This window comes from Euprymna scolopes, chromosome 1 (assembly GCF_053919585.1).
Source record: "Euprymna scolopes isolate OS-2025 chromosome 1, ASM5391958v1, whole genome shotgun sequence".
NCBI lineage: Eukaryota > Metazoa > Mollusca > Cephalopoda > Sepiida > Sepiolidae > Euprymna > Euprymna scolopes.
Window position 1 is genome coordinate 34132934 of NC_136482.1, and position 138448 is coordinate 34271381.

At 36.2% G+C, this 138448-nt stretch overlaps 3 protein-coding genes and 1 pseudogene across 5 annotated transcripts in view; 1 reads left to right on the forward strand and 3 right to left on the reverse strand.

Annotated features, from left to right (window-relative positions):
• LOC145293167 (glycine N-acyltransferase-like protein 3) overlaps positions 1-5076 on the forward strand; it is a 90422-nt gene extending 85346 nt beyond the window's left edge. Inside the window, exon 5 of the mRNA XM_080139669.1 lies at positions 4307-5076. Within this exon, the coding sequence (XP_079995795.1) occupies positions 4307-4733 (427 nt within the window). The 3' untranslated portion in view covers positions 4734-5076. The remainder of the gene's footprint in view (positions 1-4306) is intronic.
• Positions 5077-22884: 17808 nt separating this feature from the next.
• Positions 22885-120108, reverse strand: LOC145293033 (glycine N-acyltransferase-like protein 3). Of its 3 annotated transcripts, none has more exons than XM_080139376.1 (5): positions 119807-120108; positions 52324-52431; positions 49577-49682; positions 46005-46125; positions 22885-29712 (listed from the first exon to the last, which is right to left on the reverse strand). In XM_080139376.1, exons 1-5 carry the CDS (start codon positions 119912-119914, stop codon positions 29298-29300), a joined length of 858 nt encoding a protein of 285 aa, XP_079995502.1. In that variant the 5' UTR covers positions 119915-120108; the 3' UTR covers positions 22885-29297. The 3 variants fall into 3 exon arrangements, with proteins under 3 accessions (XP_079995502.1, XP_079995665.1, XP_079995587.1); XM_080139539.1 differs by lacking the exon at positions 119807-120108 and adding an exon at positions 93861-93990; XM_080139461.1 differs by lacking the exon at positions 119807-120108 and adding an exon at positions 75007-75322.
• LOC145284920 (U2 spliceosomal RNA) lies at positions 55729-55844 on the reverse strand (annotated as a pseudogene).
• Positions 120109-137294: 17186 nt separating the features above from the next.
• Positions 137295-137960, reverse strand: LOC145280101 (uncharacterized). The gene has a single exon (XM_080131836.1). The coding sequence runs from the start codon at positions 137958-137960 to the stop codon at positions 137295-137297; it is 666 nt and encodes a 221-aa protein (XP_079987962.1).
• Positions 137961-138448: the final 488 nt, after the last annotated feature.

Genomic DNA, 138448 nt, shown 5'->3' on the forward strand with positions numbered 1-138448 from the left:
CGTTTCTTATCGTTGAGCACTTTCAGTTGAATTAAATCGGTCAATTTAGCTCTCATCCATAACGATTAGATTACTGTCTGACTGGCGTAAAGAACATTTAAAATTAAAGTTAAATTTTAACGTTATTTCACGCGGTTAACTGTAACTGAATTGATACAGTCTTTGCCAATCGAATTAGAGATTGCTCGTGTTGCCGAGTTCGAATCTGTCGACTGGTGTTAATCGTGACACCCTGCACTGAATATTCCCGAAAGTATGAAACACTAGTGTATGTAGGCATTTAATTATTATAGCTAAAAATAATTATATATATATATATATATATATATATATATATATATATATATATATATATATATATATATAGGAGAGCAATAGAAATGGTAAATGAATTCACAAGAACTATATATTGGTTCATTTATTCAATAAGGGAATACAAACAATTAGTTGGGGGATAGAAGGGACTTTTCATACCAAGGCATTTCGAAGCCTAATGCTTCTTATCAGGAGAGTAGAGAAGATGCTAGGTAACATAGTGGGGATGCGGTATCTAGTGTGGGATTCATTAGGAACAAAATAGATCAAATAAAATTATAGATGATGTTGGGGGAGTTTTATCGAATCCTAAATAAAGGAGGAGCGTATTATATAGAGTGTAATGTAGAAAGGTGTATTGGGTCTTTATCATAGTCTTAAATGTATGTAGTATACGTTTTAAGGCTTAAGAGGTATAGTGTGGATGGGTGTTGAGCTTTATATTGTCCCGATAAGTCTCCTCTTATAGAATTGAGCTCACTCTTTTCTTCTAACGCACTAAGCTATATATATATATATATATATATATATATATATATATATATATATATATATATATATATATATATATACATATATATATATATATATACTTCATTTAATCACATAAATTAATATACGGAAGTATACATTTATGCATAAACTTTAAGTATTTACTTCAACAATGCTCAATACGCAGGTAGAGCTAGGTAGTGTTATAAAATATATATTTTATATCTTATGATTATATCTTATGATTAAATGAAGTAGTTATATATATATATATATATATATATATATATATATATATATATATATATGGCGATTAAGCTACATATATATATATATATGGCGATTAAGCTACACAGAATATTCCGTGTTTCATCCACGCTAGGATTCATCAGGCGTATGCGAGGATTTTGTGGTTGTCTCGCGTTTTTATATACACTCCTTCTATTGAGTTTTTAGTTAGCTAATAAGCTTTCTAGCAGTGGAAACAATAAAGCTGAGGAATCTTAGCGTGGATGAAACGCGGAATATTCTTTGCAACTTAATCCCATATATATTTTATAACTTACTATCTATCTATCTATCTATCTACCTATATATATATATGTATATATATATATATATATATATATATATATATATATATATATATATATTAGCTGTTTTTGCTGGGTCGCTATTGTCTCTTAATATTTGGTTAATTTCGATACAAATTCATTTACCTTTAAATGTGACCGTAAAAAAGCGAAATCAAAATTATTAACGCTTCTTTACGCTTGTAATTTGTAAATAGATCGCATCCTGAAGAAAATCAGCTCAAGAATAAAGAAAGAAAATTCTATATATTTGCAAAAAAAATGACCGAGCTAAATTGTCGAAAGAGAACAATTTATTATATAAAAAACAAAACATTGAAGGATAAGAACAATAACAAAAATAGTTAATATAATTTCTAGTTAGTTAATGCAATATATATATATATATATATATATATATATATATATACATACATATATATATATATATATATATATATATATATATATATATATATATGCATGTTTCATTGATTGATTGATTGAACAGTGAGGATAATTCCTGTTCGTTTCTCTTGCGATCCCTTTTATCCATTTGGCGGGAAAATGTTCGAACGTTCTGTTCGAGTGTAAGAAGAAATAGTCGCGACAGTTTTCGACTTCATGAATCATCTTCAAGCAATCGATGAATTAAAAAATTGCGTTAGTGAATTTATTCAAAAAGTCGATTAAAATTGAGGCCCTACTCATTCACATAAAAAGGACCATCAATCAGGTTCAATATAAGGGGGAGGGAACGTGTAAGTGCTTTTAACGATTTTAAAAGAACAGGAGAAACAAACAGGAATCATCCCTGTTGTTCAATGAAACCTGCTGCCCAAATATACTAATATATACTTAAGAAGGCAAAAAGAAACTCTGAAGCAACAAATGAGCTTAAAATCAGCTTAAAATATCCACATTAATCGTAATTGTTGTTGTTCCAAGTTATACAAAGTAAAATTTAGTCCATATGGCTGGACTTTCTCTTAATGATCGTGAAGATCTCATTACCCCCCATCTTTCTGGTTTAGCCAATCAAGAAATCGGCCGCAGATTGAAATGTGATTTGAGAACGGAACGAAAAACTGTGCAAAAGCACCAAAATGTAGACAGTGTTCGTAATGCCCCTAAATCTAGTCGTCCTAAAGTTACTTCTAACAGAGAAGACAATGCTATTAAGATACGCAGCCTCAGAAACAGATTTGTAACGGCTCCCAAAATCCAATAACAGTGTAATCTTGTTAAAATTGCTCTCTTTCTAAAGTTAAGAACAGAGTGAAGGAATTTAATTTACGAGGCTGTGTTGCAAGACGCAAGCCAATGACTTCTGTAAAGAACAAAAAGCGCCGTCTGGACTTCGTCAGATTCAATGAAGATCATGACTCTTCATATTGGTTTAAAGTGATTTTTAGCGACGAAAGCAAGTTCAATAGGGTAAGCAGTAACGGTTAGCAGTACGTCTGTCGGAGGAAAGACAAAGAATTAAATCCTAGGTGCATAGATTCAACGTTGCAAGGTAGTGGAGGTTCAGTTTTGGTGACGGCAATAATTATTTCCAATGGTCCATGGCCTATAGTTCGCTTGCAACGTCGAATTAATTCGACCAAGTACATTAATAATTTCACTGAGCATTTTTTACCCTGTTTTGGCCGGAATTTGAATGATAATCCCATCTTTATGCAGGATAATGCCCCCAGTTTCACAGCTTGCAATGTCAAGAGGTTCCTTGAGGAGCATTATATTCCGTGTTTGGATTGGCCTGCACAATCTCCAGACCTCAATCTTATCGAAAACGTATAGCGTTACATCAAGCAACAGCTATGCAATGATAAAATTTCAAATCTGGAAGAATTTGGCCAAAAATTAAGAAGTCGGATGCCCTTTCATTGGAGTATTGCCGCAGACTAATCTAACTTCTTACGTTTTTTTTTTTTGGTCCCCCGACAAAAGGAGGGTAAACTTGTAAATTTATTCTTGTCCGTTTGTCTGTTCGTCCGCACTTTTCTTAATAACTACGCTTTGAAATTTTTTAAAATTTTGCACAAACATTAAATATGATATGAGGATTTCCTGGAAAAAACTTCGGTTGCCCCTAGGGGTACCTTTCAGTTTAAAATGGACACTTTTATGCTTATTATTGAACATTGATGCTTGGATTTTTATTTTATTATTTTTTTTTTTTGACTTTCTGAAAAGTTGTTACTAACTGATTTCTATATAATTTTGTTTGCCTATACTTCACGATAACTCTTGGGTGTGTCCCAAGGACTCTTTTAGGGCTAATAAGAGCACTCCATTTTTGGGACTATTTTACCATATTTGACCAAACTTTTCTGTGTGTGTCTATTTAGCAGTTTTGCATGGTGTTGAACTCAAATTTAAATATGTTAAGGCCTTGGGGACTTTGGGGGCTAAATGGAGGGTGGCAAATGATGAACTTAGTCATTTCTTTTTTGCATAGTGCAGATCTCAAATTTACATTATTAATTTACATATGTTGAGGCCTATAACTTCGCTGTTTGTTCATTTTCACCAGGATTCGACGTCCCCTGGGGACTTTTAGGGTTAAATGTGCTGAACTTAGTAATTTTTTATGTCTCGTTCACTGCGCACTCACAGGAGACCATGCATGTTTAACCTGTTTACTTTATTCCTGTATTCTTACTCAAGTCGAAGTTCTCAAACACCGGGAGCCCCTTTTTAAGGTTAACACTTGATCTGCATGTGTGCGTGTGCGTTTGCATGTGTGTATGTGTATGTGTGTGCTTATTTAAACATAGAATCTGATAAAAATTTATTTACAATTACCTCACTGAGCTAAAATACCTTCATTAACATTTGATATGTCTCCCTTTTAAACCAATATGTTTGCAAATATTTTTTTTTAATATTTTGTATATATCTATCTATATATCCATACATAGATGCAGAACTGTTCCCGAAGATGTTACCGTTGGAAGCTTGAAACCGGAGATAGCCGATGTAGTTTCAGAATCCTGGGCGTCATCCGTATACAATGGAAAAGAAGTGCCACTTATACGATATCTAATCGCGAATTATCCAACGACGTGCTTATATAATATGAAGGGCGCACCAGTCGCCTATGAACTGCAACAGGAATACGGTGGATTAGGGATGCTGTATGTCAAACCGGCGTACCGGAAACGAGGCTTAGGAAAACTGGTCACGAACTTCCTTCTACAAAAATGCGCTGACCATGGGTATCCACCATATGCCCTAATTGCTGATGATAACGAAGAATCCGGTAAACTCCATACTAGTATTGGATTTCAAAAGAAGGATTTACTTTTTATATGGTCAAATATTCACCCCAAAACGAATGAGAAATGATATGTCTCCTCTGTGGATCAAATCGCTATATTTTCGAATAATTTTAATATTGTACACCGATACATATTTTCAGTTTAAAATAATAATATAATCAGATTCATTATTTAACATCGGAAATTTAAGACCCAAATCTAAAAAAACAAATCCTCACGAAAATATAAAACATTAAACATAATCAATGTTATTTATGAGATTTAAAGCACTTCGGAAGAATGTAACTCCCATAAGAATGATTTATCTATGAACCTGAGTCAACAACAGATCGAAAATTTTCGTGATACATTGATTTTTAAACAAAAAGATGAGAAATATTGATCAAATAAAAAGGTATGGTCAAACAGAATTTCCTTGTTATATGTTTGATAATGCTTGTTTAAATGAAAAAAGACTACTGAAATACACATGCAATATACATATATATATATATATATATATATATATATATATATATATATATATATATATATATATATATATATATATAAAATATATTAAATCCCCGAAACAGTGTTTCATGGTAGACAACTGATGATCCCTTGAAAAATAAATTATTGGTATTATAGTAAATTCGAGAGCGAGTTGATGCAGTGATTGCAGGTGATTAAATAACTTACTGACTAGATGGTTTTCTAACGAATGATAAAAAATGTTGTTGTTTTTTTTTGTATAGTTTTAAAGGTTAAAAACTTCAAAGACTATATATATTAACAATTAATACATGCATAAAAGTAAGTTACAGCCAAACTCAAGGCCACGTGAAAGGACAACTTTTTTGGTGTCAGACAATGAATATTTAGAAAAAATATAAATATTCCTTTCACTCGTCTGACCAAACTTTCTATTAAGAAGAAAACTTACTAGAAAATCGTATTCTGTCACAGAATGACAAATTCGACCATCCAAAACTCAAAACCGGTGATATTTGCGTTTGGTAGAAACCAAAACTTCAGATAAATGTAGAATTCATCTTTTTAAAAAAGTTCGTTCGACATTTATCGCATTTCTCGCTTTAACCTTCAAAACATGCCTGAAATATAACCCGGTGAGACGTGATTAAGCAAACAAGATCGGAGGAAAATATTTCGGATTGAGCCTTTAATCCAATGATTTCATTTAATTTCTTTATAATACTTTTATTGTACCTTTTCCTCAAATATATAAACATATAAATATATTATGGGTACATAATATATAAACATATAAATATATTATGGGTACATAATATATAAACATATAAATATATTATGGGTTCATAGTTTTATAATACTTTTAAAGAACACCGAACTGAGTGCCATAATTAATTACTGAGGGTTTTTTTTTTTTGTAGTTTAAACATAAACCATTGAAAAGAAACTTTCAAAAAGACCAAAATACACTTCTAAAGTATATTTCTCCTAAGCCTACATTAGATAAAGAGGATGAATAAGGAGTGGTGCAAGAAAAAAACCCTATCTAAACGTCTTTCAGCCAACCCTTTTTCAAGATATATGTTGGCAGGGGGAGAAAAGACCATAGATTAACAGCGAGGGTAAAAAAAAAAAGAAAAATTGTATAGGAAATCGGAGAAAAAAGACAGAGAAACAATCTCAGCAAATACCCATAAGTTCTAAATTATTTGGTTACACAGAAATGGTTGGCGCAAATTAATGTATACAGCCTCGAGAATTTTTAAGTGAATTCTCGAGCGCGCTCTGTGTAAAATCGAGAAATCCGTGTATCTTTCAGTGCAAATTTGGCACCAATGGCCGACCTATGAGTTGGTAAACGCCCGGATGTAGGCCATTTTTTTGTGTCTACGTATCGAAGGGGGACATGTTAGGAAATTCTAACCTCCAAACATTGAATGGTATGGCCCACGTCGTCAGTTTCACACTGACCGTTAAATCGATAAACAACAATATTATATTGAGTGGTAGGGATACCATCCTTTCGAAAGGAGGGGAAAGCATTTCTCATCCTAAACACGGTTCGGACCTTCGTTGCAAAATAGCAGCGTATGACGGCTGTATCTAATATATATATATATATATATATATATATATATATATATATATATATATATATATATATATATATATATATATATATATATATGTAAGATCATTTTGGGACACCCCATATATATATATATATATATATATATATATATATATATATATATATATATATATATATGTACATGGGGTGTCCCAAAATGATCTTACACATTTGTAGATAAAAAATTAGAGATAAATTTAAATTAAAAAAAAAAAAGAAACTATTTTTTTATTTTTTAAATGCACATTGAAAGTGAGATTATTTTAATTAGGTCAACATTGATTTATATCTGTATTTATGCATTTTTTTAAGGAAATGCCCCCGAATCATTTGATTATTTTGCGTGGTGACATTGGTTGTAATGCAAAATTGCCGGATCTGAACACCTGCGATGTTTTTTGTGGGGATATTTGAAGTAAAAAGTATTCAGTAACCGCCCTCGATCTCTTGAAGAAATAAAACGAGCTATTCGTCCAGCAATTGCTTCTGTTCTACCTGAAATGATCCATAGAGTTATTGAAAACTTCCAGGAAAGTCTATAATCGTGTGATAGAAATGATGGGGAACATTTAGCTGATCTATTTTCTTTATTTAATTGCTGTTTAACTTTTTTTTACCAACAATGTGTCAGGTGATTTTGGGACCCCCAACACCGAATCATTGTTTCATGGTATACAATTGATGATCCCTGAAATAACATTAAGACTATTGTAAAATCGAGAAAGCAAATTGATGTAGCGATTGCAGGTAATTAAACGACTAAATGGTTTTTCCAATGAATGACAAAAATATGAAATTAAAGAATAAAAATGTGTTATATAGTTTGGAAGGTTAAAAAAACTTCCCAAACTCTCTCTCTCTCTCTCTCTCTCTCTCTCTTTCTCGGTCTATATTTCTCTCTCTATCTATATAATTATAAAACTCAAATGACCTTGTAACGGTGTTGTAACTACACATCCGGTTTACGACTTCCGGTTGTGCATGCGTACATAAACATTTTCTTCTTCACTACCAACATAAATAAATAACCTCGAAAATATGTTTTTTTTTTTAAATTTGCCTTACAAATAAAACAATAAAAGGCATTGTTTTACTGTGTACGTTTTCAGCGTCCCAATTGTTTTGTTTTTGTTTTTTCCGCGTTTAAATTATCCAAATAATACTTTAATTAATACTTTCTGCTTTTTTTTACATCGTTCATTTCCGTATTACGTTTAAGCTATTTTAACGCAATTTTCTTACAAATAAATCTACTTTAACCCGTTGACAACTATAAGAGCATTTTACGACGGCGATTTACCCACCGCCTTCCTTTTTTTTACATTTTCTTCTCCATTTTTTAGTACACTTTAATACCTTTATTTTACTACACTCTTAACATAAACAAATAAATCCGAAAATATTTTTTAAAGTTACATTTTATTTTCATTTTCTATTTTAAAAAACATTCTTTACACGGGGAGAGTGGTTTAACTATCCTGTACTAACAATTTCATTAAAAATATATCAAAATTAGAATTTAACGTTAAGTATCATGTTATTTGTTCAGTGCACATGTACCTATATGTATGGCAAACCACTTATAATTCAATGGCTGTAAGTTTTTTTTTTCCAAAAATAAACAATTATAAACAGAATGACTATTATAAATCTATCTATATTCTTTTTCATTTTAATATACATTCATAGACATGTTTCTGTTATATCACAAAAAACTATTTTCTTTACGTCACAAGTGTCACGCTCATGCATTAATTCTATAGCTAATATAACATACTGACCCAACGGGCCATGGGTAGTCTAATATATATATATATATATATATATATATATATATATATATATATATATATATATATACTAGTTGTACCTTGCCACACGTTGCTGTGGCTCAAATTCGCGCAATGGAAAAAGTTCCAAAATGAGGAAATGCATGTTTCTTATAGGTTTAATTTCCCATTTCATATGGGTACACAGTTTTTGTTGTTCAATTTTCTTAGCTGATATAGATATATTTTTAGCTAGGTGACTCTTGAACATGTAACATAAATTTTCCATGTGAAAAAAACAGTCAGTGAATAGTTGTAAGCCACATAATTGTGAAGATTATTCCCTTAGCTTTGTTGATGGTTATTGCAAATGATACTAAAATTGAAAATGCAGTTTCCTAAAGTGTAATGGTGTATCCGGTGGAATCATAGGAATGCGTGGAATGAAGATATATTCACCTGTGAAAGGTCCTGTTAAGATTGTTGTTTCTATGATATTGTTTTTAATTTTTTACTGCAAGCCATGTGCCATTGCAAAGGTTGGATTGGTTTATATTTCCCAAAATGACAATTAGTATGTAAATTTTCAATTGCAGTACATGCGGTGGCATCCCTGACAAATCTAGCTGTTAGATAATTAACCCCTTTATTTGCTTCCACAACAGCGTCGATGGATTTGTATTTGACTACCTCACTTGGATTTTTACGTTTAATAATAGCGTTAAGTTCATAGACGTCTTTGTATTGAGCAGCAAGAATATCTCGTTCAGTCAGTCAAGTGGAATTCATATAATTAATTTGAATATCGGAAAAACTTTTTAACCAACTCTTCTTTTGATGTAATAAAATTACAAAAGTTTAGAATCAAAGAATTTCGCCCTTAACTCGGATCAGCCGGCACTTTTCCATATCCAATTTCCCACAAGTGATGCAAAAATTTCTGTGCGGATCGAGCAGTCTGTAACTGGACACGCATATTGTGAGTTAAGTTTAATGTCTTCACATGGCACCAAAATGTAGCGTGCTTGAGGCAAGCATTTATTTCATCCGCTGGTGTTGATTGAGGAATTGCAAGTAACATTTGCCTGAAATCTCCTGCAAGCAATATTAATGCATTCCCAAATGATCTGACATTACCACGCAAATCTTGCAAGGATCGACCAAGAGCCTCAAGTGATTTTTTTGTGTGCCATTGTGCATTCATCCCTAACAATAAGTTTGCAGTTTTGCAATATTTTTCCCCATACTGGATGTTTTGGAGATGTTGAACATGAGATTATTGAAAAATTGAATGTTTAATAGTTGCTTCAAAGTAGAATAAGTCGTTCTCCTACTTGGTAACACGGTCACAGGTATTCCGCATGCAGCTAGGGGTATGGTTGCGTCATTTTGTCACCGAATGGCTGCCAAAATAAATTTAATTAGAAAGTTACTCCCGGTGCTGTCCAAGGTAGCAGTAATTTCCAAATAACTTCTAATCTCACAGTAAGTAAATTAGGTGACTAAATTAGGATTTATCCATGTTTTCACAATGCCTTATTCACTGTAATTAATTCAGGAGACTAAAATAGGATGAGGGATTAGACATTGACAGATAGAGAGGAAGATATATAGATAGAAAAGAGAAAGTGAGAGGGAAATAGAGAAAGAAAGAGTTAATTTTACGACTTGCCCCCGGCGTATTATAAACACCCCATGTTAAAAACGGCTTTCAGAATAACTCCGCCCTCCCAAAACTCCCCATGTTAAGAACAACTTTCGAGGTCTGGGAGGGTGGTAAATCTGAAAGCCATTTTTCACATGGGGAGGTTAGGGTGTTTATAATACGCTGGGTCGTAAAAATTAATCAGCAACTTTTATTTTTTTCATAGTTTAGAAAACGTGAAACAAACTTTTTGTGTGTGTGTTTTTTTTAATTATTTAAAAAACAAACAAAACTGGTATATATATATATATATATATATATATATATATATATATATATATATATATATATATATATATATATATATATATATTGCCGAATCCCGGCGAGTAGTTTTTTTGTTTAAATATTATTATTTTGTTTTGCCAGGGAGGGACACGTACAGAAAATGCAGGAAGGAAAAAAAATAATGCAATTTTTTCTATAAAAAAACAAAAGAGGTTTAATGGCATGCTTATCGATATGAAATGTCACTGAATAATCAGAATAATGAAAGCAGATTCAATATAAATCGGAAGTATTTCCGGTAAATAGCCTCGGCTGAAATCGGAACAGAAAGTAACGATGACGAAAAAGTTTTTTAATATGGTAATATTTTTTTACTTTTTAATATTTAAAACACAGTTGGGTTGGATACAATCACTGTTGCAAAATATAACGAAAAACAGACTTGCAGTTTTCTAGTTTAGTTAATTTGAAAAAAAAACAGACTTTTCATTTATATGTAGATATATATATATATATATATATATATATATAATTTACGAACATGTAAATAATAAATAAATAAATAAATAATGTTTGTTCATTTCTTTACGTCCAAAAATTATGGGATTCCTTCTAAAGATAAATATTTTCCAAGATATCCAAGATTGGAGAAACTAATAATCGTATTATCGTTTAAAAATTCACCCCCCCACACACATATATATATATATATATATATATATATATATATATATATATATATATATATATATATATATATTGACAATGGTTTCAGATAGACGAAAAACACTCCTGTGGCTGAAACCACTGTCAATAATTTTCCCCACTCTTTATCTGTGCTAAAATCAAAACGTAGATTCAATTAAAAAAAGCTTTCTTAGAAGTGCACGCCTGCGGAACACTCTTCTGTTTGCCAGTTTCCCACCTGACTATAACTTGGATACCCAACATAAACAAATTCCTTATAAACCGCCTCCTTAAAGAATCCAATTTATCAAATCTCTATTACTAACGATTGCTACGATATTATCCCATTGATTACTGTACACGCAATAACCCTTATCCCCGAGTGACCTCCTGACCTTGATAAGTGGTAACTACCATGTAATATATATATATATATATATATATATATATATATATATATATATATATATACGAGGGGTTATCAACAATGATTATTTTTTAACATTATTTTATTATTCCGTGTTTTGGTTTTTCATTGAAAATTATGTTTGGACCATTGTAATAATGTTTTTAAATCATTGAAATAGTTTTTAACGCGTTTCAGACGTTCTGTGAAGCGTCCTCTTAAGAAAGTATTTAAAATGTAAAATATTTAGAACTAGCTGTACCCTGGCACGCTTTGCTCTGGCTCGATTTGGTGTAAATCTCCATCACCTACCAAAGAAATATTTTGTTATATACGAACGTGAGGCGGACGTTTCCAACCCCCAAAATAGAAGAAAAGGGAAGAAGAATGGGGAAAAATGGGTTCCTGTTTCCACCTCTAAGGAAAATACTTAAAAAAGAAAAAAGAAAGAAACGATGAAAATAGAGAGAAAGGCATCGAACAAAGCGAAATGTAACGAAAATGATTTATGATATGTTTATTTAAAAAATAAAAAGAAAAGATATTGGAAAGACGGCGAACAAAGATCAAAGAAACGGAAGAAAAAGGAAAGATTCGTTTAGTGTAAAGAAAATCCGGCTGTTTTACAAAGAAAGAAACGATGTTAAACTTGCCGAAGGAAGAGGAAAAACGGAAAGAGAGAAGAAATAACAAAAGAAAATGGAAAGATCGTGGAAACAGAAAAAGAAACAGAAACAGAGGAAAGTAAAAAATAAATAAATAAATAAATATAAAGAAACGATGGTAAGACGAAAAAGATAAAAAACGGAGAGAAGAAATGAATTTGTAAAATAGAAAGATCGGGAAAACGTAAAACAGAGAAAAGAAACATACAAAACCTAAATAAAATAAATCCAGAGAAACAATGTTATACATGGAGCAGAACGCGAAATAAAACGGAATTGAAGTAATATTATTTTTATTTTAAGGAAAGAAAATGTAAAGATTTTGTTTTGTTTTGTTTTGGTTTGTTTTAAGCGTGGTGCGTTTCACCTAAATTGCAGTCCAGTTTTTATAGAAACATAACCCGATGTTCGTCCGTAATTGTCTCCTGTGAACGGTCACGGCCGGTGTAAATGGGTGGTAGTGGAAGTATGAATTTATTAGAAAGAGAAGAATTTACTACTTCCATTGATCGTAACCGGTTTTGGCAGTGAACTTTCACCAGATAAAATATAGGAAGCTCCGATCAGCGAGGTAGTGGATAGGTAATATGCCTATAACACACCTCAGATAGCGCGACGCAGTTTGTATACAGTACATCTGCATTTTCAATCCTATTAAGATCAAACTCGGAGGGGAAAAATGAGTTCATTTTATATATATATATATATATATATATATATATATATATATATATATATATATATATAGAGAGAGAGAGAGAGAGAGAAGAGAGAGAGATATACTTAAGATGTGTTTAAAATGTAAAAGAGCAGTGGAAACATGTGTAAATGATTCTACTCTTCATTCGTATGTTAAATTTTTATTACTGGTTCGTTGGGGTCGATCTGTGGTCACTGCTGTCTTATGTTTCTCTCTCTCTCTCTCATTCTCTCTCTTCTTGTCCTTTATATATATATATATATATATATATATATATATATATATATATATATATGAGTAATATTTTTATTTCTATAAAGAAGTCGGACACTGAACTAATGCTTCGGAACAGTTGGTTTATTAAAAAAGCGAAAGTTCATTATCCTTATTATTATTATTATTATTATTATTATTATTATTATTATTATTATTATTATTATTATTATTATTATTATTTATTTATTTATTTTTTTTTAAATTATTTTATCATTATTATTATTATCACTATCATAATTATTATTATCATATTTATTATTATTATTATTATTATTATTATTATTATTATTATTATTATTATTATTAGATCTTCAATTTTCATAACTGGGCATTTCAATTTAAAGTTATACATTATTTAATCAATGTCTATGTACCTTTATATAAAGTCGTCTCGGTTTTTATTTGTTATTATATTTTTATTATATCCTATACACATGTGCTATATATGTGTATTTGTCTTACTAGTTTTGTGACACGTATATAATTATTTGTGTGGAAGCCTTACTTCAAATCCTTTTTGCTAACGTCACTATCCGACCCCCCCCCCTTTATGTGTCTTCTTTCGTTGACATGTTATTTAAAACACTTGTAAATTTGGCATATTGTTTTTACCACTCCTCTTTTCTTATAGTAATGTAATGTAACTATACTGAGCCCTTTCCGTCCTTCGGTTCTTTTCTTTTTCTCTTTCTTTTCTTTTCTATCTTTTTTCCTTTTTCTTCTTTTTAGCTGTCAAGTCTTTTCCCTTTTTTTTTATCTCTTTCTACCTTCTCCTCTATCTTATTGATCGTTGACATCCCCTTTCCCGATATTGCCTTCCATTTTCGAGTCTAAAATGTCACTTAACATTACCCCTCACACTTCATGTTAGCGATTTAATATTTCATTTTTATAAATAAATAAATATATTTCACTTCTTTCATTTAAGAACCAGATGCTTTGATTAGTAAATAAACTTTTATTTCTGTCGCCTGACGAGGAACTTTTGCTTTTTTAATAAACCAATTGCTTCGAAGCATTAGCATGTTCAATGTTACGACTGTGTGATATTTGTTTATATAAATAAAAATATTATATTTTGCACTTTTTTATTCAGGACACTTAATAACCTCGTTTTAAGTGCGTCATGAGTAACTTGCTGGAATATGTGTTAAATAGCGAAGTAATCAATCATCTCAGCAAAAATAACCTTCTTAGTGACACGCAATATGGTTTCCGTTCTGCAAGATCTACATCAGATATGCTTACAGTTATATCTCATAGGATTAGCGAATCTCTCGACGGAGGCTACCTTTCTAGGGCAATTGCTCTTGACATATTAAAAGTCTTTAATGTAGTATGGCATAAAGATTTACTTCACAAGATCCCCAGCTACGGTATAGCTTGAAATGTCTTCTCAATTATTAAATCATTTTTCTGATAGATTCATAAGAGTAGTGGTTGATGGGCAGAAATCAGAAGCTCACACTCTTAATGCTGGAGTCCTTCAAGGGTCCATCCTGGGCCCAACTCTCTTCCTGATATATATTAATGATCTTCCAAATCACACCCTTACATCATTCGTAGACATTTATGCTGATGACACTGTGACCTTTCACGTGACCTTACACGACCTTAAACCTCTGATCGCGGTCCAGTTATAATCTTAACCCTGGGTCGATGCCCAATTATGACTATCCTAGTCACCGGGTAATTAATTATGTCGACTGTGCAACCAGGTCTGCCAACCGTTGGTACATCGCGTCACCCAGTGAGTCCTCGTCAAGGCGTTGGAGGACTCTTCTCGGTTGCACGGTCCTCAAGGCCTGTTCTTTTTTATCGTCTAGTTGGTCGTCCTGTTGACTGGTTGTTCGTTGACGGGAACGGGGTCACAAGTGGCAAGTAAAAGAAATAAAGTTACATGGGACAACAGCACATCAGCAAACAAACTCCGGAGGTTGGCTGATATATAATGTATTTAGGAAATTCATAAATGATTATCTACAGACGTATGTACAATTGAAGATTAAATGGAAGCAAGCAATTAGATTTGTGAATGAGCTTCTTGTTGTTGAAATACTCGGTCGGAGTCGCGGACCGTTGTAATTATCGTTAATGTATTCTGGCTGGTCTCTTCCTAGGTCCTCTGAATTCTATTAAGTTGCAAATTGAGCTCTCTGGCGACCAGCGAGGGGGAGAGAGAAGTTGGGTGGCTGGGTTCCTCTGCCGAGATCTTTATCTTTTTCTCTCCAAAGATCTCTCTCTGTCTTCTCTCTTCTTCTATCTCCTTCTATCTCTGATTAAATCGAGTTTTACGGATCTTATATAGTAAAACCCTTGAATAATGACGACGCCTACGTTCGTCTTCGACCAATCAAATTGATTGATAACAATCCACCTGATTCCTTCTCATTGGTCAATTTGGCCTGTGGCAGGTATTATTTTTCTGCCCCCAATTTCCAAAATCAAATTGACTCCTCCCCAACTTGCCTGACCCCGCCTCCTCGATAATGTTTTTTTCCCATATTATCAACTGATAATCAGAGGAAATATTATTTTTAGTTTGTAATAGATCACCAGATTTCACTATTTAAAAATATCCGTTTGATCTTCTTTTCTCTTTGAATTATTTGTTTTGTAAAAACATCAGTGTGATTTTTTAAAAAAATATTCTTTACATGTCAGAATTCCCCTTAGCGCCCAAAACAATTTGCCAAAAGACATTTTTAGAAAAGTCATAATTGGAAATAAACACTGGCTTGCTTTTGAAGTCATTAATTCTTTTATCAGGCCCGATCTGTTTCGTGTGTGTGTGTGTGTGTGTGTGTGTGTGTGTGTTTCTCAGATCAAAAACGATCCGACATTTCACCTGTCAAACACCACATTTCAAGCCGACCGACATTTCAAATCTCTGTTTCGGAATATTTTTGTTGGCTCGTTTAGTTCAAACGCGAGCGTATTTTGGTTAAAAAATGTTTTAAGTAATCTTTCGCTTTGAAGTTTAGCATGCGATTTCTATTTTTATCCCCCGGTATGGTATCTCAACAACAAGATTTTGACACATAAAAATATTAACTAAAAAAAATTTTTTTTTTCTGTAACCGGTGTTCGCCCGGAATTGAATATTACATTTAACACAAAAAACGTCACATCGACCCTACTGATCTGATGTGGCCCCTCTTTGGTGTTACAACACTACCATCTATGGCAGCACATTTAAGACCGTAAACGACCAAGTTCTCTCCGATTCTCTCTCCTCTGATCTTGAGCAAATGTTACAGTGGGGAAAGAGGTGGCTTATTACTTTTAATGCATCTAAAACCAAGTTTTTATCTTTACATCATGAACGTCCTGATCCCCATCTGGCATCAAACAAAACTCCATTTTCAGCATCTTGCTTCTTTCTTCGTCTTCTTCTTCCTCTCCACCTCATATCTATATATTATGTATATATCTTAAATAAATGAATAAATATTTCTTTTAAATAAAAAACACACATCGTTTTAGCTAACTTAAATTAAAAATTTTAATAATAAATAAATTAATTTTACACAAAATAAAAATCTCTTACTTTACTGTATTTCCCCGGTAAAATTATCTCTTGTAATTGCACGTGTTCAACTGTAAAACAATTCCTTGTTTTTAGAAAAAGAAAATACAGACCCTTTCAGACAATTTCCGTAATTTCCCTCTGCAATTCGATACAGCAAAAGGACTTCCAGTTGTATCTTCAAATTTTATTCCGTAACATCAGCAGGTTAACTGATATTAGTGTAAAGTACATATATATTTACATGGGTCGTGGCGCTACCTGTCTGTTTCTGGAAATTATCAGTAGATTTTATTCAAATTCGAAATTTCCTACAATGTTTCCGAGCAAAGTCACTCTCTCAGACAAGTTATACTTACGAGAAGTATGATGATATTTACTCAGTTATTATTATGTACTTTCACTCTCACACTGTTCACCAAGTAAATATATTTCTTTGTAGTTACTTCTTACAAAGAGCTGTCAATATTTTATTTAGTCATTTTGTGAATTTATCACCTACCTACAACGCATTTCCTACGTATATAATCATCGCTCCCTTACATTCTACTTCTTTTCTTCCACTAATTTGATTGACTGCGCAGAAACGCTCTTTCGTTTAACAGATTACATTTTATGAACATTTTTCTGAATCAGTTTCATAAAATTAAACTTGGCGTCTGTCCATATCCCCCTCAGCAAAAACATCGAAAACGTTAATAAAATATATAATATAATAATATATAAACTAATGCTAAACACATATTCAAATTGTTTATACACTACACGCAGCTTTATTAGCTTCTTCAACACAGACATTTACAAACTTTATCAACCATCGCTTCCAATGAATACATAACTTTTCACATTGATCTAACTAAACCATTTTGTACCGTCGACCACTAAAAAACAATGTGTACATATATCACTGGCCGAGGGTCAGTTTGAAGTTTGACTCGATGATCATATATATTAACAACTGCTTTCTCTATTACACCAGCAGATTCTCATACTGACTTTTGCTAAGTAGTTTCTGAGACAAACTAATGGCCTCAACGATCGCGGTTCGATTACAATTCGTTTCACAAAACATTTTTTTACTCACATTTACTCCTAACAAGGCATATCGCCACTTGGACGTAAGGGGCAACTATTTGGGATCATGCCTAGAAAAGATTAACAAGATGTTGGTTTACGTTACATTTAAACTTCTGCATATCATTACAGTCAGGGAAGCAGGTAGCAGGAAGGGAATTTCAAAATCTATTTGTTCGAGGGCAGAAACTATTAGAGTAGAAAGCTTTCTGGAATTCCGTGACCTCAACAGTGAAGGGGTGAGATTTTGTTGCTAAGCGGATTTGTAGGGAATATCTAGGTCGAGGAGGCACAACGGCAATAATTTCATTAGAGCACATTCTATTACAATATTTGTAAAACAGGCGGATAGATGCAACATTACGGCGATGGGGTTGGAACTTATTTGACAAAGTGGGACCTATTAGATTAAAAACTCTTTTGTGGACCCTATCCAAGAGGGAGAGGCTAGTGGTATATGCACCAGCCCAGATGTGGCAACAATACTTTTTGCATAATCGAATTGTGGCCTTGTAGAGGTCCAAGATACTCTTAGGTGTGAGTAGTCTTCTAGCTCGATAGAAGGAACCCGCCTTCTTTGTAGCAACCTTCGCAATAACCTCAATTTATTTTCCCGTTCATAGTGCCAGCAAATGTTAGGCTGAGAAGTTTCAAGGAAGAATTGTCAAGTAGAGTGTTTTTTGTCATGGTTATTGGTGGTTGGAAAGGCGTAATTGTTAAAGGAGAGCAGCTTAGTCTTATTAGCATTAAATGTTACCATCAATTTGCGGCCCTTTCTACTATATTTTCTGACGATTCTGCCATTGTCTTAGATTTATGAAAATCCATTCTTCCATCAAGCATGTTATAGAGCGTTGTATCATAAGCAAATATCTAAACATCTAAGACACAATATTATCAGAAAGCTCGTTTATGAATATCAAAATAATAGCGGTCCAAGGGTTACAAGATGAGGACCCCTTCTTCTTGTAAATAAGAAAAACATTAGATAAGTGGAAAATGAGATTAGGATAGACCGAGATTCGAACCGTGTAAGCAAGGTTCAGAATAGATTCGGATTTGGAATGTTGGAATTTGGCTACTGTTTTGGAAATAGAGATATTGAAACAGAATTTAATTGTGCATTCTTTTATGGGAACTGAATTAAAAAGGTAAGTTTAAAAATAATGAACAATACAATTTGAAAATATATTGAAAAATAAGTTAGGTTGAAAAATAGTTTAGTGAGAGTTCTTTGTTGCAGAAGTGTGTTTGGGGAATGTGCCGAGCCACATATGTTTAAGCCACGTGAGTCGATCACGTTTTGAAACCACACATCTGACGTCATAGCAAAGATGAATTCTCAATATAGGAACTGGTTTGAGTCAGTCAGAGGCAGTCGAGTCCGGATCAAACAGTCAGCAGAGTCGGACAGAACTGACATGATCAGAGGAGGGTCCCTTTAGAAGCGATCTGATAATAAAGAAGTTATCATCATGTTTTTGTAAAACTGTGGCGTGTCATCATTCAACAGCAAAAGGTAATGTGTGAAACATCCTTAATATGAACTTTGTCTCACTCATCGTTATTATGAACTTTATGTAACTCTTACAAGAAATGTTTCTCTCTCTCTCTCTCTTATCATCTCAGCCGGTTTCCCTCAGTATTGTCACTAACGTTACCGTTAATATGATCTCCAATATGGACCCCTATGCAACACAAGGATCGAAATTTGCTTTTGCGATGTGGTGGACTAGTGCTTAATTAATTAAGGTCTCAAAGATTTTAACGAAAAGGGAGAGGAGACTGATTAAGCGATAATTGAGAGAGTCAGTCCTTTCACCAGAATTCTTGTACACTAGTAATACAAAGGCCGTCTTCCAGCTATTAGGGAAGCAAGATTTATTATAGAGCTTGCAAAGAAAAGAAAAATAGTAAAAATTAAACCCATCAAGGGGAAGCGTGCGCGCCTAAAATGAAGTATAACAGGAACCGCTTGAGAGAGATGAATAGCCGAGGTCTTGTGAACTGAAGGATAGAAGAAAGGGAAAACAGGAGACAGAAACAGCGTCAAGCGAAAAAAGTTAAAACTGTTGCAATATTTTTTACTCATAATGGGGGTATGCTCCCTCAGAGTTGGGAGATTTTATTCATAAACGCTGCTGTTAGGAAATGACGAATCAAATGAATTCACGTTCTGCTATCAACCAATCAGAAACCAGAAAACCTTGCACACATTTTTTTCGTGTCAACACGAGAAGGATTTTTTGTTCTTTGGCTGGAAAATTATAAAATCCAGAACCTGTAGATAACAGCCGTCTACTGAAAATTCGTTATCTTCAGGACTTGTATAGAATAACTACCCATCTTCTGAAACTAAACATGGCTTACAACTCAACACTTTTTAGCTAAGGATTACTAGAAACCCACCAAAAAGAAAAGAGAAGATATTCTCCCGACAAAAGGAATAAGTACCCGTAGAAACACCCATCTTTCAATTCCGTCCTTTCCCTTTCCTTCCAAGTATAATACCGAACTTTTTAACACTCAAATTTCTACCAAACTTTTATTGTGCATAAAAGCTATCCAAACGTTAAATGTTCCTTGTCGGTCTTGTTTTTTTTTTTTGTTTTTGTTTTTTTTTGTATGGAGTTATTATTGCATGTTTTATTACATAACAAACCTGTACATTATAATTTCACTAATTTACGAGTCTAACATAAAAAAATACATTTTTGCCCTCCCACTAAAATAACGCTAAAATTTATATTAAATATTCCCACTCCACATGCACATGTAAACACAAAACAAGGTCCAGGTGAATACACAATGTTTTATGTGCATATGTACACGTAAACACAGGAAAATCAATTTTTACACAATAAAATAAAAGAAAAGAAAATACTTAGCGATTCAAAAGGAATATGTAATAATATTTTTAGTTAGCATTATCTGATGAGAAGATTTGATTTTGCGAGGTGGTGGACTAGTGCTTGATTAGTTCAGGTCTCAACGTGTTTAGCGAAGAGGAAGAGAAGACTGATAAGATGATAATTGAGAGAGTTAGTCCTTTCACCAGAATTATTGTACACTGGTAATACAAAGGAAATCCTCCAGCTATTAGGGAAGCAACATTTTCAAAGTATTTATTATACAGCTTGAAAAGTAAGGGGGCTAGCTCAGCTGAGAATTTCTTAATTAGTATAGCAGGAATGAGATCAGGCTTGGAGGTGTCTATGTATTTTATGATATCGCGGGCATGAGAAGGGGTGATTTTCACATCCTCTAGTGTAGCTTAGGTCGCATAGGGAAATTTGAGAGGGAGGTGTTTGTTGGCTCTAAGGTGGGGTTGGAGACAAATTTAATTATATCTCCTCTTTATATATATATATATATATATATATATATATATATATATATATATATATATATATATATATATATATATACTATCATGGGTACTCAGTGTTGACTGGGTTGACATGAAGTTCCGTTTGAAACATACCTGCTATACTAATAATTTTCATCATGGGTAACGTGGATATCCCCGCAACAATTTAAAAAATAAAAGAACGGATAAAACCATGTAAATGTAATCACCCCCCCCCCAAAGAAGTATCTGATACCCTCTCAACCAGATATTTCGGCAGAAGGGATCACTGTCCTAAGAAAACTCACGATTTTGTGAACCTAAAAAATAACGTTTATAAACATTAATGCGTGCATATTTTTAATTTTGGTAAAGGTGTAGTTTAGCGGTGTAAATTATTTGTCAGCCCCAAAATATAAAAACTATTTATTTTTTTTATAAAACACATTGTTAGACCCCAAGGCTGAAATAAAACCAGAAAATAAATTCATTTTTATTATTTTTTTATCATTTATATTTATTATTCGAGACCGTTATATTGCTTTTAAAATTTGGTCTTTCTAAGGTTTTTCAGATTGGGCTTTTGAAGTTCTTTCATGAACTATAATTTTGGCCGCCATATTTTTTTTGTAATGAAAGATCGTAAAAAGGCCAAATTTGGCCTTAAAAAAGCCAATCTGCCAAATCTGAAAAAGGCCAAATTTTAAACGTGTAAGGCGTGCACTTTAGTCTAATAAAAGAAAATGATAAAAACATATAAAAATGATGTTTTTTTTTGTTTTATTTCAGCCTTTGGGTCTAATAAATAGTTTTTATAATTATTTTGTCTGTCAAATAATTTACGCATATAAACTACACATTTAGCTTTATTTTTTGTAAGGACACTTTTTTTACTGGCTTTTTTTGTAAATAGAGGAAATTTTAGATTTGCTTTTTGGGGGGGGGGGCTTTTCCATTTGCTTTTTATTTGTCGTTTTATGTTTCTAATGTAAGCCCCCCCCCCCAAAAAAAAAAATTGAATTTGTCATATTTTGGGGTTTGTTTTGTTTATTAAATTGTTAGGTGAAAGTAGAGAATGGCCTCATAAAAATAATTAAATTTATCGTTATTTTATGTTTCCAATGTAATCCTCCCCCACTAGAAAAAAAAAACAAATTTTGTTTGGCAGATTTTGCCCTACCTCTCAATCGCCAAACTTGAAAAAATGCTAAAAGTGAACGCTTGGTGGCCAAAAAGTGGGTGCTGATTTTACGTTAAATTTATATAGAAAAGTGATCCCCCATTCTAACATGTTATTTATTTTTCAAAATTTCTTCTCTCATAAATATAATATTTATAATATATATTTATAAAGGCTGATTAAATGTATTAGGCTGAAAAAAAGTAGATCACCATGATTTTAGGGGTTAAACGCCGCTGGGTCACGTCGTATAAAGTTACCTATTTAATTAGAAAATTAAGTTTGTAATCGATGAAATTAACGCGAAAAAAGAAAAAAAGTGTAAATTGTGGAATTTGGAGGGAGCAGTAGATCTTCACAAAAACACCTTTTCCATTTTCGATTCGGTCCTGAAACTGCATTTGTCTGCCCTTGCCATGAACTCTCCAAATGTCCCAACTGAAAACCAAAAAATTTTACATTCGTACAAGTGGACAGGAGGCGAAAATTTAAATATATCTTGAAAAGTAAAGAAATTATAGAAAAAAAAAACAACCAAACAACATAAGCATTTAGAAATGTATTATTTATTCTCTCAAACAAATAATCAATGCAAAACGTAAATTATTCGTGTTTTTTTTTTTTTTATAAAAATACTGCAAGAAATATTTGTACTAAAATGTACGGTTTCATGAGGCACTTTATGTATCTTGGAGAAGCAAAGAACCGGCGTGCATAGTGGCATCTATTATTAAAAATCACGGTGCTTATACAGTTTATCAGAAACATTAAAAAACGAAGATTTGGAAAAGAACTATATTGTACTTACCCATTATTGAATAAAGTTCTCATAAAAACCATTTAATTTGATCAAGTAATTTATCTTTTAAAGAGGAAAACGCAATTTTAATGAGACTGATCGTATTCCCGCCATCTTGGCAATTTCCGCGGATGAGGAAGGGTGCCTTTAAATAAAAAGGGGATAACAAAGGGCAAAATGAAAAAGGGATAAAAAAAAAAGACAGAAAAACTCTGTAAAATAAGTGAAAAAACTAAAATGTTTATCTAGGTATTTTTTCTGCTTATGTCTCAAAATAATCTCGTCAAATTTTTACAAAATTTAAGCGATGATGGAGTTATCTCTCTTGGCTCCTCCCTCCTCGTTCGCGGAAATAACAAAGATGGTGGCGATACGATCGATCTCATTAAAATTTGATTTTTCTCTGTAAAAAATAAATTACTTGATCAAATTAAACGCTTTTTTATGAGAAGTTTATTCCATGACAGGTACTTACAATACAGTTCTTCTTTCTCAACCGTGCTAGAAAGCTACTTACGCTTGAAATTATCCTGTACCTCTATAAGGCCACCATTTGCCCAAGTATGGAGTACTGGTGTCACATTTGGGCTGGTGCATCTGCTACTAGTCTCTCACTCCTGTACAGGGTTCAAAGAGAGTCGCCAACCTGATAGGTCCTGAACTGTCATCTAAGCTTCAGCCTCTGTCCCATCGACGAAATATTGCATCCCTATGTCTGTTCTACAAGTATTTTAATGGTGAATGCTCTGACGAACTACAAGCACTTGTAACCCCTCGACGTAAATACCCCTGACAAATCCGACAAACAGCTAAATCCCACCCCTTCACAGTTGAGATCCCTAGATGTAAGAAAGCCTTCTACTCCAATAGTTTCTTCTCCAAAACTGCTAGACTTTGGAACTCCTTTTCGTGATTCTGCTTTCCCAACTGTACTGACATGCAGAACTTCAAGTGTAATGTAAACAGACATCTTGCTGCTCAACTCCCTTTATAATTAACCCTGCAACTGTCCCTGATAGTAGCCCTCTACTTCAAAGTGTCATAGTGCCTTGTTTGGGGTGAAAATTGAATACCATTTTTTTTTTTTAATATTTTCGTTTTTTAATGTCTTTGTTCGTTTTTTTACTGTCTTTGGTAAACTGCACAAACAAGTAAAATCACAATAAAAAGTCAATGAATTTAATTGTGCATAAATTTTTGTAAATAGAAGTGATGCTAAACACAGCCATCTTTTCAATATGGAACTCTGCAAAAAAGTCAATTTGGAAGAATACTAACATTCATTCGTAGGTCATTTCACTCCGGTGCCCCATCACCTCGGGGCATCTAGTATAATACAGTTTCAATGTATGTTTTACTGTCCACATTACTTCAAAAGAAGTTGTAAAAAAAGCAAATATATAACAAACAAATGTTACCAAAGGCAAGATGTTACTTTTCTACCCAACTGAGTAGGTTTTTAGTGTTTTTACTTACATGCAAAATGTTTAATCGGCTTGAAAAACAAGGTGTAGGTGACCTCAAGAAAAAGTGGCCACAATGTATTTATTAAGCTGCCATTTTTTCTTGTGGTCGTGTATCCTTTGAAACCGCTTGTTTTTCAAGCCGAATGAACATTTTGCATTAAGTAAAAACACTAAAAACTCACCCAGTTAGGAAGAAGAGTAACTTATCTTGCCTTTGGTAACATTTATTTATTACATATTTAATTATTTTTACCACTGTTTCGACAATAAAACATACCCCAGTTTCATTATTTCGGCTGCATATATGGCTTTCTCTTGTATAAATACGCCTATTAATTTTTTAAGCAAAACGTGCCAACTTACAATATTCCTTTTATTTAATTGGAGTATTTTGGACAAATTTCACTGGAATACCAAATAAGATATACTTTCATGAATACTTAGTTTTAACTGATATATATATATATATATATATATATATATATATATATATATATATATATATATATATATATATAACTTACTTGAAGTTATATATTTGGATTTTACCGTCACTGGATTATTTATCTTCCACCAGACTATCCATTCATGTATAATCACCTTTTTCTTCACAATATTCCCTCTGCTTCACTTTTTTGTTTTCAAGTAAGATCTTCGACTTGTTGTTTCATCAAATACTTTTGCATGTAAAATCCGATCCCGCATTTTGCTAATTCCTACCCTCTGATTAGAAGGAAAGTATTTCTTCGAAACTCCACGGATTAATGATTATCCACTTATCTAGTGCTTCCTTTTTAGATTAAATATGTTTTTAACTCATTTCAAAGTGTTTTTTTAACATATTTTCTTAACTGTTTGCTCGTATATATATATATATATATATATATATATATATATATATATATATATATATATATATATATATATATATAACTACTTAATTTACTCACATAAAATTAGTATACGAAAGTATAAATTTATGCGTAAAATATATATGGCGATTAAGCACTTACTATATATATATATATATATATATATATATATATATATATATATATATATATATATACGATGTTTTACACTGTTTTCTATGTATTAAAACGGACCTAATAATTACATAGTAAATAAAAACCGAAAACAGGAAATGTTTAAAAAAAAGTTACTTATGATGAGTCTAGGAATAAGGCTAAGACTCCATTTTAAATATGATTTAATCTGTTCGGTAATTTATTCAAGCATTCCGAAGGATGAATATGAATAGCCAGATGGCGATCCTGAAATTCGAGTATTCTCTTATTTTTCAACTACATTCAGAGCGTCAGTAAGAATGTAAATGAAAGTATGGAAGCGTTTATTGTTTTTAAATCTACTCTAGCATGTTTCAATTAGTATGAATTAGACGATGAAAAAATTAAAACAATGAATTTCCATGTGAAATCTTGAATTAAACGCAAAGAAAAAAGTATGATTTTCAGATGTGGATTGTTCAAGTAGATTGTTGAATTGCAACAAGTTTTGTAATGATCATTTTATAATTTCGAAAAGTAGGTTTATCGCGTTACATATCATCCAAACAATACCGCCTTTGAATATATGGTTAAGTGTTAGTTTTACTCATTTTAGAATTGCTTTAAAGCTTCACCGCTCACTCATTTTGCGACCAAATTTCAAACAATTTTTACAGTTCATACGTCACCTTCTCAGCTATATTTTGAAATAAAAATCTTTAATTTTCTTTCATTAAAACAAAAATTATAATATATTACTTGTGTCTAAAAGTCTTTAGAATATGTAAGGAACGTGAAAGATAGTCTCTTCTGATTGACTGTTGATTACTATAGCAACTTTTTCAACATTGTCGCTTTAGGGACGATTTCTTCTGATTGGATGTTGATTACCATAGCAACTTTTTTGTCGTCGACACCATCATAAATCATAACGGGAATGTCGCTCGCATGCCACCTTATTTGGCTTATATGGAGAGAATTAACAAAAGTGATGCTCTGTGCCGTACTAGGACTGATAATCTTTCGCTTTCGACGTCGACTTTTAAATCTGTTTCTTTCCTTTTTGCAATGCTAGAACTAATAATATTTCGTTTACGACGTCGCCCGTTAATTCTGTTTCTCTCATTTTTTGTCCTTTCTTTTTTGTCTTTTACTTGATTCTTTTTATTTAGTCAATTTAAGAAGTTTGTAATATTTTTTTATGGAGTGTTGACAGTGAATATGATATTGAACACAAAAAAGAATATATTTTTTCAAAGCAAAGCCTGAAAAAATCATAGATTACATAGAAAAATGCGATTATGAAAAATAATATGGGTATGATTAAACTTAGAAAAGTAAAAAGACTAGTTGTTAAAACTGGAAAAGAAAAGGACAAAATATTCTAGTAAAAAATATAATAAATTTGCAACTTAAAATATTGCAGCTTTAAGTACTTTTTGAAAAATTCAATTTAACATTATATATAAATTCTTAATGTTGCAATATTTTAAGCTATAAATTAATTATAGTTTTTTACTAGAATATCTAGTCTTTTTCTTTTCAAGTTTTTCAAGTAGTTCTTCTTTTCTAATGTTAATCTTAACCATATTACTTTTCATGCTCGCATTTTTTCTATGTAATATATATATATATATATATATATATATATATATATATATATATATATATATATATATATATTAGAGAGAGAGATAGAGAGAGAGAGAGAGAGAGAGAGAGAGAGAGAAATAAAAAGGAAACAAATAAAGTTATGTGTTTCGTCTTTATTTCGAGACTTCGTCTGGATGAATGAGATTAAGAAAACATAAACACCAGTAGAAATATTTGAAAATTTTTTCATGTGCTAAATATTTGTACAGGTGTTTTAGTTTTCTTAATCTCATGCATCCAGAGAAAGTCTCGAAATAGAGACGAAACGTTGATGAACAACTAACTCGGTTTGTTCATTTTTATTTCTCTATTTTTCGGAATACTATTTCCATTATTCTCATCATAGACATATATCTATCTTCTATCTATCTATAAATTCGTTTTTCGTTTGTGTGTATTGATGTTCATATTAAGCCCCCCTTTTTCTATTTATTTAAAAAGAAAATACAATTTTCTTATATATGGAGTGTGGAATTGCATTCACTAGCTAAAGATGTAGCTAATTTGCATATTCTTTTAAACATTCATTTTGATTAATTCCCTATTTGTTTTTTCGGTTTTCTCATGGAATGATCATCTTTAGTTAACTATTACGTGTAATTATATTCATGCAGATATTCTACATGGTTCATACGTCCATAATATTTACGTAAAAGTTTATAGTAAACGCAAAATTGTTTCCATATATATTTATGTATACGTATATATATTTGTTTAACAAATTTTGCCTACCAAACTCCTCCTAGAGGTTTTGGTCTACAGACATGAAACTTTATATATAAGGTATTTGAATCCATGCAAAACTTTATATTTTGGGTTTTAGCCCGGAAAAATCGGTGCAAAAGTGTGAAAATTAAAAAAAAACAATTTGCCAGGTGAAGGTCGAACTCCGCCATTACGAACGCATAACGTAGTAGCTATTGATTCGTGTTTTAATGCTTAGTCTTGCTGTATATATGTCTTCATGGCCCAGTCGTTGGCGGTGGAGGCAAAATAAATCGTGAGCTGAACGTTTTAATTTCGATTCTCGGTGGTGGCGCATGAGTCTTTTTTTTCTTAAATACTTTTTAAATCATTACTATATATTGCATCCAATCTATCTATCAATCTATATAACTATAAAAGTGAAAATGCCTGTCTCTCTTTTCTCTATGGTAGTTAAGAAAGACTATTATAGAAAAAGGCATTACTTTACATATTCACACTTTTTAATATATACATATGCACATAATCTTATGAACAGCACATAGGGCCCGAGCGAAGCAGGGCGGAACTGCTAGTATATATATATATATATATATATATATATATATATATATATATATATATATATATATATATATATATATATATATATATATGTATATAATCCCAAACAAACGTTATTACATACGATGCAGTCTTCTTGTTTAATTATTCTTTTTCTGTTTTTCGGACGATCCTTTTTGTGTTTATCATATAGGATCCGTAGGTGTTTTTAAGGCAGGGACATGCCGGGGTTGAGTTGCTAGGGGTCCCCAAGCACCTCCCCTTTTACTCCTGTTTTGAAAGTGTCCTTTTCAGAGGGTTGTATTATAAAGGCCTGTGTCCCACCGGTGTTCATTACTATATTTTTGCCTCTTTTTTACTTGAGCACTTGCCAAAAATAATTTCTCTGCACCTCAGTGTTCGCGAGCACTTTCGACTGAATTCTCCCTAACACGCCGTGAAATTAAATGCGAATGGTGATAAACATTGAATTTAAAACAAAATCTCGCAGTATGTGTGTTCTTCCCGAATTAATTTTCTGAGAAACAATTTGATTCATAAATAAATTAAAAGATTTTAAAAAATAGGAAGTGTCTTTCCAATCTCTATGTAGAATGTACAGTATTTCTTTTCTAGATTTTGTTCTAGAGTAAGATATTTAAGAATATTATTTTAATGTATATTATATGTAGAACCATTTCTGGTTCTATACAAATTAGTGCCAGAATATTAATTTAATATTACAAAATAAGTATTACAAAACTAAACCTTATCATCTTAACAATTTTATGCCTTTTCTTTTAAAACCATTGAACTAAAAAGGAAGATATTAGTCTTTTGAAATCCCAGATCAATATGCAGTTGGATCGAGATTTCGTTATCATCACGAATGATGACGAATGGCGAATAACTAAAGTCAGCACACTTCTTCAAGAAGAGAGTCGTGATCAGTTTACCTAAGCCCCTTCTACGGTACTCCGGCTGGACAAACAGCATACCTATAGCTCCGTATTCGTATTCAATTTCGAAGGCAATAGGGGTGCCATTCTCATCAAACACACAAATACTCGGATAGGTCGAGAGGAGGTAGGACAAATGACGTGCGCTTTTCTCGCCGAGAAAAGGCGAGGGTTTGCACTTTATGACCAAATCAACCATTTCTGGACTCAAAGCACCAACAGTGACATATTCAGGGATAGATCTACAATAAAATAAAACAGATTGCCAATCATTATAAAATAATTATAAAAGACGATAATTTTAAAACGCACAAAATAAAAAATGTCAAATGTCAATGAAACAAAGTGTTACCCACACAAGCCTAATAACTATACAAAAGTAGTTTACAATTGGCGGTCATCTGTGAAACAAATAAAATACGCCTATCGGGGTTTTCTATCGATAGCAAAATCCAAAGAGTCTAAGCAATTGTTGATTTAGGTATGGCTTTTGCTATATACAGTTCTAGGAGGTTCACCTTCCTATGCTTTGCCTTCTTCCTTTCAGAAAGGGTTATTTTATTGCTAGTCGATTGAGTCATCACATTAGCACACTGGTTCTCGTTATAGAACCGAAGTTAAGATACGTTGAGCCTAGTCACCACCAGATGGGTGACTATTCAGGAACTCCAAGCGCTTTTTGTGGGAAAATATCGAGATCTTCCTGCAAGAACTACAAACACCAAACATCATCATCTCTCCTGATCGGGATATATATGCAATTTTGGGGAAAGCCAGTTTAACGCCCTTCGGATGAATGCTGCTGGCATACATACATAATCACTTGAGGCGTCCCTATTCGGAAATATCGAGGGAACTGCCCAAGCATGTTTTTGCAGGTTGGAATTCTGTTCCTCTCGTGCGCTGGCTTTTCAAATTCCATTTTCCGACCCTTGTATCACATCATCCACCGTGGGAGAGAGATAAATAAAACAAAATTCGCCTATCGTAATGGTGACACACAGGTTCTCGTTAGATCACCGGTGGCAAGCCAGGTTGAGCTTGGCCAGTAATAAATGGGTGACCATTTTTGGAAGACCAGGCGTTATATATATATAACAAGTCTTTTCACCATTTTAATCTACAAAATAAAATGAACATGTTCGATTTCGGCATAAAAATAATCCACCGATGGTCAGTATGAAGTAAAACACGAGTCAGCTATAAAATATTAAACTGAGCTTTAGAACAATAAAATAAATATAGAAATAAATATAGAAATAAACGAGAAAAGGACAATGATAAGGAAACGATAATGATACAAGAGACGAATATAATAGCATGCATACACATACATGTGTAGAGAGAATTGTTTATTTCTCTCTGCCCACTGCTTTGTATATATGTATTTTCAAAATTTAAAATCTATATGTTTTAGATCTAGTTTTTGTAAGGATCATGTTGCAATTTCTACTACAAAACTGAAACAGGTAGTATGCATAATTATAAATTAATTACACACACATACATACACACATATATTATATTATGTTATATTATTTATACACACAAACAAACAACAACTCCCCATATATATATATATATATATATATATATATATATATATATATATATATATATATATATATATATTACCGTTTTATCTGCTTAGTTACACATGTTTCGGTCACCGAATCGTATCAACGACCCAGTAACTTCATCAGACTTACAGAAATGGTTATTATGATTAGAAAAGCGATATTAGAGGAAGCACAAAAAAATGAATTTCAAAAGTTTTAAGAGTTAAGAAATATTGGAAAGTGATAAGGGGCGAGAGGGAGTTTCAACCAAACACGAATAGGAATAGAAGGAGGGAAAGAGAGAGAGAGAGAGAGAGAGAGAGAGAAAGAGAGAGAGGGGAGGGGAGAGAGGGGGGGGAAGAAGGGCGTAAGATAGGTTAAACTTTGAAGGCTGGGTAGGGGGAGAGAAACAGAGGGATCAGAATTAAAGGAGAAGGAGAGAGACAAGCAGTTAAGGATGTGGCGCTAATTTATGGACTGTCGCGGTTAGTTGCTGGATACATGTCATATATAGTTTGACAGTTAAAGATCTATGCGGTTTGGGAGGGGTGCTTTGTTTGCAATTCCAAGGATGGAATACTGCTGCCATATCTGAGCAGCAGCTGCTAAAAACAGCCTATCCTGCCTTGACAGAGTACAAAATAGACTTCGTGGCTTAGTGGGGGATGCCCTTTTCTCTACCCTGCAACCTCTCTCCTACAGAAGAGACGTTACGAGCCTATCCTTGTTTTATCGTTATTTCCATGGCAGGTGCTCGTCTGAACTCCAATCTCTGGTCCCCCCTCGCCAATCCTTCACGAAAAACACCCGTCTAGCTGAATCCACTGTGAAAAATTTCCCCCACTCTTTATCTGTTCCTAAATCAAAACGTGGATTCCATGAACAAAGCTTCTTTCTTAGAAGTGCACGCCTGTGGAACTCTGTTCCGTCTGTCTGCTTCCCACCTGACTACAACTTGGATGTCTTCAAGTCCAACGTTAACAAATTCCTAATGAACTGCCTCCTTCATCAAATCTCCACACTAACGTATTGTACTTGCAATAACCCTTATCCCTGAGTGGCTTCCGGGCCTTGATAAGTGGTGACCACCGTGTAAAAAAAAAATAAATAAATAAAAAAATAAAAAAAAATAACTAAGATGCGTCCTCTTAAGGCAAGCGAAGTTACATCCAACTTAAATGCATTTAACCATTTAAATGCATTGACTATAAAATGTCTCTAAGAAATTAAGTAAATTAAAAATTGCCAGATATGGATTGAATTAATAGAAAAGGATATGAAGCTATGAAAATAGGCATGTAAAACGGTATATAAAAAATATGATGATGATAATAATAATAATAATAATAATAATAATAATAATAATAATAGCAAAGGTTATGGAATAATATTTGCTAAGTAATTGTATAAATCCAGTGGGTATAAGATAGAGAAATAAAAACAAAAAATAAAAAAATAATATAAAAGTAGGATATATAAATAAGTATAATTAATTAGGCGAGGTTAGGCGGATGTATGATAAATTATGTTCCCAAACATGCGGTTGGTTTAATATTTGGAAGTGTGTATGGGGTTGGTCGGATATAAGGATTCATTGGGTAGGGGTTAAGTTATAATGACTTAAAATTATACTTTTTTATATTAATTTATGTGAATAAATGAAGTAGTCATATATACACTCGTGAACAAGAAAACTGAGTCAAACAAATTTTATATATTTTATTGCATTAAAGCTATATTGAACAAAGAACAATTGAATGAGGAAACTTAAACGAGACTAATAACACAGAGCAAGGCATTTACTATAATAAAGGCTTAGTATGGAATCGCATTCCCTTTGGATTTCTTTAAAAGATCAATCCTTTTAGATATGCTCTCAACCAAAGTAGAACACTGTGAAGAGGAGATGCTATTCCATTCGCTTTGCACAGCTTCCCACAGTTTGTCATTGTTCGAAAACTTCTTTCGGCCAATGCACGAGATATTATGGATCAAATATTTTCGATTTGGGTTTAAATCGGGGCTTTCACCTGGCCAAAATATCACATCAATTGAATTATCAGTAAAACCATTTTTTGTGACTTTAGCAGTGTTTGCAGGGCGTATTATCATGTTGAAAAATAATGTTCTGAGATATTCCCAGCTTCTGGATACTTAGTAACAGTCCTGTTTCTAATATTCAAATGTATTTCTTTGCATTAATTGACTTCTCACATCTAATAAGTTCCTCAACTTCTGCTGCAGTAAAAGTTCCCTCTACCATTATCCTTCCATTTCCGTGTTTAACTGTCGTTTTTATGCAACTTGGGGATAATCTTTCTCCAGTTCTTTGATTGCACCGTTCGGAAGCATCAGGAGTATCACTAAGAAGACAAAAATCTTGATTCATCTGACCAGTAAACATTCCTGAACCAGTCTGCATCTTTCTTGCCATAACACGAGAAAAACCTCTTTCTATCATTGATGTTCTTCTTAGATAAAAATGGCTTCTTTGCACATCTTTTAGAAGAAAATCTTATTTCTTTCATTCGTCTAGATATTGTATATCTAGAAAGAGAATCTCCAAACCCTGTTTTGAATTCTTTGCTATGGTCAACATAAGTTTTCTTTCGATCCTTCAAAACAGTTAATTTAAGCATGTGATCGTCTTTCAAAGTGGATGCTCTAGTGCGACCAAATCTAGATTTCCCTTTTACCAAACGTTCAACTTCGAACCTTTGACCAATTCGCTTCACTACAGAAGGAGATGTTTTCACATTTTCTTTTCTTAAGATATCAAAAATCTACTTGTCAGTTATTTTGGATTGCCTTAATCCTGCAATTCGGTTTTTTATATCCCGCCAAGATGCGGCTTACCATTTTTAGGATTCATTTTTTTCACTTATTATTATATGCTATAATAACAATGATCTGCAAAATAGAAATTTTCAGTTAAAATTTTAAAAAATTCATGGAAAAATATTGAAAAATCGATTTTTTTTCCTTCTTTCACTCTTGGTCCATTTTTTTTTTTTCTGTTTTGATCATGAGTGCATATATATAGTCGAATGGAAAAGAGTAAGACAAGCAAACACATGTACAGACATAGACTATCCATGTAGAAATGCCTTCATAAAAAATTGCTATCCTATACTTTAAAGAATCCCAACATCTATTTAACTGTAGGAGAGAAATAGCGAACAACTGTGTCCACAGGATAAATTTTACCCTAGGATAGCAAGACCAAATAATTTTAAAATTAACAATAACAAAAGAAAATAAATAAATAAAATAAACATACATATACATAGATTATCATATATATATATATATATATATATATATAGCCGCCTTCCTAAGGAAGCAAATAACCCCAAAATACTATAAAACAATATACACATTCCCAAACCAATAAAAGCAAACACACACACGCACACACACGCGCGCGCACACACACACATAAACACACACGCACACACACACATAAACACACACACACACGCGCACACACACACACACACACACACACACACACACATACACACACCCTACCTCACCCTAAAGGAAAAGAAAAAAAACATTAGCAGAAAGAGATAGCGACTGACTACAGCGATCTGGTGGAGAGTGTATCAGGTACTTCTTCTTTAAAGGAACAATTAAATTTACATGTTTTTATCCGTTCTTTTATTTATGGAATTGTTGCGAAGGTATCCATGTTACCCATGATGAAAATGATTAGTGTAGCAGGTGTGTTCCAAACGGAACTGTATGTAAACCCAGGCAACGCTGGGTACTCATGCTAGTATATATATATATATATATATATATATATATATATATATATATATATATAAATGTATGCATTCACATATATACATATATGTATGTATAAATGCATATACATACACATATATATTTTTTAAATTATTTTATTTTTATTCTATTTTTTATATGTGTGTATATGCATTTATACATACATATATGTATATATGTGTATGCATACCGTTATATTTATAACTCTGCATTAAAATTAATCAATCTTTATTACATTCCTGTCTGGGTCAAATTGATTCATTCTAACCTATATTTATTTGTTCTTAAAATAGATTTTGAAATACAACTTTATACTTCAACCCTATCCTCTCTTTCTCCTCCTCAATATGTCTCTCTCTTCTCTTCTCTCATTTTTTAATATCCCTTCTTCTTCCCTTTTACTCGTTTTCTTCCTTTTTTCATTCTCTCTTTTGCCCACCACCCCTTTTCCTAATCTAACTTACTATCTATATTTTAACACACTCCTTTTCCTTGATCGTTTTTTTTTAATTTTTAGTTACCAATATATAAATGTATGTACATATGTATGTATGTATGTATGTATGTATGTATGTATTATGTACATATGTATGTATGTATGTATGTATGTATGTATGTATGTATGTATGCCTAACACTTTCGAAAAGAGTGACGGATTTTACCAAGATCAGTACCGTTTTGAAATTTGACCTTTCGGACGACAATTATCGAAAAATTGGCTAAAAACATTAATATCTTCACCTTAAACTGGGCACTTTTCTACGGGGGGGGGGGTCGCTTTATTCGCCGATATTTTGGAAAGTCATCCTCTACTTTCGATCGTCTAGCCTTAATTTAAACATAAGTCACTTCCCGTTTGGCGGTGGTCGTAACAGCAAAGACGTCCGGTTTTCCCCCGTTCTTTTCCTCCTTCGCTGTATGGCTTCGAGTCTGCCTTCCGACTACCACATTTTTTTTTTGCTCAACATACACATCCAAACACCCGGGCAACGCCGGGCTGAAATGCTAGCATATCTATAAAAGTGAACGTGTATGTGTGTGTGTGTGTCTGTGTACATTTTCCTATGCAATAACTCTGTCAATTTTATTTTTATTTCGTTGTTTTTATTAATTGTGTAAATAGTTTTCTCGTGGAAAAATGTGCCAGTTCTATCTGGCAAGTAGATTTGAAATAGAGCATAAATAGATCTGAAAATGCTAATTTCTTACCTCCCCCCTCCGTCCGTCAACACGTTACTACTTATAAAAACATGCTTGTTCAAGTAGCGAGCTATGTCACGTGATGGCCGTTTTTTTTTTTCAAAAATAAAAACGCTGAATTTTATTTCAAGCAAAATCAATTCCTATTTGCAGCCGCGAAGGACGTCTTATTATAGCAGTTAAGTTATAAATTTTGTAATATTTCTTTTCTAGATGCAAGTGCTAATATTATATTTATTTCAGTTTTTAATCTTTATTTTTACTTCATTGTTTTTATTAATTGTATAAATTGTTCTCTCGTGGAAAAATGTGCCGATTCTATCTGGCAAGTTCATTTGGAATATGTATTGTTTTATTTTTTTATAATAGATTTTTCTTGTCCATAAATATTTATATTTTCCATGTTGATAGCATAACAGCTTTGAAAATTGTATTCATTTTCAATTAGTGAGAGGGAAATCTTTCACCATACTTTTCCCTAAACACGCCAAATGAACTTTTATCAAATAGAATACTTAATAATTTTTTTTTAATGGAGAGTAGACAATGCATTGTGGATGCGTTATCGGCAGCTCCCGTTACTCTCGCTTCTCTTTATTTGTCATTCAGTTCTTGTATTTAAATAAGTGATTTTTCTGGGAGAAGAAAAAGCCATATTCTAGGTTGACAGTATTTTGCGTGAACAGCCGGAAATGTTCTGTTTCTATGTCTATCCTTGTTGCCATGTCACTAGTAAGGGTGCTGGAGGTAAACGTTTTATCTCGGCTGACGTTATCCGTCTGATAGTTAGGCACTCGAACCTTGGATTAACCACTAAGGAAGCTGTCCTATCAGCAGGTACAAAGTACTGGGGTTTCTGTATTGCCATTTGGTGAATGGATTCTGGACCATGCAGTAGCTTCTGGTGGGGCCTCTCGATGCCATATTAGTGGGTAATTGTTACGGCTTTATCTTTTCATGTGCTACAAAAAAATATTTCTTCATTTCTATTTCTCTCTTACTTCCCCTCTCTGTCCTGCTTCAAGCAAGTCAGTCGACCTAGTCAACAATTTCCAAAACTCCATCATGAAAAGTTTTTAAAAAAATACACGATTAAACCCGGATCTCCAACTTCTTACGTAGACACCCACGACCATGTCTCCTTCCCGAACATCAGGGGTCTACGTTCTAACCTTCTAGAGGTTGAAACCCAATTACAGGAGCTTAACCAGACATATTCTTTTTAAGTGAAACTGGCATTGGACAGACTATTTCCCTAGATGAGTTTGTAATTAAAGGATACTCTAACTTAACTTCCAAATCTGACCCCCAATATCGCCATGGCCATGGAATCTGTGTCTATATAAAAGATGGATTTCCATGTGGTAGGGACATCTCCAGAGAAGATCCTAACTTACCCTATATGTGCTTTTGGGTTGCACTTGCTCAAACTACTGTATTTATATTTGCTCTCTATCGCCCCCACAACAGCGGACTTACTATCTTTAAAAACATATCTGAGAAAATTGACAACGTCCTATCAGCTTATTCTTCAGCTAATATTCATGTATGTGGAGACTTTAATGTTCACAATGTGGAATGGTTAACTCACTCAAACACGACCGATGATGAGGGGAGGTTCTGTCATGATTTCTCCATTGCTTATGACCTCACTCAGATTTTCACGAACCCACCCGAGTGCCCGATACTGACGGCCAGTATGCAAGTCTCCTAGACCTTTTTCTCACAACTTGCCCTGAACTGTGTTCAGCTTCTGTTCTGTGTCCCCTTTGATCTTCCGACCACTCTGTTGTATCAATTAAGATAAAAATGAAATATAATAAATCCTCAGATGTAATCTCTATCGTACAATATATCGATACTCTATGGCTGACTGGGATAGCTTCCGTACATTTATATCAGATCTAGCTCTGCATTCCACCTTTAAAAAGGATGTGTCCTCTATAGTATCAGACCTAACGGAATGGTTAATTGTAGGTATAGACCGTTTCATACCCTCGAAAAATTCCAGCAAAAACCTTACAGCCAGCCGTGGTTCTCTCTGGAATGTGCTGCTCCCATTGCGCACAGAAATCACTTTTTCCATTGCTTCCAACGTAATAGATGTACTGAGACTAAAGCTGCTTTCAGGACTGCCAGCAACCACTGTAAAAAAGTTATAAAGAATGCAAGAGAGTTATGTGCTCAGTCCGTTAAGTCCAAAGTAGCTGAGCAGCGGCTTGGTTCCCACATCTTTTAGCAATCATCAATGGACCTGAGGTAATTTCGTCAGCATCAGACAAAGCCAAACTCTTTGACAAGAACTTTGCAGCTAATTCTACCCTTTGCGACGAAGGCCTCCAACCTCCAATATTTCCTCCTGTATCAGAAAACACGCTATGTGATATACAAATATTTGTACGTGATATTGCCAAGCTAATTAAAAACCTTGATTCCAGTAAAGCAACCGGCCCTGATGGTATTCCAATTATAGTACTTAAAAGACTTCAACCAGAAGTAGCGCCCATCCTTACAAAACTGTTTAAACGTTGCCTTAAGGAGAATTGCTTCCCATCACCCTGGAAAATCTCATCAGTATTCCCTGTATTTAAGAATTCAGGTGATCGCTCATCTCCCTCTCAGTACAGGCCAATAAGTCTCCTGTGCGTTATGAGTAAGTTGCTTGAATCTGTGTTAAATGGAGAAGTAATCAAACATCTAACCAAAATAGCCTTCTTAGTGACACGCAATATGGTTTCCGTTCTGCTAGATCTACAGCAGATGTGCTTAGAGTTATATCTCATAGGATTAGTGAATCTCTCGACAAAGGATTCCTTTCTAGGGCAATTGCTCTTGACATATCAAAGGCCTTTGATAGAGTATGGCATAAAGGTTTACTTCAAAAGATCTCCAGCTACAGTATAGCTGGAAATGTCTTCTCAATTAGTAAATGATTTAAATAGTAATCTGATAGGTTCATAAGAGTAGTGGTTGATGGGGAGAAATCAAAAGCTCTCAGTATTAATGCTGGAGTCCATCAGGGGTCCATCCTAGGCCCAACTCTTTTCCTGATCGATATTAATGATCTTCCAAATCACATCCTTACATCATTCGTAAACATTTATGCTGATGACACTACTATCTATGGTAGCACATCTAAGACCGTCAACGACCAAGTTCTCTCTAATTCTCTCTCCTCTGATCTTGAGCATGTGGTACAATGGGGAAAGGAGTGGCTGGTTACTTTTAATGCATCTAAAACTAAGCTTTTATCTTTACATCATGAAGGCTCTGATCTCCATCTGGCATCAATTGAAATGAATGGCTCTCGTCTTGAGGAGGCCTCATGTTTTGACAAGCTTCTGTGTTTGACTTTTACTCCTAATCTTAAGTGGAACCCATACATTAAATCCATTGCCAAGGCCACTGGAAAAATGGTGGGATCCTTCTATTGATCCAACAGGTATCTCACTGCTGATGCAATTCTCTATCTATATAAGAGCCAGGTACATCAAAAGATGGAGTATTGTTGCCACATCTGGGCAGGAGCTGCTAGAAAGGACTTATCCTGCCTTGATAGAGTTCAAAATATACTTCATAGCTTCGTAAGGGATGTCCTTTTCTCTTCCCTGCAACCTCTATCTCACAGAAGAGATGTTGCGTGTTTGTCTCTGCTCTATCGTTATTTTCATGGGAAAGTGCTCTGCTGAGCTCCAATCTATGGTCCCCCTTCGCCAAACTTTTACAAGAAACACTCGTCTAGCAGAAATCACTATCAATAATTTCCTCCACTCTTTATCTGTACCTAAACCTAAACGTAGATTCCAGGAGCAAAGCTTCTTTCTTAGAACTACACGCCTATGGAATTGTCTTCCATTTTCCTGCTTTCCAGCTGACTACAATATCGTTGTCTTCAAGTCTAACGTAAACAAGTTTCTGATGAGCCGTTCCATATAAGTTAACAAATTCACCAAATTTCCATCACTAACGATTACTATGTTGTCCAATTTCTACTGTACACTCTTTAACCCTTATCCTCGATTAGCCTTTTGGCCTTGATAAGTGGTGATGCCTATGTAAAAAAAAGAAGAATTTTAAGTCTACAGACTCAAAATTTGATATACAGGGTACTGAGATTTGGGAAAATCTTTATAATCTTTTTTCGGCCAGAAATTGTGCTGTTAAGGGGTCAAAGTTCAACGATCTGACTGTAGAAAACTCTACCAAACTCCTCCGCCAATTTTGGGTATAAACAATTAAGATTTTACATATAGGTTCCTTGGACATAATAACTTGATTAGAGCCCAAAACAATAAATGCTAAGGGGTAATAAAAAGGGTCAAAATTTTAAAATATTTGACCTCTGCGATCTCTACCAAATTATTCAGACAATTTCTGGTCTAAACATTTGAAATTTGACATAAATGGTATTCAGAGAAAGGGCAATCGGTTTGGGTCGAAAATTTTAGTTACCAATATGTAAATGTATGTATGTATGTATGCATGTATGTATGTATGTTTGCATGTCTTCCTAAAACTTTTTACAGAGGCGATGGATTTTACCAAGATCAGTATTGCTTTGAAATTCGACCAAATATCGAAAAATTGGCTAAAAACATTAATATCTTCATCTTCAAGTGGGCATTTTTCTACAGGGGGTCGCCTTTTTCGCCGATATTTTTTAAAGTCATCCTTTCCTTTCGATTGTTTAGCCTTAATTTAAACCTACGTTACTTCTGGTTTAACAGTGGTCGTAACAGCAAAGACGTCAGGGTGTTTTCCCGTTCTTTTCCTCCTTTGTTGTACGGGTTCGAGTCTGCCTTCCTATTAGCACTTTTTCTTTTTGCTCAACATATGTCTCCAAACAACCGGGCAACGCCGGGCTGAAATATTAGTATCTATATATATACATATATAAAAAAGGAGAAAGAAAAAAGAAAAAGAGTAAAAGGATTTATGAATTATATATATATATATATATATATATATATATATATATATATATATACATATTATCATCTTTTGAAATTTGTACATATTACCTATTCGTTCTTTGATTCTATTCATATATATATATAAAAGCGAAAATGTGTGTATGTATGTTCGCTTTTTGTGTATGTCCAAGAAACGCTTTCTCTAATAAGCGGTGGGTTGGCTCACAACGTCTTAAAACTTTTTATATCACATATAAATCATAATATCTACGAGTTAACGCCTGTCCATTTAATTTGCTCGGTTTTGAAATGATAAATATTCAACATTTTTTGCACGTCGCATGTCGATTGGTCTTTTTTGTATAATAAAAGCGACACTAATTCAGTATTTTTCCGGTCGTGATCGCTGGAAATGTCCGAAAGCAATCAGATTTGATCAATGTGGAAATATTTTCCTTGCAGACAATTGCTATTCAATTTGGACAATCCCCCTTTTTATGGAGAGCTGGTCCCCTCCCCCTCCAACATCTTGGGAAAATAAAAATAAAAATACCGTACCCGCAGTAAATGAAATACTACTCCGCAGTCCAAGTTGACCTCATTAAGTCATCAAAACGTGCACTTGCCAATTCTAAATAGTTAAAAAAAAGTTCAAACGCTTTTCCGTTAGTATTTCGCAGTGGTCCAATGGTTAACATCACACGCTTTTTTACACACTTTAATTTCCAACTTTGCCTCAAGGTTTCAGGTTCGATCCTCATACTTACCTACCAAAATTTTTTTTATTTTAACTAATGCCCCCGGAATTTTTATTTACCCAAAACCACACACACCTCCGAACACCCGGGCAACGCCGGGTATCCCTCGCTACTCTATATATATAAAAGGCAAATACGGCGCATGCATTTTTATATGTCTCGAAAAGACTTTTTTTCGCCGACGGTTCCGGGAGGGTTACTATCGCTTAGAAGTGTTCATATACCCCTAGATAATAATATCTAGGATTTGGGAACGCGCATCGCATCTAGATTTATTTACAACGACTTTTACAAAATTATTGCTATTTTGACTTCTAACATGTTGATTCGGCTTTTTTGTATAAAAAGCGAAACTAATTGAAAGCTAAGACGCTGTTCCCGGCCCTCTGTGGCTTGGCTCTAGTTAAGGGGGACCTGAATCGCTTGGCTAGCGAGCGATATGCAGGTCAGGTAGTTAGAGCTAGGTTAAAAAGAGTCTCCAACGAAGCCATGAATGTTGATGCTGTTGAGCATAAGGTCGCCCTAAGATGCGGCTCGGATTGGTACATTCGGGAGGTGAAAAACCTGGAAAGGCGCTCTCTCGTATCAGCATGGGAGATCTGCAATGGGTTTCGGCAACATTTGAAGGAATGCTTCACCCAACTACTCAGACTCTGCGGCCAGGTGTTTGGCAGCTATTTAGCTGGCTCGCCCTGCCTTACTGTGGGCCGAACGGCTAGCTGCAAGGGGATGGTTACGGAGCGTGAGGTTATTACTGCGTTGAAGCAGGTTGGCCACAACAAATCTCCGGGTCTCGATGGTTTACCCTATGAACTGTTCTTGAGGCTGTCACCCATGTTCGTGCCCCTTCTGACGGGCGTGTTTAACCACTGATTTGCCCAGGACTCGATCCCGAGGCAGGTTACCAAAGGCGTGGTCATGCTTCTGAAGAAGGGGGGTTAGCATGGAGGGGGGAATCTAAATGATTATAGACCCATAACTCTGCTTAAAGCAGATTTTAAGATCTTGTCCCGCGTTCTTGCAAACCGACTGCAGATTGTTATCAGTGACTTGGTTGAGCCGGATCAGAACTACGCTGTGAAGGATCGATCGATTCAGAACAATTTGCACTTGGTTCACACGATCATAGAGGGTTTAGAAACTGACATAGAAGCCGCGCTGATCAATTTAGATCAGTCCAAGGCGTTCAATAGGGTCGACCATGGGTTCTTGGGGTCTGTTGTAGAAACAGCTGGCTTTGGTCCGGACTTCCATAAGTGGGTCTCTGCTCTGTATCGTGATCCCGCGGTAGTGATGCAAGTCAACGATAGGTTGTCGGAGTCCTTTGGGGTCACCTGGTCGGTGCGGCAGGGTTGCCCTCTGTCGCCTCTGTTATATGTCCTGGCATTGGAGCCCTTCCTTCGGAAATGAAGAGCCGAAGCGGCATGACCAATCCTGCACGGCATAGCTCTAACGAGGGGCGTGCAGTAAGTAACGCCCCTGACCCACTTCTAGTTGTCTGATCTAGCTGAAATTCTATATGCGCAATGATTTATATCTCTACAGGTTATGTGGCAAATTACAACTCTTTACGAATTGTGGTTTCTGTTTTACAGTTGTTTGAACAGAGTCAGGTGTGAAATTGAGCTTGTTGAATGTCGAGCAGTGATCCGGTTTTTGTATTTTAAATGGCGCACACCACAGGAGACTTTTGATGAAACGAAAGAAACTTATGGTGATAATGTCCCATCATATGACCTTGTAAAACGCTGGCATTGTGAATTTAAACATGGCCGGAAGTCTGTGGAAACAGCTCCCAGACCTGATCGTCCCCCTTCTGCCATTGATGAGGCATCTTTCCGTCAAGTTGAGCCTTCCATTTTGGAAGATCTGCGCATTACTATTCGCGAAATATAGATGTCAAGATTAGTACAGGGTCTGTGGAAACTATCATTCATGACCATTTGCATATGCATAAGGTGCCTGCCTGATAGGTTCCCAGGTTGCTCACACCATTCCAGAAGCGAGAACGCGTCGTGTGTTCGAGGATGAATTTGGAGATGTACCAAGAAGATGAGTCAAAGTTTTTCAAAAGACTGATTACACAGGATGAAACCTGGGTGCATCACTATGATCCCCAGACCAAAGTCCAGTCAATGCAGTGGAAGCACTTGGACTTACCACCTCCAAAGAAGGCAAGGGTGCAGCCCTCCACTGGCAAGGTCATGCTCACAATCTTCTGAGACCAGGACGGAGTAGTGACGACAGATTTCCTGGCAAAGGGTACCACAATTACAGGAGCCTATTATGTTTCACTTTAGAGGAAATTAAGGGAAGCTATCAAAATCAAGAGGCGGGGCAAGATCAGCAACGCTCCGGTCCATACGTCGCATGTCGCCAGATCAGAAACATGGGCGTGTGGTTATGAAATCCTTCCACATCCTCCCTACTCTCCTTACCTTGCACATTCTGACTTTCACCTCTTTCCAGACATGAAGTTGTTTTTGGAAGAAAAGCGTTTCCCATATGATGCAGCCATGATTTCTGAAGTCACGTCGTGGTTGGAGGACCAACCTGGGGTGTTCTACAAAAATGGTCTCCAGAGCTGCATCAAACAATGGGAGAGATGCATAACTTTGGATGGTTCCTATGTAGAGAAAGACTAATAACTGTGCCAAGTTTCGTCGTTATACTGCTATGGGAAGTGGGCCAGGGGCATTACTTATTGCACGCCCCTCGTACCATCACTCCTTTTGGACTTTTACCATTTTCTCCCTTTTTCTTGTTTCTTGTTGTACCCTTCAAATTGAATCCCTATAAACTGTTAAATGACTTTTTATGCAAATATGATAAGCTTCATACTATTTGTATTCTTCTAATGCATTAACATGCAAAATTCATAGTATATTTTGCGAACCTCTTTCCTCTGATGAGAAGAAGTGCATTCCTAGAAACTCCATGGAATAAGGTTTATCTTGTTTTATTTGTACTCCTTGTCGAATAATAAAAAATTTCTGTCTCCTTCCTTACAGGTTTAAAAGGTTTTTTTTTGAAAATTTGAAAAAAACATTTTTTCATCTTCAAAATTGTTATTATATATATATATATATATATATATATATATATATATATATATATATATATATAAGCAAGTTGTTATACACTAATTCATAATTCATCCTCTTAAGCATTCAAATAAATCCTTTAAGAATAAATACCTGCATTTCAATTTAACCCCCAAGAATTTGAGTGACTCCAATGCGCATGTTTACGTATGTCAATATTGTTACTGAGTAAATTAACCCTGAATATCCGTTTAAAATTTTGAATGTCGATGAAATATTCACGGTCGTGAAGAATTTCATAAAATCATATAATTTGAACATTGTATTATAATTATGTCTGTTCCGTAGTGACCTCCAAAGCTCACCATAGAATTTATCCTCCTTCCTTGTATCTATATCGCTTCGCTTATGGTCATCCATACATATTGAAAACGTCACATAAACTTTTCATTTTGATATATAAACAGAGCCCCCTCTTCCGCTGATGTTGTTTACTTGTTTCTAAAGATAAAGAGGAATATTTCGTCAGTTTTTTTTAATAAACGATTTTACTTTTAAACAATCTACTCTATCGATACTTTTTATGGTAAGTATTCGACTGAGCCCCAATCTATATCCGCTCCTCGTAAAACGTTCATAACAAATACCTGCATAGCTGCAACAACTGGCAACAACTTCCTCACTTCCTATCTGTGCCCAAAATTAAACGAAAATTTCATGAGCAGAGTTTCTTCCCTAGAACTATCAGCCCGTGGAACGCAATTCAATTTGTCTGCTTTCCGGCTGACTATAACCTGGTCCTTTTCAATATAATGTGAATAAATTCCTATTGACTCGTCCATTTAGATAATCTATATATATCCAAGTTCCATCGTGACTGAGTATGTTTCACCATCTACCTAACATTTAACCATTATCCTTGAGTGGTCTTCCGGGCTTGATAAGTAGTGACCTTCCAATTAAAAAATATCATATAAATATAACTTCAGTTTTTTTAACGATTCAAAAACACAATAAAAAACTTGTAAAGTATGCACAAAATGATGGCGTTGCCAATTTTTTGTCGACCATTCAATGTTTGTTTTGGAGATCCCTGCAGTTCTGAACAATTTCTATACTAAATCAAAGTGTTTTCTTCAAAATGGCGGGTGCTTAATTTTCAGACCTTCCGGTATTGTTACACGTCTTGTTACAATATTAAGTAAATAATGCTTATAAGAATTATTTCAATTGAAATTAAAGAAACAGGTAATAAATTAAATAATTACCGTTGATTCACGCGGGTTTCATTAAATTTGTATAAACGAAAAACGTCTTCTTCACATCTTAATCCAAATCCGCGTTTCCTGGTGATTTCTTCGATTATCTGATGATAATCGTAGGGATAAGCTGAAAGAATAAAGAAAATAACAGAGCGGACTGCGTTAGTATACTCAATATGTTTGCGATCCTCATGTAGTCCCTATTGTGAGTATTTGATTCAATAAAATTAGGAGTAAGCAAGTGAAATAATAATAATAATAATAATAATAATAATAATAATTTCGTTTTATTAATCGTTGATTAAGTACAGATAACATTCCTTATTGGTACTGTAGTAGCCGTGGTTATAGACAACCACAATAACAAATATATGTTTGATTTATATTATCAGACCGTTACCTACCAATTCGTGAACTCTTCCAAATTCTATATTAATCGAGAGCCAAATACTCCTATGGATATAGGATACTCTCCCAATATTGTCAGTAGACGATCCTTGAGATTTCCGCAAACACTAAGAGAGTCCTGACTGTAATTCGAAAAAAAAAAAAAAAAGAAGCCAAAGATTTTTGAAGAAGCTAATAATTGTTTTGGACCTTTTTCTCCACTTACTATATTTAAAGATAGTGATATAAAAAGTCTAAAGAAACGTTGTGTTCCCGTGAAAATGCATCCACTCCTGTATTGGATAGTAAAACTAACTTATCCTTTCCATGTAGGCGGTACTCCCGTGACGGGTTCATCGACACTCAGATGGGCGCTTAGTCGATCGGGAGAGCCATCGGCACACTAATGACCGCAATGTTTGTTTCTGGTTCTCAACTCTAAGCCGCCATAATGGATCTCAAGCTTGTAAGTAAATGTCCAGGGACTAAGGACCGAATCAAGTAAATTTCGCTTGAGTTTGGACCTGCAGCACCTCGAAGTGGGTATATGCTTTGTATAAGAAACGCATCTCATTTCTTGTGGCCATTTGGGTATGATGTCTGGGAGCTAATTTTCTTACTCAGCGTACTTTAATTTTCATCTGAGAGGTGTGTCTTCGCTAGTTAAAAGGTCTCTAATCACTAGCAAATCTGCGACAGAACAGAAGAAGCATTTATATATGCGTATTCGACAAACTCTTAGAATAAAATTTACAGTCATAGAAGTGAAATGTGATTTTTTTCTATCAGAAACAAAATACTTGTGTTACAAGGAAAAGCTGTCCTCTTCTCATGTAAATAAGAAGAACATTAGATAAGTGAAAATGAGATTAGGATAAGCCGAGACTCGAACCTTGTAAGCAAAGTTCAGAAACTGGAATGTTAGAATTTAGCTATTGTTAAATTCTATTGGAAATCGATATTGTTTGTATTGTAAAAAGAATTGATTGTTCGTTCTTTTATGAAAATTGAATTAAAAGTGTCAGCTAAAAAGAATGAACAATAAAATTAAAAATATATTGTAAAAAATAGGTTTGGTTAAAAAATAGGTAAGTCGAGAATTCTTTGTTTGCAGAAGTGTGTTTTGGACAAACATATGCTTAGCCGCGTGAGTTGGTCACGTCTTGGAACCACACATCTGACGTCATGGCAAAAAGGGAATTCTCAATATAGGAGCTAGAATTAGTTTGATTAGAGCAGTCGAGCAGTTGAGGCAGAACAGTTGAGTCTGCTAGTCAGCAGAGATCAGGAGAGTTAGTCAGTGGTCAGCTGTCCCTTTGGAAGCGGAGGGTAGAAAGATATGTAGAATAAATGTGAATTCCTGACGTCATCATCATTCGACCGGTCTAATGAAATAAAGAATCACCATCGATTTTTGTAACTGTTGTCTTCATGTCGTCATTCCACACATTGAAGGCAATGTGTTAATCATCTTAATATGAACTTTATGTAATCATTACAAGAAATGTATCTCTCTTCCTCTCTAACATGTGTCATAAGAAATATAAGAACTGTGCATCAATCCTCGCTATATGAACATCACAGAACTGTCATATGTATTAATGTTTCTCCACCTCATCATAGTTATATATATGTCCGCCGTCTCCCTTTTAATGTCAACTCAACGTCATATCATCTTCCGAAATGAATCCCCAGCCTATGCAACACTTGGAGCACTTGATAAATAAAGACGATCAACGGCCGGATCCTGACCGAGTGCCCATGATTAAAAAGATGCGGGTCCCAGATATTTTTATGGTAGATCCGGGGTAAAACTGCACTAAAACCTTATGACTATTGGTGAAACTTGGACAAGAACATGGCAGACAGGGTTGATTCATGTAAAGGATAAGTATTCGAAGCAACAGCGCCAACAATTACGTGTAAACCGTGGCAAAAAGCAAACCAGTCGTAGCACATTTGCAACTCATTAATATTCTCTGATCAGTTGTTTATCATTGAGTTCTCTCTGATGTATGTCAGTAATTTTCTCTCGAATCTGAATGATAATAAGTTTGGTCAGGATTCTAGTACCAGATATATACTTTCGTTCCTCGATCTTTCCAGATATTTCTGGTCAGATATTTCGTGGCCAGTTTTTATTAATTGCTACTAATTTAACTGCGTTTGTTCTTAATGGACGGATGAGGGGCAAATTATGGTGCTTTTTTTCTGGGTGCAGTTATCAGTAGGATTTCTCACACGTATAACTACCATTGATCAGTCACACTAGAATTCGAATGACAAATTTCTCTGGATAACCAATACTTCCACTTCTTTTGATTATAATTGAAAATGAATTTGTGTAACGGCAGATTGCTTTCTCTGGAATATGAGTGGCAATAAGCCTCTTCACGATTCCTGAGATTAGCGCGATAGTAAGATCGGTGCTTCCCCTCCTCGATCTTCATCCTTTATATCCTTTCAGACAATGTTCTGTGCTACCAACCAATGCTGATGTCACAACATTAGTTGTTTTAGTGTTTAAGATTATTATTATTTTGAATAGAGTAAGTTAAGGAAACTTCTGCCATTGCTAACCAGCAGAGCGTTACCACTGCAACCTAAAAGAAGAGTCTAAACGGTATGTGTACGGATATTGATGACGCATGGAGGTAAAACCTGACCGATGAGTGTTGAGGACATCCGTTGCATAAAGAGAAATCCCAAGATGATACGATGGATATACAATGTAAGTTTTAAAGACAAGCTTACTTCTGATGGTCCCAGAAAAAATATTGAATCTGGACAGTATAAGAAAATGTATGTGGAGACCAAGAAACTTGGACTCTATAGCCATGTTGAATGAATGGTCGAGAGTTCATGAGTTAGTGAAGAACTCGTGAGTAGAAGAGCTGTGAAGATTAGCAGGGGAAGACGGAGGGGAAAGTGATGGAGATGGATATGCAAGAAAGATAAATAAAAAAAACTTGGCCAGAGTTAGGCTAGTTTGAAAGTCAATTTATTAAAGTCATTCAACACATGCCAGCATGTAAAACGGGTGTTAAACTGATGATGATGATGATGATGATGATGATGATGATGATGATGATGATGATGATTGCTTCCATTTTTCTCATACATCTATTTATTGTTAAACCGAAATAAACGTATGGACTAAAGAGTACTGATAATTATAATCATATTTTTACCTTGAAATAAAGCGTTTTCCCATTCCACAATGTCAGTGTTCTCCAACATATTTTTCAGTTTCTTCTCGTCCAGTGTGAAAATGTAGTAAATATCATTGAGATTTTCCTACAAATAAAAATCAAATATTCTTAATTCTTCAACATCTTCAACTTCCTAAACATTCCGTCAGACATACAAATGTGTGAGACAATGATAATGCAATTAGATGAGATATTCCTGCATAGAAATATAGATAACAATAAATCCAAGTTGTCCTCAACGGTCGTACATCTAAACAGTAGTATATAAATGCGGGAGTATCTCAAGGGTCTTTATTATTCCTGATATTCATAAATGATCTCCCTGATAAAATTGTTTCGGAGATGGGTATATTTGCTGATGACACCACTTTGTATAACAGGCACGAGGGGAAAACAAATGAACACATGTCAAGAAAATGGCAGAAACTAGAGGATGACCTCAAATCTATAGTGGAATGGGGACAAAAATGGATGGTCACATTCAATGCTGCCAAGACTAAGCTTGTTTCCTTCAATAATTACAAGAAACCTTCTCTACCACCAATAGCAATGGCCAAGAACACATTACTTGAAAGTACTTCCTTTAAACTCCTCGGCCTAACGTGTGGGAATTGAAACTCCCAGGCTAACTCGATTGTCGCCCTTTAACTCAGAAGAGTGACACAGCCACGTGACTTCCTGTTTCTCATATTTCTCTTTCTCTTTCGCGCTGGAACCTCAAGCAGTCAACATATAATAAAGAGTCGCTCCTGGTGGAGGCATCGGCCACCCAACCAGTTCCTGACTAACCGTCAGCTTCTCACCAATCGCAAGTAAGGAACTCTTATATCTCAACGAACTCTTATTCTTTCTATCTCTTTCTTAGTATAAATAAATTGCATTCCTTAGCTGATTTATGCAGGTATGTTTTCGTCGTCATTATGCGACCTTTTGCTTTTTCAATCCAATACATTCACCATACACATGGAGACGGGATCGTCTATTACACAAGCAGACCATCCTGTCCTCCTCCAAAAGTGGTAGACGCCGACGTCATTTTTTTCAAGAATGGTGACTTAATGAACATTTCTTATAAAAGCCTAACAATCTACGTTCCAAAAACATTTTAAACGTTCTTACTGTCGCAAATGAAACACATACCGATATATCGTTAAATAATCAGCGAAATATACACAAAAAAAGAAAGAAAAAACAAAAACAAACCCCGCAATTTCAAAAAAAGGAGAAAAACACTTTTTCGTCGCATTTTCAACTTTCCGTCCAACACACGTGCGTCAATTATCTATTGTCCGACATCTTTATTTTATAACTAAAATGTAAACAAATCGCCCTCGAAAGAAAAAAAAATTCCGTCGCAGCCTAATGTATGGAGTACTGTTGTCATATTTGGGCTGGTGAATCTGTTGCTTCTCTCACTCCTGGACAGGGTCAAAAGAAAGCCGCCAACCTGATAGGTCCTGAGCTGTCATCTAAGCTTCAGTCTCTGTCCCAGCGACGAAATGCTGCATCTCTCTGCCTGTTCTACAAGTACTTTAATGGTGAATGCTCTGACGAACTATAAGCACTTGTACTCCCTCGACATGACTGCCCCCGACAAACCCGACCAGCAGGTAAGTCCTACCGCTTCACAGTAGAGATCCCTAGGTGTTCGAAAGCTTTCTACTCCAATAGTTTCTTCCCCAGAACTGCCAGATTTTGGAACTCCCTTCCGGGATTCTGCTTTCCTAACTGTACTGATATGCAGAAGTTCAAGTGTAATGTGAACATACATCTTTCTATTTATCTCCCTTCATAATGCCCTTGTAACGTATGTCCTCGATAGTAGCCTTCTACTTCAAAGTGGCACTGTGCCTTGTTTGGAGTTAAAATTGATTAACAAAATAAATAAAAAATATTGGTGAGGATTATTTCCTTTTGTCTGTACGAGTAAACCGCCTGGTCTTCCTTTAAGACCAGACGGTTTGCTTGTACAGACAAAAGAAAATAATCCGATCCCCTTTCTATAGACGAATAGATTCACTAGTATTCTCACAATTTTTTCATCACAAATGAAAGACTTGTTTTCTTATAAATTAACTCGTTCATTTTATAAGTAAATTTTTAGGTGGTTCTCTTTTCTCTATTTCCACATTTGAGAACAAATAAAATTGATAATTCTCGTATAATTGAATTGACGTTGTAGAGGATGAAGTCTATCCAATAAAATGGGATAGAAGCTGTGTAAATTCGTCATTAGCTTACTAATGAAATACAAGATAAATGAGAATCTATGAAAAACATCATCAGCAAGTATATAAACGGGAAAGAAATTAAGTAACCCTTTTTAGTTTAAAAACCGGAAGTCGTTTATATCTGTAAATATGCTAAATCGCCAAAGAGTGTGTAGACGATGAGGAAAAAAACTACGAGAAATACATACACAAAATTGATATCAAAGTAAATAATTATGAAGTTTCTAGGAGCATGAGAAAAATGATGAAGGGAAGCATTATCTAAATTATAAGGGCTTGAACAACACTGGGATTACAGGTAGGTTTATTGCCACACAAACTCCAAAGAACTCAATTTGAGTTGCAATTGTGATTAAAACAAGTGGAGAGTACTGTCCCTCAGACTCCAGTGAGCACCACCTTTTTCCACAGGTAATGATTTGTGTAAAAACTCCTAATGAGTAAATAATAAACGAAAAAGCATCAACGCGTATGTAAAAACATATGAACACTTACAGATAGCTCTTTTTTTATGACGATGGTGGTAAAATCTGGCCAATCATCGACCCACACTTTGAAACGCTGGCACATATATTGTTTCTGGAAAAGAATGGTGCTTCTTATCTAGATTCAAGAAATAAAGAAATAAAAAAAAACATTAAATAATTTTAAAACAGCTGTGGAATAGCATAACTTAGTTCTTTTCAATTAAAAACTTTAGTTCATACATGAATAAAAATAAAACTCATAAAACATGTCTTCTTCTTCTTCTTCTTCTTCTTCTTCTTCTTCTTCTTCTACTTCTTTTCGTTTTTAAGTTTTTTTATCATGACCAGACTTCCAGGGCTTTACAGAAACGAGCATACTCCTTTTTGCTGCAGCCAAGGAGAAATGGATTATTTTTTTATCCAATAGTAGTAAGGCAAATGATGTCATTTATTAAAACAGGAGTAGAAATAACAGTGAATAATAAAGGATGAAAACAAAAATAACAACAACAACAACAACAACAACAATAATAATAATAATAATAATAATAATAATAATAATAAATAAATAAAAGATTAATAAGAATGATAAAGACTAGCGGGACCCGTGGAAATTCCACATCAGCATTTTTCTTATGTAATATATTGTTGCTGAGCATGCTGTGAACGTTCTGTTCAGTATAATGAAGGCGCAATCATATTATTCTACTTTTTTTTATTAAAACTGTATCGCCCCCTTACTAAAATAATAGCTTTGATATATTTCCTGGGCTGATTATTTCGTTACAAACACACCGGTCAATTAACTCACATTTTATCATTTTTCATAATTATTGAATATGTTACTATGTTCGACAATAATTTTTCATAATTTCACCCCACATTATCGCCCCTCCCTTTACTAAAATATTAAATTTGATATATTGTATTGGCTGATTATTTTATAAAAAAACACAGCTATCAATTAACTCACACTTCATCATTTTTAATAATTCTTGGATATGGTACTAATTTTGACAATAATTTTTCATCATTTAAATGCGCCATATAGCACACCTTACTAAAATAATAACTTTGATATATTGTCTAGGCTGATTATTTCATTACAAACACACACATCAATCAACTCACATTTCATCATTTTTCGTAATTCTTGGATATGTTACTAATTTCGACAATATTTTTTATAATTTAAACCAACGTTGTCACCTAACTTACTAAAATAATAACTTTGATACATTTGCTGGCTGATTATTTCATTACAAACACTAATCAATTAACCTCCATTTCATCATTTTTAATAATTATTGAGTATGTTACTAATTTCGACAATCATGTTTCATAATTTATACCCACATTATCGCCCCCTCCTTAATAAAATAATAACTTTGAAATATTGTCTGGGCTTATTATTTTTTTACAAACACACTAATGTATGAAATCACATTTAATCATTTTCATAATTCTTGGATATTTTACTTTTGACAATCATTTTTCATAATTTTAACCCACATTTTGTCCTTCCCTCTTTACTAAATAACTTTGATATATTGTCTAGGCTGATTATTTCCTTACAAACACACCAATCAATTATCTAATATTTCATCATTTTTTCGTAATTCTTGGATATGTTACTAATTTCGATAATAATTTTTCTTAGTTTAAGCCCTCCTTATCTCCTTCCCCTTTACTTATATAATAACTTTGATATATTGTCTAGGCTGATTATTTTATTATAAACACACCAATCAATTAAATCGCATTTCGTCATTTTTCGTAATTGTTGGATATGTTACTAATTTCGACAATTATTTTTCATAATTCAAACCATCCTTATCGCCCTCTCTTACTAACATAATAACTTTGATATATTTCCTGGGCTGATTATTTTATTACAAACACACAATCGATTAACTCATTAAATTGTTGTTCATAATCCTGGATATGTTACTAATTTCGACAATAATTTTTATAATTAAAAACCCACATTATGCCTCTCCCTCCTACTTATATAATATATTTGATATACTGTCTGGGCTTATTATATCATTACAAACACACCAATCAAGTAACTCACATTTCATCATATTTCATAATTCTTGGATATGTTACTAATTTTGACAATAATTTTCATAACTTTAACCCACTATGTCGCTTCCCCTTACTTAAATAATAACTTTCATATATTGCCTGGGTTGGTTATTTCATTACAAACAAATCAATCAATTCTGGGTATTCTCATAGTATATATGTTTCACCTATCTTATCCAATCCCGGGTGACGCCACATATTCTGCTAATATATATCATTCACCTATCTCATTCGATCCCGGGCGACACTGGGCATTTTGCTACTATATGTTTTCCAACTATCTCATTCAATACTGGGCGACGCTTTCTGATTGTATATATTTGCACATCTCATTCAATTCCGGGACTGACTTTATATCCGCCACCCCACTGTTGAAAATATACATTAAATAAAGTAATGTTTTAATCGTAAACTGTTTCAGCCATTTCCGGGACCGACTTTATATCCCAAACCAACTGCTAAAAATATACATGAAATAATGTAATGTCGAAATAATAAACTGTTTCAGCCATTTCTGGAACTGATTTATAATCCCCTCCATACTGTTGAAAATATACATGAAATAAAGTAATGTATGAATTGTAAACTTTTTCAGCCATTTTCGGGACCGACTTATCTCCCATCCTACTGTTAAAAATATACATTAAATAAAGTAATGTCTAAAACGTAAATGGTTGCAGGCATTTCCGGAATAGACTTCATATTTCCCACCCCAATGTTAAAAATATACATTAAATAAAGTAATGTGTAATACGTAAATGGTTTCACCCATTTTCGGGACTGATTTAATATCCGCCACCCCACTGCTTAAAATATACTTGAAATAAAGTAATGTTTAAATCATAAACTGTTTCAGCAGCTTTTCGAAAGTAATACATAAAAACATTAACACGGTAAGAGATTAGGCAACCATTGCTTCAACATGCATTTCTGAGTGTAGTATCAGTTTCAGCATGCCACTGACTTAAATCCCTCCTTTTTGGTCTTGGTTAATGGAGGAGAAATCCTTCATTACTGATGCAATTTTTATTTTTGTTATTGACCAGAGTGCCCCTTTTGGAGAGCTGGTTTCCCCCTAAATTTATAACAGACCTCATGTCCAATTCCGCCCTTGTGGGGAGGCAAGTAAACAAAAAATAATAATCAGAATTGACATTTTCCAGGGCATTTTATAATTAATCAGAAGTGACATTTCCAGGGTATTTTGTAATTAAATCAGAAATAACTTTTTCCAGTTACTTTTTTTAATATTAAAACTTTGTTACATTAAACATAGTACCTATTCACAATGCCTCCCCATGGGACAGATTTAGACACCGGGGTCGTTTTTTAACGTGGAGAAAAAAATTGTCTTAGGCGTAAAGGATTTCTCTTCCACTGAGAGAGAAGAAATTGAAATTTAGCACCTGAAGAACAGTTACTACACTTTGATCTTAACCAAAAGGCCAAGAAAGACAAATCATTTTTATTAGCTTTGCCTCAACAGCGACACCAATTTTTTTTTATGACAATTCCACTTCCTTTTTTAGGGATGCACACAGCATGATAACGGACGGAGCGATAATCGTAATAATAATGATTATTATTATTATTATTATTATTATTATTAATAATAATAATAATAATAATAATAATACATAAAAGATTAATAATAATAATAATAATAATAATAATAATAATAATAATAATAATGATAATAATAATAATAATAATAATAATAATAATAATAAACAAAGCAAAAGAATTGGAAGCAACAGAAATGAAAGAGAGAATTAATTGGAAAGGAATACCACAGGAGAACAAGAAAACTTCTCAAAACCAAATTATATAGCAGAAACCTAATAAAAGGCATAAATAAATGGGCAGCATCACTAGTAAGATACTCTAGACCGTTTATAGGCTGGACTAAAGAAGAACTAAGACAACTCGATCAGAAGGCTAAGAAACTCATGACCATGCACAACGCACTACATACGAAGGATGATGTTGACCGACTCTACGTAAAAAGGAAAGACGGCAGGAGGGGATTGGTTAATATAGAAGACTGCGTGAAAGCAAAAAAGAACTAGAAAAATACTTAATGCAAAACACTGAAAAAATTTATCATAGCAGCGAGAGACACAGAAAAATCAATAAAACAGAAAACAGAAAGACAAAAGATAAGACAAGAAAAGAAAAATGAGGAGAAAAACAGGATGACAAAAGATGAAAATAAAAAAACACTTAGATATGGATGCGAAAAGGACATATAAACCGAGAAACTGAATCCCTAATAACTGCGGCACAAGACAATTCGATAAGAACAAACCACATCAAAGCAAAGATCGACAAAACACAAGAAAACAGCAAATGCAGACTCTGTGGACAAAGAGACGAGACGATAAACCATATAATAAGTGAATGCAGTAAACTGACCCAAAAGGAATACAAGAACAGACACGATCAAGTGGAAATTATACAAACAACTGCATCTTGAACGCACAGACAAGTGGTACAAACATAAGCTGGCAACAGTACTTGAAAACGATAATCACTAAGTCCTATGAGACATGGACATACAAACGGATAAACCCATCTAGGCAAGAAAACATGATGTCATAATAGTTAACAAGAAAGTAAAATCCTGTCAAATCGCAGACTTTGCTGTTCCAGCTGACCACAGGGTGAATATCAAAGAAAAGAAGAGACAGAGCAAATACACAGAGCTAGCCAGAGAGCTGAAAGGGATATGGAAGATGAAGAAAATCAAAATAATACCTATAATAGTAGGAGTACTAGGAACAATCCCGAAAAACTTTGAAAAAAAGAATTGGAATCAAAGGAATGACTGGAAAAATACAACGAACAAAATACAACAATCATGAAAATAGCTGAAATATTAAGAAAAACTCTTGAATGTGAAAACTAACACAGGAGCAACAGACGTGGGCCAGACAAACTGCTGCAAAGGCAAAACATGAAACACTACATGGAATCAAGAACACTGAAACCGCATATCTATAAGTTCTCTAACCCAACCTTACCCCCATTGCCACATCACTGCCCCCCCAAAAGAGTGAGGCCAAATAACCAAGTAGAGTCAAGGAGGAAAGAAAGACCGATGAACTGACCAGACCTCAGCCGAATAAGTGCAAAGAGAACTGGGACCTTGGGGAGGTTTATTGCCACTCCAATCCTAGAAAAGACCAATAGCTACTGCCCGAGAAATCAATGGCAATCAGCTGTTGCGATAATGCAAACTTATTTGCAAATGTTATCGAAAGAGGTGGAGAGTACTGGAAACATGGGGAGACTTCTTATCACTCAGCTTCCAGGGAACACCACAGGCCGTTTTCAGGGAAAGATCTCTGAAGACCTGTGTGAAAGCTCCTTATGAGCCAGTAATAATAATGTGACTTGAAAGGAAAGACAGAAAATCTTGTATTTGCTGCCCAGAAGCAGACACTAAATACTAATGCAATCAATAGAAACATCTTTGGGAAGGACTGTTTTGTGTGGTTTAACTCTTGAAACAGTGTTACACATTGTTAGTGCATATTCTCCACTTGCTCAGAAAGAGCACAAACATTGCCATGACAAAGTGTGTGCAAGTCTACATTGGAGTTTGTGTCATAGTTTGGAATCCAAGTGATGGACAAGTAGTTCCAACATCGGTAGTGGTAAATGACGATGTTCAGATTCTCTGAGATTTCATGATTCAGTGTGACCGAGAGATAACTCACAGGAAACTGGATATTGTAGTTGTGAACAAAAAGACTAATGAATGCCAAATTATTGATGCGGTTTTCCTAAATGACATCAACTTAGCAAAAAATAATGAGAAACTATGGAACTATGAGAAACTGAGGTTGGAGATTGCAAGCTTGTTGAATAAGAAAACTTCCATCATGCCAATCATCATATGTGCACTTGGCTCAATTTGAGAAACAAGATGAACTTCTTGGGATATCAAATAACAATATCACCGTACTCCAGAAGTTAATTCTGTTTGGCACAGTAAACATCCTACGCCAGGTGCTTTCCATCTAATTGGCTCTTTTACTATACTCACTAACGGTGTAAAAGCCCACTCTTGAGTGAAAAAAAAGTGGTGTAAAACATCATAACACTGTGAAGTTAACGAACATAATAATAATAATAATAATAATAATAATAATAATAATAATAATAATAATAATAATAATAATAATAATACAAAGAGGAATCTGCCCCTGAACAACATCCTAAGAAAATGCCAAGTCGAATACAAGTTCACTGACACAGAGGAAAGAATGAATAACCTAATGTACACGAATGACCTGAAACTGTTTGTAAAACTAAGACAGAACTAGAAACTCTAATAAACACGACCAGAATCTTCAGTCAGAATATCTAAATGTAATTCTGTATGGAAAAGTGTGCATTGCTGACCATGAGGAGGAAAAACTAGAAGCAACAGAAGGTATAGTACTGCTCGATCAAACAGAAATGAGAGCACTAGATGAACATGATAACTACAAATACTTACGAGTGCTGGAAGCACACACCATCAAAGCAACGAAAATGAAAGAGAAAATAGGACAAGAATACCTCAGAAGAACAAGAAAACTCCTCAAAACCAAACTAAATGGTCGAAATCTAATGAAAAAAATAAACACATGAACAGTGTCACTAATAAGATATTCTGAACCATTTATAAGCTGGACCAAAGAAGAACTAAGGAATCTCGACCAGAAGACCAGGAAACTCATGACGATGAATAATGCATTACACCTGAAAAATGATACTGACCGACTCGACGTGAAAAGGAAAGACAGAGGAAGAGGGCTGGTTGGTATAAAAGACTGTGTGAATAGTACAAAAAAAGGATTAGAGAAATACATAATCGATAAGACACAAGAAAACAGCAAATGCAGACTCTGTGGACAAATAGATGAAGCAATAAACCACATAATAAGTGAATGCAACAAACTAGCCCAAAAAGAATATAAAAATAGACATGGTCAAGTTAAAAGTTAAAATTACCAGAAAATAGAAAAATTAGCATAACTTTCAAAATATTTGTTCAAATCCCACAAATATCAGGGAAATAAGGCAGTTTGTTATGCTCTTCCAGTGTTCCAAATTTCACTTCTCTGCATTTCAAAGCAATTTCAAAATTATAAAAATACTGACCTAAAATAAAGTGATACCCAGGGTTTATGTAACCTCTATGTATCATTTTTGGCGTAATTGCCCTTTGCCTCCTTGGACATAAAATAACTGTGCTATCGCAAAACGAATACCATGGTAACTAAACAAAACTCCTAATCAATTCGGTCGTTACCTAATAAAATAAAATATTTTTTGTCCCTAAAAGTCTAATTGCGTCATCTATTACGTTTGCAAATCAAGCCAACTTTTGTTATTTTCTCAACTTATTGTTACCATTCAATTCGCCCTGACTGTTATTATTTACACATTACATATTTACTATTTTTCAAAACGATTATTTTCTGAAATATCTCACGCTTAAATGTACACACTTGCATATTTAAACTAGCTAAGCTACTCGTTAACGCATCATAGAACGCCAATCTGTAACATTGAGAAATCCTCATATTTTTCAACAATTTTTTCCCCAAGACAAATGAGAGTTGTATCTTTAAGAGAAAATAAATAAATAAAAACATGTACGTATGCTTCAAATTTACCCCCTTTCGACTTATCATGAGAGTTATACCTATCTTTGTGTTTACTTTGAGGGGGAAGAGAGAGCAAAATTAATTCTAAGTAGACACCTGTATTTTTTTATCTATCCAAGCTGGGTATCAGAAATGCTTAACTTAGTACCCATGTATCACAGTATCTGCTTATCGCCTATTACACTCGTTCTTTGTCTAGTAGCTAGGCACAGGCCTTGCATTTATCTCTGATAATGTGCCCCCCTCTCCATCTAAGAAATGACTGTCCCTTCAGGTGTTAAAGAACTGATCAATCTTTCTCCACTCTAATATATGTTAAAAGAAGGAACATCTACAGAACTGTAAAAGGTATGTCTTCTCTTTTCTCTCCCCCTCTGTAATATCTGTATAAATGTATCCTCCACTCATCAATATGAATGTCACTATCCGTCTCTCTCTCTCTCTCTCTCTCTCTCTCTCTCTCTCTCTCTCTCTCTCTCTCTCTCTAATATGGTCTCCTATGCAACAATATTGTAAATCTGGTGTCGTGTCTTAACCCCCCCCAGCTATACAACATTAGGATTAACCTCGGTAATGTAGAATCATTTTTTCTAGAAAACTCCTCGGATATCCTAACCCTAAATGAAACTAACCTACACTCCTCAGTCTTTTCTAATCACTTTGACATGACTGATTACTTCCAACCCTGTTGTAAGATGTCAAATAACCATATGAACAGACTCAGAGTTTATATTTCTATATTGACTAGGGAACATAGTCTAGAATCTGGTGATCAGACCTGCATGTACTTCAGATTAATCTTACACCGTGTTAGTTATACTTCCTCTAGCACATAGACTCTCAACCTGGGGGCCATGGCCCCCAAGGGGGCCATGGCAATAATTTAGGGGGGCCATGGTGGAATTTTCTTTTTTAATTGATTGTTGACAATAAAATTTTGTTACCTACATAATATTGTTACGAATGTGTGTGTACGTGTGTATGTATGTATGTGTGTATGTATGTGGGAGAGAGGTGATCGAATTATCTCAGCGTGGCCTTGGATATCAGCACGTAAACATGTGGGTATAATTGATTCTGAACCATACTGTATACTGTTTTACTTATTTTGTTCGACAATTATAAATGCGGTCGCTGTTTTCGTGTGTGAAATATTTGTGCACTTCCTTTATTATTTTCTTATTTTTTGGTATCATTGTATTCATGCTCATTCCCTACTCAGGTATTCCTGCTTTTTTTTTTTTAGTGCTAATATTGATGTGACTCGCTATTCTTCTCATAATTTCAATTGGGGCAGTGCTTGTCAAAGGAGGTGTGTTCTTGCTGTAGAAAGTACATTTCAGCTTGCTAGGTTGAGTGTGAATGTTTATCATCTTTACTCTCTCTGTGTATGTTTGTGTATGACTGTGTGTGTGCTTAATGTGTGAGTCCATGGATGTATTATGTATGTGGATATTTGTGTGTTTGTCATTTTATCACTTGTCCTATTTATCTGTCCTTCATTATCATTCTTTTGTCTTATCACTTAATGTTTGTTCTGATGGTCTGTCTTCTTTATTTTCCCTAGATTTGCGATGGCTACTAGTGTTACTAAGAAGCGGAAGTACAGTGAAGAGTACATTAGCTACGGATTTACATCAATTCTCGCTGATGGCATCGAGAAACCTCAGTGTGTACTGTGCTTCAAAGTGTTGGGGAACGATTCTATGAGGCCTAGTAAGTTGAAGCATCATTTGCAGACCATCCATCCACAGTATGCTGAAAAAGACCCCGATTTCTTCAGGCGCCATGAAAGTAGTTTCGGAAAACAGAAACTGGATGCAACTGGTGCTTTCCAACAACAGACCTCAAGTGTAGTTGAGGCATCATACGAGGTTGCCCTTGAAATAGCGAAGCAAAAGAAGCCCCACACAATTGGTGAAACCTTAATTAAGCCATGTACTTTAAAGATGGTCAAGCGTGTTCTTGGAGATGCAAATGAACGTAAAATTCAACAAATTTCCTTGTCAAACGACACAGTGAAGCGGAGAATTAATGAAATGTCAGATGACATAAAGGAAAAAGTGATACAGGAGATCAAATCGTCTCCAGCTGGTATGTTTGCAATACAACTGGATGAGTCAACGGATGTGAGTTCGTGTGCACAGCTACTCGTGTTTGTTAGGTATATTTTCTTGTGTGATATCAAGGAAGAATATCTGTTATGTACACAGCTTGAGACCACCACAACAGCTGAAGATGTGATGGAAAAGCTATCTTCTTTCTTCAAAGCTAACAGGATCCCATGGGAAAATTGTTGTGGAGTCTGTACAGACGGGGCTCCAGCGATGCTGGGATCAAAATCAGGGTTCCAGAAGCGTGTCAAGGAAGTAGCTCCGAATGCCAAGGGGGTTCATTGTATGATCCATCGTTTTGCACTGGCGTCGAAAACCCTCCCTGATGAACTTTGCAAGATCCTGGAGGCAGTGGTCAAATGCGTCAACTTTGTAAAAGCTGGAGCTCTGAACTCTCGCCTTTTCCAGAACCTCTGTAGAGACATGGATTCGGAGCATGAAGCTCTCCTCTTTTACTCCAAAGTGCGCTGGCTTTCCAAGGGCAATGTTGTGAAACGAGTGTTTGAACTTCGGGGGGAGCTAAAATTGTTCCTGGAAATGCAAGGGAAAGATGATCTGTTGAGTCACTTCAATGAGGTTTTGTGGGAGCCACGTCTTGCATATTTAGCAGATATATTTGAGCAGCTAAATAGGTTGAATCTGAAACTACAGGGCAAGGAAAGAAATGTGTTTCACCTGATGGACTGTCTTCGTGGATTTCTTGCCAAGCTCCAGAATTGGCAAAGGAAAGTCGGTGCCGGGAATGTTGCCATGTTTGAAAACCTTTCAGCTGTCCTTGACGAGAATGAAGAAGATAGTCTGCTTGACCCATTACTTAAAACTGAAATCACCCAGCATCTGAGATCCTTGGAAAGTGAACTTAATATGTACTTCCCAGAATTCGAGGAGGAAGAAGGGAAGTTGGTAAGGAATCCATTCTCTGGCACTCTTGATATTACTACCATTCCCAGTGATGTTCAGGACGAGTTCCTTGATCTCAAACATGATTCTGCTGCCAAAGATCTCTATGAAGAAAAATCTCTGAATGTATTCTGGTGTTCGATGCATCAGTCATATCCAAAAGTCAGTGAGATTGCACTTCGACTACTCTTGCCTTTTTCAACTACCTATTTATGTGAGTCTGGTTTCTCCACCCTTCTACAAATCAAGAATAAGAGCCGCAACCGATTGGATGTGGACCCCGACATGAGATGTGCATTGTCAGTGACACAACCTCGGATTCGTCAACTGACTGAAAAGAAACAATATCAGCCTTCCCACTGATGTGTGATAAAGTATGCAGAGGTTAATTGAACTTTCTCCCATCCAAATCAAATTTGCTATTGTCTGCTAGTCTTTTGTAGTCTAGTGATGTAAGTTAAGCATATCACAGAAATCTATCAATATAAGATAATTATGACTGTAAACTTTGTAATAAAGCAAGGGTGTTCTCTTCATCAACATTTTATTTATTCTTTTTTTTCTGCGCCTTTTTTGGCAGGGTGGGATTTGGGAGAAAAATGAAGGGGAGCCACACGAATGTTGAGAATTCATGAAGGGGGGAATGGAGTGAAAAAGGTTGAGAACCACTGCTCTAGCATTATCCTCCTTTTTGACCATAGTATTGATGCAACACTCTTCTTAGGTCCAAACATCCAAATACAATTTGAGGATTTTAATAACCACAACATAGATTGTGTTCATTTCTCCATCTATACAAACGCAACTGTTAACAGCATGCATAGTTTCTACATTGCACATTCCCTTTTCACAGATTGTTACTTTATCGACTCAATATCTAGATAGTGAGCATTAACAAGCCTCACTTCTCGATCTATTCTTGATTATACTACCTGATGAATACTCATAGCTCACTTGAGAATGCTGGTTTTACGAGTTGATATCACTCTAACATTTCTAGACCAGGCTGAAAAACCGTTGCTCAAAATGACTAGATACTTCAAACAGGCTGATTGAGAATCCAGCGAAGATCACATCAGAAACGCCCCATGGAATAAAATCTTTATGTTCCTGCTGACTAATGTACAAATGAAGTAACTTAATGTGTCAAGATAAGCATTAAAGCAGATGTATCTGCATGGAAATGTTATAACAAGCCCCACAATGGTTCATTTTGACCTGTGTAGCTACTATTATGCATAGACAGAGAGTTTCTGCCGATTCTACCGCCATAGTCTATAAATAAAAATTTATAGAAGCTAGAAATCATTGCAAAAGTGAAATATCCGCAGCAGTAAATGCATCGAGTTACACAAATTAGAACTTGGAAATTCTGTGGTGAATAATGATCAATCAACAACCATCAACTATCAAACAACCATGAGATTGTCTGTACGGCAACTGATAAGGCTGAGTTAATAATCGAGTGATTTACCTTGAACTTCATCTTGGACTTCACAAACCACTCCTTTTCAAACAATCTATGGCAGACTGAAGCCATCATTATCATCATTGCTTCCAAAATCTTTTGTGGCTCTAAAGCATGCAGGCCTGATCTTATCCTTGCTATAGTTTTCAAGAAATGCTTTGCTGAGCTAGTCCCTGTCTTCTCCAAATTCTACAACCAATCTGCTAGCTAACCACCATAATGTCGCCTACACAGCATTTGATAAGGTTGAATTGCTTGCTCAGTGGTTTGCCTTGAACTCCACCTTGAATTCCACAAATAATTAGATAAACTGATTATCAACTCCTTTCCCAAGTTACTTTGACCTCTCAAGCATGTAGGCCTGATCTTATCCCTGTTATAATCATAAAGAAACGCTCTGCTGAGATGGCCCGTGTTTTCACTAAACTCTATAATGAATGCATTGTCGAATCTTCCTTCCCTCATAGCTGAAAAATTGCCTCTGTGTTACTGGTACTCAAGAATTCTGATAAAAGAACTAATAAAACAATTATAGCTGTATCAGTCTCCTCTGGCTCTTTGATAAAATCTTTGAATGAAACGAGAATACTCCAGTTGTTACTGGATGCTAAACTACTTTCTGACCAACAGCATGAATTTAGGTAAGTCTGTTCTACTATGGATATCCTAACAGTAATATCGGAACGTATTTACCATACACTGGACAAAACTTGTGAAGCTAGGATGATAGTACTTGATATATCCAAGACTTTTTATAGGGTCTAGCATAAAGGTCTCTTTAGGAAAATTAATTCTATGGTATAATGAACGAATATTTAATATAAGATCCTTCTTAGCTAAAAGAAAGATCCTTTGTTGTCTTCAATCGATGCACATCTAAACAACATGATCTTAATGTGGGTGTGTCTGAGATGTTGATTTTGGACCATTATTATTCCTGAGTTTTATAAACAAACTCTCTGATGTAATTGTGTCCGAGATGCGTATGTTCGCTGAGGATACCTTGCTCTATTCTTGACATTAAAGAATACAAACATGTACATGGCAATGGCTGGATCCTTACAAAATGATATCCAGTCTGTAATTAAATAGGGATATAAATGGATGGTAACATTTAATTCTACTAAAACAAAGCTTCTTTCCTGTAACAATTATAAGAAACCTTTTTAACCATTGATCGCCTCCTCAGTCTATCATTTAACACGGATCAGGAAAAATACATAGAAGACATTGCATAGACTGATGCAAAGAAAATGGGTTCATTCTACAGAGCTAGAAAACCTCTCACACCTTCCAATACTCTATATTTTTTTATAAAGCCACTATGTATGGAATATTGTTGTCAAATTTGGGCTGATGAACCAACAACTAGAATCTCACTCTTAGACAGGACTCAAAAATAACTTTTCATCTAATATGCCCCACACTAACAAGCCCCAACTCCTGTCCCATGCTTCATCCCTGCACTTGTTTTATAAGTATTTTAATGAAATGAACTTGCTGCACTAGTCCCCCCTCGATATAAATAACCCTGGTCAATGCATAAGACAGCAAGATGGCACTCCTTTACTGAAGTGGTCCCCAAATACTGAAAGCCTTCTATTCTAATAGCCTTTGAAATTCTGTCCCTACTGTTTCCCTAACTTTACCACCATGCATAAGTTTAAATGTATGTGAACGAACACCTCACAGCCTAACTCCCCATTTCCCTAATTCATAGTAGCAATTGGTTGTTTAGAGCGAACAAAAGTAAAAAATTCTGTATATTGTCACTTTTATTTATGTATCGTTACTTTGTTCATCTATGCACGGTCAATTGTGATCATCAATGTATGGTCACTTCGTCTTCATTTATGTATGGACATTTCTTCTTTATTTGTGAATGGACACTTTTGTTCATTTATGGTCACATTTGTTCATCTGGGTATGTTCACTATTGTTCATCCATGTATGGTAACTTTTTTGGCATTTCCAAGTAGGGGTGCCTCAAGCGATAATGTATGTATTTCAGCAACATTCTCCTGAGTCGAGCTGAACCGGTTTCCTCTGAAGGAGGAAGTTTCATGGGAATATCTAGTTCACAAGTGGTCCCCAGTCGCATGTATATCCTGTTCAGGAGAGATGATGATTTTAGGTTTTTCAGTTCTTTCAGGGAGGTGTCGACGTTCCACCACATACATCACTTGGTATTCCTGAATGGTCACCCATCTGGTAGTGACCAGGCTCAATGTTACTTAACTTTGGTGATCTAATAAGAACTGTCCTGCCAATATGGTTACTCAATCATATCTTATTCATTACTGTATGGTCACTTTCATTCATCTATGTAGGGTCACTTTCTTTTTCATTTTTGTATGGTCACTTTTGTTCATTTATTTGGTCACACTTGTACACACTGGTTAGGGACACTATTGTTCATCTCTATATCGCCATTTTTGTTCAACTGTGCATGGTCACTTTTATTCAGCTACATATAATTACTTTTGTCCATCTATGGTCACTTTTGTTCATCAGTGTTTGGTCACTTTTAATTAGGAATATTTCTTTTTTACGACAGCAAGACTAAAACTATGTATCTTTATCTCTCTTTCTCTCCTTTTCTCTCTCTCTCTCTCTCTCTCTTTCTAGCTCTTTGTATACACTCAATAAAAAACGTCTATTTTATTTAATGAATATGCCATGTATATATATATATATATATATATATATATATATATATATATATATATATACTAACAAAAGTACCCGTCGTTGACTGGGTTCAAAAACAGCCTACAGAAAATGGACTCTGGTTTATTAAAGTACTAGCGAGGGTACCCGGCGTTGCCCGGGTGTTTGTAGGTGTGTGTAGTGTTAAATGAAAAAGAAACCGGGGGGGGGTAAGATCGAACCCGAAGCCCTGAGGCGAAGTTTGAGAATAAAATCGGCCAGCCAGAATGAGTTACTGAAAGATATTTTAATTTATTTAAGTAAGAACCAAATCGACAGGTGTGCACACAGAAGTCATCGTGCGTTACGACGGGTTCGATCCTACCAACTTTTACCCCCCCCCGGTTTCTTTTTTATTTAACACCACACACACCTACAAACACCCGGGCAACGCCGGGTACCCCCGCTAGTATATATATAAAAGCTCCTTTGTGAATTATTCCATGGATTTCGGCCTTTTGGATTATTTTGGACCATCTTCCAATTACGTGATTTCCTTGGATTTTACTTGTGCAAATGGAAACTCAATTAACTTTCTTGGAGTTATATTTTTGGAGTATACCTTCATTGGATTATTTACCTTTCACCAGACTAGCCATTCACATGTAATCACCTTTTTCTTCACCATATTCCCTCTGCTTCACTTTTTGTTATCAAGTAAGATCTTTGACTTACTTGTAGTTTCATCAAATACTTTTGAATGCAAAATCCGATCCCGCATTTTGCTAATTCCTACCCTCTGATGAGAAGGAAAGTATTTCTTCAAAACTCCGCGGATTAAGGACTATCCACTTTTCAAATTAAATATGTTTTTAACTCTTTTTCAAAGTATTTTGTAACATGTTTTATTAACTGTTTGCTCGTATTATATTTAAAGCAAATAGGAAAGTCAAAAAAGTTGTATAAATGGGTGCCGCATGAATTGAACGATAATCAAAAAAATTGTCGTTGTGAGGTGTCTTCTATGCTCTTTCTGCGCAACAAAAACGACTCATTTTCGAGCAGCTTTTAACGTGTGATGAGAGATGGATCCTCTACGACAACCGATGACGTTCGGCACAATGGCTGGATGCCGGAAAAGCTCCACGACATTTCCCGAAGACGAAATTGCACGAATGGTGACTGTTTGGTGGTCTGCAGCTGGTCTCATCCGTCACAGCTTATTGAATCTGGGCGAAATACTGCCGACAAATTAATGAAAAGTATAAGAAACTCCAACGTATGTGCCTGAGATTGGTCAATATGAAGGGACCAATTCTCCTCCATGACAACGCTCGCCCACATGTTGTTCAACTGACCCTGCAGAAGCTGAATGAATTGGGCTACGAAACTCTGCCTCATCCGATAATATTCACCAAAAAGCTTCAAAAACTGAGATGGTGCCGGATCAGCCTTCAATGACTTCATCGCTTCAAGAACTCTGAATTTCTAAACTATGTTTCTTGTTGGTTCTAATATCGATTAATAAAGTTTATTATGAAAAGTGTTATGATCTTTTGAAGTTGAACGTCAAAAAATGACATTATTTTTGCACCAAAAGAGAGAGAAAGAGAGAGAATGAGAGAACGAGAGAATGAGAGAGAGGAGAAATTGTAAATTTGATATCTGTTTGCGCATTTAACAGTTTCTCATTTCTTATCTGCTGCAATGCTATACTGCATGGCACCCGACCAGACGTTGAGCTAATTATTGCATTGCATTAGGCTTACAGTTGGGGTTGTTGCTGGCGTGTTTAATTACAGTTACAAGTGCATAACAATGTTGAAATGTAGACCAGTCTAGTTAGTCTAGATATTAGACTGGCACTTGTGTGTGTGTGTGTGTGTGTGTGTGTGTGTGTGCTTGAATTTGCTTATTATTCTGTTACATGTTGGTAAATTGCGATTCATGAAAATATTTGCATTCAGAAAGAATTCATTATCAAACGTGCAATGCTATGAGGAGCGTGCAATAAGTAATGCCCCATGACCCACTTCCAGTTGTTTGATCTAGCTGAAATTTTGCATGTGCAATGATTTATATCTCTACGGGTTATGTGGCAAATTACAGCTCTGAACTAATTGGGGTTTCTGTTTTACAGGTGTTTGAACTGAGTCAGGTGTGAAATGGAGCCTGTTGAATGTCGAGTAGTTATCCAGTTTTTGTATTTGAAAGGACGCACACCACAGGAGACTTTTAATGAAATGAAAGAAACTTATGGTGATAATGCCCCATCATATCACCTTGTAAAACGCTGGCATCGTGAATTCAAACATGACCGGAAGTCTGTGGAAACAGCTCCCAGACCTGGTCGTCCCCCTTCTGCCATTGATGAGGCATCTGTCCGTCAAGTTGAGACTGCCATTTTGGAAGATCGGTGCATTACTATTCGCCAAATAGCCCAAGATGTCAAGATTAGTACAGGGTCTTGGAAACTATCATTCATGATGATTTGCATATGCATAAGGTGTCTGCCAGATGGATTCCCAGGCTGCTCACACCATTCTAGAAGCGAGAATGTGTCGAGTACTCGAGGATGAATTTGGAGATGTGCCAAGAACATGAGTCAAAGTTTTTCAAAAGACTGATTACACAGGATGAAACCTGGATCCATCACTATGATCCGGATACCAAAGCCCAGTCAATGCAGTGGAAGCACTTGGACTCACCACCTCCAAAGAAGGCAAGGGTGCAGCCCTCTGCTGGCAAGACCATGCTCACAGTCTTCTGGGACCAAGACGGAGTAGTGATGACAGATTTCCTGGCAAAGGGTACCACAATTACAGGAGCCTATTATGCTTCACTTTTGAGGAAATTAAGGGAAGCTATCAAAATCAAGAGGCGGGGCAAGATCAGCAAAGGTACACTCCTCCTGCAGGACAACACTCCAGCCCACAAGTCGCATGTCACCAGATCAGAAGCATGAGCGCGTGGTTATGAAATTCTTAAAGATAAACTAAAATGACCGAAAAATGGGCTGAAATGACTTAAATAAATAAAAAGTAAATAACTTAGAATGACTTTAATGACCTTAAGAATGACTTGAATGCTTAAAAAATAACTGGAATCCTTCAAAAACAACTTGAATGATCTGAAGAATGACTTGATTGGCTTTGAGACTGACTGGTTGTAAAGTGGGTGATCACATACTTCTGTTTTGGGGCGATTACATTTTCATGTTTTTATCTGTTCCTTTAATTTTGAAATTGTTGTGGGCGTACCGAGGTTGCTTATGATGAAAATGATTAATATCCTTAGTGTATAGCAGGTGTGTTCCAAACTTTCTATCACAACTATTGTTTTTTTATAGCCACGATGGCACTCAACTACATATTTAAGAAATGTAATGCCGGATACAAGTTTACAGACAAAGAATAAAGAAAAAAATTTCATATATATGGATGACCTGAAGTTATTTATAACTAGCAAGACCCGTTAACCGGCGTTGCCCGCTGGAAGCATGCCCCGCCCTCGTAAAAAGTTTAAGTACGGCTGTTGTTGGTATTGCCCAACACCTAACTCCCAAACCCCAAACTCCTCATGCTTTTGGAATAGACACTCCCAACATCCTCATGCTAAGAATGGCTTTTGGAATGGACGCCCCTATTAAGACACTCCATTTTGTGTGGGGTGAGTTGTCAAAGTATCTGCCCCAAATATAATCTTCATACTCGTTGTCATGATCTCCACGCGCAAATACTATGAACCAACCTTGTCATTTTGAGTGTACAGTGTCGGTCGGAGAAAATGTAAATGTTTTGGGTGTGCAGTGTCGGTCGGTTGTTGTCAGTGAATAATCTCTGATGAAGGCCTTGTGAGAACTCTTACTGAGTACAAATAAGGATAATAATTGCCGAAAACAACCATAATATTGATAATTACATGAGGACTAAGAACAGTCCTGAAAAAAACAAAGAAGTTGGATCCAAAGGCTAGACTGAGATTATACAAGTCATAATATTAACGAAAACTCCTTGCTTGGTAACATCGACTAATGACAGCTAAGTTGAAACAGGATAAAACTCGGTAATAATCCAACAATCTGCCTCATCCCCGGAATCACACACAAGAAAAACCTGTCTCTTTGATATCAGTGAGCAATAGTGTTGGTACGATTAATCAGAATCGGAATTAGGAATCAGAAAAACAAAACTTTTGAGGTGTCGGAATTGATATCGAAATCTTTTATCATTTTATTTCTGATAAACGAAAATAAGTCAAACGCAATATATTTATGTTCTAACGGTGTAAGTTTCAAATTCCCCATCGCCAGTGTTGTACCGATGTATGTTTCAAATTATGTGTCGTTAATGTAGAGCGGTAGAAGGATCCCACCATTTTCCCAGCGACCTTGGCAACAGACCTGATGTACGTGTTCCATTTCAGATCAGGGGTAAAGGTCAAACCCAGAAGCTTGTCAAAACATGGAGCCTCCCTGAGACGAGAGTCATCCATTTCAATTGATGCCAGATGGGGATCAGGGCGTTGATGATGTAAAGATAGGAGCTTGGTTTTAGATGCATTAAAAGTAACCAGTCACCTCTTCCCCCATTGTACCACACGCTCAAAGTCAGAGGAGATAGAATCAGAGAGAACTTTGTCATTTACGGCCTTTGATGTGTTGCCATAGATGGTCGTGTCATCAGCATAGATGTCACCGAATGATTTAAAAGAGAAATAAATTTTTATCTGTCGCAGAATTTCAGATTAATTAAAAGGAAAAGATTTTAATAAAAATATTAAGAAAAGATTTACTCAAGATACACAGATGGGGACGTATATAAATATATTTTTTAATTCTGTAAAAATATATGCACATGGGTTTGACAGTAATTTTATAATTGAAAAAATCTCTTATTAAATATCCGGAAATATAAAGGATTTGTAGTTGAAATATGTAATTATATCGGAATAGGGAATTTAGAACATAACCGGCAATGGTATTGGAATCAGAGAAAGTTTTTAGATCGTCTCATCAAAAGTTTGCACCATAGAAAAAGTTTATGACGAGGACAGTGAGTACCGGGATACTGGCTATGGGACCACTGACTTTACAATGGGAGAGGAAACCATAGTCAAACACATCAAAGAAATTATGAACTAGAGCAAAACTAAACTGTTACATTAAAGCTAAGAAGAATGGAATAAAGATAAAGCAGACACATAAAAAGTGAACAGACTCCTCACATATATCTCATAATAAAATTGTTCAGAGAAATATTATGACTGTTGTTTACAGTGATAAAAAAACAGAGGCATTTGAAGATCTGTCAATAGGACTTTAGAGAATACTAACGGATTTTAACAGGTAATGATTCGTATGAGATAACTGAAATAAAAATACAAAGTAGAAAATGCCAAGCCGGATAAAAGTTTACTATCACTCACAGAAGAATGGACGCTTTAATAAATATAGACGACTTGAAACTTTTTGCAAGAAAGAAAAAGGAGCTAGAGACGCTAATAAACACAACCAAGATCTTCAGTCAGGATATTCAAATGGAATTCGGAATGGAACAAATGAAGCATGTATGGTCCCTCGGGAGTGCACAGTAAAAGAAACAGCCCCCCTCATTTAGTCCCAAAAGCCCCAAGGGGACTGGTGAAAATGAACAAACGGTGCAATTTTAAGCCTTGACATATGTAAATCTGAGTTCTGCACGATGCAAAAAAAAAGAAATAACAAAGTCCATGATTTGCCCCCCCCCTATTTAGCCCCAAACGTTCCCAAGGCCTTAACATATTTAAATTTGAGTTCAGCACCATGCAAAACTGCTAAATAGACATACACAGAAAATTTTGGACAAATATGGTAAAATAGTCCCAAAAATCGTGTTTTTATTAGCCCTAAAAAAGCCCTTGAGGCACGCCCAAGTATTATCGTGAAGTATAGACAAACAAAATTATATAGAATTCAGTTAGTTACAACTTTTCAGAAAGTTTTATAAAAATCCAAGTCATCAATTTTTTTTTAATAAGCACAAAAGTGTCCATTTTCGCCTTTTTAACCCGAAAGGCATCCCTAGGGGAGCAACTGGAGTTTTCCAGGATAATCTGTTCTGTTACTTTTTTACTCAAATCATGTTTAATGTTTGTGTGAAATTTAAAAAAAAAATTCAAGGCGTAGTTATTGAGAAAAGTGTGGACAGACAAATGGACGAGAGTGAATTTGCAGGTCCAGCCTCCTTTTGTCAGGGGAGGAAAAATGTACACTGCTGATTATAAGAAGTGGAAAACTGGAGGCAACGAAAGGTTTGGCCCTACCAAACAAAGGAGAGATGACAACACTAGGCGAACATAAAACTCCAAATATTTGGGAGTACTGGAACAGACACCATCAAAGCAACAGAAATAAAAGAAAAAAATAAGGGAAAAATTTATGGAAACTAAATTATATAGTCAGACCCTAATAAAAGGTATAAACATGAGCAGTATTACTAGTACTGCTCTATACCATTTTATAGGCTAGACCAAAGAAGAACTAAGGCATCTCAACCAAAAGATCAGGAAACTAAAGATCATGCACAGTCTATTAAACCCAAAGGATGATGCTGATGATGAAGCAAAAAGAGATGATGATGTTAGGTGAAAAGCAAAGATGTAGAAAGAGGATTGCTTTGCATAAAAGACTGTATAAACGGTACAAAAACTAATTATAAAAATACAAAACACAGAAAGGATATGAACGCAGCAAGAGTAAAAATGAAAAAAAAAAATGGATAACAAACGGATAAAGAATGAGACGTTGAAAGAATAAGAAGAAAAGTAATTAGACGGACGTTTTATAAGGTTGACAAAAGACGGAACAGACCGGTAGCAAAATTTGAAGACGGAAATCACACAATCCTATGAGACATGAATGTACAAACAGATAAACCGCTCAAAGTAAGATCAGATAATTAACAAGAAAGAAAAGTTTTGTCATATCGTAGAATTCACCGTTTCAGCAAACCACAGCGTGAATAATGTAAAGGAGACGGGGAAGCGAAGTAAATACACGGTACTGGCTTGAGAGCTGAAAAAAAATAATAAAGATGAAGAACACTAGGAAGGAGCACTAGGAACTATCCCGATAAAAAAAATGGGAGAGATTGGAATCAAGGGGATCAAGACACTGCAGTAAAAATAATAAAAAACAGCTGAAATATAAAGCAAAACCGATTAATACAGAGCTACAAACGATATAAGCGGTCATAAAGAAACTGCAAAAGTAGTAAAACAAAAAGAATATAGAAACATAGCATGGATTCAATAAAATTGAAACAGGATTATTCTAAACTACCCCCCCCCAAAAAAAAAAAATTTGTTGTAGTGTCGACATCACCTGGCACCACACGAAATAGTAGAGAAGGGACAAGAAAAGTCGAAGACCGAGAAGAGAAAGCACAAACCAAACCTCCATTGGATACGTGCGAAGAGGGCTGAGATCTTGTGAAGGATTATTACTACCCAAATTTCAGTGAAGGCCAATGGTAGTTCCCAACGAGAAATCAATGGCAAACGGCTGCTGCGAAAACGCAAATTATTTTGCAAATGTTATCGAAAGCGGTGAAGAGTACTGGGAGTCTTGGTTAATTGTTGTCACCCATACTGCAGAGAATACAACAGATTATTGTCAGTGAGCAATCTCTGACCTGGATGAGAACCAGTGAAGAAGAAGAAGAAGAAGAAGAAGAAGAACAAGAAGAAGAAGAAGAAGAAGAAGGAGGAGGAGGAGGAGGAGGAGGAGGAAAATAATAATAATAATAATAATAATAATAATAATAATAATAATAATAAAAACTAACCTGAAAAGACTGGTCTCCGAAGTGTTGGAGTTTTTTTAAAAGTTCTGGTATTTGAGTATGCGCTAAGAGGACAGGAGTCATATTGGAAGAATTTTCAATTTTCGACATAAATTTTCAAACTGATTCTGCTTTTTAATTTTCTGTGGTGGACGGACGATTATTTTTGTTCATCGATGTATAGTCACGTTTGTTCATTTAGGTATACACACTTTTTGTTCATCAGGGTATTGTTACTTTTGTAATGCAGTCAATTTACACTTAAGTGCTAGACAAATGGTTTTCTGTTTTTATATGTGAGAGGAAATCTAGAGAAAGTAATTATATCTCTTCTAAATTTTACGTCATAACGTCACGTGAATCAGACTACTATAGTTAACCAATCATTAATGCAACATGTTAAGGCGTGTGTCTGTCATGAATTAGTGCGTAAATAAGAAAATGGCGAGAATGAATAATATGCATGAATAACTTATTGATAAAAAAAGTGCAAGTAAAATGATTGCAAAACAGCGGTGTAGCAGTTAAAGGACTTTTTAATTTGTTTTTGGTTTGACGACGAAGTACTTTTTCAGCCTTTTAAATTTGGAGCTTTTTCACACATTTTTTGACATACATTTTTTTTATAAGTGAAATTTAATTGTTTTATTTTTTTATGCTGAATAAGTATAGAGAGATTTGTATGCATGACGTAGTAGTCACGTCAACAGTTTCCACTAGGAATGGAAAAAGCTGCATCCACATATGCAAATATAAAACACGCTCATTTTTTTATATCAGACATCCTCTTTCTCCTGTTAAGAATGGCTTTCCTAATTTTTTGAGGATGCTAAAATGTACACAGATTAAAGTAAATGCGATTATAGTAAAGACAAACACACAACATGAAAGTGGGTAAAATCAAAGAACACGCGTGCAAAAAAAATGTTAGTATAACAGTTTGTCTTATACAAATTGTAAAAATATAGACAAAATATAATTTTATTTAAAAACAAAACAAAATAAGTACAATAACAATAGAGTGGCGAACTGGTTACTGATACAGACTGGCAACATGGGTGCGCAAAATTCGAACCTACTTACTTAGGGTTTTAAGCATTATTCAAGTGGTCTTTTCCGTAAGTACCCAAAGTTTTTCTGGAAAAAATTCTAACTAGAAAATATTGTGGGGAAAATGTCGTGAAACGTCAGCTGATTCGTTTTTAATGAATGCATGACTTTAAAAAAAAATAACAGCAGTATCAAGAGTAGGTGGGCTTTCAAAATGCTGGAAATGTGTTGGACGTAATTTGTATCACTTTACTGACGTACATTCTTTCTATGTGAGGTAATTGTTGTAGTGACACTGATACGTCGACTTTGAATCTCATAATGAAAGCTGGGAATTAACTCCCTGTGGTCGGACTCCCGTGCTCAGGCCAAGCAACTGATCTCTGACTCCTGTCGGAAACTGTGGCTCGTAATGTCTAGTCGACTGGGAGACCTCCACATTGAATTCTGTGTAGAATTCTGCTGAAAAGCAAAACCATGCTTGCATGCGCCGAAAAGAAAGACAGACAAATCAGGGTTCTATCTACTAAAAATTAATTTCACAAAAGTTACAGATCTTTTTTACATATGTACATCGTTTAGTCACCAAAAAAATTAAAGTTTACAATTCTATTTATTTCGTCACTGGATTGCTATTCAGGGTGGCGGAGGGGGTTGTCAGGCGTCAGGAGCTGTATTTTCTGAGATTTCGGCATAAAATCTGTTAATTTCGAGCGAGTATTGGCTTTTTATAGTAAGTCATAGGTTGGGGTTTGACGATCCACCAAACCAATCAGCGACACGTTTCCCGGGGAATTCCTATATACATATGCATGTCTGCACTTCCCCAATAGTCTAGAATTTTGCAATCTGAGATCAAAATGAAATCATCCTCCCACGACCTGGGAGGTCAAAACCTATCATTCAGAAAGCCAGTCTGAATGAGTGTTTTTCCAGGTTAGCCAGTACAATTCTCGTTCAACAATAAAGTATATATCTGTTTCTTTTTCAAGTGCAAACATATCACTGTTGGATACCCGCCGTTGTCCGGGACTCAATCAGACAATCTTATCATATTTACCCGGTCTTCCTCAGGTTCCAGGAGGGGTCTCAACCTCCCCAATGGGGAGCAAATCGCTCCCTCAAGTCGATCATGTTATATTCGTCTCCTTTAGACCTATTGCTTCGATAGAACTAATGGAGTCTAATTCTCAACGCACCGCTCCACCCTTCTTCATAGCTCGCCACCACGTTTCTCACACCTCCATCGTTGGTTTACCTGTCAAGAAAAGATAATATATACACAGTCTGATAGCCACTCTTCAACCAGGGTTCTCTCCCTTTTTCCATATAAAGTTCATAAGAAATTCATTTCACTGATTTAAAGAAAATCAAACGTTTATAAGAAATAATAAAATGCAGAAGTTTAGGTAATTAAGTCTCTCTTTCTTTTCACATGCAAGTTTTTGTTAGTTCTTTTTTTTTTCACAATTTACAATAATAACTCAAAGAAAAAAATCACCATTTATAAATATAACTCACAGGATTTTTTTCAGTTTGTGAATCCCGTATTTCTTAGTTATCAACTCAATTAAATTGTCATTCTTTTTTTTTTAATTCATAAAAGTTATCTCCCCTGTTAAAAAAACGTTTGGTTTTTTTTTTTCAAAAAAAAGTTACTTGATTTTCTCAAGGCTTTATAAGAGTTATTTCCCTTTTATCGTTTTTTTTTCAGAAATTCAGTCACCATTTTACAAGATTTTTCTTTTCACAGAGTTTCAGTCACAATTCACAATTTTTTTTTTACTTTGTTATTAATAGCACAGTCTCTTAAATAGAGGGTATACAACGCTTATCAGGGAAGTTAAGGACCCGTTTTTTATAAAGCTGGGGGGTTCTCTCTCACCTTAAACAGTCGTAGTTGAAACTTCACCTTATAATCAGGGTTGCGGAGTCGGATGGTGAAAGTCCGACTCCGATTCCTTGAATTCCTAGAATTCCAACTCCGACTCCTTGAATTCCTAGAATTCCGACTCCGACTCTGGCTCCCATTCCTTTGATATCTTAGACTCCGACTCCGACTCCCAACTTCGACTCTGACTCCCGACTCCGACTCCCGACTCCAACTCCGACTCTGACTCCCGACTCCTTGACCCCTATGTGAAAATCTATTCTGCAGGTCCGTATACCAGCCTCCCACACCTATTTAGCATGCATTTTATTATTACCTTTCATGTATATCATTTTTTACGTTTAACATTCACTTGTCTGATAAATATACTCACATATACAGTCTGCCAGCTCTATTTATTTATTTATTTATTTAACGTTAACTCCTAACAAGGCATATCACCACTTGGACGAAAAAGGCTACTTTTTGGGACCATGTCTAGGAAAGATTAGCAAGATGTCGGTTTATGTTACCTTTAAACTTCTGCATATCAGTATGACGAGGAAAGCAGGTAGCAGGAAGGGAATTCCAAAATCTTGCTGTTCAAGGGAAGAGACTATTAGAAATTAGAAATAATAGAAAGCTTTTTGGCATCTAGGGATCTCAACAGTGAATGGGTGAGATTTTATTACTAAACGGGTTTGTCAGGGATATGTGCGGGGTACAAGTGCAACGAGTTCATCAGAACACATTCCATTAAAACAGAGATGCAACATTGTGACGATGGGGGCTTAGTTGATAAAGTGGGACCGATTAGATTGACAAATCTTTTTTGTAACCTATCCAAGATGGAGAGACTAGTGGTAGATGCACCAGCCTAGATGTGGCAACAATACTCCATGCATGAGTAAATGGTGGCCTTGTAGAGGTACGGGATACCCTCAGGTGTGAGTAGTCTTCTAGCTCGATAGAGGGAACCCACCATCTTTGCAGCAGTCTTTGCAATAACCTCTATGTATTTGTTCCAGTTCATATTGCCCACAAAGTAAAATATGGTAAAATAGCCCAAAAAAGGAGGTTGAAGGTAGAATTCTCAGGTAGGGTGTTATTTTTCATCGATATAAGTGGTTTAAGAGGTGTCTTGTAATTGTTAAAGGAGAGCAGCTTAGTTTTCCTAGCATTAAATGTTACCATCCATTTGTGTCCCCATTCAACTATGGTCTGGAGGTCATTTTCTAATACTTTTTTGATTGTCTTAAATTTATGTACATTTGTTCTTCCCTAATGAATGTTATAGAGCATTGTATCATCAGTAAGTATACCCATCTCGGACACAATATTATCAAGGAGGTCGTGTTTTAATATCAGGAATAATAATGGTCCAAGGATCGACCCCTGAGAAACTCCTGCATAAATGTTATGCTGCTTGGATGTATGTCCATCAATAACAACCTATATGCTTCTATTGTCTAAGATGGATCTAATTATATTTAGTATACATCCATTTATAACATACGATTTAATTTTCATTAGCAACCCTTTGTGCCAGACTTTGTCAAAGGCCTTGGATGTATCAAGGACTACAGCTGTGGCTCCACCCGCTTTATCCAATACATGGTAAATTAATTCACAGATAAATGTTAAAATATATGCATTAGATGACATTGCTCGAATCCATACTTTTTATCAGAGAGAAGATTTGCTTTTGTGAGGTGGTGAATTAGTGTTTGATTAATTAAGGTCTAAAAGATTTTAGTGAAGAAGGGGAAGAGATTAATGGGACAATAATTGAGAGGGTCTGTTCTTTCATCAGAATTCCTGTATATTGGTACCATAGAGCCCATCTTCCAGCTATTAGGGAGCAAGGCATTTATTGTAGAGCTTGGAACTATGGGGGCTAGCTCAGTTAAACATTTCTTAATTAGTATAGCAGAGATGAGATCAGGCCCACACGCTTTTGAGGTGTCTAAGTTTTTTATGATATTGCAGACATAAGAAGGGGTGATTTTTACATCATCTAATGTGGCTCTTGTCCGCATAGGGAAATTTAAGAGGGAGTTGTTGGTTGGCTCTAAGGTGAAGTTAGAGGCAATTGCCAGTACAGCAGTTCCACCTTCTCCCTTATCGTGCATGCAACCTTCTGGTTGTTGCTCAGTGGAGGAATTACTGATTGTCCTTTATTCACTACACTAGTATAGATTTTTTGGAAATCATGAGTTTCTATCTTTGGCGATTCTATGCATTCCCTGATTATTTCAGCATGCTTTCTTTTGGCTGTCACTATTTCTCTCTTACAATGATTTTTAGTATCTACGAATTTTGCCTACTTGTATTTGACTTATGATGTACAAACTGGCGGAATGCATGCTGTCTTTTGCCATAGCAGCTGCACAATGTGTAGTGAACCATGGGAGTAAGTGGAGCTTGCTATAATACTTCCGTGTGGGAACATGTGCTTTAATTCCCGCTTTGCACCATTCAGTTGTCTCATTGGCACACTGTTCAGTAGGAAGAGAGAAGGTATCAGTACATGGGGCATCTCAAATTTGTTCTCTAATGGTTTCCCAGTAAGCCCTGTTGTAGTACCTTGTGGTTTTGAGCAATGATTCTTCACCTTCAGATTGGGATTTAAATGTGATGTCAACTGATACCACTAGGTGGTATGCGTTTCCAAGTGGACTGTGAACATTAATCACACAATCCTCAGGTAGTGTGGTGAGGAATAGGCATAGAAATGAAACCTGCCGAGGTTCACAATCTGGTAGGCCAGTTAGAAACATTACTGTCTATGTGAGGGAATGGGTTATAGAGAAGCTATTAGCCAGAGCGTCCAGCTGCATCTGTGTAACCTGAGAAACCAAGCCAATTTTTAAAGTGGACATTAAAGTCACCAAACGCATGAATTTGGACATTACTATCCAAGGAGAGTGTGCATCTATACTATCAGAGACATGATCGATTAGGGTACAATCCTGACTTGAGGGAAAACAGCAGAGAAAATATAAGTAACTAATGCAGTGATTAAATGTTAGTCGAAAGCACTTAAAAGCCTAGCTATCCGACTCAAGATTTTTCTCTCTAGTTTAAGGGAGGGTGCTACGAATATAGACTCTAAGCATACATCTATCGGAGTCCTTACAGCAAAAAGTGAAGTATACTGTAATGTTAAAGTATTTTTTTATTACATTTTCACCTCAAACAAGGCACATTGCCACTTAGATAGAAGGAAGAAAGACAACTCATGTAGACTAATCTACGGTGTAATTTCGCAGAATTATGTACAAATGTGTTTACAAATCTCATTCAGTTTTTTGTAAGTTTTTTTTTCAAAGTCTCGAATCTCTTCACAGACAGCGACAGACGGTTGGATGAGGGAGGTGGAGAGGTCCGCTTTCCAGGGAACGGCGGTTCTATACGATCTGTTCTCACCGAATTCAACAAGCAATCTGCTTAATTTTAGCACGACAGTCGTATATATAGTAAGGTATGTGGATGGGGTGGAAACTTCCCCCCAGCCAATAAGATTTCGCCACGAAATCGACACGAAATCGCCACGAAATCGAAAGCCCCAGGTCCCTGGGTGGGCACAATTCCCATACCTGAAATCTGAATTACTAATTCTCACGATTTCCAAGGCCAGGTGTCAATTCTGAAATCCGACCTTGAGATCACTAAGACCAGACAATGTTATAAGTGAAATTTCCTGTCATCAACTTTTTAGCTGCAAAGATATATTTCTCTGGTTTCAAACAATATCTATTTTGACATGAAATAAAATATATATATTTATCTTCTCTATCTTAAATCCTTGGGTTATTTTGCGTCACCCGGGAATGATAAGCTACCTCAGCATAGTTCTAACGCTCCTCAATGGGGGGATTACGTTACAGACAGTAACATTCCCGACCCGTCTCCCAGATCGCCAGGAACAACAAGCCTCACTACTCGATCTAATTCTGACAATAGATCCTGAGAATTGTGTAACAAATGCTGATTGCCCACTCGGGAATGCTGATCATGCTGTGATAATGATAGAATCACTCTAAACTATTGACCCCAAGTTGAAGAGCCATTCTCAAAACGACAACATACTAAAATAAGGCTAACTGGGATGCCATTAGAGATCGCATCAGAAACGCTCCATGGGGAAATATCTTTTCTCTTCCTGCAGAATAGTGCGCAAATGAAACTACTGGATGTTTCAAAGCAGCAATTGAAGCACATGTTCCTACATGGAAGTTCTATAGCAAACCCCACTTTTCCCAATGGTTTACTTCTACTTGCGCAGCTGCCATTGCTAAGAAACAACATGCATACCGTAGATTAATCCAGCATAAGTCCTGTACAAACAGACAAAGTATATAGAAGCTAGAAGTAATTGTAAGAAAGAAGCAGCAACAGTTAAGTGTGAATATACTGAAACCACCAGGAAATGTATTGAAGCGCAGAAATTAGGAACTCATTATTTCTGGAAAATCTACAATAATATAGTAAATAATGGGCAATCAATAATTCTCCCACTCCAACAATCATGAGGTTGTTTGCACAGCAACTGAGAAAGCTAATATGTTTGCCCGTTATTTTCCCTCAAACTCTACCTTGGACCCAGCAAACCATTCCTGCCCTGATTTTCCTCTGTGGACAGAAACCACACTAGATGATCTGAAAATCCCCCCTTTTCAAGTGCATGATATCATAAAAGCCTAAACACTTCAAAAGCACGTGGACCTGATCTCATCCCGGCTGTGCTATTAAAAAAATGATCCGGCTGAGATTACTCCAGTTCTCTCTAAACTCTTTAACAAATGCCTTAACGAATCTTGCTTTCTTGACAGATGGAATACTGCTTCTGTGGTACCAGTTTACAAAATTTCTGGCGAACGAACTGACCCATTAAATTATTGCCCAATTAACCTCCTCCTGCTTTTCGCAAAAATATTTGAGTCTTTAATTAATCTAGCTCTAGTTCATCACCTTACAGCTGCTAAACTTCTGTTCAATATGGATTTAGGCAAGCCCGTTCTACTGCAGATATTCTAACTCTAATCTCTGAACGTATAAACCAAGCACTGGAAAAGGCAGAGGAGGGGAGGGCAGTAGCCCTATATATATCTAAGACATTTGACAGGGTATGGCACGGCGGTCTTCTCATGATAATAAAATATATGGTATTACTGGACGAATACTTAACATAATTAAATCCTTCTTAAATGAGAAAAGAATCCAGGTTGTCCTCAATGAGCGTATGTTCAAATAATATAATATAAATGCAGGTGTACCTCAAGGACCGATCCTTATCTGATAAAATTGTCTCTGATATGGGTATGGTTGCCATTGACATCATGCTCTATAGCAGGCACGTGGGGAAAACTAATGAGCACATATCTAAGACAATGGCGGAAACCCTAGAGGAAGACCTTCAGTCTGTGGTGTAATGGGGTCATAAATGGATGGTGATGTTCAAAGCAGCTAAGAGAAAGCTCGTTTCCTTTAATAATTACATGAACCCTTACCAACCATCAATAGCTATGGCTAAAGATACATTACCTGAAAGTACTTAATTCAAACTCTTCGGCTTAACGTTCACAGAGAACATGAGTTGGAACAAATACATCGAGATCATTGCTAAGGCTGCTGCAAAGAAGGTGGGCTCTCTCTACCGTGCTAGAAAGTTACTTACGCCTGAAAGTGTCCTGTACCTCTACAAAGCCACCATCCGCCCATGTATCGAGTACTTTTGTCACATTTCGGCTAGTGCATCTGCTACTAGTCTCACGCTCCTGGACAGTGTTCAAAAGAGATTCGCCAACCTGATAGGTCCTTAACGGTTATCTAAGCTTCAGCCCCTGTCCCATCGACGAAATGTCGCATCTATCTGCTTTTTTTACAAGTATTTTAACGGTGGATGCTCTGACGAACTCCAAGCTCTTGTACCCTCTAGATGAACATACCCCCGACAAACTCGACAAGCAGCGAAGTCCCACCCCTACAAAGTAGAGATTCCCAGATGTAAGAAAGCCTTCTACTCTAATAGCTTCTTCCACAAAAGTGCTAGACGTTGGAATTTTCTTCCGGGTTCCTGCTTTTGTTTTGTTTTATACATAGGCATCATCACTTATCGAGGCCAATAGGCCACTCGGGGATGAGGGTTAAAGAGCGTTTAGTAGAAATTGGACAAAATAGTAATCGTTAGTAATGGGAATTCGGTAAATGTGTTAACTTATATGGAATGGCTCATCAAAAACTTTTTTACGTTAGACTTGAAGATAACCATATTGTAGTCAGCTGGAAAGCAGGAAAATGGAAGACAATTCCATAGGCGTGCAGTTCTAAGAAAGAAGCTTTGTTCATGGAATCTACGTTTAGGTTTAGGCACAGATAAAGAGTGGAGGAAATTAGTGATAGTGTTTTCTGCTAAACGAGTGTTTCTTGTAAAAGTTTGGCCAGGGGGGACCATAGATTGGAGCTCAGCCAAGCTCTTGCCATGAAATAACGATAAAACAGAGACAAACTCGCAACATCTCTTCTGTGAAAAATAGGTTGCAGGGAAGAGGAAAGGACATCCCCTACGAGGCTACGAAGTCTATTTTGAACTCTATCAAGGCAGGATAAGTCCTGTCTAGCAGCTCCTGCCCAAATGTGGCAACAGAACTCTATCCTTGGAAGTACCTGGCTCTTATAAAGGTAGAGAATTGCATCAACGGTGAGATATCTACTGGATCGGTAGAAAGATCCCACCATTTTCCAGCGGCCTTGGCAACAGATTTAATGTATGTGTTCCATTTAAGATCAAGAGTAAAGGTGAAGCCCAGAAGCTTGTCAAAACATGAGGCCTCCTCAAGACAAGAGCCATTTATTTCAATTGATGCCAGATGGGGATCAGAGCATTGATTATGTAATCATGATTCTCTTTCCTCTGATCTTGAGAAAGTGGTACAATGGGGATTCTAAAAATACTAACGACGTCGGACTCAAATGTTATCAAGCCTAAGGAAGTGTCTAACATAACACTTGCAACTGAAAGGTTCACGGTAACTAAAAAAAAACGCAGATCATTACGGAAAAAAAAAGAGTTGAAAAGAAAAAGTTCGTCACGACTTTCAAAGATAGCGTTGTACTTTTGAAAAAAGAAAAAGGTTCGTCGCGACTTAGAAGGGTAAATTTTTATACTTTTGGAAAAAGAATTCGTCACTTGAGATTTTCGCTGCTAAAATCGGGCGTTATTTATTTCTCTGGAGAAAAATATACACTTTATACAGTTATAAAAAAGTAACTAAGAAAAAAACGTCGAAATGACACACAGACACTAACCACCGAAACTCAGAAAAAATAAAAGCACCGAGCGCTTGTTTCAGATGTGGTGGAATACATTGGGTAAGGGATTGCCCATTAAAAAAAAAAAGATGCCATTTATGCAATAAGATCGGTCATAAAAGTTCGCACTGAATGAAAACTTAGAATAGAAGCCGTTTACGTCAAACCAGAATTAAGGACGTCGTAGATAAAAATCTACGCAAATATGTAATGGTTAACATTTCCGGCAAGGCTATTAAATTCAAATTAGACAGTGGGTCGGATCTTTCAATAATAAATCTCAAAACGTGAAAAATATTACGAAAGCCGATTATGTTAAAAGCTAACAGAACGGCGACGGGCGTTAATGGTTCAAAAATTCATTTTGAAGGTGAATTAATTATAAACGTCACTTTACGGGGGAAAACAAAAAAAAACTAAGATTGTATGTGCTAAGACATAGTGAGAACCTGTCCGTCTCTGGGATCTTCCTGTATCCACATTCTGCAAGAAATAGATACCCGCCCATCAGAAACGGAGAAACTTATAACTTGTTTTAAAAAAGAATTCACAAACGTATTTACTCCTGGGGAGATGTACAAAAATGGCCGCAGATTTTAAGTTGAAACCTGGCACACAACCGGTGTTTAAGAAGAAATCTGATCTGAAATGGAACACGTACATCAAGTCTGTTGCCAAGGTCGCTGGAAAGATGGTGGGATCCTTCTACCGCTTCAAAAGATATCTCACTACTGATGCGATTCTCTATCTATATAAAAGCCAAGTACGTCCAAGAATGGAATACTGCTGCCATATCTGGGCAGGAGCTGCTAAAAACGGCCTATCCTGCCTTGACAGAGTACAAAATAGACTTCGTGGCTTAGTGGGGGATGCCGTTTTCTCTACCTTGCAACCTCTCTCCCACAGAAGAGACGTTGCGAGCCTATCCTTGTTTTATCGTTATTTCCATGGCAGGTGCTCGTCTGAACTCCAATCTCTGGTCCCCCCTCGCCAATCTTTCACGAAAAACACCCGTCTAGCTGAATCTACTGTGAAAAATTCCCCCACTCTTTATCTGTGCCTAAATCAAAACGTAGATTCCATGAACAAAGCTTCTTTCTTTGAACTGCACGCCTGTGGAACTCTGTTCCGTCTGCCTGCTTCCCACCGGACTACAACTTGGATGTCTTAAAGTCCAACGTTAACAAATTCCTAATGAACCGCCCCCTTAAGTAAACACTTCATCAAATCTCCACACTAACGTAATATACTTGCAATAACCCTTATCCCTGAGTGGGGTCCGGGCCTTGATAAGTGGTGACCACTGTGTAAAAAAAAAACAAAAAAAAAACGTAATGTCCCGTTCGCTTCCTTGAACAAAATAAATCAGGAACTAGACAGATTAGAAAGCATCGATATACTGGCTAAAATTGAATATAGTGAGTTGGCTGCTCCGGCAATTTACGTAAAGAAAAGGTTCAGGGAAATTCGCGTTTGCGCCGACTTCGCGACCGGACTCAACAGATCCTTAGAAGATTTTCACTATTCATTACCTAGTCCAGCAGAAGTGTCACGAAATTAAATGAATGCCGGCGTTTTTTTCGAAGATCGACCTAATCGACGCTTACCTACAGATCCCGGTAAACGACAAAAGCGCTAACCTCCTCTGTATTAACACTCATCGGGGTTTGTACAGATACGAAAGACTCGCGTTTAGTATCAAGGTGATACTCGCAATATTCCAGCAAGTAATGGATACTATCCTGTCCGGTTTGGACACCGCAATCGCATATCTTGATGACATTATCATAGCGAGCAAAAGCAGGGAGGAACATGAAAAACATATCAGACAAGTATTCAGTCGAATACAAGATTATGGATTTAAGATCAAAGCTGATAAATGCGAGTTCTTTTTACAAACAATGAAATACCTGGGTCAAATAATCGATAAAGATGGCAGACGCCCAGACCCAGATAGGGCGATCGCTATTAAAGAAATGCTGGCACCAGTAAACATAACTCAATTGCAAAGTTTTTTAGGTTTGGTAAATTATTATTAGGGGTTCATCCTAAATATTCACAAATTGCGTGCACCACTTAATAAATTGCTGAAAAAGGATAAGGCTTGGGAGTGGACAGAAGATTGCTAGACATCATTCTAAGAAATAAAAATAATCCTTACTTCAAAACTATTCCTAGCACATTTCAACCCGCAGTTGGACATAATATTAGCTAGCGCCGCTAGTCAATATGGCGTCGGGGCGTGCATGCTACATCGAATGCCGGATGGCTCGAAACAGCCTATTGTTTCCGCATCACGGAATTCTTGCCAGCGGAAAAGAATTATTCTCAGATCGAGAAAGAACCCCTAGGAATTATATTTGCAGTTTCAAAATTCCACCGGTTCTTGTACGGAAGACATTTTTTCTACAAATGGACCATAAGCCGTTGATATCCATTTTTGGATGAAAAAAAGGACTTCCAACATTCACTGCGAACCGACTATTAAGATGGGGAACTATTCTGCTGAACAATTTACAATTTAATTCCTCCCCTCAAAACAACTAGCCCATGCAGATGGTTTATCGAGACTGGTTCCTGCCAAAATGGAATCTCTTGAAGATTCAGTAATCGAGGCACTACGTATTAATAGTGATGTAAAAACCATGATAAACAATATTATCCGCGAATTGCCGGTCACACTTCATCCCTAAATGACAATTTCATTCAAACCACGAAGCAGAAATTAGCACTGAGTGACACCAGTTCAGACATTTTTTCTGGTTGCGACGAAATAGTGTTATACGGTGAAAGGGTTGTCATCTCCCAAACCCTTCCAAAAAGAATTCTCAGGGATTTTCACATGGGACATCCAGGAATAAACAGAATGAAAAGCCTAATGAGAAGTCGTGTTTATTGGCCAGCTATGGACCAAGATATTACCGACATGGTGAACAGATGCAAAGGCTGTGCTTTGGCTGAAAAAGCACCACCGATAACAGATAAACCTTGGCCTAAGGTTGAACAACCATGGTCGAGGATCCACATCGATTATGCGGGACTTGTGGAGGATTTTTACTACTTGATAGTAGTTGACAATTACTCTAAATGGCCAGAGGTACTAAGATGCAAAAAAAAAAAAAACGACCATGGCAACAACGACAATTTTTTTATTGGAATTGTTTGCTCGGTTTGGGGTTGTAGACTGTCTGGTTAGTGACAACGCTACACAGTTCACCTCGACAGAGTTCAGAGAATTCTGCGAGATGTATCAAGTCAAACATATTACGACACCCCAGTAGCAACGGCCAAGCATTAAAAAATGCGTCCGGTACACCGACAGAAAAGACCCTTCAGCAATTTCTGCAGGTTTACAGAATCATGAGAAATCCGAACAAACCAGATGCGGGATCTCCAGCAGGAATCATGTTTGGACGGAAAATAAAATCCGTATTTGATAAACTGATACCCAAACACATAGTACATAACAGAACCTTTACAATGTCAACGAAACGGTTTAACAGCGGAGATAACGTGTATTTTAGACATTTTAGAAATAACGTTTCTTTTTGGGAACAGGGCACGATCTTACGAAGAATCAGCCATGTTACATACATCATTTAGTGCCCAAAGTTCCAACATAAGAGGCACCTGAACCAAATCAGGAAACGCTTCTACGAGGATCAAGAAGAACCACCACAGGACGGCAGAGAGGCGATTGAAACTGTGTATGACTGTTTTGACATAGGCCCTCCAAAAGGGATGTCAGAACCGAGACGCTCCGGCAGAAAGAGGAAGCACACAGACCCCTTGGTGGTCTTCCCCAAAAGGAAGAAATACTGATTTTCACAACCGCGGAAATCAGCTTGGGAGGGGGTGTTGTGGGGGAATCACCCTCCAAATGGACTGTTCTATCCATTATATAAACCATAGACCTTCTGATCCCAGGTGTGGATTAAAAACCAGAGCGATCCTCGCCTGCTCGGTGACGTTTACTACTCTTTCCAGTTGTAACCTTTTTACGTTGTTGTATCAGTAATACATTATTTAAACTCTATTCCGTTGTTCTGTTTTCTTTGTGGCTTATTGCAAGCCATACCAAAAAGAAAGAGGGCTGGTCTGCTCTACTATTCGATAATAAGGAGTCCAACGTTTATCCAGCTTCGCCTCTCGAATTTGCACTTTATAGTACATCTTGAACTCCACCTCCCTTCTATCTTTATTCACTCGAGCATGGCCTGGACAAATCTCTTATGTTGCTGTTTCAACAATAATTGGTGATGCTCATCCCCCAGATATTTCCTACACGGTGTCAAAAGATTGTCAATCAGGAGAATCACATCCTCCCAAACCCAATTCAAATTGCGAAAATTCCGGTTTCATTCATCGTAAACCTCACTGCTGCTAAGACGTGTAAGGAACCGATCCCATTCCACCGGATTATCAGTAACAAGCTTACTCAGGATATCCACCAGCGTCTTGTGAAATCGCCCGACCTTGGAGTTACTCTGGAAAGGGGAGGTCAACACATGCTGGACGCCAAGCTCATCTTATTCACATTCTCTGCGCCATTGTCGGTGACTAATTGCTCTGGGGACCCACACCTCGGATAGATCTCCCCCAGGATTATACCGGCCACCGACTGGGCGGTCTTATCTGGCACTGCGTAAGCCTCTGACCAGTTAGTGAGCCAGTCCACTACGCTCACGATATATTTATTACCACGCTCTGTTAAGGGTCTAGGGATGTCCAGATTCATCCGTTTCTGCCGGTGAAGCAAACAGTTGATATCTACTGTGAGTCTGACATTTTACACACCTGTTTACTCATTCCACAACATCCTTGACCAGTCCCGGACAATAATAGTTTCTAAATATCAACTGATAAGTTTTTTCGATCCCTAAGTGTCTTGCTCTCTCAAGGCCTTGATCCAGGATTTCTCTCCGGAGTTGGGCTGGTACCAACATTTTTAATCCCATTTCTCCGTCCCGACCAGCGATATAATACAGCCGGTCGTGGTGGAGGGTGTATTTTTGGGTTCGACCTTCCTCCACCCAGGCTCTTAACACTGCTAATTCTTTATCTTCTTGACATCTCAATAATTTCGACCCAATGTGGGTCGACTATAGGTTCAGCTTCGGTTACATCTGTCTCACACCAGTCCAGTCTTTCCCATACGGTGTGGGCATTAATCACTCCTACCTGGAAAGCCATGTTATCCACCCTCGGTTCCAATCGGATGGCTTCGGATTCCAACTGCTCTGAAATCCGGGACAGAAGATCCGGACAGGTATTCTCCTTGCCTTGTAAATATTCGATTCAGCACTGATATCCGGACAACTTGAGTGCCCACTGCTGGATCTTCTTGTTTGTCCAATCCGCATCAAATAAATATTTCACCGGTTTGTGGTCATTTTTTACCACAAATTCAGCCCCACTCAGATAATAGTTTAGCATTTGTATCGCATATACAATCGCAAAAGCTTCTTTCTCAATCACTGGCCACCTCTGTTGGATTTCAGATAACTTATGCGACAGATTGGAATTTCCTCTGGTACACCACGCACGGGGCCTTCCTTCTCAGGATACGGTTGGGTCAGCACCGCCCCTATACACGTGTCACTCGCGTCCGTATACAGAACCATAGGCTTACTTAGGTCAGGATACGCCAACAACGATATAGCAGTCAACTGCTCTTTCAGGGCGTCAAAAGCCCTCTGACATTCCGGGGTCCATTTATAACGGGCATGCTTTTTCGTTAACGCTATTATGGGAGCGGCCAATCGGCTAAACGCAGGTATAAATCGGCGATAATAGCCAATCATTCCAATGAACCCTCGCACTTGTCGCACGGTTTTCGGTTCAGGTGGAGACCTGATAATTTCTACCTTGTCTATATCCGGTCTTATTCCAGCCTCGTTAATAACAAATCCTAAATACTTAGTTTCCTTCTTAAGAAACTGACACTTGAGCAACTTTATTTTCAGTTGATGTTGGCGCAACCTCTCAAATACTTCCCTCAAATGTGCAAAGTGCTCCTCAGGCGTTCGTGAGAAGATTAGAATATCGTCCAAGTATGCAACCACAAACCCCTCCAACCCCCGTAAAACTATCGAAATCAATTGTGAGAAGACCCCTGGTGCATTACAGAGGCCAAACGGCATAACTCTAAAATTAAACAGTCCTGCATGACATGCAAACGCCGCTTTCTCTTGATCCTCCCCAGCGAGGGCTACCTGCCAGTAACCTGATCTCAAGTCCAGAGTGGTAAAGCATCTCGCTTTACCCAACAAAGCCAGTATGTCATCTATTAGGGGCAAAGGCATCGCTAAGGGTTTGGTAATGGCATTCAGCTTCCGCAAATCCACACAAAATCTATGTCCCCCGTCTTTCTTTTCCACGATCACCACGGGGAAACTCCATGGTGAGGTGGAGTGTTCAATTATTCACGCCTCCAAAATCTCAGACACCGCCCCCTCTACAATTTTTCTTTTATGAATCGGGGTTCAGTAGTGTTTCAATCTTAGCGGTGGGTGGTCTCCCGTATCAATCTTCATCCTTACTGTGTTTGTACATCTCAATTCCCGATCGCCGGAAGCGATAATATCTCGATTGTGCTCTAGCAGTTTTATTACCTCCCTTTGGTACTCAGACGGTGCTATCACTTCCTCTGATTTTATTCTTGATTATTCCCTCCAATTCCTTCTCGCCTCTCTACCCCAGGTCCCTATTCTTTGAACTGTCTCAACAGGGTAGGCTTGTCCCACCTGGGTTCTACGTTTAACCGTTTAACCCGTACCATATTACAGGAATTATTTAACAGCACTGGAAGCTTCCAGGTCCACTCACTATAGCATCACTAATCGCTACTTCTAATCCTCATCTTCCTCTTCTTCTAGAGGGGTTACCTGGTACCCATCAGGGCTTCCCTTCCTTTGCCCCTGGATCTTTCCCGTTGTGGACACTATCATTCGGAGAGGAATTTCCGTATTCTCTGAGGTCACCACTGGGAGGTCTTTTAGTTGTTGTTATCGGCCACTTAGGGGAATACACCTCCCCCTCAACCACAGGGTCGGTAGAGCAAAGGTGACCACTGCTCCCATTTCTTCTAGTCAATCGTATCCCAATATTAACTCTTCACACAAATCGGGCGCCACATAAGCTCGTAATTGCCCCGTCATCCGCTCTGCCTCATAGGGCAGCCTGGCCAATCTTTCCAGGGAAAGTCGGCCCTGATCCGCGCGTGTCAATTCAAGGTCAACCGTACATCTTCCGATAAGCATTGAACTTAACCAGTCACCGAGGCGCCTGTATCGATCAGGGCTGCCACCTTCACGCCCCCACCACCATCTGGCATCTAAGATTCCGACTCTCTTTCAAGATACAGCGAACTTCCACTTGCTTTGACCTTTTTCTCCCTTCTTTGTCAACTTCAGGCAACGGTTTCTCTCTGCTTCTGCATCAAGGAGTCTTCCCATTTTTCGGGAGCACTCTCTTCGCGAATGGCCTGGCTCCCGGACACACTAGCATTTCCTTTTTGGGCAGCCTCAGGCTATATGACCGAACTGACCACAGCAGCTCAGGCGCCGCCTCGTCCTTCGGCTGGCCTGGCTTCCTGGTCTCTAAGGGACATCAGGTCGTAACCCTGTCGGTCTCTTCCCTAAGCCGCTCCTGGACAGGCGGGAGGCGATCTCTACTCTGACCGGTTGACCTGCCATTCTCTTCTCTGGTGGTTCAGGAGATGGTCTTTCTCTATCCTTTCTTCTTCCTAACCTACGGTCCGCCGCATCCGTACATCGACCAGCCATATGGCTGTAGTGACCACGTTTATCACAGATCGGGTTATTCTCTATCCCATTTCTTTCCCATCTACAGGCCTAACGAGCAATTCCTCTCTTTCTCTGAAGTACTCGGATTCCCTATAAACTCCCTAAAAGAGCTCCAGAGGCTTCTGTTGCCCTCTGTGTTCCCCTGCTAGTATTTTCCTCTGACTGACCACGCGCCATGACCCAATCAACTAAGGCTCCCCCACCAATTTGTCTGATAGGCCATCGTTATTTCGTTCCTTGTCTAAATTCTTTTCTTTTACAGTCCTTCCTTGCTCTACAAGCGATTCCTTTTTGACGTCATCACTCGACGTTGTCGTAATGTACCCTTGTGTTCCCTTTATTATCAATGAGTATTCCCCTTGCATCCTATGACAAAATAAACAGTAAAAACAACAACATAATATCAAGTAATGATCAAATCAAGAGAGAGAGAAAACCACAATTAATTGAAACAAGATAAAAAAAAAATCAATTCAATATAATTTCATCACTCAAAAGATTGTACAATTATCTCTCTTAAAAGCTACGTTCTCTTTCTTTTTTTCTTTCCTCTCATTCTCTCCTACAATACAAGCAAAAAACGACATATAACTCAAGCCCAGCACACTCGCAAAAGCGAAAACTGAATTACGATAACGATTTGTTTCAAAATTAAAAAAAGAAACTACCTCCTCCCCTTTCCTTCTCTGACTTTACTAGTACGGATTATTCAATCCTACTACAACAGTTTTAAACACATACCTCTCTCTCTTCAGCTAACTCGCTGATGCAACAGATGGACAAGCAGAAACACCAAAAAGATCAATTCTTCTTACCGCTGTTGTCTGTCTTCGTCACTGTAGGTCGTGCGCGCGTGTTTTCAAAAGAAGAAGGGGGGGGGGAAGTTATTTCTCTTTCTTTCTCTCTTCCCTCCTTTTCATTGTCACTGGTATTTTGGTAGAAATAATCCTCTACGAGATCCTAGTCATCTTCAACTTATCCAGGATAAATCTGGTTCGTGTTTTCTCTACTCCGACTTTCCACTCTTTATGTCCTTCACTACTATTTCATGTGGTGCCAGTTGATATCAACACTACAATTTGGGGGGAAGGGAGGAGTTTGAATTCCCAGCTTTCATTATGAGATTCCATTTGCCTGCTCTTGATGCGGCCATTGTTTTTGATGGTCATTCATTTATTTCGAACAAATCAGATGACTTTTGAGGACACTTTTCACTCTATGTCTCTTCACTACTATTTCGTGTGATGCTAGTTAATGTCGACACATTTTTTTGGGGGGGGGGGAGATGTAACATGATCGATTTGAGGGAGCGATTTGCTCCCCATTGACTTAAAATTTCGTATATTGGTTGCCACGGAAAAAAAGTTTTCCACGACGAACACAGAAGAAAAAAAAACTTTAATAATAGAAAGAGACAGACAAACAGATAGGGAAACGTTGAAAAAGAAAAAGAAAGAAACCGAAAAACAAAATCAAAGACAGAAAAAAAAAACACCCGCGTGAAACACACATTTGAAAAAAAAACTATAAAGAAAAAAAGAGACTGATATAAACACATTCAGAAAGCCAGTCTGAACGAGTGTTTTTCCAGGTTAGCCAGTACATATCTCATTCAACAATAAAATATGTATCTGTTTTTTTTCAAGTGCAAGCATATCACTTTTGGATACCCGCCGTTGTCCAGAATTCAATTTACATTCAACGGACAATCTTAACACAATTGCCCGCTCTTCTTCATATCCCAAGGGGGTCTCAACCTCCTCAATGGGGAGCAAACCGCTCGCTCAAGTTGATCATGTTACAATAGGTGTGTTGTTTTATTAACGTATATTATTAATACTCGCATTTGTCCCATTCACGCACTAATTAATGACACGCAAACGCCTTAGTGTATTGCACTACTAATTGGCTACAATCATCAGTGGCGTTAGAATATAGCAATCTGATTTACGAGACGTTATTGAAAGGTAAAATGTAGAATAGATGTAATTCATTTCTCTAGATTTCTTCTCACATATGAAAATCGAAAAACGTTTGTCTGACATCGAAAATTAATTTCTTCTAAAAAGTGTACATTGACTAGTTTTCAAAAGTGGCAATTCCCTATGAACAAAAGTGTCCATACGTAGATAAACAAAACATGTCCATACGTAGATGAACAAAAAGTGTCCATATACATAGATAAACAAAACGTTTCAAAGTCTACATGAACAAACGTGACTATACATCGAAGAACAAACATTAACATTCGTCAAAATTAATAAAAGCAGAATCAGTTTAAAAATTTATGTCAAAAATTGAAAAATCTTTGAAATTCAATTGAAAATTCTTCCAATATGGTTCCCGTCCTCTTAGATCCAGCTCAAATATCAGAACTTTAAAAAGACTTCGAAGACCAGTATTTTCAGGCTCGTGATGTCAAGTCTACCGGGAGATCTCCACATGAATTCTCAACGTCTCGGTGTTGAATTCTGCTGAAAAGCAAAAACAAAGCTTTGCATGCGCCGGAAAGAAGACAGACAAAATCAGAGTTTCTAACTACTAAAAGTTAATTTCACAAAAGTTATAAATCTTTTTTACATATGTACATCGTTTAGTCACCAAAGCATTTTAAGGTTCACAAATCTCTTTCTTCGTCACTGGATGGCTGGTCGAAGAGACGAAGAGGGGGTCGTCAGGCGGTTTAGGAGCTGTTTCTTCTCGAGATTCGCGCAAATCTGTCAATTTCGAGCGGGTATTGGCTTTTTATACTAAGGTCACGGGTTGGGGTCTGGCGATCTGCAGAACCAATCAAAGCCAGCCACGTATCTGGGGAAACCCCAGATACATTTGCGTGTGTGTGCACTTCCCCAAATCGTTCATAGTTTCGAAAATCTTGGGCCAAAATGAAATCACTTTCACACGACTCCAAGAGGTCAACCCCTGTCATTCAGAGAGGCCTCGTCTAAAACAGGTGTCCTCGAGGCCATGAGAGGTCTGGCTTCATCTCCACATTGTTCTGACGTTTCCGGTCTCTTCATTCTCAAACAACAAATATCTGGTTTTAACAATAAAAATATATCTGTTTTATTTCAAGTATGTTTAATACTCGCAGTTGTCCGGGATTCCATTAGACAATCTTAGCCTATTTGCCCGGTCTTCATCAGATCTCAGGGTCTCAACCTCCCCAATGGGGAGCAATTCGCTCCCTCAAGGCGATCATGTTATTATTATTATTATTATTATTATTATTATTATTATTATTATTATTATTATTCACTAGTTCTAATATATGTCATCATAAAAGATTGCTGTCTGACAATTTTCGATAACATTTGCAAATGAATTGCGTTTTCGCAATTCCAGTTTACCATAGATTTTTCGTTAGCAACGACCATTACTCTGCACTTAAATTTTGGTAGAAATAATCCTCTACGAGATCCTAGTCATCTTCAACTTATCCAGGATAAGATAAATAAAGTTTTTTTTTTCTGTCTTTGATTTTGTTTTTCGGTTTCTTTCTTTTTCTTTTTCAACGTTTCCCTATCTGTTTGTCTGTCTCTTTCTATTATTAAAGTTTTTTTTTCTTCTGTGTTCGTCGTGGAAAACTTTTTTTCCGTGGCAACCAATATACGAAATTTTAAGTCAATGGGGAGCAAATCGCTCCCTCAAATCGATCATGTTACATCTCCCCCCCCCAAAAAAAATGTGTCGACATTAACTAGCATCACACGAAATAGTAGTGAAGAGACATAGAGTGAAAAGTGTCCTCAAAAGTCATCTGATTTGTTCGAAATAAATGAATGACCATCAAAAACAATGGCCGCATCAAGAGCAGGCAAATGGAATCTCATAATGAAAGCTGGGAATTCAAACTCCTCCCTTCCCCCCAAATTTCGTATATTGGTTGCCACGGAAAAAAAGTTTTCCACGACGAACACAGAAAAAAAAAAAACTTTAATAATAGAAAGAGACAGACAAACAGATAGGGAAACGTTGAAAACGAAAAAGAAAGAAACCGAAAAACAAAATCAAAGACAGAAAAAAAAACACCCGCGTGAAACACACATTTGAAAAAAAAACTATAAAGAAAAAAAGAGACCTCCCAGGTTGTGAGAGGATGATTTCATTTTGGTCCCAGATTGAATAACTCTGGTAATATTGAGGAAGTGCATACCCGCAAATGTATCTAGGGTTTCCCCAGACACGTGGCTTGCTTTGATTGGTTCAGCAGATCGCCAGATCCCAACCTCTGACCTTACTATAAAAAGCCAATAACCGCTCGAATCAGATAGATTTTGCGCCAAAATCTCAGAAGAAACAGCTTCTCTCCGCTATCCTGACTAGTAATCCAGAGATGAAAGAGAGAAATTTGTGAACTTAAAATGTGTTAGTAACTGAAAGCTGTATATATATATATATATATATAAAAATTTGTAACTTTTGTGAAATTAATTTTTAGTAGATAGAAACGCCAATTTGTCTATCTTTCTTTTTGGCGTAAAAGCTTGTCAAAACGAGAGCCATCCATTTCAACTGGTACCAGATGGGGATCAGAGCGTTGATGATGTACCATTGAGTGAAGTAAGAAATTATTTTTAGTGCACCCAATTTAGCGCGTAAGGCGATTTATATTTTTTAGATGGATTTTTTCATAAAATTTCTTCTGCTCGGCTCGTGAAGGCCGTTAAACATTATGCATTTTAGCATTAATTAATTTAAGGTAGAGGGTGATGTCGGGAAGGGGGCGTATGCCATTGTAATGATTGTCGGGTGGCTCTCGATTTTGGATCTGGCCGGAGGTGACCTGATTCCAATGGCGATACCTCCGCCCTTCAGAGGCCCTGTGGTCATTCATAGGTTTGGTGTACGAGAATGGGGTGGAGAAGTAAGCGTACTATGAATGATACGTTGCAGGTCTTAATGATGGTAGGTGTAGTTGCCTGCGATTATATGGTGTGTAAAAGGAACGAATGTGAGGAGGAAACGAGGCGATAAGCATCACGAGGCTGATTGCATAGATGGCAAGGGAGACTCTGGTCTGAAACCGCCTGTGATTCCGGAAAATGCGATTCCTGATGCTGACATAACGAGATTCTAATATCCAAGGGAACTGAAGACGACTCGAGGATTTCTCTTCTTTTTTCTTTCCTTTTCTCTCTGTTTCATCAAGTTCTTGCAGGACGCTGAGCTGTGAATCGTCAAAGGAAATACCAACGGTAGCTTGAATAAGGTGAGAAGTCCTCAGCTCAACGAAATTCTTACAAGATGCTTATAAAGACCTGAACTGTGAATTGTAAGGTGAAGTGTCAACTGCGACTCGTTAAGGTGAGAGAGTTTCCCCCTAGCTTAATAAAAAGCGGGTCCTTGAGTACCCTTATTAGGGTTGTATACCCTCTTTTTAAGAGACTGTGCTGTTAATGACAAATAAGAAAAAATCTCATCAATTGTGGCTGAAACTCTGTGAAAATAACAATCTTGTAAAATGGTGACTGAATTTCTGAAAAAAATGATAAAAGGGAAATAACTCTTATACACCCTTAACAAAAAATTCGAGTAACATTTTTTTTGAAAAAGAAATTTTTTTTAAATCAGTGAAATGATTTTCTTATAAATTTTGTTGTTAAAAAGGGGGAGAACCCTGGTTGAAGGGTGGCTATCAGACTGTGTATATGTTATCTTTTCTTGACAGGTAAACCAACGATGGAGAGAGGAAGGAGTGAGAAACCTGGTGGCTCGCTTTGAAGAAGAGCTGAGCGGTGCATTGAGAATTAGATTCTATTGGTTCTATTGAAGCAATGGGTCTAAATGAGCGCGAATGTGATATGATTGACTTGAGGACGCGATTTGCTCCCCATTGGGGAGGTTGTGACTCCCCTGAGACCTGATAAAGAACGGATAAATATGCTAATATTGTCTAATTGAATCCCGGACAACGGCAAATATAAAAATACCTTAATTACGATATATAGATATATATTTCTTTTATTGTTAAAAACAGATATATTTTATTGTTGAACGAGAATTGTACTGCTTAACCTCGAGAACATCTGTTTTCAGACGAGGAATTTCTGAATGATGGTTATTGACCCCCAGGTCGTGTGAAGATGATTTCATTTGGTCTCAGATTTTAAAAACTCTGGTAATATTGCAGAATTGCACACACGCAATTTGGATCTGGGATTTCCTCAGATATGCAGCTTGCTCTGATTGGTTGATTGGACCGTCCACCCCAGCTCGGACCTTAATATAAAAGCCAATAACTGCTTTAAAACAGACAGATTGGCGCCGATCTTGAGAGGAACCAGCTTCGAACGCCTGGCTACCCCCTCTCCATCCACCTGAGGTACGAGAAGAGAGATTTGTGAACTTGTATATATGTAAAAAAAGAACTGTAATTTTTGTGAAATTAATTTTTAGTAGATAGAACGCTGATTGTCTGTCTTTCTTTCTGGCGTATGAAGCTTTGCGTTTGCTTTCAGCAGAATTCTACACAGAGGCATTAGAATCTTATGTGGAGGTCTCTTGGGCGACAAGACATCATGAGCCACAGTTTCCGAAGAAAGTCCGGGGTCAGTTGCTTGACCTGAGCAAGAGAGACTGGCCACAGCCTGACGACCGCCTCTCCGCTATCCTCACTAGTAATCCAGTGACGAAAGAGAGAGATTAGTGAATTTAAAATATGTTAATAACTGAACGTTGTATATATGTATAAAAAAGATCTGTAACTTTTGTGAAATTAATTTTTAGTAGATAAAAAACCCTGATTTGTCTGTTTTTCTTTACGGCGCATGCAAGCTTGTTTTTGCTTTTCAGCAGAATTCTAGACAGAGGCGTTGAGAATTCAATGTGGAGGTCTCCCAGTCGATTAAACATAACAAGCCACGGTTTCCAAAAGGAGTCAGAGATCAGTTGCTTGACCTGAGCACGGGAGTCCGACCACACTATAAACAAAAAAATTGCAAGTGAAATGAATGCATAACAGCGGTTACAGAACTTTTTAATTTGTTTTTGTGTTTTGACCATGAAATGTATTTTTTCAACACTAGAAAATTGGAATTTGCTTACACTTTTTTAAATTACATTTTTTGTGCGTGAAATTTAATTGTTTTATTTATACTGAATCGATATATTTGCATGCATGACGTAGTCCTGACGTCAGCAGTTTCCACTAGTAACAGGAAAATCTGAATTCACATATGCAAATATAAAACACGCTTATTTTTTTCTTACAAGACATCCTTCTCCCCCTGTAAAGAATGGTTTTCTGAATTTACCGAGAATGCTAAAATGCACATGTGTGTAAATTAATGCGGTTTTAGTAAAGACAAGCACACAATTAACATGACAGTACTTTTTTTTACATGGCAGTCACCACTCATCAAGGCCCGGAAGCCACTCGGGGATAAGGGTTATTGCGTGTATAGTAATCAATGTGATAATATTGTAGTAATCGTTAGTAATGGAGATTTGATAAAGTGTCTTACTTAAGGAAGCGGTTTATCAGGAATGTGTTTATGTTGGACTTGAAGACGTCCAAGTTGTAGTCAGGTGGGAAACAGGCAAACGGAAGAGAGTTCCACAGGCGTGCACTTCTAAGAAAGAAGCTTTGTTCATGGAATCTACGTTTTGATTTAGGCATAGATAAAGAGTGGGGAAAGCTTTTGACAGTGGTTTTAGCTAGACGGGTTTTTATTGTGACAGATTGGCGAGGAGGAACCAGAGATTGGAGCTCAGAAAAGCACTTGCCATGGAAATTATGATAAGACAAAGATAGGCTCGCAACGTCTCTTCTGTGAGAGAGAAGTTGCAGGGAAGAGAAAAGAGCATCCCCACTAGGCCACGAAGTCTATTTTGTACTCTGTTAAGGCAGGATAGGCTGTTTTTAGCATCTCCTGCCCAGGTGTGGCACAGTACTCCATCCTTGGACATACTTGGCTTTTATATAGATAGAGAATGGCATCAGCAGTGAGATATCTTCTGGAGCGTAGAAGGATCCCACCATTCTTCCAGCATTCTTAATAACTGATGTGATGTACGTGTTCCATTTCAGGTCAGGAGTAAATGTCAAACCCAGAAGCTTGTCAAAGCATGGAGCCTCCCCTAGACGAGGGTCATCCATTTCAATTGATGTCAGATGGGGATCAGAGCGTTGACGATGTAAAGATAGGAGCTTGGTTTAAAATGCATTAAAAGTAACCAGCCACCTCTTCCCCCACTGCACCACATGCTCAAGATCAGAGGAGAGAGAATAAGTGAGGACTTTGTCATTTACGGCCTTTGATGTGTTTCCATAGATGGTCGTGTCATCAGCATAGATGTCAATGAATGATTTGTGTTTTGGGAGATCATTGATGTAGATCGTAGAGCAGGAAAAGAGTTGGGCTCAGGATGGACTCCTGAGAGACTCCAGCATTAATACTATGGGCTGCTGATTTCTGCCCATCAACCACTACTCTTATGAGCCTATTAGAGAGAAATGATTTAATAATTGAGAAAACATTTCCAGTGATACCGTAGCTGGAAATCTTGTGAAGTAGGCCCTTATGCCATACCTTATTGAAGGTCTTCGATATGTCAGGAGAAATTGCCCTAGAAATGGAAGCCTTTGTCGAGAGATTCACTAATCCTATGCGATATAACAGTTAGCACATCTGCTGTAGATCTTGCGGAGCGGAAACCATATTGCATGTTACTAAGATTATTTCTGCTGAGGTGGTTAACTACTTCTTTATTTAATATGGATTCCAGCAACTTACTCATGACACACAGTAGGGAAGAACCATGGGGGAGAACCATGCCTGGCTGTTAGGTTTTTGTTACGTAACAATAACAGGAAACACCCGTGCAAAAAAAGAACAAACGTTATTATAACATTTTGTGTTATACACATGGAAAAATACTATCGAAAAAGGTGAAGGAACTGGAGGTCTATCGTTACCTGTTGTCACCCATACTGCAGGGAATACCACAGATTATTGTCAGTGAGTAATCGCTTTTGATGACCTGTTAAATGTTACTTCGAATTTATTTCAGAAAGCAGTCTTTGTTTTGATATAAACGTATAATTCTGCTTGTCAATTCAAATATAATGAAAATCCTCTAAAAATGAATGCAAAAATATCCAGACGGGCTACAGACGAATTATTTAGTTAAATGTTAGGTCGAATTTATAACAGAAACCAGACTTTTTACCGATATTGACGGAGAAATTTGCCCCGTCTTTGAACGAGGGAATTAAATACTACCAAAGCGGCGGGAAAAATGTCCTTTCTCTTCTTTTCCCATACAACATTTTCAGCGGCTAAGCATTGCTTTCGACTTTTACTAAGTAGAATACTTAGTTAAATTATTTTTTTCATATCCCATATGTATGTGTGATAGTGCGCGATACCTTTTGTATACATGGAGGCTTTACACTATCCCTGCATGAGAACCACAAGTAGAATAATTATGGGCCCGGTGTTGCCACAAACACCAAAACATGAAAAATGTCAATTACAAATAATCCAAACCATGGGATCCAGAAGAAAGATTTGGGTGTCATGATCGGAAGGTGCTACTTCGGTAGCGTGCATGGGGGACCTGGTCGTCATCCTGCGAATGTTGGTCAACTTTGTAGTTTCAGAAACTCGAATAACATGGACGTTGAACAGGTAAGTATGTCCTTTAATTTCAGGGAACAAAATGATACCGAACAAACACAGCATAGCCATGATAACCATCAAAAGGAAAAAAAAAACGAAGAAAGAAATGGACAACAAAAGAGAATAGACTCGTAATTGAATGCTATTATAGGAGCCATTCTAAATATAGATATGGAGGTTATCGGAAACGAATGAAAGAACAATGGGACCTATTCAGTGACTAACATGCAACAGAACAAGGAATTGTGGACCAAGCAAGACTGATACTCAAGAAAGGTTGGCTCTCTAAACTAGAACTAACAGAAATTCAGCGAAAAATAAATAATGAAACTGGACAAGAAGCATCCCCTAACGGAACCGCACGTAGAGCAACCCCACAAGTTGAAGCCTTAGAAGTAAAAACACCAAAGGTCGAGGACCAACAAAGAACGAAATCTATAAGCGTGGAAACTGAGAACAAAAACTATAAATACTTGGGAATTCTGGAAGCGGACACCATCAGAGCAACAGAAATGAAAGAGAAAATTGGAAAGGAATACCTCAAGAGAACAAGAAAACTCCTGGAAACGAAATCATATAGCAGAAACCTAATAAAAGGTATAAATACATGGGCAGTATCACTAGTAAGATATTCTGGACCGTTTATAGGGTGGAGAAAAGAAGAACTGAGACAGCTCGACCAGAAAACCAGGAAACTCATGACCATGCATAATGCACTACACCCAAAGGACGATATTGACAGGCTCTACGTAAAAAGGAAAGACGGCGGGAGAGGACTGATCTCTACAGAAGACTGTGTGAAGGACACGAAAAAAAAAACTAGAAACATACATAATGCTAAACACTAAAAGGATAATTATGGCAGCGAGAGACACTGAAAAAAAAACAGAAAATAGAGAGACAAACGACAAAACGAGAATAGAGAAATGGGAAGAGAAACAACTTCACGGAAGATTCGTAAGCATGACAAAAGATGAGAAGAACGAAAACCCTTGGACATGGATGCGAAAAGGACATATAAACCGAGAAACTGAATATCTAATAACTGCAGCACAAGATAACTCGATAAGAACCAACCATATCAAAGCAAGGCTCGATAAAACACAAGAAAACAGCAAATGCAGACTCTGTGGATAAAGAGACGAAACGATAAACCATATAGTAAGTGAATGCAGCAAACTGGCCCAAAAGGAATACAAAAACAGGCATGACAAAGTGGGGAGGGCGGTGCACTGGTGTGGCACTATTTCTTTGTGCCACTGTTTCTAACAAACTCCGCAGCATGACCGGGTGGTTATTTGGCCATGTGCGTAGAGATACAAAGAAACACCTTCCAATAATTCCCTTTCCTAGAGCTCTCTCTTCCTGCACGACCACCATGAAGTGAAGGCGCATATTCTGTCTCTCCGTAAGTGGGAGGAGCACCCCTCCCTCAATACTAGTTAGGTTAGTTAGCTTTGAAAAGCCGATTATCCAGTTTTTTTTTTATTGTTAAAGATTTTTGTAATATATATTTTGTACAATAAAATAGTTAGTTATGCTTTATATATATTACAATTGTTTTGCGTCCCGTTTTTCTTGTGTCTGCCATAAATGCCTTCATAAATGTCTCCATACATGTCTTAAGTCGAAAGGCGGCCCTGAGGACAAAGAGACGAAGATTCCCACCAGAATGCCACCAGGGTGAAGAGATAATCTTGAGAAAAGAAAGGAGCCACACCCAGATCCAACATCTCAGGTATGATTTTCTTCTTGCTACACAGACCCTAATGACTGGCCCATCTTCGTATCTTCCCGAGACCGCTTTAAGACATTTACTATAACACGTCTGCCGGTCACATCTCAGTGACCGGCTGATAGTGGTATAAATGGTGCCGTGACCAGGATATATTGTTTCCAGCATGGAAATAATTTCGAACCTTAAACCCACGGCACAACCAAAAATAATGACCACTAGACTAATCGATTAAAAAAAATGGTCCACGGTCTTTAAATACGGAAAAAACTGTATATTTTAGGCAAAATGTTTTTAAAAAATGGCAGACCAGTACACACGCGCAAAAAAACAAAAAAAAACGCACTCAAAAAGAAAATTCACAACCTGAAAAAAAAATTTTTTGCACCTACGAAAAAAAAATGCAAACAAAAGATCGATTCTAAAAAAAGAGTATTGAAAATAACCCTTCGAAAAAAAAGTAAGAAAAGTGTCCTACACAAAGGAAAAAAGACAGAGACAAAAAGAAATTGTCACTAGTATATGCAATATCTCTTTCTCTCTCACGCTTTCTCTCTTTCTGTCTCTCTCAAGGTATATATCTATATGTGTGTATATTTATGAATCTTGTTATTACATGAAAAGACAAAGAAAAACATCCTTCAAACACGAAGCTTGAAAAATAAATTTAAAAGAGAAAAAAAAGGAAAGAAAAAAGGATACCTAACATTTTTTATCTGATCTTTATTTCAGGTTTATAAAAATATAGGACTTTTTTTAAAAAATTGCTTTTGACTTTGCAAATGTAAGAACCTTGTAAAATGTTAATGACTTTTTCAGATTGGATTTGAGAAAATGAAACTATGTTTCAGCACTGTGTTCATGAACAGTTGATATGTCCTTTTTCAGGTTAGGTAACAATTCACGCTGAAACATAAGGGGACTTTTTGATTTGATAATGTTTTTTATTGATATGTTTTGTCTGTTTAAAAAAAAGGAAGAAAATGTTACTGGAATAAAAATTGGGGTTAGATAATATGAAAGTTTTGTGTGAGAATGGATTTTACAAAATTGTTCAAAATAAGATTGTTTTTCTATTTTGCTATTTTTTTTTTTTAACTCGTAGAAATGTTAAGTCTACCTGTCACTCATTTGTTTAAAACAATGACCGCACATGGGAAAGATAAGCGAAGATAACCTCATTATGGTGTTTGTGAGGGTGTTGAGGGATGAGTGGTAGAACAATGCGACCTGCCTCTGTTTCTCTTCCTCTCTTTCTCCACCTCTCGTGTTGTCTACCATTCTTTCACCCTCTGCAAGCTTTTTTGGGACGAGAAAGTGACTTTTAAAATCGAAGATTTTTTTTGCGTGATTACGTAATAGTGTTATGAGAGTGGTGGGGTGTGTAATGGCATCGCTCTGTCTCTATCCCCTTCTTTCCCCCTCATTCTCTCTCTCTCTCTCTTTACTCTTGCGTTTTAATGATTATATAGCTAAACCCCCATGGCTGATTGCAGGAGGGCATATAATAACGAATTAGCTTGGAGTTTTAAAAATTTTTCTACCAAGTTTAAAGAACAAAAGTATTTATACTTCGTTAAATTACATTAAATGATGTCTTCAATTGTTTTTTTATTAAAAATAAAAACAGAGACAATTATTCAAACAGCACTTAAAGTACTTTTTTGACATCTTTGAGTGTTTGCAAAAGCCAACTGTTACATGATTACGTTAATTTTTTCAAGAGTTCTCTGAAATTTTCATAGTTTTTTTTAAGAAAAATTATGCTATTACATTTCGAATATTCTCTGAATTTTTTTATGATTTCTAAGGAAATATTATTTGACTAACGAAAGAAATTTTCCTGAATTCTAGATGATTTTTAAGGAAGAATTATTCGAGCGAATTCTTTAATTGAAGGTTTATTTAAAATTGGACCGTATGATAGAGGTCCCTGAAATATTGACTGAGGAGTATATACGTAAAATTGAATTAATTCTTAAGAAGAAAAAAGATTTCCGCAGTCTAGAAAGATCTCTCTTTAATTGAAACTTTAATTTTTTCGAGCTGTTAATTATACGGAACTGGTCGTTAACTAATGTAACTCCCAAGTGTGGCGGGAGTTTATTAATTCGAAATAATCCTTGTGAGTGAGTTTAGGAAAAGAGTTGCTTTTAAATAATAAACTAATTACTTTGAAAAAAAAGTTAATTAACGTGAAAAGTTTCTGAATTCGAGATGACCTTGAAAATGGTCTATAAGAAGAAATGATTTTTAAGAATCAATTAAATAACTTTAAATGTACACTGAATTTTAAAAACAATAATTATGAAATGAAAAAAAATGTGATGTCTCCGAATCTCATTGTGAAGGGTAAATTGATTCAAAATGAATTTTCTATGATCTTTTGGAAGATTAATTTTAATAATGAACCAAATGTTTGGAATAATTTTTTGAATTTCATTGTATTACGAAAAATGAGTCTATTCGAAGTTTATGACCTTTTGAGAAGATTGTTTTTTAAAATAATAAATGAATTACTTTAAAAAGAAGTTAACTAACATAAATTCGGAAATTTTAATGGCCCCTTGAGAAGGAAAAATGTATTTTAACGATGAACAAAAATACTTGAAATAATTTTTAAATTTTGGAATGAAATTTTAATGATCTTTTGTAAATCAAGTTTTGAAAAAATACACATACTTTTTAAATGTACCCTGAAATTTGGAAAAAAGTTAATGATGAGTGTAATAACTGAAATGCGTTTGCATTGTGTAAACAGATTCTAATTGTGACCGAGGTGCTTTGAAATGATTATTTTAAAAATGTTTTCTTTTTTAAGAAAAAATTGTTTACACCCTATTTCATTGATTTAATGTATACCAGGTTTTTGAATTGTTTATTTTTTGAAATTTTTTTGCCCTAATTGAGTATTCTAACTCATGAAGGTTGAGTGCCCTTCTTAATTAATTCTTTATATAATTAATAAATATTCAGTGGTGGATAGTTTTTATTGGTCGTTCGGCGGCAGACTCCTTGCTTTAACAGAATTAAATTGGATTAGAACCTCTGAAGACCGAGGTTTTACTAAATCCATATAGGTCGGCGTGATGGGGTCACGTAATCCCGACTTATTTAAAACACATTATACTGGTTGCTGAAGAGAGCGTAAGTCCAGTAACTGAAGTAATAACTTGAAATACATATAGGTCGGCGTGATGAGGTCACGTAACTCCGACTTGGTTAAAATACATTATACTGGTTGCTGAAGGGAGCGTAAATCCAGTTACGGAAATAATGTTATGCAGACTAAATTAAAAATACGTATAGGTCGGCGTGATAAACTCACGTAGAATCCGGCTTAGTGAAATACGTATAGGTCGGCGTGATAAACTCACGTAAAATCCGGCTTAGTGAAATACGTATAGGTCGGCGTGATAAATTCACGTAGAATCCGGCTTAGTCAAATACGTATAGGTCGGCGTGATGAACTCACGTAAAATCCAGCTTTGTTAAAAAATATTATACTAGTTGCTTAAGAAAGTGTAAATCCAGTAACTGAAATCATGAGGTCATTGCCTCGATGGAGGGCGAGGATGATTACCCTCTCTGGTATTTGAAGCAGTATACCAGTTTACCAGGTGCCTGGTGTAAAAAGATAACTTGCTTCACTGAGTTCCTAATGGAACGTACAGCATGGGGACATTGATTGCTGACGGCCGGTTGACGCACCATTCACGGAAAATTAGGGACTTCCGAAATTTATGAATACTCATAAATTTCGGATTGCATAGGGAGGGATGTGGTACTATTTCTTTGTAGCACTGTTTCTAACAAACTCCGCAGCATGACCGGGTGGTTATTTGGCCATGTGCGTAGAGATACAAAAAAGCGCCTTCCAATAATTCCCTTTCCTAGAGCTCTTTCTCTTTCCTGCACGACCACCATGAAGTGAAGGCGCATATTTTGTAATATATATTTTATACAATAAAATAGTTATGCTTTATATATATTACAATTGTGTCGCGTGTCGTTTTTATTGTGTCTGCCATGAATGCCTTCATAAATGTCTCCATACATGTCTTAAGTCGAAAGGCGGCCCTGAGGACAAAGAGATGAAGATTCCCACCAGAATGCCACCAGGGTGAAGAGATCATCTTGAGAAAAGAAAGGAGCCACACCCAGATCCAACATCTCAGGTATGATTTTCTTCTTGCTACACAGACCCTAATGACTGGCCCATCTTCGTATCTTCCCGAGACCGCTTTAAGACATTGACTATAACACGTCTGCCGGTCACACCTCAGTGACCGGCGGATAGTGGTATACTGGGAATTGTGCAAACGATTGCATTTTGAGCGTACAGACAAATGGTACAAGCATAAACCCGCAACAGCACTCGAAAACGAGAACCACAAAATCCTATAGGACATGGACATAAAGACGAACAAACCCATCCAAGCAAGAAGACCAGATGTCGTAATAATTTACAAGAAAGGAAAATCCTGTCAAATCGTAGACTTTGCTGTCCCAGCTGACCACAGGGTGAGTATGAAAGAAAAGGAGAAACGAAGCAAATACACAGAGCTAGTCAGATAGTTAAAGAGGATTTGAATGATGAAGAAAATCAAAATAGTACCGATAATAGTAGGAGCACAAGGAACAATTCCGAAAAACTTCGAAAAAAGAATGTCAGAAATTGGAATCAGAGGAATAACTGCAAAAGTACAACGACTAACGATAATGAAAACGACTGAAATATTAAAGAAAACCCTTGAATGCGGAGAATAATACGAATAAGCGTTACAGGGAATGAAGAACACAGAAGCTGCATATCTACAAGTTCTACACCCCCATCATGTACCCCCATTGTTTCATCACCGTTCTCACCAATATAAAAGTGATACCAAAGGGCCGAGAAGGGTCAAGAAGGATTGAAAGACCGAGGAGCGAGCGCTAGCCAAACCTCGGCTGGACAAGCGCAAAGATACCTGGGACCTTGGGGAGGCTGGGTGCCACTCAAATTCCAGTATAAACCAATAGCCACTACCAGCGAGAAATCAATGGTAAGTTGCTGTTGCGATGATACAAATTCATTTGCAAATGCTATCGAAGGAGGTGAAGAGAGCTGGACGTCTGGAGAGACTTGTTGTCACTCAGCTTCCAGAGAATACCACAGGTTTCCAATCAGATCGTTTGGTGACTTGTGTGAAAGCGCCATGTGAGCCAATAATAATAATAATAATAATAATAATAATAATTCTGATTTCGTTTATCAACGTTTCCCTGGGAAGGGATGGGATTCATTTCCAGAGGATTTCCCTCAATCCCGGCTCCAAACGAGGAACTTCAAAGATCAAGGGGTTTCCTAAGGATGTTGGTGGTATCTATAATAGCAAAAGTCTGAAGGCCGCCTAAAACATTGGGGATGCGTAGATTTTCAATTGTCCTTTCAGGCGACTTGTTACTACTCCCATCGTACCTACTACGATCGGGATTATTTGTGTTTTAACCCCGTGTATACGCCTTATCTCCAAAGCCAAATAATAATAACAATAAAACTAACCTGACCTGGTCTCTGAAATCTTCGAAGTTTTTTTTCTTTTTCAGTTCTGATATTAAAGCTGACGCTAAGAGGACAGGAGCCAAATTAGAAGAATTTTCAACTGGATGTCAAAGAACTTTCAATTTTCGACATGAATTTTTAAACTGCTTCTGTTTCTTTTTTGTTTTTTTAATTTCTGTGCTAGACGAAGGTTTACTTGTGTTATTCGATGTATAGCCACGTTTGTTCATGTAGGTTTTGAAACATTTTGTTCATCTAGGTATGGACAGTTTTTGTTTATTTAGGCTTGGACACTTTTTGTTTATGTAGGTGTGGATACTTTTTGTTTATTTAGCTTTGGACACTTTTGTTGATCAGAGTATTATCAATTTTCTTTATCTAGGTATGGACACTTTTTGTTCATTTATGTATGGACACTTTTTGTTTTGTTTTTTTGGTATGGATACTTTTTGTTAATTTAAGTATAGACACTTTTTGTTCTTCGGACTGTTGCCACTTTTGTAAAGCAGTCAATGTACACTTTTTAGAAGAAATGGTTTTCTCGACGCCAGACAAACGTTTTTCTAATTTTATGTTAGAGGAAATGTACAAAAAGGACTAACATCTCTTCTACATTTTACGTTTCTATAACCGCACGTGAACCAGATTGCTATATCCTAATAGCTCTAATGATTTTAGTCAACACTTAGTGCAATATGTTAAGGCGTGTGATTGCCATGAACTAGTGCGTGAATGAGAAAATTGCGAAAATTAATAATATACGTTAATAAAAATAACTCACTGATAACAATAAAGTGCAAGTAAAATGAATGCATAACAGCGGTGTAGGTTTCTCACACATTTTTTTAATTGCATTGTTTTATAGATATATAAATACAAGTGAAAATGTCTGGCTGTGTATGTGTCTCTATGTGTAAATTTCCCTACGCAATAACTTTGTCAATTTTCAGTCTATAGACTAGAAATTGGATATACAGGATATTGAGATTTGGGAAAATCTTTGTAATCGGTTTTCGGGAAGAAATTTGGCTGTTAAGGGGTTAAAGTTCAACGACTTGACCTTTGAGAGCTCTACCAAACTCCTCTGCCAATTTCGGGTCGAAACACTTAAAATTTTAGATATAGGTTCCTTGGACATGGATCTAACTTAATAACTTGATTTGAGCCCAAACAATAAATGTTAAGGGGTCATAATAGGGGTCAAAGTTTTTAAAAAATTGACCTCTGCGGTCTCTACCAAATTACTCAGACAATTTCTGGTCCAAACATTTGAAATTTTGCATAAAGAGTATTCAGAGATAGGCCAAGCTTTTTAATCGGTTTGGGTCTAAAATTTGAGCTAGCAATATATAAATGTATGCATGTATGTTTGCATGTCTGCCTAAAACTTTCGACAGAGGCGACGGATTTTTCACTATAGTTTTGAGGCTCGACCCTTCAGACGACAAATACCGAAAAATTGGCTAAACACATTAATTTCTTCACCCTCAGCTGGGCACTTTTCTACAGGGAGGGGTCGCTTTTTTCGCCAATATTTTCGAAAGTCATTCCCTCTTTTCGATTGTTTAGCCTTAATTTTATCCTACGCCACTTCCGGTTTGGCGGTGGTCGTAACAGCAAAGACGTCATGTTTTTTCCCCATTCTTTTCCTCCTTCTCGGTATGGGGTTGAGCCTGCCTTCCTACTACCACTTTTTTTGTTTTTGCTCAACACACACCTTCAAACACCCGGGCAACGCCGGGCAACCAGGCTAATATCTATAAAGGTGTAAGTGTCTGTCTACCCCTGTGTCTGTGTACATTCCCTACACAATAACTCTGTCAATTTTCAGTGTACAGACTTGAAAGTTGATATACGTGGTATTGAGATTTGAAAAAATCTTTGTAATCAGTTTTCGGTCAGAAATTTGGCTGTTAAGGGGGTTAAAGTTCAACGATTTGACATTTGAAAACTCAACCAAACTCCTCCGACAATTTTGCGTCGAAAAACTGTAAATTTTAGATATAGGTTCCTTTGACATGGGTCTAACTTAATAACTTGATTTGAGCCCAAAACAATAAATGTTAAAGGGTCATAAAAGAGGTCAAATTTTTTAAAAAATTGACCTCTGCGGTGTCTATCAAATTACTCAGACAATTTTTGGTCCAAACATTTGAAATTTTATATAAAGGGTATTCAGAGAGAGGCCAAGCTTTTTAATCGGTTTGGGTCGAACATCTTGAGCTATAAATATATAAATCTATGTATGTATGTTTGCATGTATGCCTAAAACTTTCGACAAAGGCGACGGATTTTCACAAGATCAGTATCGTTTTGAATCTCGACCCTTCAGACAAATACCGAAAAATTCGCTAAACCCATTAATTTCTTCACCATCAGCTGGGCACTTTTCTACAGGGAGGGGTCGCTTTTTTCGCCGATATTTCCAAAGTAATCCCCTCTTTTCGATTGTCTAGCCTTAATTTAGACCTATGTCACTTCCGGTTTAGCAGTGGTCGTAACAGCAAATACGTCACGCTTTTTTCACGTTTTTTTCCTCCTTCACGGTACGGGTTCAAGCCTGCCATCCTACTGCCCCTTTTGTTTAAATGTAGCATTTTTTCTTCTTATAAGGGCAATCCGATTCCCAATGTCTTTCTGCGTGTCTCTTACAGTTATATCTAGGAAGAGACTTGTTATATTCTTTACTATAATTATAATTATCATATTTGGAATATCTCGTTCAGTTTTGACTGCTTTTATTTGTATAGTTCTTGGTTGGTGTGTATGGTTTTCTAACCTTTCTTACATATGTCACTCCGGATTCTTCTATCTTTTTTTAATCCTTTTTTTAGTGTAATGGCCCTTTCACAATCCTCTGCTAATTTCTGAAGTGTTAAATCTTGCTCAGATTCCAGCTTAGACAACACTCGTCTGCGTATTTCTGCATTTTTCGTGGAGACTAACCTTTGTGCGAAGATTAGGCATTTGAAATCTTCTACTGTTAGTTCCGCTAGCTTAAAATTATCACAGTTTTTATTGACAACTGATGCGTATGTCAAATAATCTTGGTTGTCCATCTTCCTTAGATTCATACACAACCATCTCTTATGAAAAAGGGATATGTTCGGATACAATAATTATTTTAGTAATTTTACAGCTTCTATGAAATCTAATTCCGTGTATTTTTAGGTAGTATATAATCTACGAACTTGCTGTGTTCTCTTACACCCAACTTCCTGAGTAAAAGGCTCACTTTCTGGCTATTTGGCCAACTTTTGCAGTCCAGTTGAAAGACATTCTCGTATAATTAAATCTGTCCATGCTATTAAATATAGTTGTATGCGAAAAATTAGTACTGTCGACATTTTCTCGATTAGTCATTAATAGTTCCAGTGTTTTAGCAAAACGTTCATTTTGCCTTTCTTCATATTCAAATTGTAATTTCTTCTGCCTTTCTTCTTGTTAAAGTTGTAATTTCTTCTGCCTTTCTTCTTGTTCAAGTTGTAATTTCTTCTGCCTTTCTTCTTGTTCAAATTGTAATTTCTTCTGCCTTTCTTCTTGTTCCATTTGCCATTTCAATAATTTCTCCTCTTTACGTGCATTTAGCTCGGATTGCGCCTTTTGTTGCGTCTGCAAAAATTGCATTAACATTCTAGATAAATCTTCCATTTCTTTTTTTTTTTTTTTTGTACGTGACGTTTTACTGTCTTATATCCGTTATCCAGTGACAACTTTAGTTTAAAAAAAAAATATTTCCTTGATTTTTGTTTAACTGTGGTATTTTTTATTTATTTATATTTTTAAATATCGAAGGGAAAAATTTGGTTTACCAAAAAGTCTTTAGTTGGTATTTACAGCAATTTAGGAAATCCACTAGTGAACATTTTTTCTTCGTATATTACTTCCTTGTAATTTAGTAATACGAATCTGTTCTTTGTAATTTCCTAATACGAATCTGTTTGTCGTTTTACAAAAATTCACTTTTACAGTTTGTTATTTTTATTTTTTAAGATGGATTCCACGGGAAACGGCGTAAATCGTCGCTTTTTTTTTTTTTACCTGAATGTAGTTTTTGTTCTTGAAATTTGGGAAACAACCGTTTCTTTCTTTTAGTATTGTACTTCGCGAGGAAAATATTTTACAGTTTTCCAATGTTCGCTGAATTATTCATTTTTTCCGCTTGAGTCGAACTTCTCTTTAGCGTAAAATCCGTTTTTACGACTATTTCGTTCGGCAAAACTTGTATTCCTTAGAAAGGTCAACCGTTGCGTTGTACTTTTTTTTAGTGAGTTCTTTCCATTTCTTCGTCAAACTGTTATATTTGACGTTCATCCTCGTCGTCACTTTTAAGTTTGCAGGTTGAAACAAGTAACGTAGAAAGCAATACAAATGACGACAACAAACAAAGGTAGATCAAATAAGAAGTGTATAAGGAAAAGGTATATTTACAGGATATTTACATAATAGTGTCAAATAAGAGAGTCTTTGCTGGAGAAACATATCTGCTCTCGGCGGCCTTCGGTGGCTTCTGGTGAACACACACTCAGACTAACTGAGTCTTCCTATTTATGTGTAATTACTATCCACATATGCAAATGAATGTGTGCCACCACAACAGTATGTATGTATGTATGTCTAAAACTTTCGACAGAGGCGACGAATTTTCACAAGATTGGTATCGTTTTGAAGCTCAACCCTTTAGACGATAAATATCGAAAAATTGGTTAAAACATTTATTCCTTCATCTAAACTGGGCAGCTTTCTACAGGGAGGGTCGCTTGTTTTTGTTTTTTTTTGTTTGTTTTTTTTTGTTTTGTTTTTTGTTTTGTTTTTTTTTTACGTCGGTATTTTTTTTTTTTTTTTGAGTAGCGGAAGGACGTCAGGTGTTTTTTTTTTTGGGGGGGGTACCCCTTTATCTTCCGCCTTTGCGTAATGCGTTCGAGCCTGTCTGCCTACTACCACGTTTTTTTTTTTTTTTTTTGCTTAACACACTCCTCCACACCCACGGGTGACACCGGCACCGACGCTAGTATTGGAAGAATTTTCAACTTAATTTAAAAGAATTTTCAATTTTCGCCATGAATTTTTAAACTGATTCTGCTTCCTTTTTTTTTAATTTTTTGTTGTGGACGAACGATTATTTTTGTTCATTGATGTATAGTCTCGTTCGTTCGCGAAGGTATACACTTTTTGTTCATCTAGATATGGGCACTTGTTTATTTAAGTCTGGACACATTTGTTCATCAGAGTATTGTCACTTTTGTAATGCAGGCAATGTACACATTTTAGAAGAAATAATTTTTTCGACGCTAGACAAACGTTTTTCTATTTTCATATGTGAGAGGAAACCAAGAGAAAGGAATTACATCTCTTCTACATTTTACGTTTCTATAGCGTCACGTGAATCAGACTGCTATATTCTAATAGCCCTAATGATTGTCGCTGTATTTTTTTTTCTTACAAGCCATCCTCCTTCTCCTGTTAGGAATGGTTTTTCTAATTTTCCGAGAATGTTAAAATGTACACGTGTTAAAGTAAACGCGGTTATAATAAAGATAAACACACAATTAAGATGGGAGTGCGTAAAAAAAATAAAGAACACATGTGCTTCAAAAAAAAAAGAAAATGAAAGTTTTGTAAACAGTTTGTGTGATACACAGTGGAAAAATATAGACAATCTATAATTTTACTTAAAAACAACCCGGACTCGGACAGAAATATGCATGGGCTTGGAGTCTATATTCGTAACACCCTTCCCCTGACTAGAGAAATAAAACTAGAATCAGACGACCAGGCCTTTATATGTGCTTCAGACTAAATATGCAACATATTAGCTACTTTTCTCTCTCTCTCTCTCTCTCTCTCTCTCTCTCTCTCTCTTTCTCTCTCTCTCTCTCTCTCTCTCTCAACCCAGAACTGTACCCTAATAAACAAAGTCTCTGACAGCATAGATATAGCACTCTCCCTTGATACTAGCGCACAAGTATATGCATTTGGTGACTTCAATGTCCACCACAGTAACTGGCTAGGATTCTCTAATTACACACACGTAGCTTGTAGCACAACACATAGCTTCTCTATATCCCATTCCCTATCTCAGACGGTTACATTTCCGACACGTTTCCCAGACCAGCAAGATCAACATGCCTCACTTCCAGATCTCTTTCTGACAACGGTTCCCGATGATTATACAACAAATGCCCACAGCCCACTCGGGAATGCTGATCACGCTGTGATAATGGTAGAAATCACCCTAAATTCTCGCCTTAAAACTGCAGACCCACTACTCAAAACAACGAGGTATTACAAAAAGGCTGACTGGGAAGCCATCGGGGAACTCATCAGTGATACCCCATAGAAAAATATCTTTTCTCTTCCAGCGGAACAGTGTGCAAATGAGACCACTGAATGGTTCAAAACTGCAATTGAAGCACATGTTCCCGCGCGGAAATTCTATAGCAAACTCCACTCTCCCCGATGGTTTACTTCTGCTTGTGCAGCTGCCATTTGTCAAAGGCAGCATGCGTTCCGCAGATTCAACCGACATAAGTTCATCTCAAATAAACAGAAGTATATAGGAGCTAGAAATAACTGTAAGAGAGTGATAGCAACAGCTAAGACAGATTACTCTGAAACCACCAGAAAACGCATCGAAACACAGAAATTAGGAACCCGTGATTTTTGGAAAATCTACAACATATAAATAATGGACTGTTAATTATTCCCCCACTAACAAACAATCATGAGGTTGCACGCACGGCAACTGACAAGGCTAATCTGCTTGCCTGTCGGTTTGCCTCAAACTCCACACTGGACCCGGCACACCACTCCCTCCCTGACTTTCCTTTGCGGACAGACACCACACTAGACGATTTGAAAATCACCCCTTCTCAGGTATATGCTATTATAAAGAACCTAGACACCTCAAAAGCATGTGGACCAGATCTCATCCCGGCTGTGCTATTAAAAAAATGCTCCGCCGAGGTTGCTCCAGTTCTCTCCAAACTTTACAATAAATGCCTTAACGAATCTTGCTTTCCCGACTGCTGGAAAACCGCTTCTGTGGTACCAGTCTTCAAGAATTATGGTGAAAGAACTGACCCACTAAATTGTCGCCCCATTAGCCTCCTCTCGCTTTTCGCCAAAATATTTGAGTCCTTAGTTAATCAAGCCTTAGTCTAGCATCTAACAGCGGCTAAATTCCTGACCGACAAACAATATGAATTCAGGCAAGCCCGTTCAACAGCAGATATCTTAACTGTAGTCTCTGAACATATATACCGTTCGCTGGACAAAACAGGGGAGGGTAGAGCGGTAACCCTTGATATATCTAAGGCTTTTGACAGGGTATGGCACGATGGTCTTCTAAAGAAAATTAGATCACATGGTATCACTGGAAGAATACATAATGTAATTAAATCCTTTTTAAGTAAGAGAAAAAGCCAAGTTGTCCTCGACGGTCGTACATCTAAACAATATGACATAAATGCGAGAGTACCTCAGGGATCTATCCTTGGACCTCTATTATTCCTGATATTCATAAATGACCTCCCTGATAAAATTGTTTCGGAGATGGGTATATTTACCCATGACACCACTCTTTATAACAGATATGAGGGAAAAACAAATTAACACATATCTAAGCAAATGGCAGAAACACTAGAGGATGACCTCCAATCTGTAGTGGAATGGGGACAAAAATGGATGGTCACATTCAATGTTGCCAAGACTAAGCTTGTTTCCTTCAATAACTACAAGAAACATTCTCTACCACCAATAGCAATGGCCAGGAACACATTGCTTAAAAGTACTTCTTTTAAACTCCTCAGCCTAATGTTTACAGGGAACATGAACTGGAATAGATACATTGAGAGCATTGGCAAGGCTGCTGCAAAGAAGGCTGGCTCACTCTACCGTGCTAGAAAACTACTTACGCCTGAAAGTATCTTGTACCTCTATAAGGCCACCATTCGCCCATGTATGGAGTACTGTTGTCACATCTGGGCTGGTGCATCTGCTGCTTGTCTCTCACTTCTGGACACGGTTCAAAAGAGAGTCGCCAACCTGATAGGTCTTGAACTGTCATATAGGCTACAGCCTCTGTCCCATCGACGAGATATTGCATGCCTCTGCCTGTTCTACAAATACATTAATGGTGAATGCTCTGACGAACTGCAAACATTTGTACCTCCTCGACGTAACTACCCCCGACAAACCCAACAAACCCGACAAGCAACTAAGTCTCGCCCCTTTACAGTAGAGATCCCTAGTAGAGGTGCAAGAAAGCCTTTTACTCCAATAGTTTCTTCCCCAGAAATGCAGGTCTTTGGAACTCCCTTCCGGGATTCTGCTTTTCCAACTGTACTGATATGCAGAAGTTCAAGTGTAATGTGAACAAACATTTTTCTACTCATCTCCCTTCATAATGCCTCTGCAAATTATGTCCCTGATAGTAGCCCCTTACTTCAAAGTGGCACTGGGCCTTGTTTGGGGTGAAAATTGAAAAAGAAAATGCAAAACCAATAGACTGGATGTGGTTAACGACTCTGACTGGAAACATGTGTGTGCCAAGTTCGGATCTAGTTCGTTCCACAGAAACGCTTTTACTTAGCATTATTAACGTGGTCTGTTCCGTAAGTACCCGATATTTTTCTAGGAAGTATTCTCACAAGAAATATATTGGGGGGTAAAATGTCGTCAAAAGTCATCTGATTCGTTCGAAATAAATGCATGACCTTCAAAGACAGTGGCAGCATCAAGAGCGGGTGGGCTCTCAAAATGCTGGAAATGTGTTGGATATGATTGTTATCAGTTTGCAGACGTTCATTCTTTCTTTGTGAGGTAATTGTTGTAGTGACACGGATATGTCGTCTTGGAATCTCATGATGAAAGTTAGGAACTACCCCCCCACCAATTATATATTGTCGAAATCAACTGGCACCACACGAAATAGTAGTGATGGGACATTATGAGTTGAAAGACAGAAAAGAGAAAGCACGAACCAGACCTCCACTGGATAAGTGCGAAGAGGACTAAGATCTCGTAGAGGATTATTGCTTCCCAAATTTCAGTGAAGACCAATGGTCATTGCTAACGAGAACTCAATGGTAAACTGCTATTGCGAAAACACAATTCATTTACAAATGTTATCGGAAAAAAAAGAGGAGGGATTGGAATTATGTCGTTATCATCCATACTGCAGAGAATACCACAGATTATTGCCAGTGAGTAATCTTTAATGATAACATGTGTGAGAACTAGTGAATAATAATAATAATAATAATAATAATAATAATAATAATAATAATAATAATAATCATAATCATAATAATAATAATAATAATAATAATAATAATAACATTAATAATAATAATAATAATAATAACATTAATAATAACATTAATAATAATAATAATAATAATAATAATAACATTAATAATAATAATAATAACATTAATAATAATAATAATAATAATAATAACATTAATAATAATAATAATAATAATAATAATAAAAATAATAATAATAATAATAATAATAACAATAATAATAATAATAATAATAATAATAACATTAATAATAACATTAATAATAATAATAATAATAATAACATTAATAATAATAATAATAATAATAATAATAACATTAATAATAATAATAATAATAATAATAATTATAATAATAATAATAATAATAATAATAATAATAACATTAATAATAATAATAATAATAATAATAATAATAATAACAACAACAACAATAATAATAATAATAATAATAATAATAACATTAATAATAATAATAATAATAATAATAATAATAATAATAATAACAACAACAACAACAACAACAACAACAACAACAACAACTAACTTGAAAAGACTGGTCTCTGAAGTCTTCGAGTTGTTTTAAAAGTTCTGGTATTTTAGCTGGCGATAAGAGGACAGGAGCCATACTGGAAGAATTTTCAATTTTCGACATGAATTTTTTAACTGATTCTGTTTTGTTTTTGTTTTTTTATATTCTGTGGTGGACGAACTTTTTTTTTTTTTTGTGGGTATGGACACTTTTTGTTAATCAGGGTATTGTCTCTTTCGTAAATTAGTTAATGTATACTTTTCTAAGAAATGCTTTTTTCGACGCCAGACAAGCGTTTTTATATTTTGATATGTGGGAGGAAATCTAGAGAAAGGAATACAGCTCTTCTACATTTTCTGTTTATATAACGCCACGTGAATCAGAGTTCTATAGTTAGCTTAATCATGCGATATGTTTAGGCGTAAGACACTCATGAAGTAGTGCGTGAATAAGAAAATTTCGAGAATGAAGGAATAATATATGTAAAAAAAAATAGCAAAGCGATAACAATAAATGAAGAATATAATGAATGCATAACAGTAGTTTCCAAACTTTTTAATTTGTGTTTAATTTTGACGAAGCAATGTATTTTTAGCACTTGAAAGTTGGAGCTTTCTGGCCTTTTTCTAATTTCATTTTTGTGTGTATGTGAAATTTAATTGTTTTATTTATGCTGAATAAGTATCGAGAGATTTGCGTGCATGACGTAGTTGAGGCATCAACAGTTTTCACTTTCTGTAGCTTAATCACCAATTTCACTTGTTTCATCTACTTGGCAACATTACCTGGGAGGTGACAGTGTCTAAGTGATTTACGACACAGCCGGCAATCTCAGTGTACCAAGTTCGAATCAAATTCGTTCCATAGATACACTTTCACATAGAGATGTTGGCAATCTAAACGTGGTCCCTCGCGTAAGTAGTCGATGTCTTTCTAGAAAGTATTCTAATTAGAAAGATATCGGAGAAACAAATGCCAACAATAGAATATCTGATTAAAACGAAATGAATAAATGAATTTATGATGCTCACACAACTCCACCACCATGAACAACAACAACAACAACTTTACTAAAAGATGTTATCGCAGCTTTGATTAATCTCATAATTCCTGATTCCATAATCTCCCCTTCTCGCAACAAATAAGGACTCATCTCACCTCCAATCTTCTCTTTTAGGTGTTAAAAATTTGAACTTGCTGATTTCCCAACGCATCAAGTTTTGCTCTATTTATATGGATATGAATGCAACCTATGTAAAATCTAACGACTACGTCGCAGTTTCTTTTTGTTATTGAAAAGCGCGTGCACAATATGTAAAGGGGGCCATGCATTACGAAGGCGGCAATCCTACATTTTCTTCTCCATTGATACAGTAGGCAACATATAACAACTACCACCTGCCTCTTCTTTGTTGATTCCATCCCCCTCGAATGTACTTTGAGTTAATTTCTTTCACAAAATACTTTATCCGGCTAGGATTTATGTATTTAAATTGGAAAAAATATTGTAAAAGTTAAACGATCTTTTAAAAAATGAAGTACATACACCTAAAATACTTTTAACATAACTATGTTTAGAATTGTCTTTCTATAAACTCGTCACAGGACAAAAGCCGGGTCAATACATTTATATTATTTGTTTTTATTAGACTAAATCAAACAAGCACGTTACTTTTATGTTAAAAATGTTATTTAAATGATAGAGATTTATTTCATAAGTGTCTGCTTATACTAACTCCTCACAAAAATCTGCACTCCAGGGCAGCGACAGGTAGGGTAGGTTAGTATAATAATAATGTGAAGGTTAGATTCTAAAATTTAAACATCGATAGTTTTCTATTAGAAAATCAAGATTTCATTCTGAACAGTCAGTGCCTTATGGATCGTGTAAAAGGTGATGTATATATATATATATATATATATATATATATATATATATATATATATATATATGTGTGTGTGTGTGTGTGTGTGTGTGTGTGTGTGTGTGTGTTTAATAAAATATAATTTGGTTGTTTTCTTTTCAGAAAATACTTTATCTTACTTTCCAAATGGACGCCATTTATATATTTTGAGTAATAAATTATCTATGCTTCGGATTTTTATCTTAGACTAGAACTTATAATTTGTATTATATGGGTTACTGTTCTCAGCTTGAGTGTTATTCTCAAAACCGTTTCGGCCGATTTAACCTCCAACCTTCTTCAAGTGCATTTTATCGAATTCGGAAACCTTTATGTCGAAATTAGAGAGCTATACGCAATTCTGAAAAGAGTTCTCTATTTAATCCACGAGAATAGCTTGCTCTTGTTTCCGTCAGGACCTGTGACGTAACGGACATAAGTGCTACATAACAACCAATTATAAGTTACAGTTTTTCGCCGGTTAAAGACTCAATTATCAATGCGGGCCATACTAATGATACAATTACGAATTACTTCTACTCGATTATGGCTAACAGAACGAGAACAGTCTAACCCCCACCCCACGGATGAACTAAAAGGTTTCGTCCAAAATTCTGTACAGATACCCGAATTCCACAAGATTTACTTGAAGAAGTTTGAAGCCTATATTAATTGAAACGTTGCGAGAATAATATCTAAGATGAGAACAGTAGTCAGAATAATCTAAATAATACATATTGAATTATCTAATAATATTGTTAAATAACATTTAAATATTTCTTCAGATAAAATCAATGGACAGAGATTTCTAATTTCTGGAAGGTTGACATGACACTCAGTGCATAGAAATAATCCTTTATATAAAGCCTTTTCCATAGTAAACAAATTGTAATGTAATGGCGTACCAAATCGACATATGTTATGGTGAACGAATAAGTTGCATCGATATAACGATTAGTGACTCATATTTTATATGTAAGGCGAGTTTACTTTTTCACATCAATAGAAAAAATATCTATATAATAATACGTTAAGGCAATTTAATGTCCGTCCGTACATTATAATCACGGTAACATACTGATCTCCGTTAGATCACCGAAGTTTAGCGATGTTGAAACTAGTCAGTACTAAAATGGGTGACTCTTTGGTAATACCAGGTGCTGTATGTGCCCTGAAACCTGGAGAGAGATTGACTATTCTTTCCAAGACACGTTGCATGAAATAATGCAGTGCACTCAAGACTCCGTATGGTTAAGGGACACATCCACCACCACCATCATCATTATCATTATCATAGCTTTGCACCACTATTTATTCCAAAAATGTGGTCGGGCAGGAACACGATCTCGCCACTCAATCGTCGAATCAACGCGTGCCACATCGACTCATGTAGAAGTGGATTCGTCAATTCGGCACGCCAGATCGACTCACGCAATTTAGATTTTCACCGATGACACGAGATAACAGCATGTCCTGGGTTTTAGCCGGGGTCAATGGGTTAATTATCCGGTTTTCATGAATTCGCTTATCAATCGAAATGACATTTAACAATAATTTTTAAAATAATTATTTCATTCAAATCTCAAACCAACTAACTTCACAGCGAAATATGATCATCGCCGCAGTCAAATGTTCGACTCTTTCTGAGTTGACGTTTTCTTTTTGTTTTTAACTGAAACAGTGCTCTCGCCTTTTTGCACAGGGACAAATCTTTTAATAATAATTTTAAAAAATAATATCCACCCAAAATAACCGATTTTGAAGGACACGCTTGTCCGTGTCAGTGCGTTCAAATCTATTACTCAGCGGTCAAATCATAAACGGATTGGCTTTTAACTTTTGTGCAGAATTAAATCTTTAAACTAAATAATTATTTATTTGTCATTTTCGCTGGTTGCTGAGTTCAATTACATTACGTAAACACAAACACATCAATTGAATTTCCAAAACGAATCATCACCTCTCCTCCTGCCCGGAAAAATGAAACTGTAAGTCACCAAGTTTTCCATTAAAAGAACAATATGACCATCACCAGTTTCTAAAGAAAAAGATAAATCTTATACATTTTTAAAATGCTGAAACTGTTCGTTCTGTCTCTATTTTCTCCTTTATAAAGAATTCCTCCTAGACTAACATAATTATAAAATTTAAATATATTAGAATACTGGAAGCATTCGTCTTTCGTTGACTTACATCTTTCTTTGACAATGCCTCTTAAGGAGAGGTAAACATAAATTTGATCGAAATAAGTATTTTAAAATGCTTAAATAATTTTTTTTTCGTTATCTTTAATTTTTTTTTAAAGCAATTCTTCCTAGACTAAGGTAATTATAAATTTGTTCGAACTAAGTATTTTAAAATACTGAAACTATTTTTTCGTTATCTCTAGTCTTTCCTTGATTGATAATATCTCATAGTAATTATTAATTTTTATACTTACTCATTTTTGGATTGAATTTTGTATGTTATTTATTTTTTTAACTCACCTTCCCCCCCCCCAAAAAAAAACAAAGCATATTGCTACTTGGACGTAAGTGGTCACTAATTGGGATCATACCCAAGAAAGATTAAGATGTTGAATTACGTTGCGTTTGAACTTCTGCATATCAGTACAGTTTGAGAAGCAGGTAGCAGAATAGAATTTCAAAGTCTAGCTGTTCTAGGGAATAAGCTATTAGAGTAGAAAACTCTCTTACATTTAGGGACCTCGAGAGTGAAGGGGTGTGATTTTGTTGCCAATCGGGTTTGTCAGGAATGTGTACGTCGAGGGGGTACAAGTGTAATGAGTTCATTCCATTAAAATACTTGTACAACAGGCACAGGGACGCAACATTGCAGCGATGGGACAGGGGATGGAGCCTAGTTGACAGAGTGGGACCTATTAAATTGGAGACCCTTTTTTTGGACCCTATCCAAGAGGGAGACACTAGTGGTAGATGTACCAGCCCAGATGTGGCAACAATGCTCCATACATGGGTGAATAGTGGCTTTATAGAGGTACAGGATAATCTCAGGTGTGAGCAGTTTTCTAACACGATAGAGGGAGCTCGCCTTTCTTGCAGCAGCCTTCGTATTGCCCTCAATGTATTTATTCCAGTTCATTTCCTGTGAATTTTAAGCCGATTAGTTTGAAGGAAGAATTCTCAGGTAGGGAGTTATTTGTCATAGTTATCGGTGATTGGAGAGGCATCTTGTAATTGTTACAGGAGAGCAACTTAGTTTTACTCGCATTAAATATCACCATCTATTTACGTCCCCATTCAACTACGGTCTGGAGGTCATTTTCTAAGGATTCAGCCATTGTCTTGAATTTGTGTATATCTGTTCTTCCCTCATGCATGTTATAGAGTGTTGTATCATCGGCAAATATACCATTATCAGACTCAATATTATCGGGAAGGTCATTGATGAATATCAGAAATAATAGTGGTTCAAGATCGACCTCTGAGGCACTTATGCATTAATGTTATGCTGTTTGGACGGACGTCCATCAATGGATGGTTCTATTTTCTAAGAAGGATCTAATCATATTAAGTATACGTCTAGTTATACCATATTTGATTTTCATTAGCAGCCCTTCATGCCAGACTTTGTCAAAGGCCTTGGATATATCGAGGACTACAGCCCGGGCTTCACCCACCTTATCCAATGCATGGTATATGCGTTCAGAGATGACTGTTAAAATATCTGCTGTAGAGAACATTTCCTAAATCTGTCTATTGGTTGGTTGCTTTACGCCATATCAACCCTTTTCAGGTTATTTAATGCCGAATCCAGTTATTTTGAAGAAAAATTTTAATAGAAGATATTTTTTTACAAGTCGGTTTCTATTTAACCCATAGTTAGGATCCTAACAGGTACTACCACTCTGGGTCACAGTGGACCTGGGGGCAATGGCAATTAAAGGGTGGCCCCACACTCTCCAAAGCCCGCAAGCTGGGCCTCACCATCGGATATAGTTTAAGGTCATATCTATGACTCCTAAATCTCTACTGTTTGTTATGTTTGTGCGTGATTGATTAGTGTCTAAAAGATTTAAGCAAAAGGGCGGAGACTTATAAAGGGGTTATTGAGATGGTTGGTCCTTTCGCCAGAATTCTTGTACACTGGTACCACAGAGGCTATCTTCCAGCTATTAGGGAAGCAGAATTTAGCAAGGCATTTGTTGTAGAATTTGGAAAGTACGGGGGCTAGCTCAGCTAAGCATTTCTTAATTAGTATAGCAAGGGTGAGATCAGGCCCACACGCCTTGGAGGTGTCTAAGTTTTTATGACATCGTGGACATGAGAAGGGGTGATTTTTAGATCATCAATTGTGGCTTCCGTCTGCATAGGAAAATTTGGGAGGGGGTTGTTTGTTGGCTCTAGGGTGGAGATGGGGGCGAATCGCTGAGCAAGCAGTTCTGCTTTTTCGGTTGCCGTGCGTGCAACCTTCTGGTTGTTGAATAGTGGGGGAATTGTTCCTCTCCTATAATTAATATTACAAATTCTGAATATAGTATATTATAATTGATTGAAATGTTAATATTTTAGGACGCTGAAGACTTAAAAACTAAATAATATTTATTGTTTATGTTTACTCAACCTGTCCTTTTGTCGTTTACCATTAATTTGTACAATAATGGAAACGAATTCAATCATTATTTTTGTGATGGAAATAAAAACGTTTCTAGTTAATATATACAGTAATCCATTCTCCCGAAAAGTGTATGATAATGTGTAATTTACAACATTATTATGGGAGTCGTTCAAATTTACTTGTTAAATTACTTCCTTCGGCAATCAACGTTCATACTTTACGATTTTGTCACAGTTTGATAATTAAATCCTTAAAAAAATATTTATAGTCCAATACGCTAACTGGCTTGCTAATACAATAAGTTATTAATTATTACTAGCGGGACCTGTGGAAATTCCACAAGGGACTCATTCATATGTAATATATTGATGTTGGCATTCTGTAGATGTTCTGCGTAAATGAAGACGCTCTGATATTATTGTACCTTTTTTTGTTAAAACTGCAAAAGTATTTATCTAAGCTAGCACGAACACCCCGCAAAACCGGGTCGTAAAGTACACTTAAATATGGTATTTTAATTCTTGCAGATTTCGTATATATTATTATAGAGTTAATGTTCTATCGAATTTTATATATTATAAAGTTGCTATTTCAAAAAAAAAAATATATATATATATATATATATATATATATATATATATATATATATCCATATGACTGGGTGCATTAGCTTGAATCGAAACCGAAATAAAAACTTATGAAAAAATATATGTATATATATTTATATATCTATAAAAGTGAAAATGTCTGTGTGTATACATTTCTCTACCAAATTACTCTGTTAATTTTCGGTCTAGAGACTCGAGATTTGACATAAGGAGTATTGAGATTTGGGAAAATATTTTTAATCGGTTTTCAGCCAGAAATTTGGCTGTCAAGGAGTCAAAGTTCAACGATTTGACCTTTGAAAACTCTGCCAAACTCATCCGACAATTTTGGGTCTAAACACTTGAAATTTTAGATGTAGGTTACTTGGACTTTGTAATTTAATTTGAGCCAAAAAACTAAATGTTAAGGTGTAAAAATTGAGGTCAAAGTTAAAAAAATTGACCTCTGCGGTCTCTACCAAATGTCTAAGCCAATTTCTGGTCTAAACATTTAAAATTTTACATAAAGTGTATTCAGAGATAGGGCAAGCTTCTTAATCGGTTTGGGTCGAAAACTTGAGCTGCCAACGGTCTCTAGAAAACTACTAATGTTCTCATGGCAGTAATTACAAAAACTCTTCTCGGGAAGGGAGGGATTAAAGTCACTGGAATGCTGAGACTGATACTACACTCAGAAATTCATGTTGAAGTAATGGTTGTCTAATCTCTAACGTGTTAATGTTTTATGTATTAATTTCGAAAAGATGCTGAATTAGTTTATGATTTAAATATTACTTTATTTCAAGTATATTCTTAACAGTAGGGTAGGGGATATGAAGTCAGTCTCGGAAATGGCTGAAACCGTTTACACATTGAACATTACTTTATTTCATGTATATTTTTAACAGTGGGGTGGAGAATATTAAGTCAGTCTCGGAAATGGCTGCAACCATTTACGTTTTAGACATTACTTTATTTAATATATATTTTTAACAGTGGGGTAGGGGATAAGAAGTCAGTCTTGAAAATGACGGAAACAGTTTACGATTTAGACATTACATTATTTCATGTATATTTTAACAGTGGGTATGGGATATAAAGTCAGTCCCGGAAATTGCTGAAACAGTTTACGATTTAAACATTACTTTATTTCAAGTATATTTTTAACAATGGGGTGGCAGACATGAAGTCAGTCCCGGGATTGGATAAGATAAGTGCAAATACATACTAGCAGAATACTCATCTTCGGCCAGGATTCAATGAGAAAGGTGGACAAAAATGTAGTAGAAGAATACCCAGCGTCGCCCAGGATCGAATAAGATAGGTGTAAGATATATACTAGCAGAATATGCGGCGTCGCCCGATATTGGCTAAGATAGGTGGAACGTATATACTATGAGAATACCCAGAATTGATTTATGTGTTTGTAATAAAATAACTAGCCCAGGCAATATAGCAAAGTTATTATTTTAGTAGGGGCGATAGTATTGGTAAAAATTATAAAAAAGGATTAAAATAATGATCGAAATTAGTAACATATCCAAGAATTATGAAAGATGATGAAATGTGAATTAATTGATTGGTGTGTTTGTAATGAAATATTCAGCCAAGATAATATATTAAAAGTATTATTTTAGTAAGGGGGGCAATAATGTTGGTTGAAATTATTAAAAATGATTCTCGAAATTAGTAACATATCCAAAACATTTTGAAAAATGATGAAATGTGAGTTAATTGATTGATGTGTTTTAATGAAATAATCAGCCCAGTTATTATTTTAGTAAGAGGGGGCGATAATGTGAGTTAAAAATATAAAAAATGATTTTCGAAATTAGTAAAATATCCAAGAATTATGAAAAATGATGAAATGTGAATTAATAGATTGGTGTGTTTGTAATGAAATATAAGCACAGATAATATATCAAAGTTACTATTTTAGTAAGAGGGGGGAGATAATGTAGTGTAAATTATAAAAAAAAAATAATTGTCGAAATTAGTAACATATCTAAGAATTATGAAAAATGATGAAATGTAAGTTAAGGTATTGGTGTGTTTGTAATGAAATAATCAGATTAGACAATGTATCAAAGTTATTATTTAATAAGGGGGCGATAATGTTTGTTACAATGATAAAAAATGATTGTCGAAATTAGTAAAATATCCAAGAATTATGAAAAATGATGAAATGTGAGTTAATTGATTGGTGTGTTTGTAATGAAATCATCAGCCCTGGCAATATATCAAAGTTATTATTTTAGTAAGGGTGGTGCGATACAATTTTAACAAAAAGGCTAGAATGATATGATGGTGTCTTCATTCATTCTGGCCGTCCATAGAATGTCCAGCAGCAATGTATTACATATGAAAGATGCCGCTGTGGAATTTCCACAGGTCCTGCTAGTTGTTGTTGTTATTATTATTATTATTATTATTATTATTATTATTATTATTATTGCAAACGTTATTAGAAGTTTAAATAACTTTAAAACGATAATAATGAAAACTTTTCTAACAAATTCAGACATTCAATTTCATAATGAAATAAGTATTGTTATTTTATGAAATATATATCGGCAAATGTTGCCATATAATCTTTATTCCATCATTTAATCTCATTGTAAATTGACCCTCATTTTCTTACCAATCGCATTCCTTACTGATTCATTTTATTTTCTCACCACTAAGAAAAAATTGCAAAAAAGTTTACATGTAACGTGTTTCTATCAAATCTTATTACTTGCATGTCAAATTAAAGACGGTTAAGAAAAGATGGCGACATAATAATTCCTTAATCATTTACAAGTCGCTTTCATTAAATTTAAATCGCTACAAAAAAGTAGTGGCCCACTAACATCTCAAGCGGTTCTTCATATTTGTCTACAAAAAGTTTATTATTTTAATTCACGGTCTGATTCAAACACGTATTTCACTGATTATTCTACTGAAAAAAACAAACAGTTTCATTCTAATTGTTTGCTTATGCGAGGAAAAAAATGTTGCTTATTGATGTTATGGTTGATGCTTTTCACTACTGTGGAATTTTTACGGGTTCTGCTTATACAAAATATTTCTTCTTGTTGAGTAATATGAACTTAATTTATGGAATTCCATTTGTTGAATTGAATGTCTTGAATATCAAATAATAACTCTTTCCCTGTAATTATGGACTTTGCTTGTGAATCAACATTTAAGGAAACCTCTACGAGGTCAATGACCCTAAATCGGGACTTATTTTGGCAACTTCTTAACATATGAATTTTTGCTGTGACCATTCATTAACTCAGGTAAGTGTTTGTCTTTTTCTTTGGTCCTATTTCTGACGGCTAAGCCAAAACTTATTATGTGAGGTATTTCTTACATAAAATTCTTTTGCTAAAATAGTAGCAAATAATTTGCCGGATTAGTCATTTACCAAATTACCAATTAATGTAAAAACATTTTGTTTGTCAAATTAAAATTAATGACTCCTCGCGTGAATTTGTTACTAAAGTAAGTAGTTTGACCTCGTGGGGATCAGATTGCAAATTAATTCTTCGTGAATTATCGGATTAAATAAATTTATTTTGTATTGGGTTGAGTTAATGAATAACAGGCGTCACTTCGTGGCAAGCTGATTTATTATAACCATTAAATCTTCGTGACTTTTAATTTAGGTCAAATGAATGATTTAACTTACTTTAATCACCAAGTGAAATCTTGACTTACTATATAATTTAGCTAGCCTTGCGGGTTTTATTGTTTAAACCATTAACGACGTTAAGTAATTTAATTGTATTGCCAATTTAATTAATCAAGATTACGTCGGTTAAAACAATACAATTTTTATTATTATTATTATTATTATTATTATTATTATTATTATTATTATTATTATTATTCCTTGATTGTGTTCTGTTTCTGCTATTGCTTTTGTCGTTTGCTTAGATAAAAAAGGGAGATTTCAGATTACTTGTAAAAAAACTTGCTGACCTGAATTTTTCACAAGTAGGATACGCTATAATGAGATAAAATAAGTTTCATATTATTAACATAAGGAAATCGTTGGGAGAGGTCGACAACTTGATCGATCAATTGCTGTTAAAAATCAAGGATGATGAGAGGCGTTCTTTGATTTACTTTGAGGCAAACCAATTCTCAAACTGAATAAAAAAAATATCATTGAAGGAATTCAAATCGCCAGAGAGGGTGACAAGGTTCATGTTATGTTAAATATGCAAATATTGAAAAAATAAAGAAAGTTATGATTAGCCCCCTTTTTTTTTTTTTGCTCCTCTTGAGAGTTTGTCAGAAAATTTGACCATGAAGTGGCAAACACTTTCTTCTCCTTCTTCTCCTTCTTCATAATTCTTCCTCCACTCTTCAGTATTTGAAGGTTATTAAGTGAAATTTATCGCCAAATTTGTATTAAAAAAAGTCAGTTTGCATTTGAACGTTGGAGAAGCAACATGCGCCATTTGCTCACATTATGTATTTTTTCAACTCATTATGGAAACACCCCAAATAATGTAGTATTATTCGCCTTGCTGAATAATATGAACTTCATCTATAAAATTCCATTTGTTGAATTGAATGCCTTCATGCGTCTAAAACAACTGCGAACCCCAGATTAAGAACTCTTTTTCTTGAATTATCGAATTTCCATTGTAATGATGGACTTTGCTTGTAAATCGACAATTAAGGAATCCTCTACTACTTTCGGGACCTGTGAAAATTCCACAGGGGACTCATTCATATGTAATATATTGATGTTGGCATTCTGTAGATGTTCAGTCTAAATGGAGATGCTCTGATATTATTGTAGCTTTTTTGTTAAAACTGCAAAAGTATTTATCTAAGCTAGCACAAATGCCCGGCAAAGTCCAGTTGTAAAGTACGCTTAAATATGATATTTTAACTATTTCATAATTTGTATATATTATTATACAGTTAATGTTCTATCGATTTTTTTATATTATAAAGTTAAATTTAAAAAATAAAAAATATATATCCATATGACTTGGATGCATTAGCTTGAATCGAAACCGAAATAAAAATGAAGAATTCTTGGAAAAATTATTTATGACAAGAAATGGAAGTATATAACAATTAAATGACTCGGATGTAAGCGTGACACAGAAAATAACATACACGGTATCGTATTAATATATAGATGCTATGCCGCCAAAACGAGACCTATTATTTCGTAACTCCTTAACATATCAACCTGTGACTATTCATTAATTCAGGTAAGTGTTTGTCACTCTCTTTGGTCATATTTCTGACAGCTTAGCCAAAACTTATTATGCAACGAATTTTACACATTCTCCGATTATGGGATTATCTGTTTTTTGTTTTTTTTTTTTTTTTGTTGTTTTTTTTGCTATTAAACGAACAAGATGGCGTCATCCTATTCTTTCACTTCTGAATTACGAGCCCTACGCATTCGGAATCTTCAGTTACTACAAACCACACACATCCTCACAAAGGCACAGACTTTATTATTATATTCTACGCTTCCATTTCCATATTTATTATTTATCTTGGAGAATGTCAGTTCATATTTATTTGGGTTGAAAAATATCTTCCACTTATTTTTTATTCTTTGATGCCATTCATTGTTGGAGATATAGCGGAATTTCGCCCCCGATTTTTTCATTCGTTCATTTATCGTCTGCTAAGATGCCGATACGTAACAGACATTTACTCTTAATTTCTGTATATTATTTATGCTGGTCGAGAAATATTTTCCATTTATTTCCTATTCTTTTCTTTTCTTCGTGATTTCTTCTTATTTCGAATTCTGTATTTCATATCGTTTAAAAGTGTAGCCAAATTTTGCTGTCTCTCGCCTTCTCAGCCATTTCTTTCCTTTCTCTACCTTTGTATTTTCTCGTCTGCCTCGGTTGGAGACACAACAGAAATTCGTTGTGCTCCCTTCGCCGTCTCGATGCTTTCTGTTTTTCTCCCTTTTTCTTCTTTCTCCTCTAAGCGGCTATTCGCCTTTCTTTCTTCTTTTCATATCTTTCTCTTTTAAACAGCTGCTTGTTTTTTTCTTTCTCTCTTTATAACGTATCCCCTTTCTTTCTTTTCAGTTTTATTTTCACATCTCTCTCTCTCTCTCTCTCTCTCTCTCTCATTCTCTTCCTCTCTTTTCGTACACAAATCTTTGCTGAAAACAATTTTAAATAAAAAATAAAACAAAATATTGCCGAATTTTCGCTCAGCGTAAAAATTGATTTTAAAATTGAAATATAAAAGAAAATATTATGTAATCCAATCACGTGACTACATAACACCTCCTCGACAGACAGAATGAAATGATGTTATACGTAACGCCATTTCACGATTAATTCGCGAACATTAAGGTTGTTTATATGTATTGCCTCTATATCAGCTATTTTTTTAGCCAGTGCAACTTCAAATAATATAAAACTGTTCCACACCCCCAATCTCTATTTGGTCAAAATGGTAATTATGGATACTCGTGTTTACTAGGGTTGGAAACTTCTACAAAGTTGTTTGCAGCTGGAATAGGCAAGCGTCTAACTTAACTCTTACTATGCTCGGTAAGCACGTACGTGGTCGTTTCAAACTCTTTTTGCATACGCAATATTTAGTGCCCTGTTTTGACGTTACTTTACTAACATGGTTCTCGTACATCGTCTCCTTTAATAGCGAAATTACCTCGTTGTCCCCTTTAACGTTGTCACCGTCACTTAATTCGTTCTGGCAATTATCGTTATTTTCGCTATTAACTTTATCTTTATAACATTTGTCAACATTTGTCATCGAGCACACGTGTAGCATAGTCATTATCTCTGTCATCAAACTCAAATCTACTTTAGGGTTTGTAATGCTTTTAGGACACACCCTAATAAAATAAATAATTCGATACAAGCTTCTGAAATGACAAACGCAACAACTTCATAAAATGTAACACAGAAAGGGTTTATTTAGGAGAATGTGGTATTTTTCTTGTAGCAAGCTGGACTCCGGCACCTGGTATTATCGCGGTAGTTATTCCAGTGGAATCGTCGATAGCGTAGAGATAACACCGAGGTGGAGAGAGAGAGAAGAAAAGGAGGTCCGTTCCGTTTGGAGTCTCTCTGCGTAAGAAAGAGTTGTTCTTCTTCAAACCGGATGCTGGCCGATTTCCTTTGGGGATAGGAAGTATCAAAGCGCCGTACCCCTGACTGGTCAATATGTGGCTGAATAGCACAGGGGAGAGGCATTGATTCGAGGAAGAAAAAAGTCCCATTTGTTTCTGCTACATAAACCCCTGCTTAGGCTGAAAGCCGACAGAGAAAAAAGTAGCATAACACATAACGAAAAAATTTTCTTAATATTTCTTTTCTTTATTTATTTTTAAGAGCAAGAAAAAAATGTTCTTACTTTTGTGTGAAAAGTTGGGGAATATTTGCAACTTGTTGTAATAGAATTTTTTTTTTTTAAATAAGGGAAAACGAGGAAAAAATATTTTCTTAACAGAAATACAAAGTTTTACACAGTCTCTTCGGCCAATGTACCCGTGAACCACTACGTGTAGTGGTGGCATGATTGTCTTCATTTGGAGCATTTACTTCAGGTGTATGCATGTTTTGATGCTGTGTGAAAGTAGGGGGAATGCGTGGCTCGTGTGTTTTTGTGTCAAGAAAGGCTTTTTTTACTCTATAAATAGAAACAGTTTCTCTTTTATCACTGATATCTAAAGTAAAGAGGTTATCGGTACGTGAAAGCACGCGATCAAGGCCAGTATAAGGTGAAGTTAGGGGGGCTTTCACGGCGTCCTTTCTAAGAAAAACGTGAGTCCAAGACGAAATGTCCTTCGGGACTGAAGATCTAATGGTCTGTTCCCTAGTGTGCATCGGTGGGAGCTTACTAAAATAAGCTCGCAGTCTGTTTACATACAGAGCTGTGTGGTTTGTTGTTAACTCTATCGGGCTCAACATTTGCCCTGGCAATGATAGAGGTACTCCATATACAAGTTCGGCTGAAGAGTATCCCAGGTCCTCTTTGAAAGCAGCACGACAGCCAAGAAGGACAACCGGTACATATTCGCTCCATCGCTGTTGGTCAGGGTAAGCACGTAATGCTGCTTTCAATTGGCGATGGAAGCGTTCAATCATCCCGTTAGAAGCAGGGTGATAGCTTGTAGTGCGAATACGTTGGATCCCTAGCATCCTGGAGAGTTCCTGGAAGAGGTGGGATTCAAACTGTATGACACGATCAGTGGTGATGGTAGTGGGAACTCCGTAACGCGATATCCAGCCTGACATAAGGGCTCGCACTACGGACTCAGCCGAAATGTCTGTGAGGGGAATGGCCTCAGGCTACCGTGTGAAACGGTCAATACAGGTCAGGAGATAAGTAAATCCCTGACTGACCGGCCAAGGTCCAACCAGGTCGATGTGCACATGGCTAAACCGAGCGTCTGGGGTGGTGAATGTTCCAAGGGGTGCATGGATATGCTTGTGCACCTTTGACTTTTGGCAGGATACACAGGAACGTGTCCAGACAGTGATATCACGCCTCATATTTGGCCAGAAAAATCTAGCTGTAATAAGCTTCACTGTGGCTCTGCATCCAGGGTGTGCCAAATTGTGTAGGGTGTCAAAAACAACTCTACGATGAGTCAATGGAACGAATGGTCGAGATGAATCCGTTGAGGTGTCACAAATGATCTGCGTGTCCGAGGTAGGCACGAGCAGGTATGCGAATTTCCAAGTTGCAAATTCAGGTGACGATGGATCCAACGTGTCCAGGCTTGGCTGGTCTAAGGCCATCTGCTCTAAGTCAATATCCGATGTTGAGGACAGAGAATTAATGGGAAGGCGGGACAAAGCATCTGCCACAGCATTCTGCTTACCTGAGATATGTCGGATATCACTTGTAAACAAAATCCAAGTGGCGTGTTTCACGGGGAGAATATTTGTTCGGCTTAGAACGAAGTGCGTATGTAAGCGGACGGTGATCAGTGTAGATCACAAACTGACGGCCCTCAAGTGAATGTTGAAAATGTTTCAGTGCGAGGTATATTGTCAGGAGTTCACGGCCAAACGTGCTGTAACGTTGTTCTGCTGGGTTCAGCCGTCTCAAAAAGTATGCGAGAAGTTGTAACTGTTGTTGGTGCTGCTGTTGCAATACTGCACCTACAGCTGTGCCTGATGCGTCAACGACCAGTGAAAACCTTTTTCCGGTAACGGAGATATACCGTCTAGGCTGATAATGTGGCCCAGGAAAACTAGTGACGAAGCACCGAAAACGCATTTACCAGGGTTAATCCTCACCTGATATTGCTGAAACCGTTCGAATAGTAGGCGGAGGTGAGTGATATGTTCCTCAGGTGAGGCACGTGCCACGAGGATGTCGTCTATATAGTTATAGACGAAGTCCAAGTCGTGCACTACTTCGTCCATGAAGCGCTGAAATGTGCTAACCGCGTTTCGTAAACCAAAGGGCATAGTTAAGAATTCAAACGCTCTGAATGGAGTCGTTACCGCAGTCTTAGGTATGTCGGCTGGATTCACTGGAATCTGACTAGGTCTAGTTTGGAGAAGATCTTACAACCATGCAGAGAGGAAGCAAAATCTTGTATATGTGGGATTGGGTAACGATCAGTTATCGTCATGGCATTGAGTCGTCGGTAGTCACCAGTCGGAGGCCAATCTCCATCTCGTTTCGGGACCATATGCAAAGAGGAAGCCCATGGACTGGACGAGGGGCGTATTATTCCTAGCTGCAGTATATGGTTAAATTCTGCCTTCGCTGCCTTAAGTTTATCAGCAGGGAGGCGGCGAGGGCGTGAGAAAACAGGAGCACCTGTGGTCTCAATGTGGTGTTTTGTGGTGTGCGTGGGTTTGCTCACCACGAAATTTAAGTTCGTTAACTCCGGGTAGGAGTCTAAGGCGGTCTTATACGAGTTATCTGGAGCGGCAATGAAGAATACTGGGCTGATGGAGGGGGTGTTTGTTTTTACACCAGGGACAGAAAGTTCTGTATTTGCGTCTATCAGCCGGCGTCTGCGCATATCCATTATCAGGTTGAAGTGGTGCAGGAAGTCCGCGCCTAGTATGGGGTAGGGTAAATCTGCTATAGTGAAAACCCACGTAAAGTCTCTTCGTAATTCCAAGTCCAGAGAACGAGAAATTTGACCGTACGTGGGAATAGGAGAATGATTTACCGCTTGCAGTGTGATGGACGACACTGGAGAAGTTTCAAAGGCCAAATGCTGCAAGCTGCTCTTGTATTGACCAAGCAACATGCTTGGGATAAGGAGTCAGTGATAAAATAGGCACGGTTGAGGGTGGTCTGTGGGGAATGTGCCGTGCTCAGTTCTCCCGACAATCGTTTCCCTGGTTCAAATACGAACATGAGCATTTTACAGCGCCGTGCATCCTTGCCAAAACGACTATGATAAAGGTATAGTCCTGGCTTGCTAGAGTGACGGCGGTGATGTCAGGATGGCGAACGGCTCTTGTAGTGGCGTCGGGGCGAATGTGGCCTGCCCATGTTCAGCTTACTCACCTCTCTGGCGAGGCATTCGATAGCGTCGAGAATAGCCACAGATGTGGCGTCTCGACTTGCATCCCTAGTAGTCGTGGAATATATAGAGGCTGCTGCCTGTGGGTGAGGGATGAAGGCGGTAGTAGGCCCCTTAGTGAAGTCTATCACTTTATCTGCCGATGCCGCTATCTCATCAATGGGATGCTTCTCCAGCATGGGTGCCAGTATAGCCTTAACTTGTGGAGGCAGCCTCGAGAAGAAAAGCTGTTTTATAAAGGCCCTGTCAGCGGGGACGTTTTCAGCCAGCTCTCTCATTCTCCGGAGCAACTCGGTTGGCATACGGTCCCCCAAAAGCTCGTCGTGTACTAACGTCTGGAAACGTTTTTCTGCCGACACCGACGTCCGGAGCAGAACCTCCCGCTTGATACTATTGTATGTTGCATGCGGAGGGGTATCAGTTATTAAATCTTTTACAACTGGTGTTAACGACGCAATGAATGCACTGAACAGTATGTGGAGTTGTCGTTGCTCCGTGACGGTTTTTGCTGAAAAATAGGATTCGAGTTGAGCAAACCAAACTCGAACGTCGCCGGCGTAGGCAGGTAAATTTATAGCCATTTTTTTATATAGGGGAAACGACAAAACAGACAAAAAAAAAACTAACTATCCGAAATGTAGACAGGACCACGTGGGGGAAAAAGGGGAAATATTTAAGACTAGATAAAATACAGATAAGAGACGAAAAAAGAAAAGATTCCACAAAAAAAAAAATAGAAAAATATACTCTTGAAATGCAAGGCAGTGGTAAAAGAGTTAACATATGTGTGTGTGTTTTTTTTTTTGTTTTTTTGTTGTTTTTTTTGTAAGTGTATATATATATATATATATATAGAGAGAGAGAGAGGGAGAGAGAGAGAGATTTTTTTTTAATGTGTGTATATGTGTAAAACCTGAAGTAAATCTTTATAGAAAGGTACTTACGTTTTTTTTGTTTGTTTTCTTTTTGGCCGAGAGACGAAAAGCAATGTTACATATTTTTTTTATTTCTATTTCATTTATTTTTTCTTTTCGGAAAGGTTGTTCTGTATCGGTTGTCTCTTGTATGG

What these genes read in the sequence shown, in the direction of transcription:
- LOC145293033 (XM_080139376.1), bottom strand. Translation starts at nt 119,914, where the DNA reads ATGTCGAAAATTGAAAATTCTTCCAGTATGGCTCCTGTCCTCTTATCG. An exon ending in TCATAAAAAAAGAGCTATCT is followed by an intron (nt 49,683 to 52,323) that starts GTAAGTGTTCAT and finishes TTTTATTTGTAG; the next exon opens with GAAAATCTCAATGATATTTA. An exon ending in GAAACCCGCGTGAATCAACG is followed by an intron (nt 29,713 to 46,004) that starts GTAATTATTTAA and finishes ATTTTATTGTAG; the next exon opens with ATCTATCCCTGAATATGTCA.
- LOC145280101 (XM_080131836.1), bottom strand. Translation starts at nt 137,960, where the DNA reads ATGGCTATAAATTTACCTGCCTACGCCGGCGACGTTCGAGTTTGGTTT.